This window comes from Dermacentor silvarum, chromosome 3 (genome assembly GCF_013339745.2).
Source record: "Dermacentor silvarum isolate Dsil-2018 chromosome 3, BIME_Dsil_1.4, whole genome shotgun sequence".
NCBI lineage: Eukaryota > Metazoa > Arthropoda > Arachnida > Ixodida > Ixodidae > Dermacentor > Dermacentor silvarum.
The window spans coordinates 168,632,282-168,776,460 of NC_051156.1; the positions used below are offsets into that span (position 1 = coordinate 168,632,282).

Below are 144,179 nucleotides of genomic sequence, written 5' to 3' on the forward strand. Positions count from 1 at the left end.
AGCCCCAAATGAAACTCCGACTTTGCAAATACTTCGCTGTATCTAGGTGCAGTTCGTTCGCCACACCCGACGTTTCGGAAAGACTAGAGAGACAATAGAACCGATTCATCTTCGGTTTATTTGGAACAAGAACAAGAATAAAAATTAGAGTGTTCCCCCGGAAATCTGCTCATATTTTGTCGCCTCCCAGCTGATCTTCAATCTGTGTTCTACATCTTCACGCTGACTAGATTCAACCGAATCAGCTTTCCAGCGAGTACAACAGCTGAATCGGTCTTTTGACCAGTTTTCCTTCAGGTGTATGAAGCAAGCATGCTCTTACTAGGCCATCCTGGCCTGGCAAAATCTTTTCGACCTTGCAGAATTTGAACTGCGTCCGTTTACGTGCTTCTCCAAGCAGAAGCACATCCCCTTTTGTAAATTTGTTTACCAGTCGTTTTTGTATTAGCACATTTCAGTTCCTTTCGATACTCTTGTTTTCATCTTGCCCACCATGTTATCATTGCCTCTTTTCTTTTCCAGTAATTCAGTAAACTCTGTTCAATAGATTTGCTGTCGTCGTGTTTGTTAAGTACTTGCTTACCTCCTACAAAGTCTGCAGGTGTAATGGCTTGTGGCTTGTTGGGATAGGAATACACGTAAATAAGAGGCCGTTTGTTAATCACTCCTTCTGCCTCCAGCCCCACAGTTCGTTGTTCTTCATTTTTAAGCCTAATCTCGTATAGCTTCGAACACTGACGTCTTAAAACTTCTGATGTTTCTTTCATAAAATCCTCGCCACCATCGATCTAACTCTGCAAGAAACTTCCCTTTTACTTACAGACTGCTGGTGTATTCTTGCACCCGTTCATCTTTGGATGAACGGGTGCATCTTTGGATGAACGGGTGCATCTTTGGATGAGCGGATGAACAAAATCCTTTGTATTTTGTTTATCTCTTTTTCAGACTTCTTGAAAGCTCTTGCGTTGTCACTATAAATTGTTGTGCATTACCCTCTTCTGGCAACGAATATTCGGAAAGCTTGTATGAATGCTTCTGATGACAAGTTCTTGACTAACTCAAGCTGTGCAAGTCTAGTTACCACAGAAGTAAATAATTCTACGTAAAACTTGGTAGCATTACGGTCAATTTCTTCTCGAGCATTCTGTGGTAGAGCGAAGTATATTTCAATTATGTCGAATGTCCTTGTCTTTGTTACCCTGTCAGCCAGAAGTGGTGCCATTTTTTGTGCCATTTGTCGGGAATGGAATCTTCTGCATGTGATACATTTCTTTATAGTTTATCTCACTCTCAGCCACGCACAATCCAACTTTGTCCTTAGATGCCTCAATGTTAGGAAAACTCCACCATGCTTGGTTATCTGATGCGCATGAAGCACGAAGAGCTGTGACAAGTGACTCTCTCGGCAATACAATAGATGCTCCTTGTCAAAGCTGAAATCGCCGCATTGAAGCCTCCTTTGCACTCTTAGGACGCATTGATCGTCTTTTCAACTTTTTCTGTGCGGCATTTTCCTACTCTACATTCTTGACACTTTCAGTTGTTCCCTAGATAAAAGTACATTAGGCGCAGCGAACGCGCATCAAGTGTCCGTATAGTTGTAATCGCAGTAACTATACTCGCGGGAAACTTTCTGTGGCTATGAAGGAGAAAACTACGGAAGCTGAACTTCTGCACAGGTTGTCTGGCAGCGTCTGGCCACAGTGTTGTTTCCTCGGAAGAGATGCTGAATTGACGCTGCTTCCACGTGGGATGGTTTCGCGTTTGCCCATACATGAAAGAAAAACGCCACAAAAAGAACTGTCAGCCCTTCCACTGGGGTGGCACATGCGAAGCTGTACTATGGTGGGAATTAAGTATTTCCAATTATGGCTATTAAGATGTGATGGTGTAATTGGTTACTTGAACTATTAATGAATGCGAAATAAATATGACCTGGTGGTTTTCATTTATTTAGTGACGACAGAGACCATGGCCTTATGGTGGCTACGGTACACCGCCATAGGGCGTATAGCAAAGGTTGGCCCATTCTTCATAAACACGTCACCAAAGGCGCGCGCGTTTGGTGCGAACCCGGGCAAGATGCCGCCGCTGCCGACAACAGTTGTGCGCGTTGTTTGTGTGACCGGACACAACTGCTGTCAAAACGCTGGCTACGTGACGAAACTGCTAAACGCCGTTGTAGACTGTGTTAAGGGAGAGGCGGGCGAGAGCCCAGAGAGAGTAGCGGCACAGGCGGCAGAAGCCGGCAGGGCTGCGCGCATGCGCCGCAGTGGGAGAACGGGCACGCACAGTCTAGGGTGCCTCGATGCCCTCCTCGCCCACCGCTCGCCTTCCACTGGGAAGCCGCTTTGCTCTCCGCCGTGCGTTGGCTCCCCGTGAAAGCGCGCGTCGCTCGCCCTCGCGCGCTTTCACTTGCACATACGGCATACGGCCAATGAGAGTTTTTTTTTTTATTATTATTATTATCGGACGCGAGCATCGCAGAGTGAGCCCTTAACAGCTTCGCTGTAAAATCAACTCCCACACTCAGTGGTGTGTTTATTTAGCTGTTGTGTATAAGGCGTTTATGTTTTCTCTTCTCCAGGTTAAACTAACGCGGGGGATAATGCGGGACTTTCTTCAGAAAGGCTCTCCTTGTGTATCGGCCGTTGTTCCGGTCGATCAAACAAACAGCACGCGTGTCAAGGCGACAGTGAACAGCTCTTATTGAGCGTCGGTATTTATAGGGCTCTCGGTCCGTAAGAGGGGGAATGCGCTATCGTATATGCGACAGCGGCATGATGACGGCTTGCGCCCACTGCTGGTGTGAATGCGTGCGATGCAATACACCTTGTGCGCGCTTTACCTCTGTAGCTTTCCCTTCATTGCCGCAGAAAGTTGGCCCCAGGTAGATTCTTTACGCTGGTAAATGGAAGCGTACTGCGAAATAACGCGCCAACCGCATCGGTGATACGATTATGCTGCAGCTTCTAAAACAACCTGAACCAAGATTTTTCGACCGCTAGTTGCCCCATCAGTTGTGTTTAGTCTTCCACGCATGCGTCTCTGCATGTCTACGTATTCATGGTCGAATAAACCAGCACCGCTGGCACCTCATCAATATTCCTAGTTTCTCTTAGTGCCCTTTACTACTGGCAATTAAGGCATCAGACCTGCAACCAAAGTTACTATGGCAACAAAAAAGCACGCTTTCTTCGCAGAAATAACGCTGTACTACAAAAGAAGGTCATGCTAAAAAAATGAGCGCAGCTTGCACTAGGGATGCAAGGCTGGAGCAAACAACGAAGCTTGTGATCGACCAAACTACAGCCAGGGTCGCTATCCCAACGACGCTGGATAGTCAAACTCTGACTCTCGCGTTATCGTTCTCAAAACTCGGGATCTTGTACTCGACGATGCCTCTACTCGGCTGCAGCTTCGGCACGGTATTCCAGATCGGCTCACCGCCGACGCGCAGATTCTCGCTTGGCCGCACGACGCGCTTGAAGACGCGGCCTGGCTAAGTGTTAACGTGTCTAGGCGAAGCGAGGCACATGTGGTTGCTAGGTGACGCGAAGTGACGTCATGGCTAGACGGAGCAAGTGCGCGGTCGTAGCAGCTCGGCGCGGCCGTGCGGATCCAGCGGCGGCGAAGCGAGGTGGAGCTGTGCCAAGTAGTTGCTAGGCAACGCGCGGTGACGTCATCACCAGGCGCAGTTTCTGGCCTACGCTATAAGGGCCAACCACCGGCTTAAACTGCTCCGCTGTTAAAAATTTGTGTCGTGATTTGATTTACAGTTACGAAGTTAGATAATAACTCCTACCTTTACGATAAATTTTCGTTTATTGCTTTAGAACATTAAACAAGCACTGCACAAATGTTGAATGACTAATGATCAAGAAGCGCTTCAGTTTTCTGGTCTCCAGTCAATTGCCACACGCGCTCCCCATGCCCCTGAACATTCTCCACTAGCAATCAGACGTTTGTGGACGCGTTCGAAGCGCCAAAACGTCTTCTTTCTTTGCAAGTTACATATTGATCGAGTATTTCTTAGGTAGTAAGCGGAGGCGACGTTTTACACCAGCCAACATTTAGCAACAAAATAATGGTATATTTAGACTGCAAGAGTAAGTACGAAATTGTTTCGTGGAAAAAAAAAACCACGCCAACTTACTCTTGAAGGAGTACCTCCAGATGTGAAGGCTCTTCATCAACTGACAAGAGTGGAAGAAATGGAGAGGAGTTGTACAAGTTTAGCTCAAAAGAAACATGGCAATCTACAAACGCCGAGGAAGAAAATTGAATACACGGGTGTTATTATAGCCATGCAAGATCAATATTTCTCACTTACCTTGCTCTCCGGCGGAATAAGTATACTCTGCTGTTCCCTCTGTGCCCAAAAAACATACATGGGATTAAATTAGACACCAAGGATTAAATCGGACTGGCATTCATACTTTTTGAACGTGCATATAAAACGAATACGTCAACATTATGCAACAACAGTTGGCGATGTTCTTCGCACCTACAATACCATTAGTAGCACGGAATAGTCCAACAGCCTACTTGACGTTGTGTCCGATGTCCTCTGTCGTATATGCTGTGTGTACAGTTATATTTTACATCCCATGTAAAACCTGGTTTACTTAGACCTGGTTTAATTAGAGGTTTGCCTGGTTTACACCAGGTAAACCTCTATAATTTTCATTTTATCCTCCTCTCTCTCTCTAACAGCCCATATGATGAATTATGTTGAAAGAAAGGGACGAAGCTTAAGGTCAATGAAGGTGCTTGAAAATACTCATGGTCTTTCTAAAATAATCGCTACCATCTTCCGAGTATTCTTTATCCTGTCTCAGCTATTATACTTATTTTAATTATGTCGTGCTTTGAACTACAAAAGCTGCAAAAGAGGAAAACTGTTACAGCGAAGCTGTTAAGAACTAGGTTCCTGGAGGTCATGTGCGCGTGCAGAAAAGTCACGGCACCTAGCGGGAGAGGAGAAGAAAAGAAGAGCTCAACCCTGTGAGAATGCTGTGAGAGGGTGCAGATGAAAATGAAGGCGAGGAGGAGTGATGACGTAAGTCGTGCCGTCCAACACTGACGTTGGAGGGGGAGGGCGTGAGGCGCGCCCACCAATGGCGGTGTACGAAAAAAAGTAGGTCAACGGAGGCGTGGGGTGTAAGAGGAGTTCGCGTTAGCGTTGGTATTACATACGGAGCTTTGGTCAAGTAGTCTGGTCCCGGAACGTCGTAGAAAAGCGTGAGGAACGCGCTAGGGACACCGTCGCCCGCGGACGCCGAGCAAGTTCTTTCTGAACCGGGCATTGTGTGTCCATCGTCTAAGTGTTCAAAAATATCTAAATAGCCTACTCGAAGCCGGCACCGAAGCCTCTTTCCAGAGTACGTAGTGAAAGGGTCGGTTTACGATTCTGTACCCAAATTCAGCATAGTAAATCCCCAATATAGCTAAACCCCAACATAGCAAGTCCCACCAGAGCACCAGCTTCACTGGACTTCCATCTTCACAGAGTGGAAGGGCTCGGACTTTTTTTTTTACACACGTTATGCAGGAAAGGCGTAGATGCCAGGAGCACAGATGATCCGTCCAAAAATACACCCCCACACAGGAACAATGGCATAAACCAAGCTATTCAGTGAAATAAAATTCTCATCTGTTATTATTTGCTATGTGTAATTAGAGCTTTAAAAGGAATGAACGCTTCTAAACAAAAGAGACCGTTCATTCGAGAAATTTAAAGTACCTTTTGCTTTTGACATAGCCATTTGAGCCAGCTATCCACTGCTGCCAGTGCTTATTCCACTCTATAAAAAGACTCCTGGTTCCCACTGCCACAGTGCGATCGTTCTAAGGTAACGACTGCGGCAAAGGCCTTTATGTTAGAATTTGTATCTTATTACTGTCAGCGGCACGCAAGTGCGCCTAAGCGCCATTTATATGAAGCCGTCAATAAAATTTCAGCGATAGTATTGTGTAGCTCCGCTGGGCGAGGGGGGGGGGGGGGGGGGGGGGGCGACGCGTGGCATATGTCGCCTCCCTCAGTCGAGAACATATGTCATGAAGACCAGAAAAACACATTTTATTGCTCCTTCTGAGGCAGTGATCTTTCATAACTTTTGCTAAGCCCTCTCTGAATACACTGACCTCTGACGTAACCATTAATTCGGCGAAAAGTCGTAGCGCGTCCGCACAGCACCATTGGGAACACTGAATACTGTATGATATTCCAAGCCACAAGAAAGAATGACTGACATTTGGAGCGATGTTGTAAGTCGTCTAATTCCTGTAAATGATCGGGTCTGCTCACGACATCATTATTAAGCCAGTGATGGTTTATTTGTAGTGTTCAAAAGTATTCCAAGCCCGATATGAAGAGGTTCATTTATTACCCAATGTCGCTTGTGTCATACCATAATTCTTGCACTTTTGCATCTAAACACTTGTTAACCAAGATATGCCCAAATTGCTGTGTTGTCCTTGAATATGCGAACTGTTGGCGCCCAATCTTGCTGTTCGCTTATTGTTATTTGTTGCACCGCTTTGAAATGTATTCATGCGGTGTTACATGAAAACTTGCAAAGTGTTCCACAGAATAAAATCAAATGCTCGTAAGTGGTACATCGTGCACAGATGTGACCAATTGCATGTTTTAACGTCGTACATAATTTTAGCAGCATCATCACATTTGTAGATTCTTGTCTAATGTGAATAATTTATCAAACGTTCCGAAAGCTTCTTTGGAACGTAATTCGGATCTTCAAATGCTACACACGTTGTACAGCAAGTACAGCTTATTCCGTAAAACTTGACCTACCACACCTTTTTTTGCCAGACTCGAAGAAAACCCGTGAAGATATATTAAAAAGATGACGTGGCAATTCAGTAGTGAGCCTGCAATCTAGTGATCTAAGGGCGTTTTCTAAGAACGACGTTCTCACGCAGACCTCAAGAAGCGACAGGAACTATGCCCGGCATCCTATGTAAAGGAGACCCCTACGTCACCAACATTGTGGTGATGATGGAAAGTAGCCATAACGGCAAGTTTAAAAAATGTCGCAGTTTCACCCGCAAGGCGAAGCATCAATTGCGATAGAAAATTAGTAGAGAGCTACACGGAGTAAGGATAGTAGTTTTATCAGCTATATAAACTAGAACATGCAGCAGCACCAGCAAGGCGCAGAACTGTTGTCAACACCGTGGGCGTTTTGCCCGCGTTTGCACCGAACGCGCGCCGTTGGTGACTGTTGCCGGTGCCTTTGGGGCGGCTCGGAGGTTTTAGACGAGATCAGAACTGGACACTCGTCGAATAGCGTCGGAAGTCTTTACTACCTCTGGCGTCCCATGCAACGTTATTATATTTGGTGCCGCAGCTAAACGTCGCTTCCCCTCCCTCCCTCCCGTTCCCCCACGGCCTTTCGCACGACGGAAGAAGTCGCGTTTGCTCTCCACCGTGCGTTCGCTCCCCGTGAAAACGCGCGTCCCTCGCGCACATACAGCATACTGTGTGCGGCGACGATTTCATCGCCGTTGGACTCTATACGGAACCTCATGGCGACGGCGACGCCGACGGCAGACATACGCTTGGAGTGTCCATATAATTGCTATCGCAGTAGAAAATTATAGACAGTTGTAACAATTTTATGCTCTCAATCAAACGGCATAATAAAAAAAGTTGCAGTGGCTTAGCTCGGCTATGCCAGGATATACGTAGCGTTAGCAAAGGTTCAGCTGATTATTCTTAGCTTTCCTGGTTGTCTCCTACGCTCAACCGCTAATTGCCAGGCAACTACTTCGGGATCCGATGAGTCAAGCTTCTCCCTTCTAGTACACTGTAGCTATACCACACTGGCAAACGCGTCAGAAGCGCAGCGGCTCCAGCGCAGTGTCAGACGGCGACTCCACACCGAGCGCGCGCCGGCGCCAGTGCGTCTACCACGGCTACGACGTCACTCCTCTGGAATGCGCAGACCGGCGGCGGTGAGAGTCGCGCGCGGCGGCGGCGGAGTGCGCGAGAGGTGCCGGCTCCGGTGGCTCCGGTGCGCAAGCCGTGTGACATCACTGATCCTTGCGCATGCGCAGCACGGCTCTTGATGTGCCGCGCGAAACGGGCTTGGCTAGGCCAGTGTAGCTAACGCTACAAAACACCGCATATCCACGGGGTGAATGATGATGACTGGGCGAAGGTCCGGAGGGAATCATCGGTAAACCGTGAATCTTCCGTGTAATTCGCCCAGTCTCGCCGCACTAAATCGAACGATTGACTTCCACCAAGGACACGCGCCATATGTGACGTCATTCCTATTTTATAACAGCGCCCTTCATTATAATTGCACCATCTCCCGCTTAAGGGGACGCTAGCACAAACGCGTTAGAAACGTGCAGTACTCTCTAGTAAGGGGGAGAGGCCACAGCGTCTTACGCAGCCGTTTACACATGCCGGAACGTGCACCGCGTTTGCCGACGCCATCACTTGACTGCTGAGAGAGTATAACCCCCGTATAGATAGCTTGCACGTGACGTCACGACCGTCGCCCCGCCAAGCGGCCGCCCATGTTGGAGGACCATTTCTTGCCTCGTTTAGTGCTGTGCCATTCACGCGTTCGTTGGCTTGACGTGTTTTTACAGTTTCTAGGCGCAATGCCACCCGCTCCTGGCGGAAAGCCGTTTAACAGCAGCATATTACGCTGCAGTTAATCGGATCGGCGCGCGCTCAATACGAGGAAAAGGTGCGAATGTGCGATGGTGTTGACCCGTACACGCTGCGACCGGGCACCGACACGACGACGGGTCTCAATGCCCTGCCTGAAGTGACGCACGGGGACATCGTCAACTACCTTGTCAACTCCGCGAGCTTCGTGACTCTACAGGAGATGAAAGCGTTCAAGTCCCTTGAGGCGCACAATTATTTTACAAGCGGCTTGGTCAAGAGCTTGTGAACAAAACGGCTCCAGCAAGGAAAAGTGCTCCTGCTTGGGGAGGTAAGCCCAACATCCACATTTACCTGTAACCATACTGAAATGCCAAGCTACAAAATGTTGCGTTGCTAGCCGCGGTTTCTCAATGGATGAAAAATGTTGTGCTGCCGCAAGCACGCAGATTCTGATGAGCCTGGTTTCGGCGACCGCATTTAGATGGGGATGGAAACGCGAAATGACGCAATGTCAAAGTTTGCGTCCGCATTAAAGAAACCAATGAGTCCGAAATTAATCCGGAGGCCTACCCGTCCCAGTCAGTGCCTCTCATAATCACTTTGAGATGCCAAAACCAATCAGCCATGCAATCAGTTTTCGGCAGTTTTCGGTGCCCGAGTGCGGATGTGGGTACTACTAGTGCTCGTTTTTGTAGTCATGACACACCTTGGCGTGGCTGTCTTCTTGAAGCTCTGCCTTCTTACACTACTGCTGCATTAACATGTCTTCATGCAAAAGACAACATATCATTCATAACCTCTTTCTGTAGACCTCGGAGATTAACTTGCTTGCTCTCCTCTACTGTATCTGAGACACCACAGAGCAGCTGTAAAAGTGGTCATTGTTCCAGATAATGTGTGTGCCCACTTTCTGGGATGAAATGCATTTGGTGCGTGTGTGGAAAAGCTGTTTGATATCCTGCCTTAAATATTTGCAGGTAAACCATTCCCAGAGACTAGGAGATGGTCCCTTGAAGGTGTGGGTCCTGTGCATGGCTGATGGAAGTGTGCTCACTGCCCACTGCACCTGCATGGCAGGGGTAGGTGAGGCATGCTCTCACACAGGGGCCTGCCTATCTTCGCTGTGGATACAGGCGTAAGGATGAGAAATGACAAAACATGTACCGGAAAGGATAATGCGTGGCTGCCTACATATGTGGAAAAGGTATAGTTTAAGCGCCTGAAAGACATTGATTTCACTTCATCAAGATGGAAAAAGCAGCTTCTAGATGGCAGCCACGCAGTTGTCCAGAAAAAAAAGCTACGAATGGACATTCCACCGCCTTCACCAGAAGAGCTGCACAAATTGTACGTGGGTATCAAGGAAGCAAGAACCGTGCCTGCGATATTTTCAATACTACCCGGATACTGTGAGGCCTTCAAGAAACCAGAATCAAAGCACAAAGTAGATTTGAGATGTTTATATCCTGAAGACAATGCAGCCTGCACCTATGAGGCACTTGTACAGAAATCCGAGAACTTTGTTTCAGCATATGTCATGAGTGACGACACCGTGAAACGTGTAGAAGCATCCACGAGACAGCAGAACCGCTCTCAGCAGTGGTTTTTGTACAGAGCTGGCAGAGTAACGGCCTCTGTTATGAAAAGGGTATGTCATACCAGTGTAGAGAGACCCAGCGTATCATTGCTTAAAGAGATCTGTTACCCAGAAAATAGAAGCCTCAGAACACCAGCTGTGATGTGGGGGATCAATCATGAGCAAGATGCTCTCAAGGCCTATGAAGCTCATGAGAGATCAAAGCATGAACAATTCACGTGCCGCAGGTCTGGGCTTCATCTGAGCACGACGCATCCATTTGCTGGAGCAACGCCTTGTGTCATGCATCTGTTGCGGCAAAGGAGTCGCAGAATTCAAGTGTCCGTACGTACTTCGCGACGCTACTAACTTCAGTTCTGCCAGCACCTGCCTAGTTGAAGTCAACGGTGTCATGCAATTACAAACCTGCCATGCGTACTATTATCAAGCGCAGGCCCAAATGGCTGTGTGTGATGTAAACTACTGTGATTTCGTTGTTTGGGCACCACATCTGCTCCACATTGAACGAATAAGGCGGGACACGGAGTTCTGCAAAAATATGCTTTATACCGCAAGGAAGTTTTTTGTGAAAGCTATTCTTCCAGAACTCTTTAGTCGGTACTTCACGCGGCAGCAGAGCAGTTCGCAGGAAACATTGCTTCTGCAATGGGCCAGAAGTAGGAAAGATGATTGCATGCGACAATGCGCAATGTACACTCAAGTGGTTTCATTTTACATGTGTTGGACTTTCTCGTGCACCCAAGACCAAAAAATGGTATTGCCCGCAGTGCAACAAAGAAGAATAAAGGGTGTGTCATAACTCACTGTGGAAAACGTGACACTAAAGAACAAAGCACAATTTCTTTATTCATCGATTACCCCGCAGCGCCCAAAGGCGTTACAGCAGGGGGGTTGCCAGCATGGAATAAAATACATCTTCATTCATACACTGCACTTGCTTTTAGTCAGCCTATTTCACTGTTTAATTGTTCGAACAAAAAAGGAGTTGGCATACATGTTCGTATCGGCAGGGTACTCCAGGATTTTGCAACTATGATTAGTACGCTTTGAAATGTAATGAGGTTTCCGTAGGTAAATTTCCCTATTAATTCCAGTTTTATTATAGTAAATCGAATATAAAATTTCAATCTCAGTTTATTTCGGCGGCCAGAGATTCCCATCCTATCTCAGCCTTCATTGCAGTGCAGCTCTTTTTCCATACCGCCCCAAGACGAACCTGGCAGCACAGTTTTGTATTTGTTCTAGAGCAGCAATGAAGGTTGCAAGTAGTATATGCCGTACGTTTAAATTCGCATGCAAACATCATAGCTTTCGTTGAATGAAATTCGAAGCTCTACCAGCTTTGGCTATGATAATGTCTACCTGAGGTTTTCATGAACATTCAGATGACAGTAGCACACCTAGATACTTATACATACCATCTTGCTTCAGTAGTACATTGTTCAGATGGTACCTTGACTGGTTTCTTCTTTTTAGTAAATGAGAGATGTACACACGGTGCTACGCTCAAATTCATTTTCCATTTAGTACACCAGTCATGACTAAGTGATAAGTCATTCTGAATGTTTGTACACAACACAGTCATCCGAAACAACAGTATAGAAGATGAAATTCCGGCAGAAATATCATTAATATAAATTTAAAATAACCGCGGAACCAAAATGGAGCCCTGTGGGATGTGAGACAATGTTCTTGCATATTTGCCTGGCGTGATATACTATTAAGCCATAGCATAAGTCAGTTATAAGCTGCAACAGTAAAACCAAAATAAAATCTAGAGTTTCCCAGTTTATTACAAAGGAAAAGGTACGCAAGCAATGCTATTTGTTGTACTTGTTCCGCTGCAACTTTTAGCAAAAGCAAGAAACAGATATTGCATAGAAGGCTACGGAAGACCAGCAGCTATATGGAGCTGTGGCACAGTGCATGACAAAAATTACAAAACAAAAAGGAATGAAGCAGCCTTCACACAAGGTGAGTCAACACAGAAGTGCCAAATGTTCCCAAAAAATACTCCCAAAAAATGTACTGATGACAACTCTTGACCCGCAAGACATGTTTCTAATTTTTTTTTTTTGCTTTCATTTTTCCTTTTGGTATGATGCTTTGATTTGTTCTTGACATATTCTTGCTTACTGTAACGAATACAAACACATATTTGCTTTCTAAGAACCAGTTTACAAAGCTGCAGCAACATTTACAGCCAGAACAGTAAGCTTATCTGCTACCCATGATTCTCATGGTGGTTCAGCTGCCATTGCTCATTTCTCGGCGGCAGCAGTGCCAGTCTTCTCGCTAGTGTACAATACGAAACACTATGGCTCTGATAGCATGCACTGTGGTAAAAACCTTTAAGGACTCTCATTAGCGTCTAATTCTGCAACAATCGAAGGACAAAGATTCGAAAGGGCACAGCACACCGTGACAATTTTATCTATCTAATTCGTCTCCAGGTCGGCAGGTAACATAGTCAATGGGCAATGTAGACTTCAGAATGACTAATTTATTTCTGATTAGGCCAATAATCCTCTCAACATGGATGCGCACATTGGCTAACTTTCTTGTGCTTTCTACCTCTTCAGCTGAAAGCTGTTTTTTACCTCTGGTAAAAGCTGGAATGTGGAGCCTTGCACAGTAAAATCCAACACTTTCTGATATGTTAAATCCTCGATCAGCAAGCACCACATCACCAGGTAGCAAGTAGTCCAACAAACCGCAGTGCTCAGTGTGTCTGTCGGTAGTCCTCCCTCCCCAGCCCTCAGATATAAAGGTGACAACACCTGTAGGAGCAATGCCAATTAAGAACTTGGCTGTATTGCTGCCTTTATACGGGGACCAAGTTTCACTTCTTGGCAGGAATGACGATGGCCGCTCTATCTTTAGTTCAAAACAATCGATGATGACTGACACATCATCACCAAATGCATCGTAAAACGCTTGTGGCATTGTACGACGCAGTGCTGTTCGATCTGGCCACACAATTTGGGTCTTAAGTCGACAGTATGCACAGTGCAGCCACTTATCAAATATTCTACACACTGTAGCTTCAGACACCCCAAATCTGAAGCCCAAGTCAACGTTGTGCAGATTCAGCTTCAACTTCATCAAAAACAAAATGAACTCTTGAAACTTTGACAATGAAGTATTTACATTGTGTGACACATGGGATTCAAGAACTTCAAACAAGCTGTTTAACTGTGTGAAGTTTGGCATTCCTGTGTAAAAAATAACTTTTGCCTCACATCCTTTAAATGCTGCTTTTGACAGCTGCAGCTGCTCGTTTTCGCTGCGAGCAGTGTAAAGGGCCTCGTTGAGCGCAAGACACTGCGTTTCCAAAGCTTGGAGGCCCAGCGAGGTTAGCTCTGTCTGCGCAGCGACTCCTGCGAAAAAAAAATCATGATACATTTTAAGCAAACGACTCATTGTAAACACAATGCACCACGCTGACATACACAGTGGGCTCCTCAACAAAATTGCTCACGAAATTTGCAGAAAGTTACAAACCTGGCGCATTTTCTTCGGTACCGCTTTCGTCTTCGTCTCCCGGTGGTGGCTGGCCTTCCACTGCGTCGTCGGTATCGGTGCCGGTCGACTCTGCGATTGCCGCCGACACTTCCGCTGACGCCGCATCAGCTTCATCTTTCTGCAAGCGCCGTCTTTTCGCGCGGTCGTAGCGCGCGGGGCATGCATGACGCGAGCCGTATCCGAGCAGAAGCGACTGTGCCCAATCGGGATTCGTCTCCTCCCGCAGCTTTGATGGCCTGCCTACAAATGCAATTTGCACCGTTGTTTCGTCTTGTCCCCGCATTTCAATCATCACACATACACACAAAAACGGGCCTTCAAGCTTATCTGACACGAAATGGGCGCCGCAGACTCGGATATCGGCACGGTTGGTGTCGAGATCGGCGCGTCTGATACGTGCCAGCCACAGACTTATGTGCCACTGCTTATTTTGCAAGTTTGTTCGGCTAACCAATTGGCCGAAGTAGCTAAAAAGAAACTATCGCTGTGAAAGTGGTGTTCGCTTGAACGTAAATATGACGACTCAGGTGTTGTCAGTCTATGCCTCTCCAAGCCGGCCCATTCATGCAAGTGGCAACTCGGGTTATCCGTAACATGGTGAAAATTTGAATTCTCGGCTTGTCAGATCCATCCCTCAGAAACTACCCTTCCAAATATGCACACAGTGGCAAAACAAATAAGTAGTTGTGACGGCCACGGATTTTAATGCGAATAGTATTCTTGGCACTATCAGAACATTTTTCTTTTCGGCTATGAGGCTATCCACCTGAAAACCCAGTTGGGTCACTGGGTTTGTGCCACTAGGTATATGCCTTACTTCGCTGAATCCCTTTGATGCCAGCTTGGGACACTGCGTACGTCCGACTGGGCATGCGCAGGCCTTCATCGAACATATTTATTGCCAACTTTGGTCACCGGTATGTGCAACGAGGTATGGGTCGCTCGTGAATGATCCTATGTAGAAAACGACGCGCGGCCCAAGGCGAAGAAATCGGAGAGTGTATATTTTGATTCTGCTCCACGCGCGACTCAGATTCTCATCAAAACTTGTGTCTCCCTTTCCGAGCAGGCTCTTCATATGGCGTAGCAGCTGGGTAGGACGCCGATCACCGAGCTCCTTATCAATGGTGAGCTGCGGTAGCCGCTGCCTCTCAGATAGGAACGTGTGCTGAATGGATGGCGCTTCTAAGTGCATCGCACGGCTTCACGTCTAGTGAGTTCGTCAAAACGGCACGAATTTCCACTGCAGTTTTGCATTTGAGCGATACGAGCCTGTTGTGGTGTGATGCGGTTGACCTTGAAGTTTGCTTCAGCTTGCAGGAATTACACGTCAGGGTGTGGAACCCACAATGGTGGAATACGCACGTGATAGGCTTCAAGGAGTTGCTGCTTGCGGTGCGGATTGGGAGAAGACGAAGATGGGCGGTGTTCCTTTCTCGGTCGGCTTCTGGGTTCATGTTTAATTTTATTTACGGATCAAGTGATCTGATGCTTTCATAATTTCTTATGCAACTTTTAAGGTAACACATTAAAACCATTTCGTAAATTAGGAAAGTAACGCTATAACGATACTTTTTCTTGTGAACAGAGCAGTTTGGTTGGGGAGTAAGGGTAGAGCACCCGTATTACAGCCGTGTGGTTCTTTATCCAAACTGAATAACTCTGGAGAGTTTTTTTTTTCTTCACGATATATGTCGAGGCGTTCAAGTATGAGGTTTCTGAGATAGCCAGTTTTCTTGTTTATGACTGTTAGCGCAGTAAAATGGTAGCACATCATAGATATCTGTAACTATAATTTCCGTAATGCTGCTGTGGGGCAACATAACGAAGAAAAGTCAGAGTGTCCATGTAAAAGTTATTAGAGCCTAACGTAGACAATATGACCGAGAATAAGCACATGCAATGTGCTCTTATACAGTGATCTACACCGATAGCAGAGAAGTGGCTCTCTACTTTATTCGGTTGCAATGCAGGCAATAAAGCGCAAGTTTCAACCATTGATGGAACAAAAGGAAGTATTACGAGATCATCAGAATGGCTTTGCAGTATGCAGGCGATTCTACGTAGATAACAGTTTATTTTATCCTTGCTAAAAGAGATAAAGAAATAGCAGAGGGCAGAAACGACGTTGCTTTACATATTGTTCGTGGATATAAGTTGCGCACTCGACAATGCATGTTGGGAAATTTTGTGGGTTACCCTGAGAAAGTGTGGAGAAAATTGTTACAAAGGTACTGAGAAAGAATATGCAGAAAAAATAGGGTTACGATTTCAAAAGAAGGCGTAAGGAAGAAATAGCATCTATTGAAAAATGCTCCGATCATTCAGGTTGTCGAATTTTGCCACCTTTTTACCCACTGTATTATAGGGTTGAAAATCGCCTTGGATATAGCCGCAATATTGACACGTGTACTTGTTTATCTTTCACCGGTCACCGCTTTTCACCGGCTGACAAATGTTAAACGTTATCGCTCGGCCTGCATGTATCGGAAGTTTCTCGAACATTATCGATGCTTCTATCCGTTGTCTGTTGTCACCGACGCTTATGTAATCTGATTGTATGAGCGACGCCAATTGTCTAGTACTTTCCGGAAGACACGCGGGCACCAGGGATTACTCTGGAACCTTCCATAACTCATTTATAAAATCCGACACGTTACGCCGCTCATCAGATTTCTAACTGTTCACCACTATCGTTTGTCCTTCGAGTGTAACTTGCTTTTGTGGGCTCAGGTTCGCCCAATGAAAAAAGTCCGTTTCATCATTCACAGTCTTGCGACTGTTGTCTTCAGCGTCACTTTTACGTGACAATGTAAGGAACTACGCTTTAATCTCTCACAGAAACATAGGGCAGTATTGGTACAGCGGCGGCTACCATATTCGGTGTATAGATACTACATTGTCGTAGTATATTAGCTGCAGATATACAACAGAATATACACACACTTACATTTGTGTGTGTGTGTGCGTGTGCGTGCGTGCGTGCGCGCGCGCGCGTGTGTGTGTGTGTGTGTGTGTGTGTGTGTGTGTGTGTGTGTGTGTGTGTGTGTGTGTGTGTGTGTGTGTGTGTGTGTGTGGTGTGTGTGTGTGTGTGTGTGTGTGTGTGTGTGTGTGTGTGTGTGCACTTGCATGCGTGTCGATTTGCGAGTTTACCTGGGTAAAGAATTGTATCGCACAGAACATTGCGATGGCACGGAAAGCAGTGCAGGTGCACGGAAAGCAGTGCAGGTGAGTGGGAACCGGTGATGAAAGTTGACGCAGACTTCGTTAAATGTATCTCTTTATTTTTCCTTCGTCATTCATGACCGTCTTTATAAACGTTCAGTCTTTGGTTGTGATGTTTCGCGGGTGGAAATCAGGAGTGCAGAACCCACCCGAACATATACCTAACATGTACGTCTTTTCTCCTTTCTTCGTTTCACTGTACTCCAGCTGCAAAAAAGAAAGAAAGAGTTTAGTGGCTTTTTCACAGAAGCGTTGAGCTGATTTTACAGATTTCAGGTCTTTGAATTCGTAACACGTCGATAGTGACACGAATAGTGGTTCTTGGCTACAGCTTACACCAACGAAGCAAGGCCCCCACCTGTTCCTTGAATTTTGAGCAGCATGGCTTTAGATACGTGTTCCTTACTGAGTCCTCCAGATACAAATTGCTACTCTTGCCTTTCCTGAAGGCCCCATCATCACATAGTTGTTTTTGTGTAGTTTTTATTTTAGCAACGAAACGGGCTACAGGAGCTTTATATCCGGCCAACCTCTCTGACTTTCTTGGAATAAATGTTAGTCTCTTGCACTTTGAATATTTGGACCTTTTTGGTGATCGACTTATCGAAGATTGCCTGAGTACTTCATGGCAAATGTATTTCGTGCGGTTTCTACCGCGTGCGGCGAACAGGTGTTACTCGCGGCTCACCCTTTGTCCAGAAGTGTTCTTGCTTTTTTTGGCAATGGGAAGATGATGATCTCCTTTTTCTAAATGTATTCGCAACGCTAGCCGCCCAGCCACGCCCTTAGCCCTTCCTTATGCCTTATTACTGAAATCATCGTGAGATGAAGGAGACTTCTGACTGACATTTTTATACATAAACATTTGTTCCAACGTAGTGATTCTGAGCAGGTCTCACTTTCTTCGTGTATGAACCGGCAGGAATTCAATTCCGACAGTTGAACATACAATCAATGATCGCATTAGATGCTTCTATTAGAGGCATGTGAAGTTGTAAAGGTGGACAGGAGGCCTCACATAAGTAACCTAGAACTATAGCTTTTATTTTTTCGAGTCAAAGTATTATTACAGGGCAAGCACTGGCCCTTAATTGTGTGAATGCCTTCTTGGCAGCTGATAACCCCTTTGGTGAGGTTGCAAGTTCCAGCTCTTGAAACCAAGCCATCAGCGCATTTACTTGAGGCCAAATTTCTGGCGCTACTTCATATGAGGAAAGTGCAAGATCGCTCCTCTTTTGTATTTATGGATGGGCCTTGCACAAATACTAGTTCGACAGCTGCTTCCTTGAGTTCCTGTGCATGACGCACGAAAATGCTTTCGGCAGTCTCACAAGGCGTTATCTACAGGGTGATCATTTTTGTTTTACGGAAATTCAATCATTGCCTGTTGCAGATAGCATAATTCAAAGTCATTGAGCTGAATCATTCAGAGAGGGGGACATTACCTGCATGAAAAATCGAAACGCATATTCTACTAAATAACGAAATTCCCTAATTACCTTTTTTCAATAATTGCTATACGACACATATGACGATTTACGAATTGTAGCCGGTGAGCTTGCAGGGCGTATCCACTTGGAATGCAATTGTTAGAATGACACCAGCTTGGAGATATGCGCCATCAAACTCGCCACAAAAACGCGCTGTTGTTCCACTTATTTTTTCAGCAGAACGCTCTTTTGTGCATTCAAACACCAAAGTAACTGGAACGCCCATGTATTTCGTCACACACTTTGGGAAATAATATCTGGAAACTGGGGTCATTCTGGAAATTCATTTGAAGTCGTTAAGTCTCGCAAGCGCACCGGCTGAAATTCGTGTCCTAAAGTAATTAATTGAAAAGGTAACTTGTGGGTTTTAGTTAATTAGCTGAATATTGGTTTTGATTCCTCGTGCTAATAATGTTCACCTCTTTGAATAATCCAGCTCGAGGGCAAGATTTACGCTATCTTCCAAAGGCGATATTTAAAAATAGCATTAAACTTAAACAAGATCCCCCGTATATTTACAGAACCACACTAGGCATACTTTAAGGAGTGAATTTCTTTGCCGAAAGTGACTAAAGGGGCAAAATGGTCATTTTCTTTTACTTTAAAGCCCTCGAGACATTACCGCATTATTATTTCTAATATGACTCTTACTCACTCTCTTCTGAAATTGCTAATACATTAACTTTTCCGACATTTTATGGTAGTCAAGCTTATTTTCCGTCGATTCCAACTTATGTGCATCGAGGCGGAAAGCAAAGAGAGGAAATGTAGGCAGTTCAATGAGACGAGCGTCCAGTTTTCGAAGTAGCTGATAAACTATACCTGTGTGTACTTTAGAGACGTGTGTTGCCATCTCTCCATGGGATGCTAAGCGCCTCAGGCTTATGATCGAAGTTATGCAATATGACGTGTTATGATGATTATATGCGAAGATTATTGTATAACACTGACTCTCGGCTTCGATTCTCTGTAATATTCAAGATAGGCCACAGACTAGACGCGGTCCTACACCGCTTAAGCCTCAAGGTAGACTATACGCCTGACTTCTCGTATCGTATACAGTAAAGGACCTTATCTGAGTGTCCGCACTATGGAAACTTCTGTTGAGCATTGTCTCGATGAGCGCCAACAATATGACTACTAGTAGTAATAGATTTTTTCCAGTCATCTGAACTGTCTGGGTAGGTTCCCTTTCTCTGGGTAAATAGCGCTTGGACCTCGGTTATGCTCCAACGAACAGATATTAGCTCTGATGATATGTGGTGTTTAACGGCGCAAGGTGACATTAGGACTAAAGGTTTTACGGCATTTTATCGCAGACGGTGAATTGATTAATTAATCATGAACAATAGTTACAGTGCAATATTACCTTGCTATGTGTGCACATATCCATGTATTTCACATATCCACATGGATTCACATGTATTTCACATAATCCATGCTTGTGTTGTTTTTGTAGTCTTATAACGTCTCCTTTTTTTTTTTCCTCCGTGATACACAGACTTGCTCTGTTAGTGTTTTGGCATTCAATGATGTTATGTACTTTTGAACGCTTTTTCTATTTTCATTGCCTTTTTCTTCCTTTGTTGCATTTCCTGCTTGACATAGCTGGCCCTATTTGCAGCCAAACCTTGAATATTTTACATTTAAGCAATAGGAAGAGAGAAGACACCGTTTTTCTTCTTGCCTTGTCGTTCTCTCCGCAGAGAGAGAGAGAGAGAAATAACATTTATTAGCCCCGAAGGAACTAAGGAAGGAAGGAAGCAAGAGAAAAACAGAAGGCAGGGAGGTTAACCAGGATAACGTCCGGTTGGCTACCCTACACCGGGGGAATGGGAAAAGGGAACACAAAGGTGACAGGGAGAGAGAGGAGGGAAGGAAACGCGGGAAATGAGCGGTTAGTTCGCTGACGCGTGTGTTAGTGCACTAATAGTCACAGACGTTGACACAAGCCCGTCGTCCTCAAGAAGCACAAAAGTGCCTTCACCGCTTTATGGGCCGACGAGCGATGGGGGCGGTGTTCCAGCAGCACCTGCACGGAAAGCGTCCGATTGTCCAGTTTTTTTTAGCGCGTTAGCGAGTTCTTGTCTTTCTTGGGCATATCGTGGACAGTGGCACAGCAGGTGGTCAATAGTTTCGTCGGTGCCGCAGACCTCGCATGCTGCACTGTCAGTCACTCCAATTATTGTAGAGTATGCCTTTGTGAAGGCAACTCCTAACCAAAGGCGACAGAGAAGCGAAGCTTCACGTCGAGGAAGTCCGAATGGAGGTCGGAGTTGCAGTGAGGGGTTTAATTGATGCAGTCGTGTAAGTCTTAAGTTTGGCGAGTTCCACTCGGTCAGTGAGAGACTGCGTGCCAGGTGTCGAAGCTGCCCTGCGGCGTCTGTCCTCGAAAGTGGAATTGGAACGCTGAGCTCTTCTTGGTGTGATGTGCGAGCAGCGTTGTCTGCGGAATCATTGCCACTGATTCCACAATGACCAGGTACCCATTGAAATGCAACCTCGTGGCCTTTTTGTTGGACGTGATGGTGAAGTTTCACGGTTTCGTATGTCAACTGTTCATAACAGCCGCGTCGGAGAACTGACTGCATGCACTGTAATGCCGGTTTTGAGTCTGAAAACACAGCCCATTTTGTAGGTCTTTCAGAATCAATGAATTCTAGTGCACGACGCAGAGCCGTTAGTTCTGCCGCCGTTGAGGTCGTGACATGCGATGTCTTGAACCGCAGTGTTATTCCTCGCGTTGGTATAACCACCGCACCACCAGAACTGGACGACGTAGTCGATCCATCGGTATATATGTGCACGTGGTTGCTGTACTTTTCATGCAAGAGGAGTAAGCTCAGTTGTTTTAGAGCAGGGGCCGGTACATCTGATTTCTTCTGTAGTCCTGGAATCGTTATATATACTTGTGGAACTAAAGCCCAAGTCCGGGCCTCCTGGTAGGCTCATGCCTCCTGGCCCAGAACGTTCTTGACGTGCTGCGCCAGAAGCGGTCACCATAGTTTTTGAAACCTTCGTGGGGGAGTGGTCCACTCCTCCCACCTGCCAGGACGCTGCTTGTGTGGCAATTTGGAAAGTATTGTCTTTTTGAAGACGGCGTTTGCCGGGCACTCCCACAAGACGTGTTTATTTGATGGATAGGCCCCGCACTGTTTACAAGTGGGGGAGCCTGGGTCCCTGTTAATATAATGCGTATAGTGTGGTGTGAGTAATGTGTGTGTTTGTGCTTTTCGTATGATTGAAGCGTCCTCTCTCGAATGCGTAAGTTGGCTTTTCTGGCCATTGTATCGTTGCGCATATAAGAGCACGAAATAAGTCTTTGATTGAAGTCAGCCCTGTGTGTGCCTCGTCTTCATCGTCCTGCATCGCCTTGCATCTTCGTCGTTTCTATGCAATGCAATGGGCGTCGCGAGCTACCAAACCAGCATATATTCAAGACTATCGCATACGTTTGGCGGCTAGAAGTATTATCCTTGGTCTGGTAGGATGTATACGCATGCTCCATCACAGATACTTCCACAATGCTAGAATTGTCATTGTGCTGTAGTGCGTGACGACAAGCCTTCAAGAATCTCAGTTTTCTTTTTTTTTTTTAGTTGATTCTCATAAGGTGAAAGTCACTTGCAATTCTTTCTCTATCTCACGTTCTTGTTTTTTTTATTATTATTATTCGGGCAGCTAGCATGCCACAGATGTGCCGTTTATGTTGTCGTGCAGTACACCTGTTTTACGTCAGGGCTGCTAAAGATAGTGGCTCGGGGTGAGAAAACGAATGTTCCTTTGTAATACAATGTCGGTCATTTATTCAGTAAGTTCAAAAGCAAGATTGGAACGCTTCTTTCTTTTCGGCAAAAAGTGCTCTTGAGTCAGTACACTTTATTTTCTTACCCCGAAAATAACTGCCTTCACATACCAAATTCTTCTCCAGTAATTAATGCCCAAAATTCCATGCAAAGTACTAAAGTTTAAGACTGAACCGTCATACAAAGTTCTCCATGATTCCTGCTCATCGAGCACTTCTCACAAGGCGGCCATCGGTAGTTGCGTACATACCCTCTCTAAAAGACACAGAACATTTTCATTCCGCGACGAATGTTCATCGCGTGCTTGCGACGTGAAAATTTCCAACTTGCATATATGAATGCAAACTTTCAATTTCTGCTTGGAATAATATTGCACGATGTTAAATTTGTTACGTCAGTGATATTCGGAAGAACAACCTGGTACTTATGGCGAAAGATAAAACCCGCGCATGGTAATGTTCTCAAAAGAACTTTGCGGAATAACCTACGCGTCAGTTCATACTCGCTAAATTACTTATTTCGATAACGAATAAATATCGCCAACTCACCAGACAACTGACTCCGTAGCTGCGTCTCTCGAACACGCTATAGCTGCATTCGACCTGGCACGACGTGACCACAGTTATCTGCAGGCATGAGGAGGAAAAAAAACACTTTCACAATAATTTTATCTGAACGCACATCCTGAAAGTAGCTTGATTGTGCTATTAAATTCAACCGTAGTTTTACTCTTGGCGTCTACGCTGATGGTTTTTAAGCATGATCACTTATCACTATTTCTCTTCTGACATTTTGTATCGTGCTATAGCTCTGACGGCTTTTTAACTAGGTTGAAATTACTGAAGATTTGGAATCAAGTAACATAAATGTGGTGCCGTCAGAAGAATACCGAGAACTGGGATGTTGAAACTATCAGCAAGAAAATTGGACCACTCAATCTGTTATGGAACTCTCCGTTACTTTGAATTGTCTTCACATTTCTTTAGGACAAGTCGTGTTGTCCAACTATATATCTCGTACCGTCACCCTTTAAACGTACCTGGCCTGGTTTCACGGCCACGTAATTATCGGTCTTGCATACGTGCGACGAATTGCTGACCTGTCGATGCGGTTCTGGAAATTCTGTGAGATCTGGAACGAAAGCAAAAAAAAAAATAATAAGTCAAACAAACGATAGATAGTTATAAACCTGAAACGCAGCACGTAAACGGTGAAGGCAGATCGAAAGCACTTGTTGGAGTCTACGTTATATACAAAGGCTATAATCAAAGAGAAGCATAATACGGGCTAATTTAGTTTACTGTAAACTACGCACAAGGAACTGTTCATGTTCTTCTACCGTCGCAGAAGTTTCTTGTCTTTTTGGCTTCGTGGTAACGCGCATTGAAGTCTTCGCTTTCTGCGCTGCGTTTTGTAGCATGGCGATTTTGTGCAGGCTCGGCCAGGCGCTTGCTTCCTTTAGAGCGATATCTCCACTACTCCAGGTACGAACAAAAAAAAAAGCCTGGTAGCCTGGTTCCGTAAATCTGACCTTCAAGCTCAGCCAAGGTCAAACTGGGACATAGCCTGCCACTACCGGCGGCTGCTGCGCACGCCGCGTGGGCGCCCATATCTTGAAAGCGATCTGCGATGTGGACAAAGGGCGCCGAGTGCTGGTAGCTTCGTATGCGCTGTGCTTTCGACGCTACAGTTCGCGTTGAATCGAGACGCAGCGTGAAGGTCAATTCGCTCGCTGCTGCTGCCGCGCCGAGCAGCGTCTGTATCCTTTCCCAAAACAAGCAAACCCGTGCTATCGCTCGACATACTTGGTTTAACCTCGTTCAACCACGGCAAATTTTTCGAAGAGGCGGACATTACTAGCATGAGAAATCAAAACACATATTCAACTAATCAACAAAAGTTCATTTATTATTTTTCTAATCAATTACTGTACACCTCATATAGCAGTTTACAAATTCTAACTGGTGAGTTTCCAACATCTATGCAATTGAAATGAATTTCCAGGATGACACCAGTTTCGAAATATTTTTGGCTTTGGGAATACGCTTCACATCCGTGACACACGAGGTGCAAATGTCAGGCGCTTCCACACTGCGGGTTTTATATTGTCAGCCTTGACCACGCTCTCTCCTGCTAAATAGCCCACGCGATCCAGGCGACCTCGAACGCCTTAGGGATCAGTCTGTGCTTTACTCGGCGAGAAACTGACCGAGCCGACGCAACGGACCCCGGAAAAGGAAGGCAAAGCTCATGAAAGAATTACGCGCTTGGAGACGTATATTTGTTGCAGTCAGGATATCTGGGTAGCCCTTGTTCTTAGACTGCGCAATTCCGTAGAAAGCAGAGCCAGTCACCGGCACAACTGCAGAGGTAGTACTGAGGGCCATATAAACCCATTCGTCTGCCTCGCGACCGGGATTCGTTGCATTGTCAGTGAGAAACGCTCCCGCGTCAAACCCTACGACCATAGGCAAAGAACGCTTCTCTGTGAAAGCGGGAATATGACGAGCCCTTTGTTTCCACTTATAGCTTCTAATTATTTATCTCTAACACAACACCTACGGCGCCAGCGCGCCAGGTGTTGTGTGAGAGGAGAGGGCATAGCCGCGACGCCACGTCAACCTCGCTCTCCGGCGCGCTGTCCGTATCTCTCACTCTCGCTCTCTCCCCCACTGGGTTTAGCTGTTGCACGCGCCTGGCGTCCTTGGTGGCCGCTGCGACTACCGCGGTCTCCCGTCGCGCAGGACGTCAGCGTCATGCGGCGTAGGCACCGCAGGCTGCTGCTTGCTGGCTCGGGCAGCACGTACCGCTATGGAACATCACTCGCAGCGCAAAACTCGAAGGAGCGCTCAGTGCCGTTCGATTGGACATTGGTGGTTTCGCATTCACAACCTCATAAGAAGTGCTTGGGTGTCCTCGGTTCCCTTAGGTACCCGACAGACAACAAAATATGCAAAAAACGAAAGATTATGTGCCCCGCCGCCTCTTTCCTCAACCCGATTATAAGTTCCCGTACGCACTGATTCCATGCACGCATGCCAATTAGCCGTGCGCACCTTTCTTCACGCAACTTCCTCCCTGGCATTCGCCGACTTCCGTAACTCTCTTGTACCAGCCGAATGACGTTTTCAGCTAGAAAAAGAAGAAGCAATACCACGTATTAAAAACACGAATGACACACCTTTTAAGTTGTTCTTTACTTTCCTTCTTTTTCTGTGTGCGTGTGCCCGCTCATCAATTGCTGGAACTTCCGTTCTTTGTTACTTTTTTAACCTTTTTTCAAAATAAGCGTATAGGACACTTCTTTCATTCCGATACCTAACACGGGTAATGCGCTTACGCGTTGTATGCCTACGCAGGCAATTACATGTAATCAGTTTTCTTCCACTCACTCTCTTTCTTAGCCTATAGGCGTGTTACTAATGTTCTGTCATTGTCTTCCTGCTCCTGCATTCAAATTATGGTAATGTAAACAGGTTTGCATTTCTTGCAATGGTGATATATGGCTGCTTCTTTTCCTCTCGGCTAAAATTTTTGTAGTAGCCGCGGGCACTGACATGGTTTAACTTCAGACATTTCGTATTCGACAAACAACAAATAGAGCACGCCCTTCTACATTCGGCTACTAAGGGACTATGCGCAGTCGGACCCATCGTGGAGGGCTCAGGGTCTACGCTGCGGAGCACGAGACTGTGATTTCTACTACTGGCCAAGGCAGCACCGTTCCATCGTGGGCGGTAAGCAAAAGCGCTCATTTATACCGACATCTATATGTGCACGTGACGTTAAGCCCCGTGAATTTATCAAGCGTGAAATCGGGGTGTCATCTCCAATAACGTTACCTGGTATGTGACATGACACTTCTACAGCGGCGCTTACCAAACGCACAGTTATGTAAGACTGTACTGTAGGCCATCAGATGAATTCACGTACACACTGATGGTGCCTCTTACGAGGACCGGTAAACCCATGATCGTCGCTCAGCACATAATCCTGAGTTTATGTGTGCCGAAAAATGTTTTTTTTTTCTTTTGAAAGATCTCGGTACAACAGTTCAGCTACTCAGTGTAAAGAAAGAATAATTCATAAACTTGGTTATCGGTAAGTACTTACACGAAATTACGTCCACTCAGTCATTTGACAAGACTTGTGCCTACGCACACGTGCATATTAATTAGCTGGATCATCCTAAAAATTTTAGAAAAACGCGCATGGAGTAAACCTCAGAGTGGCAACCGAGCGAGAGGGGACTAACTGGGTACTAATGTACGTCATGCAATATCCAGGCACTATCTGCTGCGCTTATACATCAGTTTAAGGCTGTGTGACATAGCTGTACCAAGCCCAGAATTTTGGCTGCGTTATGCACGTTTAATGCACAGTTCTTGGGTATCAGAAGTGCAGCAGTGTTACACGTCGAGACTCGTGATCCAAAGTTCATATTACAGAGTTTTACTTGTGTGTACATGAAAGTAATGCAAACGCAACAAAATCACGTGTGCGCAGCACGCATGCTTTCTATAGCGGCGTTTACGTGAATGCGTACAAGTGATTGTGATTGTAATTTATTTTGCACAAAAGCGAGTCTGATCTCGGTGGCGTGCTCCGCAAAGCAGACATGCAAGAACCCTTTCGCGTGAGCGCCTGCTGGTGCGACATCTGGTGACGCGCCCCCAGGTGTCGCTACCAGTGTCCGGTAATCCTGTATCACGCGAACTCCCTTGCACATACCGAAATCCCGGTCACGCTAAAACTCTCTGTTATCGTGAGGCGCTAAAGAATACGGCACACTACTGTGGCATTCACATAAGCGTAGACTATATGCACTGCAAATTCTAAGTGCGAATTGCCGTTAACATTAAATCTCACTATTACCGTGATGACCTAAAGAATGCGACACGCTACACCGGCATCCATGTAAGCGTAAATTATGTACACTGCATATTCTCAGCGTGAATTGCCGTTATTAAGTTTCAGCAGGCGCTGTCCTAAGGAAGGCTAGCGTCGCTTGTTTGCATTAGAAGCAGCTGTATGCGTCCCCCTATTTCAACAGAAAGGGACGTATACAGACAGAGTACACAATGTTGATTAATCTTGATTATACTTACAGCACAAGCGGTACGGTTGCGAAGGGGTTGGTACTTTTGCTCACGACCGGGACAATATGCGTTGCACGTGGACGCAACTTTTCTCTGGAAACGGAAGGAAAGTGCAAGTGGGAATCATTAACGACAGAACGTCGTTCATTACGTGCAGGACTAATGTGGTATGAATCAGCTCCAACGTATCGTAGCCTACGTGAATAATAATTGATCACAGGGACACTAAAGTAAAAACTAAGTAGGCTAAATGGATGCAGCCGAACCTTGATGTTTAAGGAAGCCGCATTACGGAAAACACTCAGCTTCTGCCGGCCAATACTTATTCTCTGAGGCAATGCCACTACAATATTGTATTCTCACATGTACATGTGCACCGTTTCCATCATTTAATTCCTTAAGAAGCGGGTGATAGGCATGCTGCGTTCTCAGGTGAAAATAATCAAGGCATTTCCCAACAAACCTCAGCATCCAAAAGGAAATCGGCGCGAGTCTGAAATTACAATGGCTCCTGCCACTGCACCTGGTACTCCAAGACATATGCGCGGACATCTGGCCAGGAGGAAATCAAGACCTGCCACCGAGGAGTGGAAGAGATTGTGAAGGACCGGGGCAGAATGCGCTACTCTTTTCCTTATGACTGCACGGTGCACGCGACGCAATGATGTTGAGCAGCCCCATTTTGTTCTTGCAGTGTTTCGAAGAACATTTATAACCGCGTTTATCTTGCGTTGCACGTCTTTTACTTGCGTTTCCCATGTTAATCATCTGTCAAGGACAACACCTAAGAACCTGTGCTGCCGTACATGATTCCAGGACGTTTCCTATCTATCATTAGACTAAACTTTTTCAGGAGTTTTCTTGCAAATGGAAGAACACCGGTATTTTCGCGTGAGAGAGCGGTGACTTAAAAATTTGGTAACGGCACATTGTGCTATACGAAATGGTTGTTTGAGCGCAAAGTACATACAGGTATGCACAGATTGTCTGCATAAATTGAGTCGCTCAGGGAGGCATGCAATGCATTAGAAGCAACTGAGACCTAATAAATGAAATAAAAACGAACTTAGCAAATTTCTTGCGGAAGATTATGTGTCACTTCGTACTCGTTGCTCTTTCCGTCTGCTCTGTTGGTGAATATTGTTCTTACCTTTAAAAATCTGCGAGCCAACGCAGAGCCTGGCCAGAGATTCCTTACCGAAGCATACCGAGTAGAACGTGGATGCGACTTGGTATATCAAGAATCCGCCTAATTAGAAATGCAGCAACAGTAATTTTTCCACGTTGCCGTTCGTGCTCTACATGCGTGACCATGATTGCCTCCTTGATACAACACCGTCAGCGGAACCTCACCATGTTACTGTTCACAGCTGTCCAGACAGCTTTTGGTATTTTCGACCAGCCACTGAAGTCTGGCCTCAACAACTGTTTATTTATTTATTTCGTTTACCCTAGGAGGATCCCCGACCGTTGTTTTAACTTCATGACCTCCTTTTTTTGCTATGTCCTTCTTTTCATGTCATAATGTTGTGTCACAATTTAAGTAAACTCTAACTTTGACTGTTTCATATGGTTTTACATATTGCATAGTTTTCCCAATAGAATTTGTTGGCATTCAGCGTTCGTGTTGTCCTCCCTTTTGCTACTTGCTTCTAACGTTGTCTTTCGTTACAATGTAGCGCGTTCAACTCCATTTTTCTAGGCAATTTCTCAGAGCCAGTACACAGCTGCATGTTGAAGATCACATACTCACCGTGTAATTCACTGACGCAACTAAATGGTTGCATCCTTCTTCTGGGACATCAATCTTCAACAAGGGAACGGCTGGAGCTTCATTGAAACAAAAAAACAAGGACATTTATGTATAAGACCCCGTGCAAACCATAAAGTCGTTCCCAGTATGCCAAACTTAAGGGGGCCCTGAACAACCCCGCGGTCTCTTGAAAATACACATTCTGCGGATAGCTTACGCTGCTGTGAGTATCTCAGCCAAATTTTGCACTCGTGCTCAGTGCGTGGGGCTCAAAAGTCACCTTTTTCTCAAACACTGCCTTTTCAGTAGAGACCTTCTCTTCCCCCGTTTCGGGGCGGTCGGTGGCTGCCCCTTGACATCAGCGGGCAGATTCCCATAGAGTGCTGCCATTGGCCGATAGCTGACGTCAATCAAAAATGCCGTTTGGATCAGTGTGCTTCTTCCTGGCGGTTGCAGCGTATACTTAATGACGCACTTTACTAAACAGGCTGAAGTGTGCGAAAGCCTGCGTTTCGAATTTCAATAAAAATTAAGTACTTCCGAAGAAGCCGAATCGATTGCTCACTCTCGGCCGCGACTGCCCACGTAAGAACTGAACTTTGGCCACACTGCTAATCGACGTCGTAGCCATCGGGTCTCGCTCGTTTCGATTAGTTTTGAACGCTCAACCATGCTATAACCACGCGAAACTTAAGGTCAGACCACACGTACGCTTGCTAGCGCGCGCTCAGTCCTGCAAACGCCTTGCTAGGCACCTTAACTAACATCGCTTCGTATTGAGTTATCCGGAGATATTGACACCGCTTCTAAATGCGCAATTTGGATGTGGCTACGATCCGTCGGTCAAGCTGGTGCAGGACAACGCCGGTCGGCCCCACGTTGCACGGCCAGACTGGAGTACATGGACGCAAGCGCGCACTCCAGCCCTGTCGCGCACATAACAAACGCACTAAAGTTACATGTAGCTGCGTCTGCTAGGTATCGTAGGTACCGCGGATTCAGCGGGGTGCCACGACGAGCTAGCTCGCTGAGCTCACTGCTGCTCGATGAGGACAACTGCGTGCTCTGTGGGCGACGCGGCTCTAGGTGCGAGGTGCGAGGCGAGTCTGCCCGAACGCCAACATCCGACTGGAACAGGTCGTCTGCTTCCCGAGTTGCACATCTTCGAGGTGTGTTACCATCATGGTCTCGGAAAATGTGTGCTTGCCGTAGAAATAAGGTGCGAAAAGAAATATGCTACTTGCCATTCGGGGCGAGAAATTCGAGCGCAGCTACGATATCTAGGATGCTGTAGCACAGCGTAAGGAAGAGACACCGTGAATTCCATCGTAAGTTCAGGGATAGCCTCCGAATTTGGTGCGTCGGAGGCACCAAAATCGGAAGCAGTGGCGCCTACGTGAACATCCAAAATCTAATTTAAACTGCGCGCCACGGTGACGTTAAGTAGGTGGAGCGTTGTAGGCACGCCCCGCTCCATAGCCTTCGCAGTGCAAGACATTGAAGAAAGAATGGGGGCACCGAGAAGGGATCATAGGCGATCTTCGGTTGCCAATAACTCCGCTTCTGCAGTACGCATTAAGGTACTTTTTGCGCCAAAGTATTTCAGAAATCACCTATTTTTAACTTTAGATGTATTTCTTTACTTCTATAGTAAGTGGTTCAGGGCCCCTTTAAACCACTTGTATTGTAACTGAGACCTTGTCAAGTGGGCAATAACTACACTCTGGCACACCTTTGCCTCTGAGCACATTGCAACTTGTACAAGTTCAAGCACGCGACTCTCCTGTCCTGGAGCAGATTACGAAAAAGGCTTCCTCATTGTGCTTCGTTCACCCTTCGTGCTTCAGTGATTTAGGTTTATTTCATTATAGTGCAAGCTATAGTTAGTACTAATTAGCACGGACGGAAGTGTACTGTCTGCAGTGAAGTGCGCATATTGGTTAGTAGGTGATCTATGATGAACTGTAAAAGTACTGAAAGTTGGGCGAGTTGGTAGCTATTCATCTTGAAACTGCAGCGCACACACAAGAAACGAGGACAATAAGGCAAAGGTAGGTTCAGCAGCATGTGTCAGCGCCTGTCTGTTACCTCTGCCTTATTGTCCTCGATTCTTGTGTGCGCGCTGCAGTTTCAAGATCTATCATGAAACAAGTGAGGTAGCAAACAAGGTGCAAGCTGCTGAACCTCCCTGCCTATGTGTTTCTGTTTCTTTATCTCTCTACCATGGAACAGAGCAAAGTAGAGAAAAGAACTTAAGAACGCGGAATACTGTGCTCACAAGAGTTCTTCAGTCAAGCCAATTCCGAAAACCCGTTTCAATTTCCGGGCAGGCTACCGAATCAGTTAGTGGAAATTAAGGGACTGACGCGCCACCAGCCTCATAAAATGAAACTGCTCGTCACCAACCGCCAGCTGAAAAGTCCTCAATTGACTAATCGGACAAAAAAAAGAATATGCTGAAAAATAAAACATGCTGAATTACTGTTTATTTGGCTTTGACTACCGCGCGGGCGTATATAATATTTTGTTGTTTTAATCAAAGTGCAGCGTTTTAAATTTAATTTTGTTACCCATAGGTTCCACGACAGTCAGCAGACCCCCAAGCTCTTAGCCAATTATAGTGTCGGGGTTTTGACAGAAAGGGCCCATGTGGAGTTTGACAAGTGGTATCATTAAAGAGCTCTGCACGCTTCTTATACAGACCACGGTGTAACATATCTTACACTGTCCTACACAGTAACCATTTACTTCAGAGTTCGCAATATATTCACCAGTCAGTGCACAAGGAAAGCAGCAAGGTAAACAACTCTCATGCAAAGAACACGTGTTAACAAATAAACGTGCCTCGTCTACGTCTGCTCAAGAATCACTCTGAGAATGAGTGCCCATCAAGAAGGAGTCCCTACTTACGAGTTATGATACAGTGTCCATTTTTGCAAATGCCATCAACAATAAGGCTGTCAACGCCAGGGACAGAGACCCTTCGCTGATAATTGAGCTGGAAACGATATATGTGGTAAGACAGTGAGCCAAAGAGGAGGCATGCAAACAAATATACTAAAGCTAAGTGGCCTCAAAATAGCTCCTTCTTAATGCGACATTTGTGCTGCTTTACCCTACGATGTAAATATTTTTTTAATGAAGACGCAATACAATTTGCTCTCTAGCGCTTCTTCATTTCAAGCATTCTATTTGCCGGAGCTGTTACTGTCTCAAACTTTGTTTGCTTCAAGATCGGCAGAAGTTCACTGGGGTCGGATATCCCAAAACATTCGTTCAACTGACTGAATACTTCGGCTTGATACTTGAATAGAAATTCAGCATTGATAGGACCTGTGGCTGTCCTGAATGCCCGTCCGATTGGACTGGCCAACGTCTCGACCTGTTAATCTGCGTATTCCGTTTGTATTTTATATCTGTGATGTCATGACGCATATTTTTTATCACTTATAACATTCCTGAACTGTCAGCAACGACGCAGCTAAACTTAAACTGGTCTTATGTACAAATGCTGCTTCTGACACATAGCCCTTAATCAACAGTCGGAAAAACAGCGAGTTCTCACCAAACAACTTGTACCACTTCGTAGCTTTTTGTATTTGTCGGTCGTATTACAACGTACCGTGCACTTTTCAGCCAACATCTGGCAAGAGAATAAGATCAGCAAAATGACGAAAACAGGCGTAAAATGAGTTAAATGCCTTAGTTATTACGGTCATTCAGTCTAATAAACCGGAAGAAATGTTTTTGATCCCCAAGATACAACTATCCCCTGCAGATGCTGCGTTCTGTGCTAACCTGTCTCTTACGTAACAATCTCACAGCATTCACAAGAAGCTCGCTATGTGTGAATGAGATATTAACCCTGACTGGAATTTCGGTTCAAAACATTGTGCACTTGCATCGAAGACGGGCGGCAAGCATGTGTATAGTTAGTGTTGACAAATGTGCCCGCCGCTAAATATGTATGGCAGCGCGGCGTTTGCACCACAGCCCAGAAAAGCGATAATTGGAGATAGTGTGCGAGCAGGTGTTCACGATCGTGTCTATATTCGCTATGACTTAGATAAACTCCCTTTTGACCTTGATTCGTGCTTCGAAAGCCCCGCTTGGTGCACGAAAGTCGCTGGTCCAATAAAATATAAATCAAATCGTTTTTGCACAAATGACTGTTTCGTCATTTTACGAACTTTGCTAGCTACTTGCCTTCAATGGGGATGCATTTAATCGAAAAGTAATCCTTGGAGTCTAAAAAGACCAGCCTGCCATCCATATTATGGATGCCAACCAGTCATCACGTTACTTACAATGCCGTTTCTTCTTATGTACCTCGCCGGACAGTTGTCGGGCTTAGTGAGCGATCTGGTCTCTGAAAATCCATGATTTACATATAGTTACAAGCATTCCAGATTCTTCTCATTATTGTCTATTATACCTGAAGCAAACACTATAATTAGGGTAATTTAATAGTTCTGTTTCGAATTTACTGAGCATTATTCTCTGACGGCACACAGAGAGCAAAACGTTGCCCACTTTGGTGCGTGTGAGTGCCCTATACAAGGTGTTTTTTTTTTCAGTCCCCCGTGGCATGTAGCACCATTCTAGTGCTTGAGCTTGATTACTATCAGAGGCAGACGCTATTTGCAGAAAAAATTCTAATTATTATTTGGCTAATTAAAGAAGTTTCGCTATTTAACTTAAGTATATTGGAATCTACGAATCGTAGCCTGTGACTTCGAAATTCACATCCACTTGGAACGAATTCTGAGGGTGGCTAAGTTTTGAGAAATGCGTTCCCACAATTTGCGATGAAATGCATTGGTGTTCCGGTAATTTTCTAGCTTCAGTGTTCAAAAGGCGTATTGTTAATAAAGCAAGTGGAACAAGAGTTCATTTTTACCGGGAGTTCGACTGCGCATATCTCAAAATTTGGGCTAGCTTCACACTAAGTTCCAAGTGGACGTACCCTGTTACATCACTGGCTTCTGTTCGTGTATTCCAATATATGCGCTAAAGCAATTACTTTGAAAGCTTATTAGTGATATTATGTTAATTAGTCTATTGCGCATTTTAATTTCTAGTGTAAGTAACGTCTGCCTTTTCGAGTAATCCAGCCCAATGAGTAGATTTGGGCTATAGGCAACAAGTTATTTTTTTAATCCGTTAACACTAAAGTAACACACCCGGTATACATATACACGTACCTGTTGTTTCACTTTAACGTTAACAGAAGTAAAATGATGCCCTTTATTTCTTTCGCCAGCCAACTTCCGGGAAAGAAAAGATTACTTCGACTACGCTTGGGTAACCTTTGGTGTTGGCGTGACAATCAGACCAATCCTGGTGGTTCTCCTTGTTATACACTGAACTACTCTATAATGCAGCTTATAGTGAACATAGCAGAGGGAAAGGCTACCGTTGTAGAAAAATAAGCACGGTTGCGCTGGTCGCGCTTATAGGTCGAAGCATCGAGAGCGACAGCCATTGAAGTATTGCGCATGTCTCTTACTCACTAAACCATGCAATGTCGCACAATCTAGAGCCCGTTATAAAAAAGCCGAATAAATTCGTAATGCGGAACCTCAGCGTACAAGTACAAATCAATGATTACGTACTCTCCGCGCAATTGGAGCTAACTCGGCATGCTTACGACCATGGACGCCCGATGTCAAAATGATCTAAATATGCCTTTAGATGAGTCGCAAAGCGTTGAAGGTAAGGGGGAGTCTTTTTTCTGTGTTGTGATGCGTTATTCGATTTCGTTCACTTTGACGTGGTCTTTGAAAGAAATTTCCTGTATATACCGCGTGGAAATAGCGCAGAATACATCGGCCATGTTTTGCTAGCATGTCGCGGTACCTATCGAGAGGTAAATGAGGACCTACGTAGCTACCCTCTCAAGTGCCTTGCAATTTAGGGACAACCGAGGAAAGGGTAACCGAACCTGAGGTGAAAAGTCAAATACGGCTTGTGTACTAGTGGCGTAACGGCAGAGAATACGCAAAATGAAAAGGCGTGAGTTCTTATGGAGCAATGAATTGATATCAAATTCAGTGGGTTTTTTTAGCACGAACCATGGCTCAGAAGTGCTTATAAAACGCTCAGAAGAAAAGTAATGATAGCGAGCTCGGTGGCATCAGCCATTACCCTTCCACACGGGATGCTTGTGGCACCCATCCATCGATCCTTATAATTTAGAGAGCCTTACAATGAACAAACTGATTCTTACATAAACCCCAGACTCATGCACGCCATGTATCCAGACATGTACACTACAAACAGATGCACATCCTGTGGCGAGGTTGCCACACTTAATCACATGTTATGGGAATGTCAGGACATAACAAACGATTCGGGCAGTGCCGACACCTCCGTCTCTTCCACCGCCAGCCTCCGCTCGCCTTGGAAGACCGCACTGCTCAGCTCGAACCTGACAGTACAACTCTGGGCCGTCCAGCGAGCCGAGGAAGCCGCTTCGAAACAAGGTCTCGGAACCGCGTCCGCGGCGGCTGCCCAGACCCACTAAAAATACGCCGGACTCAAATCTTATCGATTTGATAATAAAGTTTACGTTCTTCTTACAATGAAAATACCAGTTAACAGTTTACGCCAGTCTGATTCGTGTCCTCCTTTCTTGTCCATATACGTGTATACATCACCTGCAACTCACGTAATGACCCGGTACCTCACTTGCTCAACTATCAGCTCCTCTGCTATGCTTGCCTTGTCACATTGCGAGGTAACGCCAACTATTACAGAACAGCGCAATTTTCCCGACGCCTACTTGAGTTAAAGCCCTGGCGCTCCTCGAAAGTTTTTTTTTTCTGGGCCAAAGGCTCCCTGGCATCTGTAGCTGCTCGAGCATTCAAGCGCAACAGCTCCTGAATCACGTGTGACACTGGCCATGGCTCGTCTGTAGCCGCGAAAACCTGCGATTTTGGACCCACTGCGATCTCGACTCGTGTTCTTTGCACGCATCTGACACTATATAGCCACTCCGACACGCACCTCTACACACTAATACGCATAAACGTATACTTTGGACGCATTTCGTGTAGGGATAGTTCAATGAACTCGAGAGTTGGGTGGAATCGCCGTCGGCTCGGAATGGAACACGATAACATAAAACGAGACAACGACCACAAAAAAGTCGCAGTTTCGCCCGAAAGGCGAAGCCTCAATTGCGATAGCAAATTAGTAGAGAGCTATACGGAGTGAGGATAGTAGTTTTATCGGCTGTATATACTTGGACACATTCGCTTACTAACTCTAACTGAATTAACAAGCATGGTGTCAGCGCGCACAAGCAAACATGAATAGATCACACTCGATGACCGCACACAGCCGCTGTCAAAACGCTGGCTTGAGCAAGCGTGCCAGCAGCAGCGAACGAAGGTTCATGCGGTCGATCGCTTGAACGGAAACTGAGCGGCGAAAGCACAGCGCATGCAAAGGTAGGAGCCGTGTTGCAGATCGCTTTCAAGTAGAGTGTACTAGAATACGGTCTGCTTACAAGATACGGTTCGCGCGATCCGCCCACTGCCGCGCAAAGTACAAGTACGCAGTTGCTCGCAGAGCAGAAGTCGCACCTCCTCCCTCCCGCGCTGCCTTCCCGCTTTCCTCCTTTCGCCTGCGAGATTCCAGTTCCCCTTCCGCCGCAGCACAACGTCGCCCCCCCCCTCCCTACCTCCCATCCCCCCACGGCCTTTCGTGCAACGGAAGACGTCGCGTTTGCTCTCCGCCGTTGGTTCGCTCCCCGTGAAAGCGCGCGTCCCTCGCGCGCTTTCACGCGTACACACAGCATACAGCGCACGGCGACGAATTTATCGCCCTTGGACTTTAAACGGAACCTCACGGCGACGGTGACACCGACGGCAGAAATCCGCTTGGAGTGTCCATATAATTGCTATCGCAATGAAAGATTTCGTAAGGGTAACGTAAGATCGCTTTTAGTCTCGTTTGTGAACAAGGCTCCGGTATGGGAGCCGAAACATTAACCTCACTAAATATTTCGTGGTCGGTGTCTTCTCTTATTTCAATTCACCAGCTTTGTGTAATTGCCACGCCTATATGTCATCTACATCTTAACGGAGGCTCATTATATGTGCTTGTTATACCGTTCACTCCTGAAACGTTTTTACGAGATGATACATGGTATATATTTTTCCAGTAACTCTTGTAATATTTCCTTTTTGTAATGCGTTAGCATTAGGAGAGTCAATGGGAGGAAAATGTATCTGCGTGAAGTGTGAGAAGCCAGTCACGTGGTAGAGAGGTGATGGGAAAGGTTAAATGTCTTTTCCGTGTGTGTATGTGTGCATGTGTGCTTAAATATGTAGCGCGCCTTACGGTGGTTGGCTCCGGAACATATCATCAATTGCACTTCGTCCCTCGAAGAGGCACTACGTGTGTCGAGTGAGCTCCTGAAAACACTTTGCAATATGGTCAACGCGGTTTAAATCATAAATCCGGGTCTTCAAAATCTACCAACGTAATGCTAACGATTTTTTCTTGCATTTACGGTTTAATCGCCGCTGATCTTTTTTTTTTTTAGTACCACTACATTGCCGTACAAAACTATAGCCCATAAAACCGTTGCTTTGAATGCCTTTGCATGGAGGGCTGACTCGACATGTGGCACACGCACCACCCGCTAAGCGCTTATTTTAATTCAGAATCCACTACACAGCTCTTAGTGTCTCAAGTCGGGAACGCCACCTGTGCAGACATGTGCTCCACAGAAAGCATGCAACCCCGCTGTTGTTACTACCATTTCATTGGCACTTACGGCAACCAAGCCCGGATTCCATTCAATTGGCCGGCATTGTCTAATACATACCTGCAAGAACGCATGATCCATTGCGACAGACCCCAGTTCTCTTGAGGTAGTCTCCGTCACCGCTTCCGTTAACGACAAACTGTCAGTGCAAAGGGAACGGAACTTCAGCATCCTGTAATACTACTGAGTGCAAGCGTAAATTATCTATTGCAAGTTGGCGGCTACTTACGGCACACAATCTTCCATCACCCAGGCCAGCCTTAACCCAAGCACTTGTGCTTCGGTTGTAGCATGTCGCTTTGCAACCCAGTGACACATTCAGCTACGACAATAAACCAAAAAGAAAACACCGTCAGATTTCTTTGTTATCGATTTCATTAGAGTTAGGACAGCTGAAAACAGATCTGTAATGGAAGCACCCGTTTCACCTATAACCGTGCCTTCAACTGCATTACAGATAAACAGTTAATTTTTCCCCTTCTCATTAGGTCGATTTATTTTAAATTAACTATATTAGTGCGCCCTTTCTGCCAACATTATTTCTGGGGAGGTCAGATTTTCTCTCTAACGCTTCTTTTTATTTCGCTTTGGCGTCGTAAGAAAAGCTCGACTTAAGCCAGATCTACCTGAAAGCTATACACCTGTTCAGTGAGCGCTTCACAGATACATTGTAGCAGTTCCCGCACGATGCATAGCCACAGGCTTTTATTTGATTAGGTTTTATCCCCCATATTCTTTGCGACAAGTCCTCTCAACACAAAAAAAAGTTCGAAAAAAATTTTCTGAACCACGGCTATCGGCATGCCTTTTACGCATTCAGTTTTATCATGTATACGCGGTGTTTCACCGAAGACTTTCAAAAAACATTTTAATTGCCTTTAACAGATAGAATTCGTTCGAAGTGGATCCGACTTGCGAACTCTCGGCTGGAATTTTTGAATTTGCAATATGTGCCATAAGGTAATTAGTTGAAAACTTAATTGGTAAATTTTTGTTAATTAGTCGATTATGCATTTCAAGTTCTTGTACAATTAATGTTCTCCTCTTCGAGCAGACCAGCTCATCAACAAGAATTCTGCTATCTGTCGGAGGCAAATTTTTTAAAGTGTTCGCTGAAACCCGGTATTAAGCTACGAAGGTGAAGCAATATATAAACAAATGGTATGGCAGTCTCCTTTGGTAAGATGCGACATTTATGCCTGTTTAGGCGTTCTACTTGTCTAGCACGTCCAGGATGTATGATTACTCAAAACACACGCTAAACGAACATGACCCTATTCGTACAATCTAAATAACAGCGATTTATCTTGTTCTTGCAGAGTGTACCCCGCCCACAGTTCGGACGACTGTGCTGCGGTATGGTACTTAGTATAGTGCACTCAAGTATACATACTCTATGAGCAGGCTGGGTGCGTGTACGCGTCCATGAATATATGAGCCGTTTGTTGGTTTGTCTCATCACTGTGTACATCACATATTTCACAGAACACATGGAGTAGTTTGCCACGTCGTCAGCTAAACAAACATGTCCAGTCTTCATTATAGAGAACATCTCTGCCATCGGGCTTCATATGATCTCTCTTGAAGAAAACGTCGCCAAGCGTGACAATTCACCTAGCACTTACGCCGCACAGGCGAAACAGACGTAAAGGCGGAGTGCGCAGTACCGGCGGAAGAACTCGGGAGAGCAGTCTATTGGTGACATCTGTAACCTATGGGGATGGAAACCAAAATCGCCACCATGGCAGCAGAAAGGCGCGTCAGTGGGAATCGAACATTACCTCTTTCAATTGCGGTACCGACTTTCAACCAGTTCGTTCTCTAAAACATCGCATACACACAGAAGCAGTAGGAAAATGCAATGCCTCGTACCCCAGGTGGCCGGTGTGCGCGCCGCTCCGATTACTGCGGTGCCTGGGTTAGTTCCGGCTACTTGTGTTACAAACTACGCGCTGTGGTGTATGATGAAAGACAAGACAACCAATAAGGCAGATACGCTTGAATTACCATTTTTTTTTCACTAAATTTCATAGCCTTCGAGCAATTAGGAGCTGCCTGAAGGCTGATTAATAATGCAGAGGCCGCGAACCAAATACCTTTTTGTTTATCGCAAGCGTGGGCCCCTTGCAGTGGTAGGCATATGGATCATCGGAAGCTTGAAAAAGACGTGAAATAAAAACACCGCATTTTAAATTGTTAACAAAAACTCGCCACATAAAAATTACAGGTGCGAGATCTTTTTGCCAGCCTAAAAAAAAGCTAAAACCAAAGGTTGACGAAAAAAAATCGCAGTTTCGTCCAAAAGGGGAAGCATCGATTGCGATAGCGAATTAGTGGACAGCTATACAAAGTAAGGATAGTATTTTTATCGGCCGTATAACCTTCTAAACGAAGGCGCACTAACTAAATTAACAAGCATGGTGTCACGCGCGCAGAAGCAAGCATGAACGCATCTCACTCGATGACCGCGGAAACTCGCTGACAAAACGTTGGAGTGACTCAGCGCGGCAGCGGAAGCGAGTGAATGGAGCTTCCTGCCGGCGCTGGCATGAACGCGATTTTAGCCGCGAAAAGACAGGGAGGGCGGACTCTGCCCCCGCCGCAGAAGGCTTCCAAGATAAGATAAGCCGTGCGGGCGGACGTTGGCTGCGCAGAAGGACCCGCGCTCACCCTCCCGCCGGAGCCTTCCAGCCTAGCGGGAGCGCGCGGCCGCAGTAAAGCGCGGCCCCTCCACCTCCCTACCCTCCCTCCGGAGCGTTGTGCGGCGCGACTGGAAGACTGCGCGCTTCATTTCCGCTTCCCGCCGTTGCGTGCCCGATCCGTGGTTGCCGGCTCACCGTCGCGTGCTTTCACTCGCACATGTAGCCTACGGTGCGCGGCGACGATTTTATCGCGCTTGGACTTTATACGGAACCTCACGGCGACGGCATAAATCCGCTTGGAGTGTCCATATAATTGCTATCGCAATAAAAACAAAACGATTCATAGGATTTTCCTTACCTCGTTCTCACGGGGCAGTAACACAGACAGTCATGGCGTCGCATTTCCGGTTGCAGACGCCCACGACTACAGCTCTTCCATCATCGATTTCATTTACTTAAACCTGAGTGATCTCGTTTCCATGACGTGCCAGAGCGCCGGATAAGTCCGTTTAGGGACTGTGACTGTTGCCGTGCAGATTTCTATGGGCATTTCCATGCGAAAGCATTACATGGCTCACGAGGCTGAAAATTCGGCGTTGTCGTCGTTGGCGTGACCACGATGGTCCAAAAACTAGAGTGAGCCAATCGAGGCATTTGTTGACGTCAATTAAGGCGAAGGTAATTAAGGCAATCTAAATTAAGGTGTAGTTAATTAAGGCAGGTTTAATTAAGATAGAGTTCATTACGGCACTCGGACTCTCTACCTGTGGTGGGAGTCGAACTCACGACCTTTGGTAATAATTAAGGCTAAGGTAATTAATATGCACCTAATTATATAGTTCATTAATGCACACGAACCCTCGACCTTTGCTTGGAGTCGAACCGTCAACATTTGGCTTTAATTAGGGCGTAGTTAATTAAGGTATAGTTAATTATAGCACTCGAACCCACGACCTTGCGTTGTGCGCACCTTGTGACGAACACGGTTCGTCACGAACGCAATGCACGCGACGTCGTCAATGCACACGCACCTCGTCACGAACACAATGCACGTGACGTCGCGGCGCTTCTGCTGACGTGGCCGCTCGAGTCACGTGACTCCGCCAGTGGCATCTGCGAACGTTAGCGCTGGCACCATTACTCCTTTCCAGATTCCACGTACCAGCTGAAATTTATTGTGGCCCGTGTTTCATTATTGCTGCTCTCCGCTTCCCCTTTATTTCCAGGTTATCTTGGTGGGTGCTCGAGTAAGTGTTTCCTTCGTTTATGTATAGGCAAGGTACTTCTATTGCTTGACCATGGGTGTGAGAAGTCACTTTGACACTTGGCTGGGCACGTGGCTCGTAGTGGCACGACACTTAGAGTCATTATATATGGCTCCCGCAGGGAGCCATATAAAGTAGGGAGCATATAGAGTAACTCTAACGACACTTGACTCGCAGCGGCACCGCACTGCACGCGTAGGAACTACGAAAGCCACGCAATCTTCGTGATCAAAGGTGTGCGCACTATTACGGAGGCTCCGCAGCTCCACCCGATGCCACCTTGTAGTGAAGGTCAGGAGCCGTGACAGTGGCACAATTGCGAGTCACGAAAGCTCTCTTTATTAGGCGAACTCGGGCCCACAAAAGCAAGTAACTCTCAAGCGCAATGATAGCGGCGACCACGTTCGCGATCGTCGAAACCTAACCTACGGGTGAGAAGCGTCTGTTATTTACGCATCACTCGTCATGCATTCCAGCGTAACGGCTGGTGTTCGCGTGCGTTCTCTAATGCACGACACTATTCGCGTTGCGCGTGCAATTCGATTACACAAGACTCGGCCGAACACATCGACAAGAGGTAGAATCGCCGACAACATTCGAGAACGATCTGACACAGAAAGGCGCGTCGTGGGCTGATCAGCGACAACCTTTAAGACTTGTTAGCCGCGGTGAAAAGCGCCCACCGCAAAAAGGTAAACAACTGCGCGTGTCAATACGTTCATCCACTTCTGATGTTGCCATGTTGCCATGGTTACACCGAATACCGCTCTTGGATGCACTATTGTCTCCGCGGCGGCACTGTACAACGCGATACAACAAAGAACATGAAACGCGAACGCGTGTCTTACCGTGGATGACGTAAAACATGGCCGTCCAAAATATCAGAGCACCAAGTGCATGCCTTCGCATCATCATATTGTACATAGCCACGCTAGTCGCCGCTATAGCTTCCTCTACGGGATCTGGTGAGAAATCCTGTGCCACTATATAGACCGCTGCTGTGGTCGATCTAATGCATCATTTCTTTTTTTTTCTCTCTCTTATTCTCCTCCAGCCGCATTGTCTCTCGTTCTGAGACTGGTCACCAACTCACTCTGAAACTTATGTCGTCACACGTTTATAATTTTTTTATGTGATTGCCATAATAGGAGTTAAAAAACCTGCCTCCAATAAAACACACCGCTGACGCAGCAACAGCCTACCAGACTACGTAAACTGCGTGAATGTCGGCTTCGTCATGCTGTGCCGACCATCTTGTTCTTGCTTTCCATACAGCCCAGAGGGAAATTTCACCCGGCGTGCGACTGTTGGCTGCTTTTTGTGGAGTGTCTCACTTATTGTTCGCCCATTCGCTTTCGATGTTCGTAGTTTCCAAACCCCGCGGCTGTTAAGAAACGGTGGCAGAATTTGATAAATTTGCCGCAGGAAAAAAAGAATGCGAACTGGCCGAGCAGCTTTTTTTTTTCTTTTCAATCTTTTTAGCAGTGATGTTGCTTGTTTTGTTTTCTGATTGTTCAGAGATTCTCGTACTTATCGCCATCTCTAATACAACGCGTGGTTTCGTACGTTTACCACGTCAATGAGTTACAGCTGTAGATCGCGAAGTAAGAAAGACTAAGAACGCCACATTTTGCGCGATTTCAACCATTTAAACTAATAACTTTAGTAAAGTGGTGATATTGCGGCCGGCAGCGCATGGCGGCATCGTCTTGCGCGCTGCCCAAATCCGGGCATCAATTAAATTGCGTTCAAGCCATGCCATTGTGTCGGTCTCGCAGTCTGCATCATGACTGACTGTCACACTCATGAGCGTGCCCCGACGAGACACTTTTCATCGCTTTGGGGACTCTTGATATACGGCTTTTCCCATGTAGACTCCTTTCACCCTAGTAAGACGGCAATCACAGTTATTTGTCATTTCACCAAGCCGCTATGGCCTACCGCCCAAAATTCATGATCCTATCGGTTTCACCAGCTTTTTCCAGTCAAATTAATCTTCTTATTCCAAGGATTCGCACTAATTCTGGAAGCAAACAATCCAATTCTCAACCATAAACTTTTGGAATGACTTAACGGTTCACATTAAAACTGCCATATGCTTAAAGAGTTTTAAACTATCGCTAAAAATGATTATGTCGTAATTCCTATTATAAATTGTAGTGCTCAGCTCCTTTTTCACATTGCGTTGTCGCTGACACATTTTCAATTAAACATTTGCTTTTTTCGCGCTCCTTGCAACATATTGCACTTGACCTTTCTGTTCAGGTGTTATTTCAATTACGTTTATAGCCCTTCCCTGCCCAAATGATAAGTGCGTCATAAACGAATTCTTTTTTCTGCAATTGTGTCTCTCTGTGGCCCTCTGAAGGAAACCCCAGCGTCACGAAACGAAAATGTTCACTCTTTGGCTTTCAAAATGAACCCACACGTATGTGTGGGCTGGGCTTTTACTTGAGTGACTCTCTCAACAGAAAAAAATAGTGGCTCACGTGGAATTTCCGCCCCTTAAAATGTGGTATGAAACATTTTGAAGCAGTTTCTGTCACTTGTTAAACAAAGGTACACGTCGCACTTGATGCAGCGTGTGCGGCTTCTTAGATGGGCAGCCTGCAGCATCTCGCATTTTTGATAGAATCAACCGTTGGGAAGTGGTCAAAACCGTCGATGCGGATGTCAACACCAGGAATTTTCGCTAGCATCATCAAGGTCTTCTTGACTTTGCTCCTCTTCGTCATCGCCAGCCGCAACATGGCGCTCTTGTAACTCCCAGTCCGGGTCATCATCGTCGCTGCTGCATTCAATGTCGGATGATTCCAACATCTTCATAATTTCCTCCGTGTCATCATCGCTTTCGGGGTTGAAGATTCCTGCAGTACAGATTTTTTACACAATCAATGCAAGCGAGAATTCTGCGCTTCAAAAATATCACGTGAAAACACCAGCGGCCGGTAGCTGCGTTCGGGAGCGCGTTCGTATAGTCACATGTGCCCGACCCACACATATGCGTGGGCTGCACTTCGAGTACGGCTTGTGGGTTAATTTAAGCATACTTTTGCCCAATTATTTCACAGATATGTTCTTCGATGACTCAAGATGCATATTCAACAATTGCATGCCCTTCAAAAAGCGAAGTATCAATGTTAACTGGTACTTACGTCTCGTGGCGGGCGGCCGCTTGCTTCTTGAGGTCTGCGCCATTTTGGAAATGCGATGGTGGGCCACCTGGTGGCTTGTTTGCGAACTGCCTAGATCGGTTAATTCAGTGAACCCCCACAAATGTGAGGGTTCGGCTTCAACGTGTGTGGGATTGACCGAATAGCCAAAATTAATTTCTTTGTGTACCCACACGTTTGTGTAGGCAGGGCAGGACAAGAGGTCCCGTTGCATCCCTTCACTTAGGTACCTCTTTCTCTATATTTGTTACAATGTACTCTACCATATTTTAAACCAATAAACTGAAGCTGAAGCTCATCTAAAAGCACGAACTCCTTTCAATGTCGCCATGATCACCGATGTAAGGAGCATTTTCTATCTTGTCGCACTAAGCTATTTCATGGCCCCTCACTTACCTCAATACATCAAATGACTTCAACCAACATTTCACTTCCATTGCCACGGTAACCGATGCTTCTCGATCATTTCAAGTCTGCTGTGGAAAAACATTTCTAATCTATGCAGAAACATGCGTTGCTCATTGTTTGTATTTCTTATGATATATGTACAAGCGCACTCCGTTCCGTAAACCTTTCGGATGGTAAATGAGTAAATAAATAAGGAAGTAAATAATAAATAAATGTGCGCCTGTCAAGGAGTGGTTGCTCTCGGGTCGAGGGATTGCCCCTATTCCGAGCGCTAATGTCCCCTAATAGCGTCCTACTAGACACGGAGTGCGCTTGGGCATGCCTCATAACGGTATAGGCAGGCAGCACCAGCTGGGATCTGCCTTCCACAGTGGCAGCAGGGCTTTCAAGTGCTTGAAAACGTACACTAGGAAGACGTAAACACCACATAGAGTGAAATAAGGAGGGGTGTCTTCTTTATTTCCACTTACTTCCCCTGCTACGATGGTCCAAACCTTTCTAGATGAACTATTTAAGCCATTCTTCCACCATGTGTTCCCAAAACCATCTCTGTTTACCACGGCCAACACCGCAGGCGACGGGAGAATACAGATGCAAGATGCAAGCTGGATAGATGGCCTGTATTGTTTGCATATCTCCTCTCCCGTCGTTAATGGGATCTCTTAATGTGCACAGAAATCCCAGTAGACGGGCGTTTTTGCCTCCCACGCACACGGAAATGCAGCTCCTTAGGCTGGAAATTAGGACGTTCCAACTAAATAGGCGTACCTCTTTAGCGATGACCTACTTCACTTGCACAGCTTCAATGTGCGCCATATAAAGTAAATCATACAAAAATCGTATTCATGTTGTTTCTCGCGCAAGTCCCGTATCTGTCTTTAAGTGATACAGCTCGCAACTCTTCGTACAATAAAGTTTATTCATCACCATCACCCTCTGCGACGACATACGTCGACACTGAGCTGCGAAGTTTCCATAACAGCTGCGGCAGCAAAAAGAAATGCAGCAAACAAAAAACACAGCGTAACAACGTAACAGCAACAACAGCAACGAGGAGTCTCTTTTTTTTTTTTTACTGTAAATGTACAAAATGGTGTAGCCATCGTTTTTCCGTAAACCAAGCTATTTCATGACATTCATTCGGAATGCAAGATATCTTTCTAATGCGAGCCACAATCGACAAATTGGGGGTGACCTCACAGCGGTGACGCAGTGGTTATACGGTGCTGTGCTCAAAAGCGGAAGTCGCTGGTTCGATTGGCGGAATGCAGAAACACTAGTGTGCCCCATCTACTCGAAATTAACTCGGGCCATGCAGCCACGACGTCTTTCGTAGCCCCACTTATCCTATGGCGCGTTAAATCCGATGAATAAATAAGGTAATCAGGGGTGCAATGCAGGCAGCTTAGAGTTATTCGCACTCCAGAGCATGGCCCGAATACACGTAACTGTACATTGCGAAACAAGACAGCGCAGAACGAAAAAAAAAGTAGTTATCCTTATAATTGTAGAACGCAATATGATCGCAGCGCATCCTAAACGCGCAACTCTAATATTAAAGAATGCTTTGGAAGAGCTCAGTGCCACCGGCTGACAGTAATCATTACCCTCGTTCAGATGAATACGACAGCGGCGTATCGCATTTCTTAGCGCATCACGCCAATACTGGTGCGACAGTTTTCACATGTGGCGCACAGCCTTTCATTCGAAACGAGCCTAAACCTGGATGACGATAACATAAACCTGTTTCCTGGCCCGAAAAATTTTGATCAATCACAGATGGGCTAATGACGGATGAAAACAGAGTGTAATGGTTTTACGTTATCTCGGTTCGCGGGCTGAATTCACGAAGCATTTAGTTCGTAAGTGCTCTTTGCCATTGGCTGGCCATCTTCACTAATAATATGCGCAGCATCAGGATTTTGCCTGGAATTTTCTCTTACGAACAATTCTGGCGTAAGAAGTTTTCGTGAATACGAGTTCATGAAAACGCCCTGTTACCGGCGATTTTGACTACAACGAAATGACTTGTATAAGGAAGGATTGATTGTGTTCCTGCTGAATTCCTATCGTTTACATGGGGCGCTATAACGTAAAATGATTCACAACTGTTTTGATTCCAATTTCTGCAATCAGCCTCCACGATTGGTTAAAACATTTTCGGGCCACTCCCAACTTCGCCTGTCTGTCACGCGACGTCACGAAAACCGCGATAGCTCCCCATCTGATATAACGTGTACACACTGATTATGCATGATTAAACCGCACAAAAGAAAAATAATCATTCCTGATTCGACGCCTTTTCACCATTAGCCCTCTGCTACTGGTCCAATATTTTCTGGCTACGCCCACTTCGCCTGTCGGTCACGCGACCTCACAAAACCGCGAAAACTCACACGTCAAAGTGACGTGTACGCGAAAAAAATGAAATCATATGCCGAACAAAACTGAATTTTTTTCTGAAAAGCCACAGACTGCCCCGTTCCGAAAGGAATACAAGATGGCTGCCCGCCGATCGCTCAAGCCCTCGCTATTCGCACCTGCCGGTGAGCATGTACTTATTTGCGCATGATAAACCTTTTTGCGTGGCAGTAAAATGTTATCGAGCCCTTTCGGCACGCATACGGCATCGTTCTGCCAAATCTTCCTTGCTGAGGATTCCGTTTTAGCGGCATTCTTATCCTTCCGTTGCATACCGCCGCGATTTTCGACCAGCCACCGCAAGCTAAGTAAGGCGAAGCGGATCAATCGGAGAAGCCGGCACCACCCTCTTTATGCGGTTATCTATTTTCACTGTGCTGATCTATCGGCCCCATCGAAACCCTCTCCACTAGAGCGTGCTCCTCGCCTCTTGTCAGCCAATTAGATAAAAAAACACCTCTGAGTGTAGACAATGTTATTGGTTTTGAAAGCGAACAAAGGTGCACCTCCTATAAACGAGGAGAGTGTTTGATTGGGTTGTTCAGACAACGCTGCGGGTCACCGCCCGATGCTTGCGTCGGTGCTTACGTAAATTTGACGTCAGGTGTCTGGAATCAAAACAGTTTGGAATCATTTCATGTTATAGCGCCCATGCATTGTGAACGCCTCTACAACAAAGACCACTACAACGAATTTGCCTGTACTACGAAGGAACTGACGGCGTGATGACGTAATCGTAACTGACGACCGACGACGTAAGTCTTCAAAGTCATCGAAGGCGGAAAGGACGCGAACGCCAACGAAGGCAACAGTGATAAAGATCCTTCAAGCGGACCAAGATTTCGACGGCAAGGGTGGTGGTAGCGGCATTCGACGACCTGCAGCTTTACTTTGCCTAGCTCCTGGGTAGTTCCAGCGCTTCGCCGCGGAGCATGCTGCGAACCTCGGTGCAATAAGGTCGACCACAGTCACACATTCTATAAGACAAAGGGCGCACAAAAAAAAAGAAAATGATGCCGGTTTTTTTCGTTAAGTCTTCCTTGAATTCATATTCAATAACGTTGTTTGTTGGACGTGTTTAGCCGGCTCCGTTGTGAGCGGTACGGTGCACGACCTATGCCGTCTTGCCTGGCACGCACGCAATCGCGTCGCAGAAGATAATCAATTTCATATCATTTATTCAACCGCTTCACCAACGCTTCGCTTCATATAGATTCCAAGATATATATCTGTTGGATCTGCATATATTCCGCGTTTATGCGATATCAGTCAGACACCATTTCAGTGCAAACGATGAGAAGACATTCCGTAATACAGTTATTCACACCCTTTCGGAAAGGGAAGTTTCTGTTTCGCTTAGACGCAGTAGTTCAAAGCAATCTACTTTAACTCAGTTAAGCTGCAATGAGAGGCTTCTATATGCTGAAGCCGTACTTTCGCGCGGGGAAGACGTGAAGAGAGTGACGGTGCTCCTCTAACAAGAGAAACAACCTGGTTAATTTTTTTTTTCTTCTTGCTGCCACGGATGCATGTACGCGGGAAAGGTAACACAGGCAACGTTGTGTACTTCAGCGACACCATAGTAATACTGAATTGGTTCAACGAAATTATGCGTACAATAGGGTTTTGCAATTTTGCGGTCGGGAAATGAACAGCGTTGGCTTTCAATTGATAATGGCCATGCTCATTGATTAGTCTATTGATCAAGCACAAAGCTTCGGCGGCAAATTATTGCGTTTCATTCTTAAATAACTTACGCCATGACTGACCCCTACAAACTAGATTTAGTGCTTGTAGACTTTCTGGAGGCATGTGATGGTTTTTTGCTCTGTAGGTATGCCTAATTAATGCACCTTTAATAAAGCATTTAAACTTGTATATTAAAACTGTATGCTAAGTCATTCGTACAATCCCTCTGTAAAGGCTGCGGAGTTAAGAAAGCTTGCGTCTAGGCAATCATGCGAAACATTTTCGTAGAAACTGGAATTTGTGCATCACTATTCTCGCCATATTTAGTAATTAGGTGCAGCTGCACATAACTGATGAGCTCGTTCGGCAACATGGTATAAAGATCGTTCTCACAAATACTTTTCCGCAGCAGCGACGGATGTGGCGACGGTCCCAGGATATTTTTATGCAAATAATGGTTTAGAGCCCAGCCTGCTCAAAGTTGATTAGAGAGAGAAGCGCGTTGGACGTCGTACTAGCGCAGTTCTTGAAATGCACCAGTATGGTCGAGTGACCTTTTAGAGTACTTGTGCATCTTCCGTAGAGCGCGATGTTCTCACTCTCCCACTTCTTTCTAATCTCCGTTTCTCTTACCCTCGGTGTAGGTTAGCAAACCGGACGCTCGTCTGGTTAACCTCCATATACATTTGCTTTCCCTGCTTTCCCACTGTCTCTGGCCCTACACAAACGCTCAAGCGTGTATTAGAGACGAAAATTATTTAAGACACGGCAACCTGTTTCACGCAGTGGTTAGAGCTCAAAGTCTATTTTTTGTGTTTGGTAGAAAAACATTTATTCCCACTGACGTCTGCACTTCTACTTGCTGGCTTGGCTTCAATTGGTCACTCGTTTCTCTTGCACTGCCGCTACAGGTATAAGAAAGTACAAGTTGTGAGCTTTGGCTTTTTTTTTTTTTTTTTTTTTTTTGCACTAACCGGCGTGTGCACCGCTCAGTCTTCGGTTGCGATGTTCTGCGGGTGCTTCCCCAGAGTGCAGTAGCCACCCTTGCAAACGCCGACTTTGTACACGCCTAACGTTGCCTGCGACTTCCTTTTCGTCCGCGATTGACTGTACTCCAGCTGCAAAAGAAGGAAAAAAGAGAATATACATGTGGTCGACTTGTCTGCGTTTCCTACAATAAATTTCATGTCTCTCTCCAAGTGAAATTTCTCTGAAATGAGGAAAGCGTCTCGAGAATCAAGCCGGACTACAACGTCGAACTAGAGAGCGAAATGACGAAACCCCTCTAAGCGCACACTCCTTTTCTCCTCTATGTATATATACATACCAATAAGCTTGCCTGTCGGCAAGCTTATTGGTTAAGTAAACAGAACTGGTCTTGTGCTTGAGTGTATCGATGAGAACAAAACGCATTTCGATCAAAGTGAGGTGTTTTAAGTGTCAAGCATGAGTCGCCATTTTTCGTCACTTCTGAAAATATAGAGGAAGACGCGCAATAGCTTTGGTTTAGATTGAATGGAACGTTTCGTGTAGAGTGAATGAACAAATCCACTTCAGTAATCAGCGTAACGTGCTGTGTATATCAGGAGCCACCATGTTTGCTTAGTGGCTTGGCTTGGCGTGTCGCTGCTACGCACGAGGTCGTGGGATCAAATCCCGGCCGCGGCGGCCGCATTTCGATGGGGGCGAAACGCAAAGGCGCCCGTGTAATAGCTGTTCATGGGGTGCACGTTAAAGAACCCCAGGGGGTCGAAATTAATCCGGAGTCCCCCACTACGGCGTGCCTTATAGTCTGATCATGGTTTTGGCACGCAGTTTTTTTTTTAATATCACTAGTACTATGTACTATGTGATACACTGGGACAGCAGCGGTGGTAAATTAGCACAGCGCCCACCTCGTATGCGGGGGGGGGGGGGGGGGGGGGGGGGGGGTTACTCAGATCGAATTCCAGTGCCGCCTGGAACCCACCGCTTTTTTCTAATGGGTAGAGATGTCCCCCGGCCTGGCACTCGGATGTTTGTAGGGGTTTCCATCTCGAAAGAGGGTCGTACACAGATTTGCAAAGGTCTCTGGGCGCCCCTTGTCCCATCACAACAACGGTAAAATAGTCGAGCATCAGCTGCCGCTGCTGTGTCAGGCAGTCGAGCGTTGACACCGGGTAGCTACCGGTAGAATAGGTACCAGTGCGCTCCCGGATCGGTGCTCGGCGAATGCGGGAGCTCCACGCTCATAGGAAAGACACTCACCTTATGGGGATATCGTTGGAATAGAAGCGGCAGCAATCCTTTTCAAACATCTATATGGGGCCGCCTTTCGAGGTGAAGATCCTTAGAAACTAGCAAGCGCCGGGCCGGGGGACATCTCTGCCTATTAGAAAAACCTGTGGTTTCAAGGTAGCGCTAATATTCGATCCGAGTACCTCCCGGATACTAGGCGAACGCTCGACCGTTTCGCCGCCTCACGGAGGCCATACTTTACTTACCAAGCATTTAGCACCGTCGATGCGATTTTCGAACACACTGTAGCCGCATTCAACCTGGCAGGACGCCACCACGACGAGCTGCAATAATTTTGCAAAGTATCACACACAAGACGCTGATCATACACCTGTGGGAAAGAAACATTTACTCTTGCAACACATGTCGCATGTTACTGACGTTGAGAACAATCGAAAGCAATAGCTCACACTCAACTTCACTCTCACGCGATCACTGTTTTGGGTTATGTTGCCGATTTTCATGTCAGCGATAAACGCATGGAAAGCGCGAATTTTTCAGCAACATCCACGCACAGGACAAATTTGATCGCTTCTGTTTAGTGATCTAACAGTCGTACGTATGAAACAGAATGCTTGAGTACAAAAAAAAAATTTGTCGCAGTTTCACCCGAAAGGCGAAGCACCAATTGCGATAGCAAATTAGTAGAGAGCTATACGGAGTAAGGATAGTAGTTTTATCAGCTGTACAAACTTGGACATGCAGCAGCACCAGCAACGCGCAGAACTGTTGTCGACGCCGTCGGCGTTTTGCCCGCGTTCGCACCGAACGCGCGCGGCGTTTTTTTTTTATATAAATACGTATTTGGTGCCGCAGCTAAACGTTTCCTCCTCTCCCTCCCTCCCTCCCGCCCCCCCCACACCCTTTCGCGCGACGGAAAAAGTGGCGTTTGCTCTTTATATATGGAAAGGAGGAAAGAGACGCTTAATTCTGCAGCCCTTCAGGGTGGTGGTGGTAGAAACTTTTATTGCCATTGATGGTGGGGGCGAAGACCCCTACATGGCACTTGGGTGCTCCCTTACTGTGAGGACGCACCCTTACAAAGCGAAGGAGAGCCCTTGGAGCGCAATCCTTCTCATAGCACTGGAGATGATCCAGCACTGGTCTTGATGGGAAGTGCAGGTCAAAAGAGTCTCCCAGTAAGACTCCGCCACGGTCTGTGATGGGGGATGAGGGTAGGTGGGGCATGTGAGGAGGGTGTGTAGGAAGTCTCCTGGTTTACTGCAAAGTTTGCATGAGGAGGGGAATTGGTCTGGGTATCGTGCATGTAGCAGCAAGGGGTATGGGGCAGTCCGAGTTTGTAGTCGACGCCAGTGTGCGGCCTGCGCTATGGTGAGGGATGGGGCTGGGTGTGTGTATTCCCTTCGTTCGTCCCGGTAGTACGAAAGGATATCACTGAAAGAAAGCAGGCGCTCCCTGGCCCGTAGAGGGGGCTCGACTCCTCCTGCCCGGAATGTAAGACCTCGGGCTAGGGAATGAGCCTCCTCATTGCCAGGGAGGCCGGCATGTGCTGGCGTCCAGATGAGGGTTATGGGGTGCCGGGGCTGCCAGAAGCGTAGTAAGCGAGCAGCGGTGCGGGATATGTAGCCGTTGGCATAGTTGACAATGGCAGATTTGGAGTCAGTGATAATTTTGGTAGCAGATGTAGAGATGAGCGCAAGCGCGATGGCTGCCTCTTCTGCCTCTGTGGTGGAATTGGTGATGATTGAGCTGGAGGTTAGAAGCTTTGCCTGATTGTCGGCTACCGCCAGGGCCATACGGGAGCCTGACGTATACTCTGCTGCGTCCACGTAGACCACATCATGGTCCTCGCTGTACTGTCTGTGGAGGGCCCGAGCCCTTGCTATTCTGCGGTTCCCATCTCGCTCAGGGTGCATGTTCTTGGGGATGGGAGGTATGTTGAGGTTAGAGCGGAGGATAGAAGAAAGGGCGACCCCCTCGGTAGGGTGTGTAATTGCGGTTAGGCTTAATTGGGATAATAGAGCGCGGCCAGCGGCTGAGTTAGATAGACGGGATATTTGTGCCGTAAAGGTGGCTTCTGTGAGTTCCTCAAAGGTGTTGTGGAACAGCCCTTCAGGGAGCACGGCGCAGAACGCGCGTTTGCTCTCCGACGTGCGTTCGCTCACCGTGTAAGTGCGCGTCCCTCGCGCCCATTCACTCGCACATACAGCGTCCGGAGCGCAGCGACAATTTCATCGCCGTTGACGTCATACGGAACCTCACGGTGACGGCGACGACGACGCCGACGGCAGAAATCTGCTTTGGAGTGTCCATATAATTGCTATCGCAATAAAAAAAGAGAGAGTGCGTGATTGGAAGATGAAAGCTGTCTGCTGCGGCACGAGCATTAGATTCTGAAAGCACTGCAGTAAATTTTCAGCTGAAAACTGTAGTGTTGAATAATTTTGGCCGCTATTATACACCCCGTGGTCTGGGAGGCCATGACGTTGCGCTACTCAATCTCGGCCACGGGGGCCTCATACCGATGGCGGTTGGAATGCAAGAACGTTCGTGCACTAAGATCGACGGTGGATCTTGATGAAACCGAACAGGTCAAAATTAATCCGGAGCTCCCCACTACGGTGTGCATCCTCATCAGATCGGGGTTCATGCACGTAAAACCACAGAATTTGGTCAATTTAATTTGCTTGCTACTGTTTCCTGTGCTATATACACTTCACAGCGTTTCTCTGCCCTCATTGTCAAGGCAAAGCTACGTCACACGCTCCTTGTCTTCGATGACAAACTTATTCATGCAGGACTCGACAACACTGTTTCACAGCGCGCAAGGTATTGCATTGACGCTTGAATGTCTCCTCGCTCGTTCAATACCGATCAATACTGTGTCATGGGTTGCCCCTGCTTCGAGACGCGTTTTCTTTTTCTGTGAGGAAGCCCGCGCACAATTAACATTGGTTGTCTTAGCTCATCGTTTGAAATGTTGAAGTAGTGTTGATACGTGCAAAAATGTTCTTCCGATACATACGTTTGAGCCAAGCCTCTCTTGGCTTCGACAAGAAGACAGCGCAACGTCACTACGAGAGTAAAACCACTGTGATCTGGTTATCACACTTCCAGTTTTGGCCGTGAGGCTCTAATGTCCTATGTGTGGATATACTTCCTATATTTGTCATTGTTAAAAACTGGATTAGCTGGTTATTGGCGATATGAAATATAGTTACAGCGCTAAGAAAGACGATGACATCAACATGCAATGCACAGGACGTGCGATGTATACCAACTAACTTTCTGCACAGGTGATTACGTGCATGAAAGGTAAACTCGTACCGAAATTCCGGAGTACATGTCATATCATCCAAATAACTCATCACGTGCTTAAATTTAGGTCTTCATCGCGTGCCTTTGACGTGCAATATAAGGAACGCTAGTGTGCAGCAGCGTTCCTGCCGAGCTTCTCTTTGTATGCACTGGTCTGAGCAGAGTGGACAGCAAAATGTCAATACAATAATATTTATTGCTTCACTTGGCGCTGACTAACGACGACGCTCTCCCGTCGGTCTCATCTCGTACACCGTCCGGGTGCGACTCCTGCAATGCCACTCGCGCTGTTCCTCATCACGCCAGCATTCTGAGACGCGTGGCAGCTACCCGGGCGATGTTTCCTTCTGCCCAGCCGTAGTTGTCCTGCGTGCTGCGTCGCGCCAACGCGTCGCACTCGCGTATAGTTTAGACACGGTCCGAGGAACTCGAGCGCAGTGCTAAACCTGGCAATCGCTGTTACTGCTTCGCCCTTTGAGCGATATCCTGCCAAATTGTTTAGCATAATACACCAGAAACAAATTGCCGCACGTGATGTCCTTTTGCAATAAGGCGTAGACAAGTGCGTGCATATGGAAATTGTAAGAAGACGAGCTTGCCTCGTATGCCTGAAGGGATTTCATCTAAGGTTTTAAATTATAGTAATCCTGAATAGTGCACAAAAAAAGGAAGTGTTTTCCACTGGAGCTATCTCATTCAACACATCTTGGTCAGTACAACGTAATACTATTCCCCAATCTGTTTTTATTCCAAATCAGCCATTAGCCCTCCGTGACAGATCAAAATGGATCCGGATCAGCCCATGTTGGCGCTGTCACGGAGGGCTACTCGCGGACTATAGGAATAAAATCAGACTGGGATAGTTTTACGTTATCCGGACCCTGATTTAGGGCTGCAAATGTGGTGACGCGACGAGCAAAGTACAGGTTGATCTATCTGTCGGCAGCAGCACAAGCCACTTTGTCATCGCACGTACCTTGGCAGGCTCGACAGTCACGTAGTCCGATTTCCTGCAGTTGTACGAATCTTCATTGATCTGCTCATGTGCTGGTGGATAGTCTGGGACTGCAAACCAAAGAAAAAGACAGATATCTATGTTTTTAATCGTGTTAACCTAAATTATGTTCACTTGTGGCAAGAGCTCTGGGCCTTCAAATAAATTGTGAAGCACCAGTCAGTTTTCTTTTGTTCAATCGATCGGCAAGGTAATAGGTTACTGTGCACAGGGTACTCAAATTGTCGATACCTTATCAATTCGTTTTCGGCTAGTTCGGTATTCACAGCCCAGAAGTATTTTACGCCTATACTTTTATCATCTTCCTGTCAAACGCGTAATAACCTTACACAATTAATGCTCCCAAATATGCGCAAATTATCGTGGAAGATTTTAGGAAAACATCGCCAGAAATTTGGGCGCCAACTGTGCGTCAATTACAGCTCCGCTGACATGGTTACAAGTTTACCAAACTACCAGTAACAATACATCCTTTGTTTATCTTCTTCGCTGTTTCACGTCGTTCTCTGTTCACCACTGGACGTCCCTGTCTTTTCTAGTCTCCAATAGATAATGTTAAAAACAATTAATCCAGCGTTTGGCGGATGCTGCCTACCCTGCGTCCAAAAATAGACCCACTGACAGCCTTGCGGTAAAAGAAGCTACCTCGTTGTTCATGTGTTCCTTTCGAGCGCACTGTTTTCATCGTTACTTGATTGCGCTGCCGGCAAACGAACATGGCTATAGCACGTGATGACCTTTTATCATAAAACGCGGACAAGTTCATGCAGACAGAATTCCAAGAACTCCTACTTGCCCCATCACATGGCTGCGACAGGTGTACAATTCAAGTTCATCTGATATTGATATTTTGAACTGAGTGTCTGTGTAAAGTTGGCGCACAGGGGCTTAACGTAATTGAGTTCAGCAAGCGAATCTTTTTAGGCTTCTTATACAAACTCATGCCTTGTATATTTACTTTAGCATGCGCTATTGGTGGGAATGCTGTTCTGTTTTCATACTTTGTTCCGTTCATGCTCTTATATGTACTAGTGACCTGTCGCCAAGGCGTTTTAGCTGTTGCCAAACACTGAAATAAACTTTAAGCAATAAACAATAAACAATCTTGCTTCATGTCTTGAGTTACTTCGACTAAAGTTTTCAAACATACTAATAACGAATGGCGCGCAAAAAAAAATCAAGTTTGTTCGACCAACTACACAGTCTTATGGTACTGCATGATGCGTGTCGTGCATTCTTGAAACATGTGTGGCGAAGATACGATGCACTGGTTATTAGTTTACTATAGTTACGAACATGATCATTAGCGTACGGGCCACAAACCCGCACAATCGTGCTCTGTGTGTACCATTCACTAGGCTATTTAGGTGTAGTAAGGTAATATTATGGCGACACCAAACCAGTCACTGGCCGCTTGCACCTGCTAGCTAATGCACATGAATCACTTAAGTTGTCACGATGCGAATGCGCTAGCGCACAAAAAAAAATCGACGAATATTGACAATGTAAAGATAGCTGAATGCTTCCAGAAAGCTATTCGCTATGAATAAACTGACTCTTCTATATACCTCGTATCTTTCGAGGTTTCGTGCACACTGTGGCGCGCTTGCGATGCACACCTCCTCTTTTCTGTTAGATACCTTAGAGTCCGCCTATAATGTTGCAAAGGAAATGCGTGAAAGATGGTGGGTATCCAACCTCTGTCTTCCAGCAAAACAGCCCGATACTCAAACCCTTAGGCTGCGACCATGCGCATGAAAGTAGAGAACCCAAGAAAGCAGTGAAAGAGAGAGAGAGGGAGTTCGGACACACAGTCACAGCCGATCCATATCACCGCAGGCTATCACAGCACAGGATGGCTTGTACAGCACAACAAACACCCATTCAGGCTGCAACCACTTGTGCTCTGTTGTACTGCCGCATTTCGATGGGGCGAAATGCGAAAACACCCGCGTACTAAGATTAAGGTATACGTTAAAATACCCCAGGTTCTCCAAACTATTCCACAGTCTCCCACTACGGCGTGCATCAAAATCAGATCGTGGTTAATTTTCGCGCGTAAAACCCAATTATTGTTTTTAAAACTGTAGGCGCACCTTAATCGCCTTCAGATGCACTGGCTTCCGAAGTCGGCATCCCAAAATGGTTTGCTTTGATTTTGGTCTTTGAGCAAAGCAAGCTAGTGCAATTGTAAGCGATTGTCTTTGTACGCTGTATACAAACGTAGGTACAATATAGGGACAGGTGTTTTACTGAAGAAAGCAAAGATCAAGGAGAGATAGGCAGAAGGCCAGACTGCGATATATTGCTGCCAAGCAATGCTCGAGACAACGCTGACATCGAGACAACTCGAGACAACGCTACATAACAATATGTAGTAAAACCTGGTTAGATCAAGCAGTATAGGTGAATCTTTGTCGCCGCCTCGTTTCAAATGGGCTGCCAATAAAAATCATGATCATCATCGGAAGCCACCCTATAGCGGCGCACTAGGCCTATGGCGTCATTATGGGACAGTCTATGGACCCGTCTGCCACAAAATATGAACTCGATGACGTTGAATTAGTGAATTTGCAATCTAAGAAAGCCGATCCTTGCTGCAGCATAATAATCTGAATTGTTCGTGCAAAGTAAATCTTATCCATTATTTATAAACAGAACTCCACTGGACATGTTTCCCAGACCCACATGATGTTAGGCGCGTGAATCGGTTGTAACCCTCTCAGTCAGTCGAAACATGTTCACAAGCCACTCAATCACTTACTTTTATCGAGGCACGTATCATCAAAGCATTGGCCCACTTCGGTGACTCTTGACCACCACCTACCGGCGGTTTTCAGCTGAAAGAAATGTAAAAGAAAAGACGATTGACCACGACGCAGGTGATAATATACCAGAAATAACGCAGATAATATCACCACAACTATATTATATAGTTTTGTTTGGCCACCCTTCTGAAATATCAAAATGTGCAGTTACCTTACTTTTATTCTAAAAACACTAAAAATATAATTTATGCGTACAGCTGCCCTGCTGGCACTAGTGTGGTACGTAAATTCATTCATGATTTAACGTGATTATGTTCACAATGCACATTACAGCTTATTTTATTGCCATATATGTGGTTCGATTGGGCCGCCTGATAGCCTCGGAGTGTTTACTTACAGCAATTTGGCGTTTTACGATCTCAATAAAGTAATTTCACTGCGTAACTTTCAGAACGTAACTAAGTGACGGCCCTTTCGAGTATATACGTATATGATTGTCCCTTCGTCTACATATCCATAGATAAGTAACAATCGCTACGCGAAATGATCTCTTATACTCTCAACAACCGTTCTTGTGCTCAATTTAACAATGTTTGATCATGATTTATCAATATTAGCAATTCCATAACTTGTCGGTCCTTCCGACCTTCACGTAAACCCTGATTTCAAATTGGTTGACAACAATGGCGTGCGTGCTCAAGGCTGCCTTGAAATATACCGCGGCAAAAGCTCGGTGGCGCCTCCACATTGTGCTACTTAAACGACTCCTTTCGAAATATTGGTTTCACCTATTACATCCCCTAAAGGTTATCACATCGTACTCGACGACCCGCTGCGCGTGCGCACAGCTGCGGGACACGCGCGATCGCATTGTCCATGCCACCACAATCCTTCAGAATGACGAAGTTTACGTCACTGCAACTGCCCGTCGAATCCTTACAGCCCTAAACCCACAACTTATTGATGCGAAAGCATCAAATGGTCCATTGAGCAAAAAGCCGGCGTCTGTCGTCTGTAGTAGTGAAAGGGCACCTATATTCATTGGCTGCGATGCCGCGTCATGAGCATGCCTCGATGGAGCCGAGCGGGTGAAAGGGAACACCTGCTACTGCGAGAGATTGTGGTTGTGACGAGGAAGAGGCGCTATTTCCTGCCGCACTTTAGGGAGCCCGACTCAGCGCCTTGGGGAAGGGGCGCGGGATGTAAAGGAGAAGAAAGAGAAAGAAAGAGAGAGAAGGTCGAGGCGATTACACAGCCCTTGCCTGTTGCCCTGCTGACGGAAAAGCTTCGCGCCCTTGTTTCAAGTGGCTTGAAGCTGTCGCTGCAGTAGCTCCCCTCTCACGTCGGCGTCCAGGGCAACGAAGAGACCGACGCCCTGGCTAAGGCAGCACACCATGCTACTGTACCCGTCAGCATCGCTGTAACTGCCTTTGACTATATATGCAAGGCACACGTTGCAGCGGCACCTAACGGCGCTCCACCCGAATCGGCGCGTCGCCAGCGGTCGCCCTCCCCGTCCACTTCCTGATCGCGGCCTCACAAGGGGCGGTCTCTCCTGCTGCGCCTCCGGATCGGCTGCTCCTGGATGGCTTCCCGGAAGTACAGCAAAGGCCTGGCTCCTCCCTCCCCGGCCTGCTCAGCGTGTGGAGAGGAGGAAACAATCGAACATCTACTTCGTTTCTGCCACGCTTTCTCCAAAGAAAGGGCTTCTCTCTACACGTCATTGCGACGCCTAGGACATCCTGCGGACTCAGCATCGCAGCTGCTCTTTCCCGGCCGGCACCACTGGCTCCGCCTTCAGGTACCTTCTCTCATTCCTGGAGGACACGGGGCTGTCGTGTAATTTGTGAATGCGCCACCTGCTACGGCGATAGTGCGCCAGGAGTTGCGTGAGGGGAGAGGGCATCACCGCGACGCCACCTCGCCCTCGCTTTCGCTCTCTGAAGCCGGCGCTCGGTCTGTATCCCCACTAAGCTTAGCTGCTGCGCGCGCCTGCCAGCTTTGGTGGCCGCTGCTGTTTCCTCTCTCTCTCGTCGCGCAGGACGTCGGTGGCATGCGGCGTTGGCACCGCAGGCTGCTGGGGCTTGCTGGCTCGGACAGCACGTACCGCCATGGTACTACATTACTCGCAGCGCAAAGCCCCAAGGACCGCTCAGCGGCGCTCAATTGGACGTTAATGTTTTCGCATTCACAACTCATAAGAGCTGCTAAGGCGTCCTGGTATATTTTTTCTGCTCCATCTATCCGTCTTTTCTTTTTCATATGTGAACTCCTTTCCTCTGTGGTTTTTTGCTAAACCTCTGGAGCTGGCAACGCATGCAGCGTTTATTAGGTGAAGAACGGGCGTACAGAAGGGAATGATGGACATGGGGTCCCATGCGCGGGATATCAGCTCGTATCGATGGAGGTATCTGCAAAATTGATTTCAAATTATACCACGTCTAAATGTACGTATAGCACGTCAAATTATACCACGTCCGATGCTGACGCCATATACCTTGCTTTAATAACGGTAGAAGGTGTTGCCGGAGAGGCTATAATTTGGCTTGATTGACCTGTAATTTCATTTAGGTTGTCGTAGCTCTCTACTTGAACATTCCGCTGGCAATACCTAAAGAAGCAAGTTTTTGTCACGCGTGAAAATGTAGAAAATTCTAAAAGGAAAGTTCATAAGTGTTTGTCGGGAAAAAAAAAAGACTTCGCAGCTAAAGGAATGTGCAGTCGTTCGAGAATCGAAACTCAGGATTACCACCACCTGACCGGGGCGTAATCGCTCCATCAGTTCGTTTTAACCATTAAGCTGACAGTTTGTACTGCTACGGAGGACTAAGCTCTAGCACATATAAATCGGCGTGATGATTTCTTTAATTAGGCTTTATGATCATCGTATATGATGTTGCGCCAAGACACTCATATTTTGGAACTTACTGCACAGCGGGTTCCACGCTTCACATTTTTCGTCGTTTTACCTGGGCACCATGCATAGCACGTCGTTTCAACTTTTTCCTGAAAAATCAAAGAAAACACGTCTGAAAAAAAAAACACTTTCCTTGGAAAGCGCCATAGGCTTGTTAAAGGACAGCGCATAATGTCTGAAGCGATCACACGCCCCAAAAAGCCGGGGCCATATCACCGACTGAATTAGCTTGCACATTTCGAATAGTGCAGAAGCCATGCACGCGCTAGATATATTTTTCGTGCAAGATAACTTTTTACCATCGTGCAAGCCGATAGAGCATGAGCAGGCGCGCTTGTGTGATAGAAACCTTGCCTTAATTCCTAGCCTAATTCTGGTTTACTATGCAGTACAGATAAAAATAAATTATACGCTCACGTGTCAATTAAACAATGAAGTCATGCAGGAGAGAAGCCTAAGATGCCTGCTTTTGCTATGGACTTTGGACTGCATCGAGCGCTCTATTCAGTTTTGTACCCGAGCGTACGTCTCATCTAATTGTTAAGCAGGCGACTCCACGCAACATGACTTCAGGCATCACCAATAGGCATACTCACGGTATAGTTGACGGACGAGACGAAATGTTCGCAGCCTTCTTCAGGAACGTGAAACATTAACATGGGTAAAGCGGGAGCTGTTAAAAAAAAAAACATGCATTAGCCTTGTTATCAAAGCTTCTGCCGTAAGGCTGTTAAACATCATCGCTGTGGTCAGTCAACTCAAACTCGCCGCTGAGCGTCAGATAATCACAGAGGTTGTAAAATAGCTAAGCGACGAAAAAATGCAGTGCCTGCTTTAAATTTGGGAAGAAATCTCAGACGATTTGTCAGCTTCGGCGTACTACCCGCCACGGTGGCTCAGTCAGCTAAAACGTTGCGCTGCTGAGCACGAGATCACGGGATCGAATCCCGGCCGCGGCGGCCGCATTTCGATGGCGGCGAAATACAAAAACGCCCGTGTGCTTGCGTTGTAGTGCACGTTAAAGAACCCCAGGTCGTCATAATTAATCCGGAGCCCTCCACTACGGCGTGCCTCATAATCAGAACTGGTTTTGGCGCGTGAAAACCCAGGAAGAAGAGCTTCGGCACATATATTACGATGCATCTCCGTTTTCATACAACGCAGAGAAAATGCTCAAGGCGTTTTCTTGCCCAGAAAAGACGCGCGGAACTATGGAAAATGAGCATGCTCTTGAAAAGTTCAGAGCTTCAGTGGCTGACCTTTCGACCCATCATTTAAATGGCACAAGAAGACAAATGTATTCTAACAGGGACCAGGTAATTGGCATTATATAGAGAGAGAGAAAAAAAAAGAGAGTGGAACAGAGAGAGAAATGAAAGACAGGGATGTTGAGGAAAATCTACTTTGCTTTACAGGATATGGTTGACTGTGCCTTGTGTGTCGACGTCCGCAAAGCATTTGACAGCGTCTTCCATGCACTGTTATCACAGAAACTTTCTTTGCTAGAATTGCGAGGTTTGTTCCTGCGTGTGCTTAGGGACTTCTTAAGAGGCAGACGCCAACAGGTTTTGTTAGGACAGTTTCAAAGCGCCTTTTCAGAAATCAAGTCTGCAGTTCCCCGGTGATACATATTAAGTCCGGTTTCATTCAACGTTTATTATGTTTACGACCTTTCATCCGCAATACAAGGGATTGCCTTTCAGCACGCTGACGACTCCTTTCAGGTATCCCGAACAACCATCTCTTCAGAGGCGATTTCTTCGCTTTAAGTTGGGACGTGCAGGGCGATGGAGTGGATTCGCAGGTAACCTCGTCAGTGTAAACGCATCGAAAAATGCTACATACATGTTTTCATAACCCATTGAAGAAAATGAATTTAGGCCACCGATTATTTTATACGCGCGTACGAGCGTACTGCTTGCACTTGCAACTCCATTCCTTACACATTTTCCATCAAATACGTTGGCATAAGCTTCGACAGTGATCTCTCTTGGAACTCGCATCTTGACTATGTTTGCCGTAAACTTCGATCAACTTCGATCTGTGTCTTGTGTGCTCTACAGAATCCGCAACCGGATGTCGTTGCTCGTGCGTGAAGCGATCGTCCATGCTTTGGCATACAGTGTGCATCGGTACGGAATTACCGTTTACGGGCATTGTTCCGCGAGCTAGCAAAACGGCGTTAACTCAGTTTTGCGTTTTGTGCTTAACACCATCTCATATGACCTCCTTCTTGAAAAAAAAAAGAAGAAACGTATTCAAAGCATTAGCTTTACTTGACTTGAACAGTTTATTATTGTAAACCGTAGTTCTGAAGCATTTTTCGCGCAGCCCTTACAAAATTTTGCATATTCCTTCCCGCTCCCTCACACCTAAAAAACGCTACTTGCATGCATTCTTCGCAGATCGACTAAATATGGCAAAATAACGCGCGATTATTAGGTTCCGTTCTTTCTGAACATATGGCAATCAAGCATCTATCACACATGGACAAAGCACAATCTAGAAAAGTTAATGAGAAACATCTCAGATTGAACGACTTTTGTTCTTTTGACGTCCTCTAAAAGGCAGCAATAATTAAATGTGTAACCGTGTCGTGCTTTCTTTTTTTCTTTTCCATCTTTATTTGCTAATGCTTGCACTTCTTGAGCTACGCTTTCGAGTTGCTCTTCAGATTCCTTCAATTTTTTTAACACGAAAGTGTTTTATGCCGGGGTCCACCAAGACTTCACTGACGTATTTCCGTCACGGATATGACGTTCTTACAATGTACACGAACATAATACAAAGAAAGAAACCAGAAGAAAAAGTTCCACAAACATGCAAAATTTGGAAATCGAACCCACGACCTCTCGGTCCGCGATGATAGATCGCCGAGCGTTTAACCCATTGCGCCACAAACGCATTTGCAGAGAGCTACACAGACGCGCCTTATATATCTAACACTCCTCCGTGTACCCGCGCTCTTGCTCGGGGCGGTGCCGCCGCCTACGAGCAGAAAAGAGAAGTACTGCATTATGCCACTAACGCGCACCGACAGTGAACGCTTCGGTGGTCTCAGCACTACGACGCCTCGATGCCAGCATTCGAAGGGACGCTGGCATCAAGAAGCACTACCAACGCCACCTAGGTGGCGTTCACCGTACTCAGCACAGCGGAGCGTGGCCTCCGCAATTAGCTCTGAAAATGTTTCTGAAGTTGATCGCGGAGGCTGCAATTACGACGCGCTGTACGCGCTGATTTGACTCGGTGACGATTCAGTTACGTGATTTGTCTTGCGCGTTGTATTAGTGTGTCAGTTACGTGCTTCGACTTCGCGTTGTGCTAGCGTGTGCAGCGTAGTGCAGCTTCCATATGCACGACGGTTGCTCATGGTCATCGACGTTGGTAGTCGTGATGGAGGAGACGTGCCACCAGGCGTGAGCGTGGGTGCATCAACGCCTAAGGGCGCTTTAGCCACAAAACACCAATAGACATTATATATCAATGTGCAATAAACATTACACTACTTCTGTGAAGACACGTTTCACTTTCGTGTTCTATACCGATTCCTATATAAGAGGGATCAACCACATTTTTTAATTGGCCGCTTCTCTAACGACCAGCAACATGCGTGAAGATTACATGAAATATTGACTGTACCTTACTGCGCACTTCTTTTTCGTGTTCCACCTATTCCTTTGCTCTGACGGAGTTATTTTTGTTCACTCTTTGCAAAATGCACAAAGTGTAATTGAAATAAGGACGACGTGTTCTTATTTCAATAGAACCTCCTTTGCTGTGCAGAATCCTTGAGCAGATTCATCCTTTGTTTCTTGTTTGCTAGTTTTTTTCTGCTATAATTGCATGTGAATTTATAGAAGTAACCCCAAAACTATGTATTTTTCTTGCCTTTCTTTATTTTATTTTTTATGTGTTAGTATTCTGTCTCATTTTTCGAATTAGCTTTCCCGGACCGTTTTCTCGTATTCTTAGCAGTTCATTGCTGCCTGCCAGGCACTGCCAGTCAAGCCCAATGTAGTTTTGGCAGGCCTGATAGTTGTACCTTTTCTATTGGATGCGTGCAATAGAACAATGCTAGTTATTATTATTATTACTATTATTCTTATTATTTTTATTATTATTATTACCCTACACTACCAGAGAGCTGGAAGAACGCCAACATTATACTTATCCATAAGAAGGGAGACGTTAAAGAACTGAAGAATTACAGACCCATTAGCTTGCTTTCAGTATTGTATAAAATATTCACCAAGATAATTTCCAATAGAATCAGGACAACACTTGACTTCAGTCAACCAAGAGAACAGGCTGGCTTCAGGAAGGGATATTCTACGATGGACCATATCCATGCCATCAATCAGGTAATCGAGAAATCTGCGGAGTACAATCAACCTCTCTATATGGCTTTCATAGATTATGAAAAGGCATTCGATTCAGTAGAGATATCAGCAGTCATAGAGGCATTGCGTAATCAAGGAGTGGAGGAGGCATACGTGAATATCTTGGCAAATATCTACAATGATTCCACAGCTACCTTGGTTCTCCACAAGAAAAGTAGAAAGATACCTATCAAGAAAGGGGTCAGGCAAGGAGACACAATTTCTCCAATGCTATTCACTGCATGCTTAGAAGAAGTATTCAAGCTCTTAGACTGGGAAGGATTAGGAGTGAGGATCGATGGCGAATATCTCAGCAATCTTCGGTTTGCAGAGGACATTGTCCTATTGAGCAACAATGGAGAGGAATTACAACAAATGATTGAGGACCTTCATCGAGAAAGTGCAAGAATTGGGTTGAAGATGAATATGCAGAAGACAAAAATAATGTTCAATAGCCTGGCAAGGGAACAAGAATTCAGGATCGCCAGTCAGCCTCTAGAATCTGTAAAGGAATATGTTTATCTAGGTCAATTACTCACAGGGGACCCTGATCATGAGAAAGAAATTTACAGAAGAATAAAATTAGGTTGGAGTGCATACGGCAGGCATTGCCAAATCCTGACTGGGAGCTTACCACTGTCGTTGAAAAGAAAAGTGTACAATCATTGCATTCTACCGGTGCTAACATACGGGGCAGAAACTTGGAGGTTAACAAAGAAGCTCGAGAACAAGTTAAGGACCGCACAAAGAGCAATGGAACGAAAAATCTTAGGAGTAACGTTAAGAGACAGGAAGAGAGCGGTGTGGATCAGAGAACAAACGGGGGTAGACGACATTCTAGTTGACATTAAGCGGAAGAAATGGAGCTGGGCAGGCCATGTAATGCGTAGGATGGATAACCGGTCGACCATTAGGGTTACAGAATGGATACCAAGAGAAGGGAAGCGCAGTCGAGGACGGCAGAAAGTCAGGTGGGATGATGAGGTTAGGAAATTCGCAGGCGCAAGTTGGAATACGCTAGCGCAAGACAGGGGTAATTGGAGATCGCAGGGAGAGGCCTTCGTCCTGCAGTGGACATAAATATAGGCTGATGATGATGACACTGCGATGGCAGATAGTGGCAGAGATGAAAAAGAAAGGAAAGCGTAAAAACAGGAGTGCTATTCGCATTCTACACTTTCACAGAGACATGTCTATCGCAAAAAGCACCGTATATACGCTTGAACGGCCTTCCGATGTGAGGGCAACTTATGTGATGATGAGGATGACGAGATGACAACCCTAACAACGCGTGTTATTTCAATGCGCTCTTCGGGAGTTGCACACCATATTGTCATTTTATCGTGACGGTGAGGAATCAGATCGTGGCACTACGGCAACTCGTCAAAACAACTCTTTGCTGGCTGAACCTGTGCTCACAAAAACAAGTTGCACTCGGGCAGAAGGATAGTGACGAGCACAGGCGCCGACCGTCGAAATGCGATCAAGGTCAAGCGCGCCGCCTACTTATGCATGACTCGGCGTAGATTGGAACGTAATCCCTGGTGTTCGCTTTTGCTCTAGAATGTACAAGATTAGCCGCGTCACGCATGTAGTCTTATTAAACAAGGAGAAGGAGAGAAAGAGATAAGGCAGGGATGTTAACCAGAAATGCGTCTGGTTGGCTACCCTACTCTGGGGGACGGGAAAGAGGGAATAGAACGATGAGATAGAGAGAGGAGGGGGGGGGGGGGGGGAGGAAGGATATGGTGAGCTCGCGCACGCACGCGGAGGGCCAGAGCAACTCGAAGGCGTTCACATACGCCAGTCACCCTCAAGAAAGCAACAGTGCCTTCACAGCTTTTTGTGGGCCGACGAGCGATGGGGATGGTCTTCAAGTAGCACTTCCATGGACAACGGCCGATCGTCCAGTCGTCGCAATGCGCTTCGATAATGTTTGTCTTTCCGACTGAAACCGATCGTAGTGGCACAATAAACGCTTGCTGTTCTGTTCGATACCGCAGACGTCGCACGCCGCACTTTCAGTCATTCCAATCAAAGCAGAGTACGCCTTCGTGAAAGCCACTCCCAACCACAGCCGGTGTAGAAGCGATGCATCACGTCGGTGAATCCCGGGTGGAGGTCGGAGTTGGAGCGAAGGGTTCAGTTCGTGTAGCCTGGTGCGCCTTATATTTGGGGTGTTCCACTCTGTTAAAGATAGCTTGCGTGCCAGGTGACGAAGCTGCCTTGCAGCGTCTCTCCTGGAAAGAGGAATGGGAAGGCTGTGTTGTTCTTGATGTGACTCTCGGGCAGCTTTGTTTACGTGATCGTTCCCCCTGATGCCGCAATGGCCAGGGAGCCACTGGAAAACAATTTCGTGGCTTTATTGGTGTAGTTTGACAATTCCGTACGTTAGTTGTTCGTGAGCTCCACATCGGAGAACTGCCTGCATACTGTATAAAGCCGGTCTCGAATCGGAAAACACGGCCCATGTACCAGGACTTTCTCCGTCTATAAATTGAAGTGCACTGCGCAGAGCCGTGAGCCGTGGACGTCGTGACATGTGACGTCTTGAATCGCAGTGTTACTCCTCTCGTCGGTACAAACACAGCACCGCCAGAACTGGTCGATGTAGTCGAACCGTCCGTATAGACGTGCACGTGACTACTGTATCTCTCGTACAACAGGAGTAAGCTCAATTTTTTTAGGGCAGACCGTAATAGATCTGACTTTTTCTGAAGTCCTGGAATTCCGACCTGTACTTCAGTATGGCACAAACACCATGGAGGAGACACCTGCCTGGCCGCAGGTGCGTACCCCGATGTAAGCGAGGCACGATATGCACTGACAGTTGTGCTATATGACGTTCGGGTTCTTTCCCCGTTGCGTGCGGCGAGGTGGTGGCAAGGGGTCCGGGCAATGTGCCTGACATATGCACTCATCCTCTCGACGGCTATGTGCGTCGTTAATGAATAATCTTAAGCAATGGCGATAGTTTCAGCCGTTCACGTACGGCGTGGTACTCCAAGGCACATCCTAAGAGCTTGCGCCTGAATGCTCTGAATTGTACGCAAGTTAGTTTTGAAGGTGTAGGGTATAACAGGTAGGCTGTATCGGAGGAACTCAACAAAAAATACCCTGTATAGTTGTAACGTGGATTGTGTGGACACCCCCCAGTTCTTTCCTGCAAGGAACTTGAACAAATGACAAATAGCCATCAGGCGCTTTTTCACGTGGTTGACGTGAGATATCCAGGACAGATCTCTGTCAATCACAACTCCCAAGACCCTGTGACTCCTACTGAACGATATCACTTGTCCGTTGATTGATATGTCGTATGCATACATTGGCTTCTGGCTAAATGCCACCACTGCGCACTTTCCCACGTCGCCTCCAATCCTTGTTTACGTAGGTAGCATGATGTCGATGAGGCCGCCTTCTAAAGCCGAGCACGAATGTGAAGCCGTGTCACCCCTGACGTCCAGATACAGATACAGCGTAGATAGAGAGTCGAACGGGGCTTGGCAGGTTCTCGATTCGTCCAATAAGGGTCAGATTAAAGAGCGTCGGGCTTAGTACTCCGCCTTGAGGGACTCTGCGGCTGCTGTAATACTAGGGTGTTAGGCCATCCTCGGTGAGCACGTAGAATGATCGCATCTGTAGGTAGCTGCGAACCCAGAGGTATGTCTTCCCACCAAGTCCTATTACTTCTAGCGCATTAAGGATAGCTCATAGGTGACGTTGTCGTAAGCCCCCTAAATTTAACGTCTAGAAACAAGGCAGCAAACAAGGCCTTCTGGAATTCGACGTACGTTACCAAGTCGGCAACGTTGTCTATAGACGAACGGCCGCACCTAAATCCTGTCAACGTGTCTGGGTAAATTTTATAGTGCTCTAGGCGCCACTCCAGTCGTGTTAGCACCATCCGGTCCATTACTTTTCCTACACAACTAGAAAATGTGATCGGACGGTATGACGAAATGTCCAAAGGCGCCTTGCCAGCTTTGAGGAGCGGAATCAGGCGACTTTACTTCCATTCCTGCGGAACGCTACCTGTCTGCCACGAGTCGTTGTACAGAAGCAGGAGTGCCGTTCGAGCTCGTTCACCAAGGTTACACAGAGCACAGATGACATTGTCCTATTCAGCAACAATGGGGACAAATTACAGCAAATGATTGAGGGCCTTAACCGAGAAAGTGTAAGAGTGGGGTTCAAGATTAATATGCAGAAGACAAAGATAGCCTGGCAAGGCAACAAGAATTCAGGATCGCCAGTCAGCATCTAGAGTATGTAAAGGAGTACGTTTATCTAGGCCAATTACTCACAGGGGACCCTGACCATGAGAAATAAATTTATAGAAGGATAAAATTGGGCTGGAGTGCATATGGCAGGCATTACCAAATCCTGACTAGGAGATTACCACTGTCGTTGAAAAGAAAAATGTACAATCATCGCATTCTACCGGTGCTAACATATGAGGCAGAAGCTTGTTAACAAAGAAGCTCGAAAACAAGTTAAGGGCCGCACAAAGAGCAATGGAACCATAAATGTTAGGCCTAACGTTAAGAGACAGGAAGAGAGCGGTGTGGATCAGAGAACAAACCGGGATAGCCGATATTCTAGTTTACATTAGGCGGAAAAAGTGGAGCTGGGCAGGCCATGTAATGCGTAGGATAGATAACTGGTGGACCATTAGAGTTACAGAATGGATGCCAAGAGAAGGGATGCGCAGTCGAGGGTAGCAGAAAACTAGGTGGAGTGATGAAGTTAGGAAATTCGCAGGCACAAGTTGGAATCAGCTAGCGCAAGACAGGGGTAATTGGAGGTCGCAGGGAGAGGCCTTCGTCTTGCAGTGGACATAAATATAGGATGATGATGATGATGATGATGATGATGATGATGATGATGATGATGATGATGATGATGATGATGATGATGATGATGATGATTACACAGAACACGGTATGTAATGCCATCTGGTCTTGGCGCTGAGGAACGCCTGCATAAAGCAAGCGCAGCTTCAAGCTCGTCCAGAGAAAAAGGGCACTCCATACGGGGATCACGTGAGGATGGTGCGTGGTCAGGAGTCTGCGTTCCAGTTGAATTTGCTACACCGGCAATCCTCCTACAGAAGGATTCTGCGACTTAAATCTCGCTGCATTCTAGGTAAAGAGCCAGGGAATTAAATGGGTGGTGCTGTCCAGGGGTTGCACGGAGGCCACGAACAGTTCTTTATATAAGAGACAAAGGCTTTCGGGGATCCAGAGACTAGCAGAAAGACGCCCATTTTTGTGAAGCCAGCTTATTCATCCGGCGCTGTATTTTCTTATGTGTGCGTCTGGCCAATCTCAAATCATGAATGGATCACGTGCGGAATCTTCGTTCCGCACGGCGGCGAAGAACGCGAAGTTTCTCTAGCTCGATGCCGAATACGCTGCGTACGGAGCTTTTTAATATCGAATGTGTGGCAACCTTTTATTGCGTCCCCTAGGCTGGATGGTATCTCGTCTCGACAGCAGTCTTCTAGGATTGATTAAAATTTCGGCCAGTTGATGGATTGGACGGCACAGGAGAACTTGGAGCTATAGTCAGCCCCTCAATCGTGAGATAAGTTGGGTTGTGGTCACTTCCTTGCGTTTCCAAGTCCGAGAACCATTGAACTCTTCTGTTAAAGGAGCGCGAAACAAAGCTAAGGTCGAGACAGCTACTATACGCCGTTCCTCGCAGATATGTGGGGCTTCCATTATTTAACAAGCAAAGTTCTCGTTCAGATACAATCGACACCAATCTTCTGCCCCTCGAGTTAATCTTAGAGCTTCCCCAGAGATAATGGTGGGCATTGAAATTTCCAGTGATCACCCATGGCTGTGGAGACATTGTCAAAATTTCCCGTAAGCGTTCGCAGTTTAGACGACTTGATGGTGATAAGTAGGCTCCCAGAATTGTGAAGGTGACCTCGCTCTTCTTCACAGTCAAACACATGTACTGGTTTTTATTATCAGGTGACACTGCGTGATGAACGTTTGTCAAGTCACGGCGTATGAAAGAATAATCTTGCTGTATTGTCCCTGGTTGGAAGACGTAATGCACTCACATCTGGACAGTCTGATGGGAGATGACAGTTTTGGCTCAAAAATGACAATAATGGGAAACTGATTCACGAATACAAACTGTCGAAAGTCGGATAAAAATAAGATTTTGCGACAACATAGGCAGCAGATAGAATTGGCAATAACATTCGAGAAATTTCAGATGCATGCAAGCGTATCTCGTACCGAGCGATAGCTTTAACATGGCTTTAACAAAAGTTAGCAGGTGAAAAGCGGTCACCTAATAAGGATAAACAATGTACTATCACTGTATGTAAAGGCTACAATGCCAAACGCGTGGCAAAGCTGTCGCGCGTTGTAGCTCATACTGAGAACGGTAGTACACGCGTCAATATTACGCTGAACATTGTGCTGTTAAGGAGTGCTACTTACGCGTTATGATGCACTGGCCGTTCTTGCAAATTCCCTCAACAATGTGGTCGGAGACTGTGGGAACATGCACCTTCCTTGCATAATTGAGCTGCGAATGGTAAGAACAATAGACGATGTGCGAAGTTCCGTAATCAGGCTTTCCCACACGTCCTAACTTGTCCTTACCAAGATGGCTGCGTTCTCGTTTATTTCCAAGTTAAAGGTGAGGCGCGCTTTTTTGAAAGCTTCTGTGGTGCGGGTACACAAAGCGGCGGGAATTATGTCAACCAGCCAGCATTCCTACACCTTATTGACGATTCTAGCCCAAGGTCCGCCTTCTTGGTTAGGTCAGAAAAGGTGTGCGGAGAACCGCACATGCATAATTCCGCGCATCATCCATAGGTCGGGTCAAACATCTCCATGTTCTTCGACAAAGGATGTAATGTTTTACTGGCTTAGTGCAAGCTGTACAGAATTGAAAACAGCTTGTTACATGAGAGTAAAATATTTATTGTATATGTGAACCATAGTTATATCTCTATATCGTTTAACAAGGTTGAATACAGTTTAATACAAATATTCTCGCCCACCCTTGGCATGCGCTTGGACACGAGTTCTCCTGAGTGTTACGGCGAGAAATTAGTACGCATTACTGAAACCAGCTGGCATGCCCATTTTGGGAGCTAGACATAGCCAGAAGCAAATATAAGAACATAAACGAATAATACCTTAATTTAGACAATAAATCACCATATAACTAGCATAAGTATAGTATTTAATATGCTTAGCAGCATTTGATTGAGGTTACGAAGTCGGTTTTCATATTTTACCCCTGATAGGCCTCTTCTCACTGTTCTGCATACGCCATCTTCCAAATAAGAAGAATCACCAACGGAATAATGTGATGAGAAACCCTATCCATAAGTCGCATCTTCTTCACCAAATGACTCAAATGCTCACGACCAAATGACTAAAAATTTACTAATATAACTAATACTAAACATTGTTACAATGTGGCGCACAAAACTTGAAAACACACGTTGGAAGATGACTACAGCAGTCTTTATATAGCATAGTACAGCCATCACCTATAAAGTTGCGGTGCATAGCGATTCCAACACGGACCTTCTATTTGCATATTTTTTAAGGAGTGCTGGACGCATGTAGGTGGTGCTTACCAGACAAGGAGTTCCATCTTGTAGCCGTTGCGTCGAGTTATTTTTGCAAAAATCCGTGCACCTTACTGCAAGAACCTGGTAACCAGGGTGAAAAGGACGGGTATAAAATACACACTGGACGTAAGTGTTTATTGGATGTTTAAGTCCGGCGAGTACATTACACAGCTCGCAGGTTTAGATATAGGGCGGGAATTCTCAAATTTTGTTTGCGTTTTGTGTATATTTATCACAGGCCTCTTGTGTTGTTCCTCGCAGTATTCCTGGTGTATATATAAGCAGCAAGATCAAAGTATTCCTGATTTGTTGCACCAGAGCCCAGAAGAATCTGGATATGGCAGTTTCGACAAGGAGAGAAGGATTTCGTTTTCACGGCCTAGACATATACACAGCTTACAATGAAAGGGGGATGTGGACGCCTGTGGGGGGAATCAATGCAGTTCGCCTTGCAGTTCGAAAGAACGTGGATGCCTTAATGTCTCCCATCATACTCAGGCTTTTTTACTCCTGTAGGTGTCTGTATTCTTTGTGATTGATCATTTGTAGCTCATGTCATGTGCAGGAACATCCACTATAGATGAAAACATTTCCGTAGTATTCAATCACACAAATCGACAGACACTGAAACAAAGGAGAAGTTAGTTATGTTTATTTGAAATGTTGAGCTCTTCATTTCTTTATTGCAACTAAACGTAGCAAATCACGTCCTCTATGGTTTTTCTGGTATCACTCTCTGTCACTGCGTATGGTTGTGGCCAACAACAACGCAAGCCTCTCAGAACTTAACCACCTGTTCTTGTTGCTCATTAGTAATCAGAGCGACAGTCATACACTTTGGCTTGCCGTAAGTTTCATAAGCCACGGCGGCAATTCTTGCATACCAACGAAATGTCTTAACAAAACGTCGCTTTAAGCATTGAAGCACAAAATTAACTGGAACGTCAATGCATTTCTCCGCAAACTTGGGGAATTAATATCTCAAAAGAGATGTCATCCTGAGAATTCGTTCCAAGTGGATCAGCCTTGCGAATTCCACGGCTAGAATTTGTAAATTGCCATATGGGTCATAAGCTAATCAGTTAAAACATTAATTAGTGAATTTTTGTTAATTAGGCGATTACGCATTTCAGTTTTTTGCGAAATTAATGTCCACCTCTACGAGTAGACCATCTCATGTACTAGAATTGTGCTATCTGCCACAGTCAAGGTTAAAAAAAATATTGAGTGTTAGCTGAAACACCGGTGCGTTGCTGTAAAAGGCCATAATGGATATCACGAAGTGATTTCGGCTCCCCTTCAACTTCACTGCAACGAGCTTTTACTGTATTCCAGTGGCGTAGCTCAGTGGCGAAATCAAAGCGTTACCCCATTTTGCGAAGCTAATCGCATTAACGTTCACCATGATCCTGAGATTGTTTGGGCCGGAATTATTTTTATTCGGTTGAACTTGCTGTCTTCCATATCCGTTTTACTTTGTCAGTAAGGAGCGACGTATATGTCGTTCAAATACACACGTCCACTGAGGAAAGCTTAATCTATCGCTTTTCATTTCAGAGCTAAGAAGGCAAGGGACAATGACTACTAATCAATGCTTTCCCCGAATAGACGACCGCGTACGTCATCGACGTCGTGTGCACGTCGAAGTCTGATTTCCTCTCAGCTTTTCAAGTTCTGAGCTGTTCCTATATTTAGCTAAAAAGTGTGCGATATATATACGGGCAGCGGAAGCAACGAGTAGTAAATAACGTGGCGTGAAATTACATTAAACTTATACATTTTGGCACGTGCGAAGACTGTATTGCGCACATTAAATATAGTTCCTCCACAAGTGCAGTAGGATGTTCACGTGCGATACCTTCGCTTTCAAAGCCGGGTCTCGTATGAAAAATTGACGCAGTGCTATGCGATAACGAACGCCGCGTCAAGTATATACCTTTTGCGGCACCGTCTACCCATAGGTGCCGCAATACCTATGCCGTTATACCAAATTCTCCTCCCCTGGTGCTTCGTGGACAGAGTGCTCGCTGTAAAAGGTATATACTGCCCTCAATTTGAGCAAAATTACGCACAAGTTTTTCATCGCGAAGATGGTTGCACATATGGTCGCCGTGCGCACGCAAATGCAGCGCGAGCTCTGTTTGCAAGGCTCGAGAATGTATACATCAAATGTTGGTACACTTCGAATCCTTGCACGAGCACATTTGAAAAGTGGTAGTTAAGAATAGCAGCTTCAACCAACTCAGCCAATCACATTCGTCGTTATGACTTCTATAATACTCACTCTTCCATTCCTCCGCGTAGTTGAATCTACGCATCCGTTTGGATGAGTCCACGGTGTGAAATCTGAAACGGCGCGTACGTGGCACAATTTTCTCCGTTGCTTGCGAAGCAGCTATGATTTTAGGTGCACAAGGCGCTCGCCATATACTTTGTAAGTTGAAATTATGATGCAGTATATTAAATAACAAATATCCACAAAGAATTTACATCTTTTCAATGACGCGTATCATTTGATTTAATTATAAGGATGAGCGTTACATTTAGACAAAACTATCGCAATTCCAACCATTTGTTAGCGAGAATTTCTAGGAACTGGTCCCCTGGCTTCTTACGTTCATATCAAGACAACGCTGTTACCAAGCAGTTATAATGGTATTTCTCTACACGCATTGTTTTACGCGGTTTTAACATACACTTGCCAAGTTTCTCGCCTTCTTCCTCTTTTTGTCTTTATTTTATTCAAATATGTTTTACTACTCTTTAGCTGTTTTTTAGTTGACGTTCTCGGCCTGATATATTTTTCGTGCTCTTTCGTGCTGTTTTTCCCAGCACCCTTGTCTTCTTTTCATCACTCTTAAAAAGCAAATGGGCGTGGCGGCTCGTCTAGCGGCGCTTGATAGCTGCCCCCCCCCCCCTTCTTTTTTAAATATTTTCTCCGCTGTTTATAAATGCATTTTGCATTTTCACAATCTGTATAGCAATATAAGGTACGCTCGCTCGCATTGCAGATAACTAAAACGAAGAGCTTCTGACTTTAATCTCTTCTAGGAGGACTGCTTACGCAAATTATGAATTATGAAGTATGAATGTTTACCTGCTGTGACGCAGGTCCCGTTGCGACAAACACCGGTTCTCTTTGTGTATTCGCCCTCGTGACTGTCTTTCTTGAGCTAGTGACCAAATTATGAAGAAAAAAATGGGAGGGGGGGGGGTAGGAGTGCGGAGGGAGTTAATTTCTTCAGCGCATCGAATATGGGAACCCTATTCCGGCGACGCGTGCCACCGCTTTAACACTCACCGCGCATAGTCGTCCATCGTCGAGCTTCGTTTCGTTCCAGGTTTGGTTCTTCCCCTCAAGGCAGCTGGCGACGCATCCATCTGCGACTTGAAGCTGGTCGTAGCCATCAGAAATATATCTCATTGCCAAACAGAAGCGTGCTTTTGTCATGATAACAAGGGTTATGGCTAAATCGGGTTCCTCGGTAACGGTTCAGGCACATGTGGTAGGCTTTTGTCATTTCATGATCACACCTCTTTAATCGACACACTCATGCTTTTCTTGTGCATTTCCATGTGCTATTGTAAATTTTCTTCAAGGTGGGTCGAAGTAGTTACGACCTGTACTCTGCGGCTTCTTGATCATCCTAGTGCATTGAACAATTACTTGAGTGACGCGAATGAATGAATTGAAGGATATGAAGGAAAGATATGAAAAAAAGAAGGATCGTAATGGAGAATAGGAAGGAGGGACCGGGAGAAGTAAGGAGGGAAGGAAAGAAAGAAGGAAGAAAGAATCGTCATGTAGCGCTTTTGTGCGTTGTCTCGGCTTCGCCGGGATATAGTCTATTGTAGGACCCGGAAACCCAGGTCATGTACGCACATCCTGTTTCTTAATCAAACCTTTCTATGTTTGCGAAGATTCGGTCCCAGAAGCTGCCATCAGCGTGCGCAACCGTTTAAGCATCCTTATTGTCCATGTACTCTCACCAGACCGAGGAACCAAGTTCACATTCTTACTATTCAACTCCGTAAGCAGGCGTACGCTTTTACCTATATCGTGGACAGCGCGCTTTGCGCTGAGATCAACCGGCCCAATGATGAAGAAAAGCAGCAGTCATTCCAAAAATTTATCTTCTATAGGTCACTGGTATATATCATTCCCGATCAATCCGGATCCTCACCTCCGACGAAGTGTAAGATCGTGAAATAGAGGAAAAGCTTGAGCATCTCGGCATGCTTAAACAGGCATTGCATGCGCAGAAGATTTGAAAAGTTTGTTTTACATGAGCACTAAAAAAGCTTGCACCCACTGGGGCTTATTTTGTCCCGAAACAATAATGCTCATCTATCTTGCGGGCATTTCCTTTCTTTAACGCTTCGTGCCTCGTACTTTCGGATCACGCACGGCACGCCTACTATGAGCGTGGCATAGCATAGCATTTTTTAATAGAGAAGTAGTGAGCGCAGTGCTTTGAAGTAACGAAGCGAAAGCAAGACAGTGTCTAGAGAAAAGATACGCCCCAAAAGGTGTACTTTATTTAGAGCGTAGGCTGTTCCTTCCACTTTGAAAAGGCAAATTCAAATCCTTGAAGAACGTAAAGCGACTTGCGTGTGTTGCCACAGCCGCCGTATACTCCAGCATCATTTCCTGCTTCCTTGTCCGCGCTATAGAGATAAGTGAGCAGGCTGAAGGCACAGGTTATCATGATGCCACAGACTTCCTTTAGTATGGTGGTCATAAACTGCAGCAGCATGGTGAAATGCAGTTTTATTCCAATATATTTTAAAGAAAGATGACGCGCATACCAACGCTGTTTGAAATGTATAGGTTAATTTTGTGCATTGAGAATGTTCACTCAATACTCGTCTTTACCAAATTTACACGTTGTACAAGGCATGCTGCTGTTCTTGCCCGATCTCCTCAGTTAACTATGCGGGACAACGTGCTAATACAGTACTTCGTTGAAGCAGGAACCATGATGTGAGGGGAAAACAATAAATGTGCAGTATGTCTAGGTTATTTCTAGCCTTTGTACAATGTTACATATTCAAGCGTTCCAGAGTGTCACGCTGCCGTTATCCGCGATGTTTCCAGTTTCATAAAACAACGGCAAAAGAGACCAACTTCAAAAAGAGTGAAAATAGGGGAAATTCAATTGTACTACGTGGCGAAAAATTTAATGTTTCTGGCATGAATAAAAGCATTGTAAATAATTGCGTGATACAAGGAATGTATACTTGGTTTCTACACTGTCTTCAATGAACTATACTGGCCACCTTGTTTATTTTTAACGAAATTAAGATGGAATTATTGGATGATGTGCACGCCAAATTCAAAGTGTGAGGGTTAATGACAAATTGTTCATTACTTTACGTATGCAAGTGCTCCGGAGCTTTATGAGTAAGTTTTACGAGCAGCGCAAAATTTTGCCCTTTGCCCTGGCTTAATTACAAATGCCAGCAAGACCAAAATTAGCTAACTTCGGGGAAACGCCATTGCACATTTGTTTGCCGCGTTGACCGCATGTACATCTGTTACTCTCTTCGTAAAAAATTGCTTTAGCAAGTACTCAAAAGTGTCACGCTGCCGTTTTCAGTTACGTCTCCCAATCTGCCGAGAGAACTCTGCTTTAGGGGAAAATACGTTATGTAGGAACACGGGGCATGTTATCTGCAATGTGTACCAATTTTTTTATGTTCCTGGCTTAATTAGGTGTGGTGAAAATAACTAGTGCATTCTCGTGTGTTTTCATGTTTTTTTTTTAATTCGTGATATGACGTCTCCCTTATGTCCTCGGGGAAATAAACAAGGGAGTTTCTCAATGTTTGGTGATAGTAAGGACGACTTAATGTGTGATGTGTGGGAAAAGTTTAAAGTGAGCGGGCCTTGGCAATAAATTACGTATGCAAGCGCTATGAAAGGTTCTAAAGAAAGGTCTAGAATTTAGCGTGTTCCTCTGGCAGAACTAAAAATGCCACCGAGATAAAATATACCAAACATCAGCGGAAAGATATGGCAAATCTCCGTGCGAAGTTAAATGGTTGTGGATAAAATATGTCTTTGTAAAAAAAATACTAATCAAGCGTTAGAAAGCATTACCTTTTCTTAAAGAGAGACAGAGAGATAGGAGCTAAAAATAAGAAGATATGCAATGATAGCAAGGGTTATGTTCGACATTTGCGACCAACAAATGCGATTGCGCCACAAAAGTTCAGTTAAAGCAAAGCAGTGGTAAGCGAAACATTAAAAGAGAATATTTCAAAAAAACGTCAGCTATTGTACAAACATCCTCTTAGTTCGGTCTTGTTTTTTTTCCCCTACCGGGTACTTTTTAGCTTCTAGGCAAATGTAAAAGCATTAAATCCGTTACCTTGCTGTTTATAAACGTTGTGTTCACCTTGCAATGCAACGCATAACGATCTTGCACTGAAAAAAGGATACGTAAGACGCATGATCAATGTTCCTGCTTTATATTTCTGAAAACTTGCAGCTATGTCACAGATAATGTCTTTAATGTGTTTAATTAGAGCAGGCGACGGGAATTTCGTGCATTGGTGCAGCTACTCAGTATGGGACAAAGAGGCGTGGGTAACGACGGGGACCGATATCTACAGATGCAAGCGGATATGTCTGGAGGTGATAAAACAGATGTTAGGCCTGTTTTTACATTCCAGATGCTAGTTTAAGAGCGCGGGAAATAGAATTTAGCCATCGTGAATCGCCAACTAGCCAAAGTTCCACACCTTGCTTTGCTTTCACTATAAGAGACAGGTCTTCGCTGACGGCGAAGTTTGTGCGCGGAGCGAGAGAGCAAATGCTGCTGCTCGTTTGTGTGTGGCGACGAACGTGCGCTGTCTACTAGTATGTCAGCTATAGAAAGGCGCTGAAACATCAATCAATCATGAGTTTAAAGTTGTCGCCTAATTGTTCGTGGGTTGTTCTCTTTTCTTTCCTGGTATTATCTGTCCTGGTGTTCTCTGTCCTTTTTCTGTACCTGTTTATGGCAACTTTGTTGATCATAAACAACGTTCCGCGCTTGCTGTTCTCCTCAGTTACTAAATGATATTCTGTTTCCATCAGATTCACTCTCCTGCCTGACTCCTCCGCCATTTTCCCTCAGTGCAAACGTAGTCGTGAGTGCTCTCATATCTTTAATATTTTCATCCACCGGTTTCTTCTCTACCCACAGCTGTGATGCATAGGATAAAACTTCAGCTTCCTTCTTGAGTAATAATTTTCTTCGACAACAGCAGTACTAGTATTGCCTTCTGTTTAAAGTGCATATGACGTGCACTTCTATTCGGATGACACTAAATATGAGGCGCAGCACAATGTCTATTCAGGGCGTCCATAAGTTACACGGCCGTATCTGCTACAGACTCGCCAAGGCTGACAATCAGAGTTAAAGCAAAAAATTCATCTCCTGTTCTAACATCTACTTAATGCAAGTGTTCCAAGCTCATATCTGAGTGCGTTATCATCGTTTTGTTTTTCTGAATAACAACTCCCCATATTACAGGTGCTGAATAAGATCACTTGTTCGGTACCCGATCCGGCGTTGTTCGCTCGGCACAGAGTGTCATCACAGCCGATTTTTTTTAATCTATAATCATCTCCTTGCGTTAAATTGGTGCCCGCTGAAGGCTGACGATTCGTAAACGGTGCACACGTACTACTCAGACCAGTCTATTCGAAGTCGCACCGCTGCTCCTACATCGCTTTCGGTTCTATTGCTGCTGGCCACGTGACCTAAAGTGAGACTAAAGACGAATATTAAGCTCGTTCAATAAATGACGCTTCTAAAATAGCAAAGTGGCAACCCTTACCAAGGTGGGAGGCCTAGCAAGCTAGAAAAGATGCGGAAACGAAATACAGGCTGCGACGCCACCCTGCAGTACCTGTATCAGCTCACCGTGACGTGATGAATTTCGACATCTATTTTGGCATATAATCGAACGCCTCTACAACGAACTGTACTACAACGAAATTACTTGCACAACGAAGGCTTGCGTCTGTCCCGGCCGAATTCCTACCTTTCATGTGTATTGTGGACACCTCTAGAGCGAATACCACTGCAACAAATTTTCCTGTATAACGAAATAATTTAGGCGTCCCGGACAGCTTATTGGTTGCATTACAATGAACGCACTTCAGCGCTAAAACTAGTGGCGTTCTTAACGAGCGAGCCGGTCACAGACAGTAGTTTAGTCCTGATGCACTGCTCCAAGAATCACTCAACTCATGCGCAACTTATTGCAACAAGCAGCTCATGTTACGGCTGACGAATACGTCTAGGTTGACGACCACGTGAGTCGGTCGGAACCGACGGAGGTCGTCGAAAGCAACTAGGATGGGGATGCTGCGAAGGTCAACGAAAGCAACAGTGTTGAAGAGCTTGAAAACTAACAAAAAAGCTGGCAGATCCCACGCCCTGTGGTAATCGATGTGATGCGAAGCAGTGTGCGGGGAGCCTACCAAGTAAACGAAACTGACCATGAGAGCACCAAGACGTAGGCAGCTGTTTCATGACCTACATGACACGCATGTCATGACATTCATGTCATGAGTCACCAGCAGTTCCTTTAGTTAAACCTAAGCGACCTTAAAGCGACCTAATGACTACACTCTAAAATCAGTTGCACCCTTTGGGGCGTATTTTTGCCACAGAACAATAATCGTCATCTGACTTGCGTGGCTTTCCTTTCTTTAACGCTGTGCGCACGGCTCTTCTCGGTCACGAACGACAAGAGCGTTATCAGCGTGACACAGCGTTTTCGACAGGAAAGTAGCAAGTGCAGAGTTTTCAAGATAGGAAACGCAAGCAAGACAGATGACGATTATTGTTGTGTGGCAAAAATGCCCCCTAAAGGGTGCAACTGTTCTTAGAGTGTATGACTTCTACCATTAATCTTTAGCCTTTTCCTTCACTTAGTACCACATCCGAGCCCATTCCATTGGTTTTTGAATGTTAATCCTTTTTCGCCGGCATTCTCATTTTGCTGAGTCATGCCCATGATTATGACTTCTACCACCATCCTTTAGTGTTTCATTCACTTAGTACCCACGTCCGAACCCCTTTCAGTGTTTTTTGAGTTCAATTGTTTTTGCTGAGTCATTGTCATTTGTGCCGAGTAATGCTCATGACTTTGACTTCTATCATCATCCTTTAGTGTTTTTTTTTCAGTTAGTACCCACGCCAGAAATCATGTCTGTGGTTTTTGAGTGTTAATCTTTCCTCGCTGAGTCATTGTCATTTTTGCAGTCATGGTCATGACTATGGCTTCTACCACCATCCTTTAGTGTTTCGCTCACTTAGTACCCACGTGCGAACACATTTCAGTGGTTTTTCAGTGTTAATATTTTTTGTTGAGCCATTGTCATTTTTGCTGAGTCATGCTCATGACTATGACTTCTGCCATCATCCTTTAGTGTTTACTTAGTAAGCACGTCAGAACTCATTTCAGTCGGGTTTTGAGTGTTAATCTTTTTTTCGCTGAGTCGTTGTCAATTTGCAGAGACATGCTCATGACTATGACTTCAAAAATCATCATTTAGTGTTTCATTCCCATTGCACCCACATCAGCACCCATTTCGGTGGTTTTTCACTGTTAATATTTTTTTCTCTGGGTCATTGCCATTTTAGGCGGCTGGTTCACGACCTACATGACACGAATGTCACCAAATTCATGTCATGACCTATCATTTATGTTCGTCATATACTGTTGTCATACTATGCCAATTTTGGTAAATACCAAGTTAACGATACGACCATGAGAGCACCAAGACGTAGGCGGCTAGATAGATAGATAGATACTGTCAAAGTGGCAAATGTTCCCCAAGCAATGCTTCGCATTTAAAAGTTCACGACAATCGCGACAATAGCGGCATTCGACATTTCGCAGCCGTACCTTGCATCCCTTCCAGGTTTCGCCGTGGAGCGAGTGTGAATCTCGATAACATAAGGTTGGCCGCACTCGTCAGTTCCGTCGAAGGAAAAGTGCAGAAGGAAATCAGCGACTCCTTTCGCAAACTATCTCTTTAATTCAGATTAAATGAAGGTTTCATTTTGCTAATCGTACTTAGCCTGCTCTATCGGGAGAGGTATGGTGTCTGTTCTTTACAACGAAATTTCCTATACAACGAATGATTCATGAGGTCCGGAGTACTTCATTATGAAGGCGTTGGACTGTAGTTCATTGTTAATGGTAAAAGGAGGCCATGGTACTCAAGATTGCTCAACTTTGCCAAACTGAAAACACTGAGATTCACAAAAACACTGAAAGTCATGTGTTGCCAGCAAACGTGAAACATGCGTAAAAGGTGTTTTCGGGGAGAGTGCAACGTGGATAGCGAGCAGCCACCACGCCGACCTGTCTGAGAAAGTGAGTCCTGCCTGTGCACGCAGATCCCGCATGCTTCACTTGACAAGTCCCTCCTCGTGGCTGAGAGCATTCCCAGGACTGAGCCCCTCCCTCAACCCTCCTGCATCCCTTATCCAGGGAAGGTATACTATAAAGAGTATCGTCGACATTGTATTTTGTTCATGAGCAGCTTGTTATTCTCACCTCTCTTTACGCAGCGGGGCAATTAAACGCCTAATTTTTCGTTCTACGTCCCTTCCCCTCCACTTTGGCCCTCTCCGCATATCAGTCTGGTCAAGCTCCAGGTCACTGGGCTAATGCTACCGCTGGGCCTCGAGAGCATTTTGCCACCGCTGGTGGATAGTGCTTTGAAGAGCATGGGACAAGGAGTTTTTACACTGGATTCGAAGAACCGGCCGGACCTTGAATTTGTGCCGTAAGCCCTACAAGCCACGCAGAGGTCCAGCAATTGCATCCGCTTCTTACCAACGAAGGCTTAAAGTACAAGCGTGCTAAACTATACCATTAGGACTGGAAGGTGTACCTGGTGACCACGTACACTCACACCACTCAAAGAGGGAGAGATGTGTGTGGTTCTTCTTAAGCGATTCTTAAGTTTCTATGGAGATAATTCAAGTTGCAGAAGGCTCTAGCATCAATACGAGATTGCATAAATGTTAATGTAGATCTTCGGGATTGGATCTGACCGCTCACACTAAACTCTACAGGCTTTAACAGCTCAGCGTATGTTCACCAAGACTTTGAATAATCTTGTAAATGTTTCCTCTGATCCACGGTTCTCTTTTATTGCGATAGCAATTATATGGACACTTCAACCGGATTTCTGCCGTCGGCGTCGCCGTCGTCGTCGCCATCGCCGTGAGGTTCCCTATAGATAAAATTTTCGCCGCGCGCCGTATGCCCGAGCGGAAGCGTGCGGGGACGCGCACTATCACGGAGAGCGAACGCACTCAATTTCCCACGCGCAAGCAAGGAAGCGGGAAGCCAGCGCCGGAAGGAGCGGGGGGGGCACTTCTACTCTGCCAGCAACCGCGCTCGTCACTCGCCCGCACCGTCTCTTATCTCCACACGGCTCTGACCTTTATGCGCCGTGCATTCGCCGCTCACTTTCCGTTGAAGCGATAGACCGCACGTACCTTCGCCCGCTGCGGCGTATGCGCTTGCTGCCAGCGTTTTGACAGTCGTTGTCTGCAGTCATTCAGTGTGATCTATTCATGTTTGTTTGTGCGCGCTCACACCACGCTTGTTCATTCAGTTAGTAATAGTCGGGCCACATTTTCCAACGCGCGCTACACATGCAATGCTGCCCGGATCGGCGGTGCAGCGCTACAGGTGTGTCCCTTCGCACGCGCTGCCCACGGGAAGCGCTTCTCATCAACACCACCATTTCACACGCGCCTTCTCGTGGTGATCAAGTCTCTCTTCATGTCGGTCTACTTACGCCGCATCACACCTGCTTACTTAATCAGCTCATGTTTACTACAATTCATATTGCTACCAAAGCCGCTCACCTTACTTCGTATGACATTGCTTTGTTGCTATCGCATTCATTGCTTCGCCCTTAGGGCGAAACTGTGACATTTTTTTCTTGTTTTTCTTTGTTCCTTGTAAGCGAGATGGTTTCTTGCATACAGCTGCACTTTAAAGCATTTCTTTGGCTCTACTGAAATAAGACAACGACGAAAATTTTCGAAGGAATGCGGAAATAAAATGGATGACTCTAGCTTTGTCTTGAGTTTTGCGGCGGAAGCCTCCTTGATTGTGTGTCATTTAGTGTTTTTGACAGTGCAGTCATATGGCAGATCTATCTTTTACGTCACAACCTGTGATACTCTCCTTGCAACGGACCCTTTTACGTGTGTCTACGGCTAAAGTCCTTCAGTTGTTTTATTGCGATAGCAATTATATGGACATTCACAGACGATTTCTGCCGTCGCCGTGAGGTTCCGTATGACGTCAATGGCGATGAAATAGTCGCCGCGTGCCGGACGCTGTATGTGCGAGTGAAAGGGCGCGAGGGACGCGCGCTTTCACGGGGAGCGAATGCATGGCGAAGAGCAAACGCGCGTTCTGCCCCATGCTTCCTGAAGGGCAGAAGAATCTGTTTCCTCCTTTGCGATCACCATATATATAGAGCAAACGCGACTACTTACGTCGCGCGAAAGGCCGTATGGGGGGGGGGGGAGGGAGGGAGGGAGGGAAGGGAGGCGACGTTTAGCTGCGGCACAAAATGCGTATTTATATAAAAACGTTGCGAGGCGAGAAGGTGGTAAAGACTTCCGACGCTGCTCGACGGGTTTTCCGTTCTGATCTCGTCGAAAACCTCCGAGCCGCCCCCAGAGGCCCTGGCAACAGTCACCAACGCAGCGCGCGTTCGGTACGAACGCGGGCAAAACGGCGACGGCGTCGACAACAGTTCTGCGCGTTGCTGGTGCGGCTGGATGTCCAAGTTTATACAACTGATAAAACTACTATCCTTACTCCGTATAGCTCTCTACTAAGTTGGTATCGCAATTGATGGTTCGCCTTTCGGGTGAAACTGCGACATTTTTTTTAGCAGTGGAGCTGTTGTAAGTCGAGGCTGCGCCATCCGTCTGTCCGCCGGTGTCACGCAGGTCACGCGACCTGGAGAGGATGAGAGCCGCACCGGTCAGGTGACCAGCAGAGAAGGAGAGGCGCGCTGGGGGAGGAGGCGACCAATGAGAGGCCGCGCTGGTCGCGAGGAGGAGAGGAGATTGGAATCAGAGAAGGTGTTTCTCTGCAGCGCGCCCTTTCGGATAACGCGCAACGCGCAGAGCTGCTGCCGACGCCTTCCGCGTTTCCCCGCGTTCGCGCCGAACGCTCGCGCTATCCGTGAATGCAGCCGATGTCTCTGGCGAGGGCTCGGCAGGTTTCGACCAGAGAACTGGACACTCGTCGAGTAGCGTTGAAAGTCGCGGCTTCTTCTCACCTCGTAACGTTTCCATATAGTATAAGTTCGTGTTGTCGATCTGTGTTTACTTGTGTTTACGCAATTGCATCACGTGCAACACATGCACATGTAACACTCGTAACACTCGGTGTAAACAACACAGCTTAGTTGTTCGACTATCTTGCCGGAGGGAAAGGGAGTTATAATTTTTGCGCCGCAACTTTTGACTTTTTTTGACGACCATTATTTAGAGTTTTTATGGAAAGCTAGTCATACAGCTGCCATTCCTTCTTGAAAAGCTTACTTGCAGCAAGGCTCTAAGGTTGTTGAGATTCTATTCATGCAGTTTTTTATATGACAATTAGCAATCCTTGTGCTGAAGGTGATTCATTATTCTGATATTTAGCTGTCTATTTATATTACAGTCAGCACACAAGGGACACCGAATTATACCGACATAAGTATTCCTGCTGTAAATATATACGTCTGCGTTTGGTTATTCGATATTCGATTCCAAGTTCCGAACTTACAATTCGCATTCGATTCGTGTTCGATAAAGTATATTCACCCACCTTCACCCACCTATAGTTTCTGTCTATCGTACCCATACTGTTTCAGGTTCTTTAGACAGCCTTCAAGATACACATTTTAGGCTGATGTAGTTATTAAATGCGAAGCATTTCTTGGCGAACATTTGCTACTTTGACAGTATCTATCTATTTATCTACCTAGCCGCCTACGTCTTTGTGCTCTCACGGTCGTTTCATTAACTTGGTATTTACCAAAATTGGCGTACTATGACAAGAGTATATGATGAACATAGATGATATGTCATGACATGAATGTCATGACATATCATCAGATTACCTTGGTGGGTACCAAAATTGGCATAGTATGACAGGAGTGTATGATGAACATGAGTGATAGGTCATGACATAATGTCATGGCATGCGTGTCATGTAGGTCATGACAATGACTCAGCAAAAAAGATTAACACTCAAAAGCCACGGAAATGGGTTCTGACGTGGGTACTACGCGAAGGAAACACTAAAGGGTGCTGGTAGAAGTCATAGTCATAAGCATGACTCAGCGAAAATGACAATGACTCAGCGAAAAAAGATTAACACTCAAAACCAATGGAATGTGTTCGGATGTGGTACTAAGTGAAGGAAAAGGCTAAAGGTCGAAGTCATGGCTTTCGCCTTAAGGTCTCTTAGGTGTAGCTAAAGGGACTCCTAAGGACTCATGACATGGATATCATGACATGCTTGTCATGTAGGTCATGAAACAGCCACCTACGTCTTGGTGCTCTCATTGTCGTTCTTTAACTTGGTAGGCTCCCCGCACACTGCTTCGCATAACATCGATTCCCACCGGGCGTGTGATCTGCCTGCTTTTTTTCCTTTAGCTCTGCTTTCAGTAAAGTAATGTGGATAGGAAGCGCGCACTCCGGTCCACGTATACGTCTGTTTTCCGTGTTTTTATAGCGCACTATTCCACTTTTACAAGGTGAACATCCACGAACTAGCCCAACTTGCCGTTGTACTTTAATAAACCTTATTGATCAGAAAAGCAGGCACGATCTTAGCCCTTGCTTGACGAATAGATAACATCACCCAGCTTTGCCAAATGTTTTCCGAAAAAACATTAGTGCACCTTACACTTCGAGAAAGAGTATTTGGACTCTTAACTTTACTAATACAGGCAGAAATTTCAGACATTACACTCACCAGGTCGTGGGGTAGTTGGTAGGTTGTAAACAGTGAGATTCTGCCTGTTGCATTTCCCACTGAGGCAACGGCCAACCGCTATGCTTTCTCCGTAGTTTTTTGTGGAGTACTGTTTTAGATGAGAACACATTTGAAATTCTGGTCGGTATCGATTGCACTTCGTTGGTTCAGCATTTTATCTACGAGCCAACTTAGGCAGATTCAACAGTGAATGATCGCGATCGAAATGATCAGTAGTCACTTTATTCCTGCGCATCGCGCCAATAGACAAAATTCAAGATGAGACAGGATAATAACTTGTGATAGAACTGTTCACTGTTTCAGTAGCCACCTAATGTGACTCAGCACCCTTAGCAATATTTAGCATTCTCTCCACCAAAAAGGTGCGCATAGACGTGAAGCTAGAAAACCTACGACACCGTACGGAAAGTAAAGGTGCACTCTTTGTCAGAACCGGGGCACCACAACTGACTTGAGGCTCTTGGGTCCTGCACCTATGACGTCACTTGGGTTCATGAGCACAGGACAGTGAGGGAAACTGTCTCTTTTGAGATGCTAGCACTGGATTACCAGAAGTAAAATCTCGCATTGCACAACCGCGCAGAGTTGGCGTCAAAAGTTCATAAGCAACGAAAATAAGAAAACGTTGAATTTCTGCACAGTGAAACCGCGCAGCACTCTGTAATTCGCTTAGACTAGTGCGCGCTCGAAATCCTCATAGCATGCTATGTTCCCAAGGCTAAAGAACTAATAGGCTTCTTTCTCGGACTCCGCCATTCGTAATCTCGACAATGACTGTACAAAATTTGTTCACGCTGCGTCAACATTCGAACTTCGTATCCCATTTTCGCCAAGCAACAAGTTCGGCAGAAAAAAATGCTTTTCCAGCGTAAATGACGACAACCGAATGAAATACTCTAAACGAGCATTTGGAATTGCTTACCACGCATGGCGTTTTATCTTCTACGGTTCCGTCTTTGACTATTATTCCGTTTGCTGGTGTTGATCCCGTCCTGTTGGGGGTATCTGCCGGCTCAGCAAGGCTTGCGTTGTTACTGTCCATGGACGCGTCTGCTTCCGCTTCAGTTCTGGCTGGTGCCTCGGCGTTCCTGGCAGACACTTGAATGCCGTCTAATGGATCTTCGTCGTCGTAGTATTCATCATAGTAGTAAGCAGGACCACCTGTGTCGCTATCCAAGCAGGAGCACGTCTTCGCCACGAGCACCTATGCAGCCAAAAAAAATTTCACAGTATCTTCAAATAGTCCCATAAACAGGCTCTGAATTTCATGAAAATTCCTTTAGAGAGCCCTTATATTTATCATAAACTATAAGTATCAGAATATTGCCTTCGTGTCCATTCCTAACCTTCTTTTCGTTTTGTCGTACAAGATTATACGAGTAATTAAAACACCTTCCATCTTGCTTGTCTCGCACAATTTAATTGACTAGAGTATTCGCTTCAGCGCTTACAGCAGTCTATTAATTGGCTCTCGTCCTGCCAGTTATGCTTGCCTACCGGTTAGGCCAGCTGCTAGCGGAGACCACACCTCAAGGGTGGCAGTACGTACCAAGTTCGTACTAGGTGCGTACCTGATCTGTCCAAATTTTTCTTCAATCGCGAAGTCTCTTTTCTAAAAAAAACCTTGTGCGTTTCCTTTGCAGATTCATGTCAGTTAAATATGCTTGCCAAAATTTACGTTAAAACCCGGTGGCCATCTAGTGAAACCGCATGTGTAAATGTTTTGTAGCAAGTCTACAAAATTTCACGTTGGGATGCCTTTAACTAAACTTTTCGAAGAGAAGCAGCAGAAGCATACAAGTCCTTATTAAGCATCCCGGACAAAACGAAACCCTTTCTGGGACGCCAAAATTGAAAGGAAAACAGTTTACGTGGTGAAATCAACTTGTGGGTTGAAGTTGCGTATTGAAAAATATTTCGGTTTCTAAAGAAAGGCCCAGCACGTGGAATAAGTTTTCGCAGTGCCCCTTTCGCGGTCGTATGACTCGTGTTTCGAAGGCTCTATCTCCGATCATCGGGACGTCGTTTCATTAGTTGTGCCGACATGTGAAAACAACAGTTCAAGCTATAGTGTGCGCGGCCTCTTAGTTATGGCACGTCGAGATGATTCTCGACGTGCCCTTTGTCAGTAAGTCACGTGAACCAGAGCACACTCTCGCAGCTGCAGCCGTCACATTCCTCAATGATAACTGCAGCCGCGACGTCAAACTTCTTAACAATGACGTTTATGACTCATCACCGAGTATTCTGCCGCTAAGCCACTAAAACAGGGCGTTAACTTGCGCTGGTGCTCCCATCATCGATTCCTGCCAAAGCTAAGCGTCAACGTATAATCTGCATAAAAAGGGCGGATAACGCATAGATTCCAGAAACTACCCCAAGCGTTACGACAAACACTGACTAATAACACTGGCCGGCACTGCTAGAATCCGGCACAACAACCGCAGTGCAAGAAGAGTCTCTCGCAAGGCGACGAAGGCAATACATCAAACGTGGGAATATGCACAAATGCAAAGTATTATGTTCGACCCGTAATGTGGCACCCCTATTGTAAATATTCCTATTAAAATGAGCAGTGAGCGCAGTCTTGCTGACATCACCATCTACACCAAGATTGATTTGGTTAAGGCCTGCCATCAGATCCCGGTAGAGCCCGCCGATATTCTGAACACCACCATTATCACGCCGCTTGGCCGCTTCGAATACGAACGCATGCCGTTCGAACTGAGGAATGCGGGACAGAGGTTCCAGTGGTTCATAGACGATGTTACTTGCGGATTCGATTTCGTTCATGCCTGTCGACGACCTGCTGATAGCAATTGAGTTCCTCTCCTGAACTGCGCACTCTACTTATGCACCTTCAGGAACACGGTCTCACCATCAACCCAGCCAAATTCGTGCTCGGTGCCAATGACGTTGAGTTCCTAGGCCACTGTTCAACACCTGAGGGCATCCGTCTGTTGGACAAAAGAAGTCGCAGTGTCCCCCGAAAGGCGAAGCAGTGATTGGGATAGCAAATTATTAGACAGCTATACGCCGTAAGGTTAATAGTTTTATTAACTGTTTGAAGTACTGTAAACGTTCGCTTACTAATTAAATTAACAAGCACAGTGTCACGCGCGCACCCTCCAAACATGAACACATCTCACTCGATGACTGCGAACGCTCGTTGTCGAAACGCTGTCGTGATTAGGAGCGGCAGCGAGAAAATCGACCTTCGTATTCCCTCTCGCTTCAAAGTGAACCAAGTGGCGAGAACACAGCACACACGAAGCTGTCAGCCGTCCGTGCACATAGACTGCGTTCCCTTCGCAGCACGCTTTCGAGATAGGGCCCGCGCGGCCGTCTGAGTAGGAGCCCCCCCCCCCCCTGCCTCCCCTCCCCTCCCCCTCCCCCGGGTGCCTTACGCGCTATGGAAGACGCCGAGCTCCCTCCCCGCCTTCCTCCTTTGAGCGCGCGAAATCGAGCCACCGTCCTCGGCTCACCATCGCACGCTGTCACTTTCACCCACGGCATATAGGGTGCGTGGCCACGATGTTATCGCACTTGGACTTTATACGCAACATCACGGCGACACCGACGTCACGAGCCCTTCCTCCACTGATGGTGGCGCCGTTCTCCAACAGCACTAATGCGGCTTATGGTGCCCACTCGGTTTTTACTGCGTTAGCATTGGGAGTGTCAAAGTCGAAAAAAGTTTATATGCATGAAGTGTGGGAAGCCATATATATATATATATATATATATATATATATATATACACGAAGGAAGTATTTCTTCGGCTCCGGTGTTTAATAAGATAGAAGTGCAGGCGCACATAGAAACACAAAAACATTTTAATTTCGACGTTTCGGCCGGGGTCCGGCCTTCATATACGTGCGCCTGCACTTCTGGTAACTTTATATATATACACGACCTCGTACTGAGCAGCACAATGCGACAGCCACCGAGCTACTGCGGTCGGCCCACATTATTATTATTCCTTGGCGTTCAGTGTAAAGAAAATACACATTAAGACCTACCAAAGCCACAGCGACAGTTTAAAAGGCAATGCCCGGCATTAGACGGCGCATATAACCACCATGTGTTGAGAACACGACCTTCAAATACATGACTAATTCAATTCTGACAACTCAGTGTTGATTTCATTTCAACTATTCATACAAATTGCTTCATCGGACATTTTCTTAAGGACAGGTGCCATACAAAACGTGCCTACACGCATATTGTATACTTGGCGCCGTTAAAAAAGCGTTGCAGAGAACGAAGCTCCCTCGGGGAAAGGCGTGGAGCACAGACGTTTTTTTATACCCTATATAATTTAACACATATGGAAGACAGATTCTCGTAAGGTTTAGCACACTCAAGAAAGAACAAAGCTTGATGCTAGCATCATTATTAAAACCATACATAAGAGAGATTGACATACTCCTCAGCATACGATGCATGTGAGCACTCCAGATTTTTGCACAGCAATAATATACCATGAATCCCCACACTGTAAGGCTCCGTATACCAGCGCACAGACAATTTTGGACCTAACCTTTAAAGGACGCAATATACTTCTCAATATGTATTACGCTTGCAAGTTTTATTAGTTATGAGCAAACATGAGTACCGTGACTGTTCCAAACTATGACTGAATCGAAATAAACAACTACATATTTTACCCTGAGCTTACATATTCTAATAGCATGCAGCTGCAGTTTACACATGCAGCAGCATACAAAACTAAATATTAGGCAATATTTCTTTCAGAGTATTGTGAAAGTAAACTAACTTCATTTATCAATTCCTAAAGTTAAACTCATGCCGTACCATATCATTATTTCTAAACCATAAGTTTAGAGTGGCAAAAGATATATCGAAATGATTAGCATAACGGGTAAATAATATGGGCACTATAGTAAGGCTTCTTGGGGAATGCCATAATGAAGAGAGACTGCGTCGTTTCCTACTTATCCAAGCGCCACTGTTTCTGTTCCATAGATAACGTAGTTGTTTACAGGCGACTAAAACATAAATCTACAAGTTATGACGTAAAACAGCAATATTCACTGAGTTAAACACCTTTAAAGCATCGAAAATTAAAGCCCAAGCAAATTCTTATTGTACTAGTGTTAGCTTTAGAAGTGTAAAACTTCTTCTAAGGAAGTCTGTACACGCCGCCCTGTAATAAACCCTGACTGATTTTGAACAAAATCTCCTTTACCTTAACAAACTGAGTATCGTCAAGCACATGAACTTTTCAAGGATCAACGATAAGCAATGAAGAAATCTCATTACCCAATAATTATTGGTCTTACTTATTCTCTTTGCTTATTTCAAGGATATCTCATTTTATGTTAACTGGTATAGTCGGTGGGATGATAACGTTAATAAATACGACTAGCAGAGCGTGCTTTAGACACCCAAATTTTAGACCCAGCCCATCAACTGAGATGGCATCTTCCTGAATATTTGCTTTTCTTAAAGACAAACAGAATATGCAAATATCATTCTTGCTACAATCTGTAAAATATATTACCGATCAATACACGATAGTTTGGTGCCCGTTTTGTGAACAGCAGATAAAAAAAGGTAATTTCAAAAGTGTCAGCGCGGGCAGGATACAAAGTACGAGGTAGCAGATGTGTGCACACTGCAATGAATTGCAAGTAAATGTCTCTTTAAGTAACATTCAAATGCGCAAGCAAGCCCCAATCATCATATGCCAGTAATGTGGTCAAAACGAACAAAAATGTGAACTAGGGTTCTCCAAGTAAAACCAAGCTTTACCTAATTTTCACATCCTGAGAGTTTTTTATGAATAACTTATTAAAACTTGCTCGTGAGAAAGGACGTTTACAACAAACTTGCGTGCCCCGTGTGTCCGCTCCCTTACTCGTGATCTAACTGTGTAGGAAGGTTCTCTTCAGAGACTTCAAGCTGGGGTCGCCCTTACCCCTTCCGTAACCTGGTCCGGAGGCGCAGCACCTGAATACTCTGCGTGTCAAATGCCAAATTGCTCGGCCCCTGTAATTGCAGCGGCTGCTGGCCACCCGCTATGATTGCGTTCAGGGAGCGATACCATAAGTGACAAAGTGCTTAGGAGTGTCGGGGTACTGACAAACAGCCCACAGAGATTAAGAATGGTTAACAATTAATGATTAGTTCCACAAGCCACTTATGCAACTTCCTTACGAAGAAGGCCTGCAAGCATTTATTTAACCATAATATACCGTATGGCAAACCATGCAGTAAAAAAAACTTGCACTTGCAATATCAGAACCTGCAGAACTGACATCAAGGAATACTTGGGCCATGGTCTAAACTATAAGCAAATGCAGCGGCAACATGGATTTCCATTGCAAATGACACATTACCCGCTCGAATAGCGTTCCGTTTTCCCCAAGTCAAATTAAAAAAGCTTCGGCACGTCTAGAAAATGTTACAAATTCTAATGCCAATGCACGTGAGGGATGAGTTAGCGTAAAGAAATAAAAAAATAGAACGCGTTACATGTTGTTGTAGTGGCTGTGGTGGCTCCAAAAGTTGGTTCAAATCTCCGAGGGGGATTGGCCACACTGAAGGCGAGGAAAAGTACAGACAACAAAAGCAAATGTGGGGAGAAAAAAAAACAACAATCAAAAAGAGAACCGTGGGTAGGCTAACGTTAACAGAATTTCGATAGGGCTCTTAAAAAAACCTAATTAAAATATTCTAGTATCGGCAGCCCTACCAGCGTATTCTTCGAGACGTTTTATGAACTCACGCAGAGCGGCTGTAATGGACTTTTGGCTGGGACGCAAATGACACGCACCAAAGAACGATTGGTTCGATATCGATAACATTAAGCCTATATTCCTAGTTGGAAGTACAATCAGCATTCTGCTGAGGGAGGAGAAGCGCTGAAAGTAAAGTTCGAGTGTTTCTGGTTTGTTACAAAAATTAAAAAAGAAAGTTGGTAATAGAGAGAGCGACTCTGTGAAATAAAAAAAAATTGACACGAGAATCTAGAGCGGAAGCTTGATAATGTCACTTCACATTGTTGAGAGAGACATTTGCTCATGATCCACGAAGGCTATGGCCGTCTTAAAGCCTCGGAAGAAATGAAGGTTGATGGTTCATTGCACTTTAGAAATAAAAGACATTGAAATGGAGCGCTTGTGCTATCAGGAAATTTAGGAAAAACATTAAAACGATGCGTGAGAACGAGCGGACTTAGGTATATTCGAATGTATCCGGGGAACCACACAAAATTTACTGCCCACAAACATTTCGACTCAAAAGCAATATAAATGCGCAGGCGGGGGACCGCTCAGTAGAGGTCAAATAAGTACAGACCGAAAGAGCATCTGTAATAACTAGCACGCTAGACTGTTGAAGACCCAAGGTTCTGTTGGCCAAAGTGATTGCTAAAAATCCTGCGAAAAATACTGTCATGTACAGAGGCAAAGCTACGGCAAAAGACCGGTCGAGTACAATCGATGCCAACTCCTGCCTTTTATAAATTTTGAGCTGCTATATCCGTTGAAATGACAGGGTGGCAATGAAACTTAGTGAGGTCATTGAAATAAACCTTCAGAAACAAGCGTATACGCAGAGGTATTGCGTGGTTCTGAAATATATGAAAAGTGAAGTGAACTTCAGAGGAACTTGGACAGGGAGAAATCAAAGAAATCGAAGTTCTGCGATAAGCAACGTGATAAAAGCCACCTGGGGCCACCAATAACGGCACCAATGTGCTATGGACAAGCAATCTGGAGAAATGGTCGAAATGGTTTGTGAGCGCTAAAGAGGTAAATCATAGATCCTTATAAATGTACGTATTTACAGTATGCTGCTTAAATCTTGTATTTAGAGGAATAACTAGGCCCTCCAGATCAAGCACATTTTTGCCACAGGCTAGGCAAACCGAGACACAAATGTACTGCCCACTTTTTCAGTGGTACTAACGGAAGTAATTCGTATGGTGCACGTCCACACAGCCGAAGTCAATAAAGGGACGACCATAATGCTTACAAATCGTCAATAACGCAGCTCTACGCATACCAGTATTTTTACGCCTTCCGCTCCACTTTCACGGTGCACTTAATTTCTTCCCTTTCCCATTCCTCGTATTAGTCCAAAATCTCGTCGCATCATATAAAGCGTTTATTTATTCAATTACAGAGCAAAAATTCTATGCACGTTCTCCTTTACGATCATTATCGTAGTTCTGTTGCTGCTTCTAGTGTAAACAAAGGAGTCTTCGCAGTAGAAGGGCGGAAAGGGGAAGTTTATTGCCCGAAGGACAGTAACAAAGCGTCCATACTGGCCGTTCGAATCAGTCCAGAAGCGCCAGATCCCGAGCGAGCCGCTTGCGCTGAGCGCGCTATTCCCCGTCGTCGTCCTCTTCCTTTAATATTTAACATCCAGTTTAAATTACCGCCGTAAGTATTTTCCAGTATTTAAAAGACATGACTTGGGCAATCCGCTCATGACGATTATGAAGAAAACCAAACACTCGAGTTCACAATGGGAAGGCAAGTAGAGAGATTTTGACCACTAGTCGAGACTGGAGGTCAAACAAGCTTGTAAAGTTTGGTACATGGTATTAATGCCCAGCGATGCGGAGAAAAAGGTAATGGCATTGGCAAAAAGGTATAGTTGAACGTACCCAACAGAAGATAATAAAATGTTACATAGAACCTAAAAAGAACCATTCCATGTGGCACACCTCTAGTCTCTTTATATGTACCAGAGGTGATCCCATCCCAGAAGCAACAGAATTCTCTTCCACAAAGAAATTTATGTATTCCGGGCATTATATACTTCTGAACAGCGCAGCTTACAAATACATAAATTTGAATGTTCGACACTTTAGTGGGCTTTTAAAATATCTGAACTTAATAAAGCTGAAATCTTATTTGACAGTCGTGCTAGTCGAATGCTGCTTTCAAAGTCATCAAAATACAACCATATCGAACACTCCGGCCTGAACCTTAATTGTCGCAAGCGTCGCAAGCAAATGATTTCTGAGAATATCAATGAGGAAAACATGGGTTACTTACTTGGTTACTTACAGTTACTTACTTAATTAAATGTAAGCAAAACTGGCCATAAATTGTGAACAACATGTCGTGACATGTATTTTTATTTAAAAGCAGAGCTTCTGCAAGTTTCCAGGAGGCCATACATTTATATTTAAGGAAGCAGTTCACATTATCCAAAGGTTTACTAAAGCAACATTAAACAAGAGTTTAATCATAGCAACGGTGATCCGGTTCTTTTATATATATATATACGTTACTTTTGTTGAAGCTTCGTCCTGCGTTATTTTTGCTTTTTTAGCATGACAGACAAACAAAGCATGTAACAAGATGATCACCTACCAACTAAACTTTTTCACAGCTTTCTTACTGTTTTTACCCTTTCTTTGCGATGCCGGCGTGGCCAATCGAGGCAATCAATTAACAAGTGACATCACTCAGACTTTTGGGGCAAATTAAAGAAATCAGGCAGCTGCAGAAACCATCGGCTTGTAGTTTTGAGTGACGCTGGAATATTTCTCCCGCAACCGTTCGGTGGCGTACTCAAGAGATAGAGTGGTTACAGGGTAAATATATGCATTTGAAGCCTTGTTTCCTCTGTAAGTTAACAAACAATGCATTGAAATGTCGTGCGCATGTTTTTATAATGCATGTGTCATTTTATGCGTTGCCCGCATCATCTTGATTAGCGCGTTTAACTTATATCCCGGCAGACATTGCCATTAAAGATCATGGGCCGAATTCACAACGCTTTTCGCGCCTAACATATCTTTTCCGTTTACTGGCCGGATTCCCTATGTTGTGTCCAACATCAGGATTGGTTGCAAATTGATCTTACGAACAATTCATGCGTAATAATTTTTTTAATATGGGTCCATATCTCTTGCAATTGACACTTGTATTATTTTATTTTTTGGTGATGGATGTGTCCCCTAGTGTATCTGGGCTGCTCATATGATGGAATGCTTCTTCAAAACAGGAAATCTTTGTTACAGGTATGTCCGATGCCTTCCCTGCATATTCCGCCATATTCGCGCGGTTTTTTTTTAACACAGCAACACGTTTCCAGAAAGCTAGATTGCAACTTGCCAAATACCCCGAAAGAGCAAGTTTGTTGTGGCCATGTAAGTCCTTGCTTTGGCTTCAACCTGAATTTGTGTCAGCGGATGATTACTAAGAACAGTAGAAGCCTTGGAAGCCTTACATTGTTTCCAACGTCAATGGTCGAAACATTGCATGGCTCCGCAGTAACTGGTGGGGCTCCTGATGTAGGCGTTTCCCCGCTTGAGTGGGGAAGTTCAGGCTTCTCGTCTTCCTCCTCTCCTGAGTCAGTACTGGCGCATACGAGCAATAAGCTTATGAAGAGTGCTGAAAACAAGTTTCATTTTAAAAAACACATAAGTCATGCCCTGTTTTCAGTACTGCCTTCTTGAATTGCACAACTACTCTATACCGACATAATATTTGTGACAAGACGGAGTCGTCGTACAAAGACGCGATTCTTTCAAAACTGAATTACGGCCAAGCATCACATATGCCGCTTCAAGCTTGATCATATTCCGAGTTGAGTTGAACTGAGTTTGTTTTTCCACAACAACGTTCATAAGACGCATAAAATGTGGTGAGGAAGACTGGGGCAAAGGCTTTTATAAGGCAGCTTGACCAGCCCCAGCTCCACGAGTACGGCCTTTGTGAAGCTTCTCTAACAGATATTCACGAGTCACCCCAGCTTCTCAGTTTTCGCCCACATATCCCAACTTCTCATACAAATATGCACGAGTGGGAACTCTGTGAAGTTAGACTGCGCGGACGTCCTACTTTAAATATTACACGCCCATTTTCACATCGAAATTGTGAACCTGAAAACTGAAGCTGACAAACCTTCTCGTCTGATGTTCTATAGATGGTCGCTTTTACAAAGTTTAGTTTTGCAGAGGTTATTTCAATGGCTGCTATATAGCTAGCACGGATGGTCTTACTTCATTTCGACTTCAACTCCTAAACGGCACTGAGCCATAATGTCATGCTCGAAGGCAGGGAGTGCCCTAAGGGCCTGTACACGCTCGAGCCGCACATCGCCGCAAGCCGCACCGCCCTCGCGCGGTCCGCTTAAAATGGCCGCTCTGGCGTCACAAGAGACGGTCGTGAACTTTTTTCCACCATGCAGCATGTATGCGGCGACCGCACAAACATGGCGCTGGTTCGAAGCGAAGCGAAGCGCGAGGCCTAGGCGCCTAGGCTGCTGTGACAGTTTGTTTTTCGTGGTTTTTTGGGGATCATTGCAAGAGTTATCGAGCACTCGCAGAGATAGTCGTCGAACGCAGCAATCCGCTGTACCCTGCCCGACCTCTTCAGTGCGTGCGATCGTCAACGGCAACAGACCGAAATGTGTTGTGTTTACGCGAAGTTCGGAAGCAATGAAACCGGCGATTTCGTGTGTGTTGGGCCTTATTTCGCTTGTGCAATACCAGCAGTACAAACGCGAAGGCCATCACATGCACGCGCATTCTAAGCATGACACATGCATTCAGTGTACCCTGCCTGACCTCTTCAGTGCGTGCGATCGTCAACGGCAACAGACGGAAATGTGTTGTGTTTACGCGAAGTTCGGAAGCAATGAAACCGGCGATTTCGTGTGTGTTGGGCCGTATTTTGCTTGTGCAGTACCAGCAGTACAAACGCGAAGGCCATCACATGCACGCGCATTCTAAGCATGACACATGCATTCAGTACGCTCCAGAACGAAAATAGTGCGGTCGCCCATCTCAGCGTATGGTGTGCCTAGGTGTTGTGTGTGCGCGCTTCATCGCTGTGAAGCTCATACGTGCATGTGCAGTGTGCAGTGCTGGTTTGTGTTTAAGAAGTGACCATATAACCTGTAGCGATTAGCTTTATTGTCGCGTCATCGCAGCCATTCGTAATGTGCTGTTTGTGCTTTGGTTCATGTGAGCTGTTTTGGGGGCTGCGATGCGCCTTGGTGACCGCGAACACGTACAGAGCGTTTGAGTGCTGGGGTTCTTACTGTACGAGGTGAAGGGTACTGTTATGTATACGTTCAATGTGTCGCAGTGGTGCTAGGCGTATAAGTATTCGTTTTATGCGATATGCATATGCTCTGAAGTGAACCGTGCATACAGAACGGTTTGTACAGAACATTAGACCCAAAATTCAAGGATGACAAAACCAAAATTCAAGGAGGCGGAAACAAACCGTACTTGTACACATACATTGAAAAATAATGAAACCTCCTTCTCCTTGGCCGAACTTTCTTGTAGCTAAGCAGCTACTGAGTTGGGCACACACTACAAGCTCTTTAGGGTGCTTTTTATGCATGTGCTCTGAATTAAACAGTGCAGAAGCACTGCTGGTCGTTTGTGCTCTTTGCATCTCAGTATGGGTTTTGTATCAAACCAGCTTTCCTTGCTTTGTACACGTGTTGTTTGTTTCCAGTGTTGTCACTGCACATTTTACTCTTCACGAAGAGGGGAGGCTAGGGAACAGCTTAAAAGTTATATCACTGCTCCACATATTGCAATTATTAATTTTGTGCAAGGTGTCATGTGCTGTAATGTAAACAATGCAAATGTGCCACATGCTATTTTTTTGCGGATGTGACGACACTGCAACGCAGCTTCTCTGCCACTGCCCAACCTTTCATGCTGAATGATGTGCTTTGCCAGTTATACTCCATCTCAGTAGTTCCTTGCAGCACTGGGGCAGCGGCAGGGCTCTTAGCCAATAGGAAGGCTGAATTCCCCTAAGATGTGTTCATCCATGCTGCGTCAGCTGCTCAGCGTCTGCTTGCCATCCTTTTGATACATCAGCCACTGTTGGAGCAGTGACGCAACAAATGTTCCTACGTTGTAACTAAAGGCTGCGTACGCATTCCATGAATGCTACTCTACTGTTGGGCTTCGCTTCATCGACACGCTATCTGAGCAGTTCAATACAGCCTCCTGAGCCAGTTTTAGTAAAAGTGAACACCCTGATAAATGTTCACATGCACCGCGCCATCTGCTCAGCGTGTATTTGACGTTTGCTCACCGCTGTCATCACGTACCGTACTAGAGCAGAGTAGGAATTAATGATGCAGTGAACAATGACGCCTTCGTAGCGTTCTGCATCGTCAATGCATCACCATTGCTACTGCTGTGGTGTCACCTGCTAAATAGAAACCGAACCACTTTTACTGCCTGTGTAGTCCTAGCAGTGTCAAAACAAACAGCTGATCTCAATAAGAACAACAAGAAATACCTAATGCGTTGTCCTCAGCATGAGATGAGACTACGCAGTGATGGATTTTACCATTTATTTATTGCTGTCAGGGCGTACAGCTAGTAAAAGGGCAAATTGAGATTGAAGCGGGTGGTCTGGGCTGCATAGGTGGTGCCATGTTGCTGCGTAATCATGGTTAGGGTGGCTACTGATGTTACCAGTGCTAACCGCCACAGTAATTCATCGTACAAGACGGGCATGCGAGAAGGGCCTAACATCTGTAAATCTTTTGTGAACGTCACCATGTAGCCTGCACCAAAGGACAACAAAGCTAGGCAACATGAGAGACGTAAGGCGTGGAATTCACGAGGGAACAATGTTTAGCTTCATGCACCTTCGCAACGATCCATATCCTTACATTAATTATCTGCCATCATGTCAACAAACTCATTGAAGTTTGACTTGTAAATGTAACATGGATGTATTATGCTGTTGTCGTGATCTAAATAAAAAATGAAGAAAAGTGCATTAGGTGTTTTGCAAAAAAAAAAAGAGAGAAGGAGGTGAACCCTCATCTCCTATATGGGAGTAGGCAAGAGAGAAAGGTCCTTTGCGTTGCTGGTTGGGCAAAGAAAGAATGCCTCTGTGCACGAAGAGCAGGTCACGTTCTTGTACTACAGATTCTTCGCTTCTATTTCGGCTGCTACTAGGCCGTTTTAAAGAATTCTTGTGGTAGAATATTCCTTGGAAGACACTTTACAACTTTTATAGTATAACTAAAATTTTCCACTGGGCCCTGGCGAATGGTCCTCTTAAATTTCTGAGGGGCCCATCAAGGGGTTGTACAAATTAGATGAGTTGTTTCTATGTAAACCTCACATTGACAAGCTTTGCAAAAATCTCGGCAAGGCTTGTTATATTCTGCTCAAGAGCCGAAATTGTTTTGATACAGAAACCCTTCGAGAAATTTATTTCAGCTTGTTCCACAGCCATCTGTGGTACTGTGTTGCATCTCTGGGCCATTCATACATTGAGCCATTTATAAAACTTCAAAAGAGGGCTGTCCATTTTATGACTTCCTCACAATACAATGCTAACACGACACCGCTCTTTCAACACGTACACATTTTACCATTTACTTCATTATAAATTTTTAAACTCTTGTAATGGTTAATAGTAGCATCGTTGCTGACTACCCACTCTCTGCTACCAACTTTACCGAATCAGGACGCTGTACACGCAGTGCACTAAAACAAAATTTTCTGGTTCCAAAGGCTTGTAATGTGCGTGGTAAACGGAGAATTTGAAGTGTTGGAGTAGTCGAGAGGAACGTTCAGCCCACGTAAGCTAGAAATGCAGCTAATTTTCAGAGATAATTAAAACTGCATTTTCGTGATCTTCTTTCGTATGTTTATTAATACATTCACCGCTTCCTTTCTCTTTTTTCTGGTGCATTTTCCTTTACTTGTAGATGTTCAATGATACCGTTTGCATATTGAAGATTATTTGTATTGTATTCTCTACTTCTTCTAATGTAAAGTGCATATTGTTGCTGAGTTTAAGTACATGTGTCTGTGCTAAATTAATTGCTTTGCTTCCTCTACATTTTTTATGGATTGCAACTGGCCTTGAGCTAGGGATCCCAATGTATTTGTTCACATTATGTTTTACTCTGTACTGTACGTAAGAAATAAAGTTTAATTCAAGGAAACATTTTTCTCACAGGGCCCCCTAGCCTGGAGCTGCAGCCCCCTTAGCCCATAGGTTAATCTGGCCCCAGTAGTAACTAGTATCACGAATGCAAGTTTTGGCTTGCCATCCCTTTTATCAGGTTAACATTGATTTGCACAGCAGAAATCCTAACATTCATTGCATGCAGAAAACAGCCTTAGATCAAAGGATGCAAGTTGCTTGTGTCCTGAAGAATCTGAACCTTGTTTGGGGTTTTCTGGAATGAAAGCAGTTTAGGTACCTTAGTCTGAAACTCTATTTTGCTTGACTGTAGCATTTATCATGGATGCGAAGTGGGTGTTGTGACAGAAAGCCAGTGTGCACATACAAGAAAAAGTACTGCAATGACACTCAAAAGTTTTCTAGGTGTTTTGTGCAAAACCACAATTAATGTACGGGAATAACATGACAGTGGTCATAACTTAAAGCAACGGTTCATTACAGATGGGGTACACATGTATGGTCACATAAACATAATGGTGCAAGCTTGACATATAAGTGATAGTCCTTTTTAAGATACAAGTGGCATGGTGACATACCGGGAATCAATGCTTGTTATTTCTTTATTCCCAAAATTATCAGTTGTACAATACTTGTGCCCCGATACAATGACGTATCTCTGAATAACAGATGTCACATCCTATCTGCCCTGTGAAATATTTTGCCACATGAAATGGAAATCTCATTGACATAATCAGTTATAGATTTTGCATTAGTTTTATGCTGTTTCTTGCAGTCTTGTCTTTCATGAGTACTTGCATAGTATGGAAAAGGGTACCTTGACATTCTAAATGTTATCTATATATGACCACACAACTATTATTTTTTCCTAATCAGAGGAGGCTCTCGTGTCATTATATTAATTGAACTTCTTTAACAATGAATATGCGACAAGTACTTGCATGTGAACAAGTGTATGCAGCCTCCCAAAAGCAAGCACGTTTATGAAAGTATCTTTCAGTCATATTGGCAAGAAAACTTTCCCATAGGCTTTTTTTCACGCGAAAGGTGACCACACATTTCTTGATCTAGCAGACTGATCTTTTATGCTACAAGTCTGTGCTGCTTTCCTTGCAACGAGTAGTTTCACATATGTCTACAACACGTAGGTCCTTCATCGGCTATTCTTTTTTTTCTACAACTTTGATGTTTTCTTAGGAACAATATATTGCACGTTTTTGAAAGCTAGCCATTCAGAGGCCATTCTTTCTTGAAAAGCTTCTTTGCAGCCAGGCTCTAAAGTTGTTGATAGACTGTTTATGTCGATTTTTTACGTAACAATTAGTAGTCTTGCATTTAAAACTTATCTTTGTGCCCAATATTTAGCTCTCTTTTTGCACTAGTTAAGGTGTGGTACCTAATTTTTTATATGAAAATAAATATTGTTACTACAGGTACGTGTGTCGTCGTATGACTATTGAATATTTGATAAATAATATTTTATTCAATTCGTATTTGAAAATGTTTACATTCGCCCACCTTTACTTCTTGTACAATGCACAAAGAGGCACGCAAGCCATAGTGGTGCTTAATGAAGTCTCTTTTTGCTGCATGTAAGTCGCAAAAAGCAGCTTCTCACAGGGAACTTGATTGTGTTGTCTCGTGTATTGTTCTTCTGCCATATGTATTCTGAATTGATAATTATATTACAGACAGATATATAACCTCTCAATGGAACAGACATTTATTTGATACGCATGAACTCGCACCCTGTTCAGCTGGCTTTCAGTTATGCTGATTGTGGCCAGCCTCTATAGAGTATGTCTGCAATGTGGTATGAGGGTATGTGTGCAGTGCTACTGTTAAGCCAACTATTGTTCTCACAGCAATGTATTGAGTAAGGTTATTGCATAATTAGTATTAAAAAAAGACAGCATTAGTCCAGGTTTTAAGGGTGAGAAAATGCTTGGTGCACTTCACCAAGCATACAGACAGCATATAATGTGACTACATACCATGTGCTAGTTTGTATTTACAAAGTGTTTACAAAATGGGGAAGGTGGCAGTGAGACTCCTTGGGGAAGCAACACTTCAGTTGTACTGATGGTACGGCGTGACCATATAATTTCCTTATTGCTTGGTTAAAAATATGGTGGGTTACAACCTATGAAATGCCACACCAGCAAGGCTGAACATCCATCCTTACTTTTCAGTGGCTTAAATATGCCAGTGTGTTTTTGAGCCTGTATTGTTGAGATTCCAAAATATCGCCTCGTGTGCCACGTTGTCAGATGCCCCCTTCAGGTCTAGCGCAAGAATGGCCCGTGGTGTGTGGCAGGGATGACAATCTCCTTCTTCAATTGCATTAGCACGTCCTGGGTCTCAAGATGTCGTATAAAGCCAAACATGGGGTCTGGCATTTGCTGGGTTTCGTCCAGGTATTGTTGGAGGCATTTGAGTCCTATCCTTTTCATGATAATGCTTATGCATGATGTGAGGGATATCAGCCACAGGTTGTCAATGTGCGGGGACTTGCCCGGTTTGGGGATAAAGCGTACTTCAGCTGTTTTTCATTCTTGTGATAGCTTGCGTGATGTCCAAAAGTCATTGAAGGGGTCTAGAAGCGTCTCTAGGGCCTGATCTTCGAGGTTAGCCTCGAAGATTCTGGTCAGGCCCGGGGGCACTGCTTCGCCGGCTTTTTTCATCAATGGAACAACGACATAACACAGAATGAACAAACACGAGTGCTGTGTGACACGGTCATATTCCATCATGTAATCAATTGTACGCTCACTTTTAACTTGGCAGCTACTAAAAAAAACCGTAAGTAAATCAACAAGCCGTAGTTGAATATTCACTCGTGTGCTCGGTGATGAAGAGAAGTGACTTGTCGATCTACACAGCTGTATTCCGCGATAATAGAACCATCTGTATAAGAGTATGTTAATATACAGGGCGTTCATTTTAAAGTGTTACGGAATTTTTAAAAATCGCCTGTGGCAGGTAGCATAATTCTTATCGTTGAGCTGGGGTTATTCGATGAGGTGGACATTAGTAGCACAAAAAATCGAAACACATATTCAAGTAACAAAAATTGACTAATGAACTTCTTAGTTAATTACTTTACGACACATATTGCAATTTCCGAATTATAGCCGGCGAGCTTGCAAGACGCATCCACTTGAAATGAATTCCCAGGATGACGCCAGCTTTGAGATATTATTTTCCAAAGTGTGGGACGAAATACGTGGGCGTTCCAGTTACTTTAGTGCTTCAATGTATAAAACAGCATTTTGGTAAAAAAGTAAGTGGAACAACAGTGCATTTTTAGGGCGAGTTTGATGGCACATATCTCCAAACTGGCGTCATTCTGGAAATTCATCCCAAGTGGGTAAGCCTGCCAAGCTCACCGGCTCCAATTCGTAAATCACAATATGTGCTGTACAATAATTAACTAAGAAGTTGATTAGTCATTTTTTTAATTAGTTCAATATGGGATTTCTCGTGTTACTAATGTCAGCCTCATCGAATAACCCAGCTCAACGATAAGAATTATGCTACCTGCCACAGAGGATTTCTAAAAAACATTTTTCAACTTATAAATGAACACCCTGTATAACGCTGCGGCGCTTCAGCGTGCTACGCTGTTGCTGCGACAAATCCCTTGTTCATTGGCTTAAAAACGCACGCGCGATCTTGCAAGCTTTCGCTAGCACATCTACAAAAAATGCGCCGTCACGCCGCACACAACCGAGTACATAGCGATGTATGTTGTTACAACAGTATGCGGTAGCAATGATTTAAAAAAAAAGAAAGAAAGGAAAACGGGAAAAAAAAGGCGCAGGTAAGATCACTGCATAGTGTTCGAGAGGTGGCTCAGCGCGCCAACGCAACACATGCAGTCAACAGAGTATGACAGTGCAAGAGTTTTGCGTTTTCGCCGTGACGCGGAAGCTTGAACCCACGCCGACAAAAATATGCCAGTGTCGTCTGCTGTTGACGATAATTGCCGACTTAGAACATCTTTGCCCCGCCTCTCAGTTGCCGGCTCTTAATATACGTCACGTCCCCAAATCGGAGTGCGGATGCCGGCACATGCGAACCGCTCGAGCTCATTAATCGGAAAATTACCTAATAAGAAAACAAACGTAATAACAAAATCCTGGCTCGGGCCAAAATTTTGCTGGTCGCCAGCACACAAACGCTGCGACCGCGCTGTTGCATGTTGCCAGTCGCTGGTTATCTGTTTTGCCAGCCAGAGGGCGCATGCGTACGGCACCGCTCGCGCCGGTCCCAGCGTGAATCGAATTTTGTGCCCGGTTGCTTCAACCGTCCGCCGCCACTGAACCGCCAGCATGCGGTGCGGCTTGCGGCGATGAGCGGCTCGAGCGTGTACAGGCCTTAAACTACATGTTACGCCGGCTTGACACTGAAGAAATGCAGCGGTAAGTTATTTCTTCATAATGAGCACCCGCGGCTGTGTTCTCACACTTCGCGGAGGCCTTCAGCAGATCTATTGTGTCTCGGAGACGTCTCACCTACGCCTAATGTTATTGCTGAAAACTGCTACTTTTTACATTTACAGCTATCATGGACGCTGCACTGCTTTGGATAATTCAGCGGTGGGCCTTTTTTTTTTTTGCGCCATGTTGCGCTCATTTTCCTAAACTATTATTGCGACAACCCCGCAAAGAAATCCCGCTTCCATACATATATACCGATACATATATGTAAGTCGTAATCATCATCATCATCATAAGCCTATTTTATTTTAACTGAAAGACAAACGCCTCAACCTACAATGGCCCCTGTATTGCGTCAGCAGTACAGGGGCCACTCTCGCTCGTTTTTGTAGCGTTGGCTGCTACATAAAAACTTTATTTCTCTGCCACTTCAGACTGCGCTTTCTTCCCCTTGACAACCATTAAAAAGATGTAATAGCCTGCTGCTGCTTATCTGCTCTACGTGTCACTAGATTCGCCGAAGACCACTTTTAGCGCCTAACCTGAAGAAGTACACTAGGTGCATTTGTTTACTTTCTAGCACGTACAATCACCTTCATGCCTCTTGCCGATATGCCTATTATATTTCGTTCCATCACGCGTTCCTTGGCTTCTTGTCGAGTTTCTCTGTTATCCTCCTAGGTTAAACTCCAAGGTTAAGTGCTGGTAGGTTGTACTTATTCATTCCTCATTATACTGGTAGGTTATACTATTCATCACTCATTATACTTATTCCTCTTCAGGGTAATTGGAAAGCTGCCGTCATGACTTGAGAGTCTGTCGCGCGCGTTCTGACCTGTATGTTAATTCGTCTAGAGATGCCCTTTTCAAGATCTGGATCCCCCGTGACAGCTTTAGCATTGGATGAACGTATTCCTCAACATCAAGAGGCTCTCTATTAATCACGAACACTCGCATCCACTAGCATCCGGCTAAGTGGTTATGGTGTTGTGCTGCTGAGCACGAGGTCGCCAGTTCAATTTCCGCCCACGGCGGCCACGTTTGGATGTGGGCGAAATGCAAAAACTCTCATGTACAGTACTTTAGGTCACCGTTAAAGAAATCCAGGTGGTCAAAAATAATCCGGAGACCACCCACTCCGCCGTGTCTCATGATTACATCATAGTTATTGCACCTAAAACACCCATTATTTTTTCACGAGCTCACATTGGTGTTCCAAGCTATTGAAAATTACCTTAACATTTTGAATAGTAACCCTTAAAGCCTTAAACCTCAAATCTAGGTGCTCAAACCTTTAAACGGCCAGTCCATTGCCTGAATCATTCGTTTCAAACCATCTCCAACTTTGCTAAAGTGGGTAGTCTAGAGCTCGTATCTTTAGGAAAAGGTGCATTTTTGTAATAAATAAACATGAACAATGGGCCAAGAAAAATTTTAGTGGCACCTTTATTGTCCCTATAAATGCCTATTTTGATGTTGTGACTATATTGGATTTTCAACGCCTATAAATGCCTTTATATGAATTTTGCCTTAGCCTTATCTTGTTTATAATGCTATCACCCTCTACCGAACTTGGCTGAAGCAGCAATTTAATAATTAATTATTAAGGAAACACTTCGCCGGTGTAAAAGCTGGTATTAAATGTTGACTTGGCGTACCTCTTCACTCAATTCACGTGCTTGCCCGACATCGTCGAGAAACTTGAATGCTCATGCGCAACTCTGTTCGAATGTTGCTGGTCAACCGTCCTCGTCCACCGCGCATGATCCCTATGACGTTCCCATCTCGAGGGATTCTCGTATGGACAATCTGTTTTCCATCGAGGAGTTGCAAGCGGCATTGGCAGCGTGCAGACGTTCCTCATCGCCGAGGCCTGACGAGGTGACGTACGCAGTTCTTGCCAACCTCGGTCAAACAGCCCGGCATGCTCTTCTGGACGTGTACAACAATTCGTGGCGTGAAGGAGTGGTTCCTGCTGCATGGACGTCTAGCCGCCTTGATCCTCTGCTCAAACCAGGCAAATCACCTCTAGAGGCGGCGTCTTATCGCCCCATTGCTCTGGCCAGTTGTCTAGGAAATGTGATGGAGAGAGGATGGTGCTGACACGTCTAGAGTTGTATTTAGAACAGTACGAGATATATCCCGACGCTTTGGCAGGCTTCCGTCGCAGACGATCTTCTATAGAAAACGTCACAGATCTTGCCTCGTCTGTACAGCACGAAAAAGCATAAGGAGATTGTCAGCGGCGATGTTCCTGGACGTTAAAGGCGCTTACGACAACATAACTCATCGAGCCATCATGGACGCTTTGGGCGATGTCGGCCTAGGTGGCCTTGTTTTTCGATGGATATTCGGCTACTAGAAGGACAGGTCATTCTTTGTGCAAACAGAGGATGGCGTGACATCGCAGCACAACACCTACCGTGGCGTACCGCAAGGTGGAGTCTTGAGCCCCGCTTACACCCGTGTACTTAGGTGCTCGTTAGGTGCACGTTAAAGAACCCCAGGTGGTCCAAATTTCCGGAGTCCCCCACTACGGCGTGCCTCATAATCATATCGTGGTTTTGGCACGTAAAACCCCATAATTTATTTTAATTTTTTTTTCACTCTGTTTATTCTCGCGCTCATCAACCTGGTCCATGTGTCGATCTATGCGGACGATATATGCATTTGGTCATCAGGAGTTACGCGTCCCCAGGTGCGCGCCAGGCTCCAAAAAGCGGCCACAAGTAACATCAAGTTATCTTCGAGCACGAGGTCCGGAGGTGTCATCAGAGAAGTGCTCTACGGTCGCTTTCACGCGCAAAGCAGTGAGACCGTACGTTGTCAAAATTAATGAACAGCCAATCATCTACGAGAAGACGCACCGCTTTCTAGGAGTGATAATCGATCGAGACCTCTCCTGGAGTCCTCATGTCTCCTACGGCTGGCCATGGTAACCCATGTCCTCAGATTTCTCGCGGCAAAGTCATGGGGTGCATCTGTGAGGGCGATGCTCCGACTCTACAACGCACTCTTCCTGGGTCTCCTACGCTATAGCTTACATGCACTGAGTGAAACCGGTAAGACCAACCTCCGTGCCCTCCAGTCTGTGCAAGCTCAAGCTCTGAGAATATGTCTTGGCCTTCCCAGGTGTGCATCCACGACAGAAACAATGGCCATCGCGCATGACCACCCTATCAATAAGTGCATTAAAGTTGACGCTTTAGGGTGCACATCAGGTACTTCGCCCGACTTCCATCGCATCATCGCGCCTCCCTCCCCAACGCTCGACCTCGTTCAGCATTTAGCAGGATTATTGCTGCCAACCATGGAACTCTACCGTCAAACTTAACGCCTGCAGCACGACCATCTCTACCACTGTGGTGCCTGCATCCAATCCAAACCCTTCTTGTAATTCCTGGTATCAAAAAAAAAACGGAGATGTTGTCATTCGCCCTCAAACTAACCGTGCTTTCATGTCATGCATGAGAAGCACAGAGAACGCACCCATGTTTACACGGTTGGTTCTGTCTGCTCCAAAAGTTCAGCCGAAGCAGTGGTAATTCCCGTGAAATCTGTCACCATCCAATTCAAGACGTCTCACATTACATCATCGACGGCTGTAGAACTCGCAGCTGTCCATGCTGCTCTGGAATTTATTGGTTCCAAATCATCACAGATGTGGTCCGTCTTTTCTGACTCGAAGGCAGCTATTCAGTGACTGCTGTCCCCTTTCAACGACGGACCTAACGTACAATTAGACACTGACATCCGACTACTTCACCATCACGCAACCGACAAGGGGCACAACATCATCTACCAGTGGATACCGGGTCCACTGCGGAATTTCGGGAAATCCCAATGCGGATGACGCTGCCCGATCGGCCCACGATGGTGCCCCTATTATATCGATACCACTGTCGAGAACAGACGCAGCCACAAAGCTTCACTCCCTCGTACGCGAGCTTAGGCCAGACTCTGTGGAACACCAGTGAATTCAGCACCGCACGCCTCCACAGATTGGATCCACATCTGCAACTCCGTCTTCCACCAGTGTTACCACGAGCGGAAGCAACACTTCTGTGCTGCCTGTGGCTCGGCGTGGCATTCACGAACGCCTATTCCTTCCGCATTGGAATGGCCGACAGCCCTGCTTGCGACTACTGTGGCTGCGAAGAGACGATCAAGCACCTCCTCTGTAACTGTCCCCGCTACAATGTGGCAAGAAAAGTGCTCGCGACTGTGCTTGAAAAACTGGACGATCACCCCTTCACAGAGGAAAAAGCTTTAGGACACTGGTCCAGACGGGTTTCGGCACTTAAGGCCTTAAGGGCTCTGCTGAAGTTCTTAAGGGCTTGTGAATTGTGCTACCGACTTTGAACGTTGCAGCGCGTAGGGTCGCGTTATTGTGCGAATCTTTCTTACTTCAATTTTTTTTATCACCTTTTATTCACTTTGCCCCTTTCCCCAGCACAGAGTAGCCAGCCGGTATTTACACTTGATAAACTCCTTGTCTTTCTTTCCCTTTCTTTCTCTCTCTTGAAACTTCAATCTGTCTCGAATTTTAAAAAAATTTGGGCTTTCGCTACTGGAAGAACCGTCGAGGGTTCTGACCAGCGAACATTTTGCAATTCCAGAGGGCATTGGACCATTGAACATTCAGACATTCAAGCATGTCCTGCTGTGTTTGGTGGATACTGAGCCTGTTCTTTTTCTGCATACAAACTAACATGTTCACAACTGTGGTAACTAGAAATGCGAATTTTTTTATATAATGCTTCTTTGTCTGCTTTCACAGCTTTTCTCGTGATGTCTAGCAACACTGAATTTGAGATAAGTATAACATAGACAACTTGGCTCATTCTCTTTTATCGAGAAAATAATATTTATATCACAAAATTGGGGCTTTGTGGGTTGTGTTCCTTTGAAAATCGTAATTTATCTTCACATGCACAGTGGGAATTCTTATGAATTGAGCTTATATATGTCTTGAATGACAGCTTTAGTGGCTGTTATGGGTGCCTAACACAACATTCTTTAGTGCCTAAACACCCAATCTCTAACTCCAAATCGCATTTTTATGTGATGTTCCCTCTTCACCATTGCGTCTTATCATTCTAGATATTCGTGTGTACTTGACCACTCATTGACCACACAATATGTCCATGGCTGCTGGCGTCACTGCCCAATTGCAAACCTTTTAGTAACCTCGTCGAAACATTACCTGCTCTTCGATAGTTTTCAGGCCTTCGCATAGAGAACAAAATGTTTAGAACATCAGATATGTTTAAACCACTGTAAATGTCCCAGTGCCAGTATTACCCGGAGTATGAAGAAATAGAGAAGGAGAAACGAACGCCCTTGTGCACCGCAATGCCCCTAGCTACGGACGAGAGAGAGAGCGCGCGCGTCGGGAACGAGAGAGAAAGAGAAAGAGCGCAGCCGGGCCCAACTCTACTCGGGCATTGGCGGCAATGTCTCCTTTCGCGGCTCCGTAAAGGCCTAAATATAGCCGACGTAGCGTGAACCGTGCAGTTGGAAATGCTGGCATGTCCAAGGAAAAGACGAATAGAAGCCTGTCACGACCCAGAGAAAACAACTGCTCGAGGGATTCTCGCAGCGCGCGCGTTTCAGACTAGCGACAAGCGGTTCGCAAGCATGGCGGCCGCGGCAGCGAGCCCGCGAATGTGACGTCACGTAAATTCAGGTTGGCCTTCTCAAACTTCCTATTGCAAAACTTTTAGTAACCTCGTCGAAACATTACCTGAGGGCTAAAAACTACAGGCTTAGGCTTCCTTGTCCACCCACTGTTGATCGGTTCCAGTCTACACCTTCACCAGAGGCATTTATCTTGTTTGGACTAGATTGGTTGGTCAAATTTCTGCGTGGCAATGTTCTGGCTGATGAGATGAATGTGATAAATCACTGATCGTCCCTTTCTAAAGCAAGCTTTAGCCAGGCTGATTAACGTCCAATGGTGCTATCTTTATATCTGATATTACTTTAGCTAATAGTTTATTCGCATATACTACACTGAAAGCTAGTTGACAAACCTACAATTGGTTTATTCAATAACATCTTTTTATGCATATATATGTACACTAATCTATTGACAGGGACACTAAGAGTCATGAAGCATGGCATATAAAAGCTCGCAAGTGATTCAAGTACAATATTATGTAATTTCCTGTTCATCCACCACCTAATCATCATGCGTGCCCGCGACCGTGCATGTAAGCAAACACATTCGAACAAGCGCCTTACCGCATGACAGAATCCACGCTCGTGCTATCGCATTACCACAGGCGTTTTCCATCGCTTCTCCACATTGTGTGCTTCGTCGCTCGAACTTTTATAAATGCTGTCAGGGCCGCGAGCTTAAATGCCACCAACCATTGCGAGCTCGGCGGCGTCGAAGCTATGCGCATATGACATGTGCGGCTTGAGAATCCCAGTTTTCTTCCATTCACAACGTCACGGATGCTTTGCTGCTGCCGCAAACGCGTGATGAACGCAATTCTGACGTACTTTCCACCCGGTGCGTTCCGAAGTGTCGACACATTCATCTTATGCAGACGTAATAGACACCGCGTTCTAATCTCCGCCTGAAAACTTTCACCGACGATTACGACACTCCCTAATACGAATTTAGTGTGCATCTGTTTATGAGTTTTGAATTCGCAATTTATTATGGCAAATAATTTGATTCTGAATGACCGGGTGCTCCCGGCGGCGGCGCTGAGCGTCTGCTCTAGCTCGGGCAGCTCGTTTAGCCGCAGCGGCAGACGAAGCATTTCCATTGGTTGCGTCACTCATTGTTGAGAAAGAAAGCGTGAACACGGGGATGCGTGGCTCGCGCGGAGCGCAGAAGTTAACTATACCTGGTAGCGAAGCTTCTATAGAAGCCCATACGTTCAAAACATGGCGGTTCATCAACGCTTCGTGGAGCTTAGCGCCATCTGTGCGAGAAGGGTACACTTCCGGCGGAAGAAATAATGGGACGTCATATCCGTTAAAAACATAAGTGACGCCATTTTGCTCTCAAAGGCGCGAAACTTGTTTTCGGAGGCCTGCCATTAGAGCTGTATATTCAAATGCCCGCCATACGACTTGATGGGCGTTCCGAGCTTTGAGCGCGGAAAGCGGCGCAGGAAAAGGTAAACCGTACGGGTGTCAAAATCGCGTCGCTGCACAGAACATACTTTCTTTTGGAGGCTGACGAATGCTTTGGGCGCAGAGGGCTCGCCCTTTCGTCGGACGCCAAGCCCGTCCGCCAGCCCTGTCGCACGAAAACAACTAAAGTAAACAATTATCTGTCAGTCGCAACTCACTACATTTGACTGAACAGGTTAAGAAAACAATTAAGTTATGCCCGCGTGACCAAATTCAGACAGACGTCGACAAGCAAAACAGCATGACATGTGAGGGGGGTGTATTGTAACAGGTGAACTTTACGAGCGCGCCTTCAAGAGCTGCACTGAACCTTGCATTGCATTGCACGTGATAGCGGCGTCAACGCCCGCCCCTATCGGTGGGCGCTCTTATGGTGGGCGCTGGAAAAGCTATTTATTGATAATGATCAAGTAAAATAGAGTTGTTTCTTCTTTTCTCGCCATGCGTATAAAAGATTTTTTAGGAATTTTATTTTCGTTGAATGAATCTAACTATGTCTCCCTTTAATTAAAAAACTGCCAGCCCTTCCACTGGGGTGGGGATGGCAGACCAGCGAAGCTGTACTATATTGCACTGTAGCTGTACTGTGGCGGGAATTATGTATTTCCAATTATGACTATTAAGATGTGACGGTGTAATTGGTTATTTGAACTATTAAAGAATGAGAAATATATATGATCCGGTGGTTTTCATTTATTTAGTGAGCACAGCGACCGTGGCCTTATGGTCGCTACGGTACACCGCCATAAGGTGTGCGGCAGAGGTTGGCACGTTCTTCATAAACACGTCACCAACGCCGCGCGCATTCGGTGCGAACGCGGGCAAAACGCCACCACCGTCGACAACACTTGCGCGCGTTTTTTGTGTGACCGCACACAACCGCTGTCAAAACGCTGGCTACGTGACGGAACGGCTAAACGCCGATGTCGACACTGTTAGGGGAGAGGCGGGCGAGAGCCCAGAGAGAGTCGGCGGCCCAAGCAGCAGAGGCCGGCAAGGCTGCGCGCATGCGCCGCAGTGGGAGAGCGGGCACGCACCACCGTGGCACGCACACACAGTATAGGGTGCCTCGATGCCCTCCTCGCCCACAGCTCCCCTTCCACTGGGAAGTCGCGTTTGCTCTCCGCCGTGCGTTCGCTCCCCGTGAAAGCGTGCGTCCCACGCCCTCGCGCGCTTTCACTCGCACATACAGCATACGGCCAATGAGTTTTTTTATTATTATTATTGCGATAGCGATTATACGGACACTCCAAAGCGGATTTCTGCCGTCGCCGTGAGGTTCCGTATGACGCCAACGGCGATGAAATCGTCGCCGCACTCCGGACGCTGTATGTGGGAGTGAAAGGGCGCGAGGGACGCGAGCTTTCACGGGGAGCGAACGCACGTCGGAGAGCAAACGCGCATTCTGCGCCGTGCTCCCTGAAGGGCTGCAGAATTAAGCGTCTCTTTCCTCCTTTACAATCACCGTATATAGAGAGCAAACGCCACTTCTTCCGTCGCGCGAAAGGCCGTGGGGGGGACGGGAAGGAGGGAGGGCAAGAGACGTTTAGCTGCGGCACGAAATGCGTATTTATATGAAAAACGTTACGAGGCGAGAAGGTGGGTAAGATTCCGACGCTGCTCGACGAGTGTCCCATTCTGATCTCGTCGAAAACCTCCGAGCCGCCCCCAGAGGCACCGGCAACAGTCACCAACGCCGCGCGCGTTCGGTGCGAATGCGGGTAAAACTCCGACGGCGTCGACAACAGTTCTGCGCGTCGCTGGTGCTGCTGCATGTCCAAGTTTATACAGCTGATAAAACTACTCTCCTCCGTATAGCTCTCTACTAATTTGCTATCGCAATTGATGCTTCGTCTTTCGGGTGAAACTGCGACAATTTTTCTATTGCCGGACGCGACCATCGAAGATTGAGCCCTTAAAGGGCCACTAAAGGCAAATAGTAAGTCAAGCTAAAGTGATGTATTAGTGCTCTAGTATCTCTAAAACGTCAATATTATCGCCAGCAGAGCCTTAGTAATAGAGAAATTGAGGTAAATGCAGGACACGATTAGAGACTCCCCCGGGACTTTCAAGTACTCTCCCGATGATGAAGGCACTCCTCATTTAAATTCTGTCACTAGTACTGAACCACTCGTTATAAAAACATCATTGTACTGTATTATAAGAAGAAAGAAAATACTACTTCACCAGTTCTATTACACATTTACAAAAGAGAACTAACTGGCATTACACCGTTGACAACGACGCGGGCGGTCAAAAGGTTTCGTGTTCGCTCGACTCTGCGCCGCCCGCACTTTCTCGTTTCAGTTTTTCTGTTATCGTGCAGTGTTGCGCTTGTTTTTCTGGCTCGCGAACCTTGCACTAACTGCAAGTAGCCGATAATTCCACTTCCATGCGACGTCGCGGAATGCCCGAACGGTCTACGCCGCTTTAGCAAAATCAGCTGCAGTGGCGCACCGTGCCGCCATCTGTCGGGCGCCGTTTCACTCACCAACGGCAGCAAAGGGTGGTAATGGCGTATGCAACGTCACCACTCCTCGGTTGGCGTGGCGGGTGATTTGAATTGCAATAAAGGTATTTGAACCCTTCAGATCCAATTTTCTCGTAAACTAAGTCTTTTCTTTGCCCGAGACAAGCGTTTCGAGTTTTCTGGAAAGGTATTTAAACAGTTCACGTCGACTCAGTATTTGCCTTTAGTGTCCCTTTAACAGCTTCGCTGTAAAAATGCTTTTTTCTTTCCCAATGTTTGTTCCCTCCAAACATAGTCGCGCTTCAATCGCTGCTCCCATAACCACCCTCGGTGACAATTCGTTCTGAACCGCTTTTCGTCCGAAGCTTCGCGACCTATGTGGATCGACCTTGGAGCGCATTCTCTAGCGGCGGCGGTGCCGCGGGCCAAGTAGCGCATGCGCAGTGGGTCCGGAACCCACTCCAGCGCTCTGTTTCCGCGCTGGCCGCATGCCTGGTGGTGCCGGCACTCCGCTTTCCTCTTCACCCTTTTCGCCATACCCTCCTCCGCTTTCCGCCTCCCGGTTGCGCTGCACCCTCCTCTCCGCTTTCCTCCTCGCGTCTTTCAGCCCTCCGCTGCGCTCAGCGTTTGCTTTCATCTTTCGCTGTGCTCGTTCGCTCGGTTACGCCACCGCCGCCGACGGCGCTCACTGCAGGTATGGGCGCTTAAAGGAGTACTGACACAAAAATTTTCGATCTTGTTTTTTCTGCTGTAACAGTAGCTAATGACCCAGTAATCGCGGCGCGAAACCTCATTTGCTTCAGGGCGCCGACAGGTAATTATTTGGAGTCTTCTTTGCAGCGACCAGTCCAAGTTTCGATTTCGAGAGGGACGAGATGGGAGAAGAGGGATTGTAAACACAGTGAGCACGTGATCGCAGAAAACTGTGACGTGTTCAAGCCAGCGCGCTCGCAGGCGAGCAAGCTTCGTCTTGCTAGTTCGTCGGATACGCCTGCACGAGCTTTGCGATGTCGTGGCCGTCCTCGTTTTCGTCGTCCAGCGGCGACAATTTCCTCCAGGCGGGAGTCGCCACCATATTAGACGTGGCCAACGACTTTTGATTCGATCCACCGCAGGCGAGCTGGCGATCGCTGGGAAACGGTATAGGCATAGCTCGCTGCAGCCGTCTGATCCGGGGCCGACGGCCCTTGCGATTCGTCCGCAGCTCGTAATAAACACCTATATTCGTCAACACAATCAACGTCTGCACATTTATGACGCTCATAACTGACAGTACAATTAGTTTTGCCGACGGCGTTGGTAGCGATGAGAAAACACGTTAGCAAGGCGAGCCGCTTCGTAGAGACGATTGCTGCGGCGGCTGCGCTGACCGCTTGCGAGCCAAAATCACGCCAACGATTAACCATATCGCACAACGTTTCATAACATGCACACTTTCGAGGTCACTTTGCTGTAAGAGTTATCTCGTGTCAGAAACAATTACGCCGATTTTTGTGCCGCGCCGACAGCGGCGAACGAGGCCAGCATCTCGACAAGGGAGAAAAAAAAAAAGCACCGGGAAAATCGGAGCGGGGAGAAACTTGCTCGCCGGCCCCGCCCCGACGGCAGCGCAAACTCGTGACGTAGCGTTTTCTCGGTTATTTACAATCCTTCCTTGATGTCAATGTCGCGAGGTGCTCCGCTTTGCCGGTGGCTGCGCGCACGCACTTTTAAAATTGATTTTAAATAAGTTCTAAGCTATATTCGCCGCTGATATTTTGTAGACGATGTGTGTGTGTCCACCTAAATCGATCTCACGAGTTATCTCGACTTCAAATTTTTGTGTCAGTACTCCTTTGAGAGCTGTGCTCTAAACTGTAACTTCTCTATTTAAAAAAACTTATATGCCCCATATCTCCAATATGCAATAATCCAATATGAATCATAAAGGATCCCATGTAAAAACTCGTTTGTTTCCTACATGTTATGATGCTATTGGATGTGGGAGTTATGAAGAATACGAGTTTTTTTTTTTTCTTTTTTTTTAGTGCGGCTGCGATTTTACTATTCAGGTACATGCGAAACAACGAAATGATTTCACTAAACCACACCGATTTAAATAGAATTTTTTGGCATTCGAGAGAGCAAAGTAGGTTCCACAGACTGTAGGACGCAAGCTTTTCATTTACGAGTTCAACTATTTTACGAAAATTGACTGAAATGATGATGTTCTAGAAAAATAAAGCACGAAGTTTACAAATCCGTAATCTTGTGCCAACAACGGATTCGTGGTTCTGTTTTATCATCCGAACTAGGCAAATTGTTGTATGAAGTTATAGCTTACGTGAAATTGTTACAAGGTTTACGAAGGTTTTCCTAAAGTCCCAGGAATTAGTTCTAAGCTTCAGAGCAGTGATCATATGCCGATTGTTTTCCGCTTTAGATGACCCAATAAGTGTTTACAGAATTCATACATAATTATTGGTCAGCGCGAGAACAAGTGAGGACACGGGACGAGCGCTGCCTAACAACTGAAACTTATCCAACATAGAAAACACATGAAAAAGCCAAGCGCCTGCTTGCGCAGGAGTTCTAAATCACGTGGAAAAGTTATTAAGCAAGTGCTTTTCGCAATCTAACAAAACGATAGATGGATCAGATACACAATCATCGCGTAACCTTTTTATATGGAAGTTCACGAGCCCTTCTGTCTTTGTGCTTGATGACGGTATAAGTTCTTTAGAAGCAAGGACTGCAACCACACGCACAGTCCTTACTGTGTGTGTGTGAGTGCAGTCCTTATTAGCTGATGCGAAATCAGCTAATTCACGTGCAGGGCTCGCCTCCGTGTCTAGAATACCGCGTGTGAATGCGAAATTAGCGTAATAAGTAAGTGCGAAATTTGTTGATAAATACTTAGGCACGGAAGGCGGCATGAAAGCGTGAAACAGGATAGAACGACCTTCGAATACGATCCATAAAAGGCAATTAGCCATTTTTCTGTAATATGTGTCTGTTGGCCATTCTTTTTCGCAAAAACTGCGCTCGCCAATATGCATAAACCAACTGTGTTTGTTAAAGTGACGGGCAGTTCGATGTTGCAGGCCCTGTGTATTCTCTCGTCAGCTGCTGGTGTAATATTACTCACAAATTCTTATCACTCTCTTAAAAGACAGAGACTGGTAACTCAAGAAACTCCTAAGGAATTCTGATTAAACGCAATTACGCAGAGTGTCGTCAAGAGCTGCGGCTGCCGTCTACGTCACTATTATTGCGGTGTTAAGATAAAGCTTTAGTGAAAAATGAATAGCTCGATTGACTAGACCGATTTAAAGAAAATTTGCTGCAACATTTGAGAGAGGAAGTTACATTCTAGTGATCCACCGTACGAAAAAAAAATGTTTAACATAATTCCTGAAAACTGCTAAGCTTAGAAAAATTCACGCACGAAGTTTATAAATCTGTAACACTGTACCAAAAACATACATCGCAGTTCTGTAAACTTCATCTGCTAAAGCATCTAAAGGGGACGCATTTGTTGTATGAATTTACAACTGATGTGAAGTTATTACTATTATTGGGAAGGTTCTGCAAAAGTCCTACTTTCGAATTAGTGGTATACATCAGAGTGGTGTATAATTCATTAATTTTGTCCGCCTTAGATGTAGGATTCGGTGCAGTTAACATAATTGGAATATCGCTGCTTATCGCTGCGTTATAGTTGGAAACGTAATCATGGGTGGGTTTTTTTTTTTTCAATTTTGCAGTTGTAAACAATTTTGTTTACAAAATGACGTCCTAAATTATAAAATGTCGCCCCTACAGTCCGAAGATTCTAGCATTTTTATGTAAAAAGGCGCCTCAAGTTTGGTGCCGTGGTGGCGGAGAAAAACGATTTCTCCGTTCCCACGCATTTTCATATAGGAGCCCCGACCTAAAGCTTCTTCTTGAGAAAGTGGTAACAGCTACACTTCGAGCTGGAGCCGCCATGTTGGAGGACCAGCATGGGGAAAAGTACCTGTTGCTGGGCTAGTCGGTTCATATTGCTCAGTAGACCATAAATGCTGAGAAGTTGCGTCCACTGTCGGGTCGCACGTTGGTTGTGCAGAATCTGCCGTGGTTCTGGCGCAGACGCCAGCAGCGTTCCGACTGCATCTCTATGACACTCAAACACGTTACACGTAACAGGGAATTTGATGCACTAATGACATCCAATTGCCGCCATGTTGGAGGACCAGCGTTCTGAGAAGCTGTCTCTGGGACGTCACGCGCTATAGCTATAGCTGTCCATGTTGTCACCTGGTGGGACATAGACATTCTGCGTCCGTCCACGCAGAATACTTAAAGTCCAGCAGCCAGCTAACCACTTATTACTTAAACTATACTGTTAGCTGTCCTTTAACTCGCGGTGATTACCTGCACAATATCTAGGTGTTCCCTATGCCATTTTCCAATATAGCCTCCATTAAGCAATGCGTGAAATAACTATGCGAAACACCAATGTAGTTTTTGTAGTTGAAATTATGGATTAATATCTTGAAACTGCCATTTGCAATCCGCCTTCTTTAATAGTATGTCCAGCGCCATGATTGGCTGACACTTTGTCTTATGAGCAGATCTAGTGTAAGAACGTTCTCTTGAATACGGGCTTTGGCGTCGCGTCGCAGTTCTCAAAATTCTCAATAAGTGGACATGGGGCGCTATAAAGTAAAATGATTCCAAACTGTTTTGATTCCAATTTCTGCAATCAGCCTCCACGATTGGTCAAAACATTTTCGGGCCACTCCGAACTTCGCCGGTCTGTCATGCGACGTCCCGAAAACCGCAATAGCTCCCCATCTGATATAACGTGAACACACTGATTATGCGTGATTAAACTGCACAAAAGAAAAATTATCATTCCTGATTCGACGCATTTTAACTATCAGCCCTCTGCTATTGGTCCAATGTTTTCTGGCTACGCCCACTTCGCCTGTCTCTCACGCGACCTCACAAAACCGCGAAAACTCACGTCAAAGCGATGTGTACGCGAAGGAAATGCATTATATGCCGAACAAAACTGAAAATTTTTCTGAATAGCCACAGACTGCCCCGTTCCGAAAGGAATAGAAGATGGCTGCCCGCCGATCGCTCAGGCCTTCGCTACTCGCACCTGCCGGTGAGCATGTATTTATTTGCGCATGATAAACCTTTTTGCGTGGCAGTAAAACGTTATCGAGCCCTTTCGGCATGCATACGACATCGCTCTGCCAACTCTTCCTTGCTGAGGATCCGTTCTGGCGGCATTCTTATCCTTCCGTTGCACGCCGCCGCGATTTTCGACCAGCCACTGCAAGCGAAGTAAGGCGAAGTGGACCAATCGGAGAAGCCGGTATCACCCTCTTCATGCGGTTATTTATTTTCACTGTGCTGGCTCGGCTCCATCGAAACCCTCTCCACTATAGAGCGTGCTCCTGGCCTCTTGTCAGCCAATTAGACAAGAAAAACCGCTGAGTGTAGACAATGTTATTGGTTTGGAAAGCGAACAAACGTGACCTCCTATAAACGAGGAGAGTGTTTGATTGGGTTGTTCAAACGACGCTGCGGTTCACCGCCCGATGCTTGCGTCGGTGGTTACGTAAATTTGACGTCAGGAGTTTGGAATCAAAACAGTTTGGAATCATTTTACGTTATAGCGCCCTTGGTCTGAGCTCTGACGGGCTTTAATTCCGCAATCGCAGATATGTGTGTATAAAATGCTGAAGTGTTCATCAGTTGAATATTAAAAAACTGTGTCTGCCTCTTATTGCATTTTCCTTACATTTGATATAAACTTTGACGACGACAATTATTATTTAGCGTCAAATCCCACTTCTTTAATAAGTGCAGATAAATGCTAATGAAAACCCGGCGTATATGCAGACAAAGCTCTTCTAGTTGGTGAGCGCAAACGTAGCATTTGACCTTATTGTTTCTGGGACCTTATTTCTGGGACCTTATTTTATTATTGTTTGACCTTCCATTTCATGCCACGCTTTGGTGTCAAGTTTAGATGATCGACTCTCCACGACAATATCATTTTCTTTGGTCCCTTTCTCAACAGGACAAGTACAGCGAAAAACCGCTATATGATTGAATTATTTCATTCCTATTTTATTATTTCACTGAGGCGTGAACTGAACGCCTTCTTTTCTCTTCTTTTGTTTTTCCGCACTGTCAAACGCCTCCCCCATCAACCGCTAACGAACAATTCATCGCATTTAATCGCTTTCGCAACTTGCCAAGAAACCTTGCCTAGAAAGACTTGGCTGAGTTTTTAATGTTTCCCTGTAAACGACTGCTTAGAAATGACATAGCTACAGCCAGGGGCATCCAAACAGTGTTTCCAAGAAAAAGTTCGTCGCTGACGTGATCGGCCCAAAACTTCACAGAACAGTTACAGTTTGTCTACTTCATTAAAGTCAAATCTTTCTTTGGCTCTTTCGGTGTATTTCGCACTTTTTCGTCCTTCTAATCACACAAGCAAACCTCTCACTAGATGACAGGCGCGTATAGAGGACAACGGAATGTCAAGGAGCTGTCGCCCAGCGGAGTGAGATAAAGTACTTAAAATGAAGCTATCGTCACCTACCAAGTTTGCGCAAGTCCTATAAAGCCTTTACCTTGATGTGCTAAACCGACATCTATTTTCACAAATTACAAATTCTGAGCTATATCCCACCAGTGAAAGATGTTTATCAAAGCATAATGACTGCTTGCCGCTCGTAAGCTGAAGGCAAGCTGGCGGCCTGCGTTAACACGAGAAACAAACAAATGTTTAATGGGCGGCAAAATTGGAAAGCAATGCGAGAACCTTCTCTGGAGGGGCGTGCGCGCTTGCTTGTAAAGAAAAGCAAGTGAAATGTTGGGGGGGGGGGGGGGGGGGGGGCTTTCTTGAATATATTTATCAGCCCATCTGGTTCTATTCAAATTCTTGCAAGGTGTCATTATTTGCCCTGTTCATTTTCTTGCGTTCCCATGGGTACCAAAGCATGCTTGAACACCTGTCAGTCCTGGGTCAGTCAGTCTTAGTCATGACCATGACTCAGCAAAAATTACTGACTCAGCGAAACAAGATTAACACTCAAAAGCCAATGTAATGGGTTCGGATGTGGTACTAAGCGAAGGAAAAGGCTAAACATTGCTGGTCGAAGTCATAGCCATGAGCATGACTAAGGCTATCACCTTAAGGTCATTTAGGCCTAGCTAAAGGGACTCCTCAGGACTGTCAGGATTTGCCGAAATAAAGCGAAAGCATAAAGTAAAAGCCGTGCACGTCCGCGCCAACAATGAAGCCGTAAGCTTTTAGCCACAACAAAAGTGAAAAGGTAGAGGCAACGCAAGACATGTTCTCAAATTATGTGGGTAACAGAACTCCGATAATGACACTTTAAAGGCGGGGGAAAGGGGGACTCTGCCCCCCCCCTCCCCCCGGGAAAACTTCGGAGGCGGCTCGAGCCCCGGAGCCCCCCCCCCCCCCCCCCGTAGTCGGCGCCTATGGATGTCAGTACGCGATGTTTCCATTTCGCGGCGATTGGTACCGTCCGTGTCATGCTTTATTCATTTGTATATTGGTGTTAGAACGTCTTTATAATATCGCCTGTGAAAGACAACGCAGTTCGACCTGTTCAGGAGGAATACAGGAAGAGGTCTGCGTCGAAGTGGACTTGTGCGGCTATGCAAGCATCACCACCTAATTTCCAGAGAAGTTGTTTCTTTCGAGCAGTTGAGGTAACGTTTTCAGTTGCCCGCAATTAAATCGCATTCTTTAAAACGGTGCCCCTAAATTACTATAGTAAGTTCGTTTGAAATTTTGCCTGTATATAACGCTTGCGAGCATTCGTTAAGAAATTTTACAAAGGCTATAATTGATCCACACACGGTTTACTGCGTCCGAACATTGGCCCTGTGAATCCCCTTTCCTTCCCTCCCCCATTGTCTCTGAATTTGATCTCGGTTGCATTCACAGTTCTCCCAAGGCAGCTGAAGTAATTCTGCGTTTGTTTGTAAAACACGCCTATAGCGCTCCGGATTGCCTACATACTGCAAAAGCTGTAATTATTCCCCCACACTTTGAACTTTGCCTACACAACACCTATGACGTGCCTCTAACACCCGTGCCACGCAGGCAAAGTAAAGTGCACTTTGAGCGAGTGCACTTCAGCGCGCTGAGTGTCACTTTGGCGGCACGCTGCTACACGAGAAAGAAAAGTGTTCTTTCAAATTGATGGCCATGGCGATCGGGAGTCAGACGGGAAAGCATATATTCGTTAATATAAAAATATGTGCACGAAAACAGTTTATTATTGTTAGAAACAACATTACAATCCACGTTTACACGCGCCGGCAATGCCGGCAACTTGACCAGCAACTATCAAAACGACTCGATCCGCCAAACAACTGCGCAGCCATAACAGGGCGTGGATGTGAACAGCCCGAGAGCGAGAGCAATTTGTTGCTGTTCTGTTGTTGCTGTTTCTTTTTTTTTTTTTTTGCGGTGTGGCACATTTTATTACCTTGTTTCGTTAGCAATTTAAAACAATGTTATTAAAGACTATTCCTGACTTTTCTTTCAATAATACTTTACTTATTTTTTTACTCATTGCTAATTGGTGTCGCCTGCAGTTGCCATATGAGTCTGGGAAACATTGAGAATAACGGCAGCGTGACACTCTGGAACGCTTGAATAAGTAACTTTCTACAAAGACTGTAATTAACTTACATAGATTCAACATCTTCAACATCGTTCGTCACTCACAACATGCTTCCTAGTTCAACGAAATATAAACGCCGTGTCTTGCATAGTTCACCGAGGAGACCTATAGGAGAAGCTACCACATGCTTTGTAAAACGCAAAAAAGTTGGGAAACAGGGAGAATTCAGTAGTGATTTTCAAAACAGATAATCAACCTACACACTCCAAGCTTTCGCTACACGTTCGCCATAATATGGCCCCCATTTTCTCAAAATATGAAATATCTGTCATTTTTGGTCCTTCCAGGAAAGCGCAGATAGCGTAAATGGATCAAAAACGAGGGTTTAGCAATTTTCGTTTAACCCCGAAATGACATGCACGCTTTAAATTTTTCCTGCTTATTTTACTGCTAAATAATCAGTTGAAAAAAAGCATCACTAATTGTCATTAAAAGAAAACTGCATGAATAGCCTCTCACGATCTTTAGAGCCTGGTTGCAAACAAGGATTTCCAAGAATAAATGGCTGCTGTACGGATAGCTTTCCAAAAAGGCTAAATTAATTTTGCCAAAGAAAAGATGAGAAGAAAAAAAAAGGCTGCTGAAGGACATATTTGCCGTATACACATGTAAAAAGGCCCGTTGCAAGCAGGTAAAACATCACTGGTTCTATCGTAAAGGATAAAACTGCTATATGATTAGACTGCCAAAAAACTAAATGGCCGGCTACTGGATGCGAAAATCCCCTGTTGTCATGTAACAGTCCACCACGAAACCGAAAGCAAAGCTTGCATTACGAATTTACTTTCTGCATTTCTTCGAAAGCATTTTTAATTTCACTTCTGATACTTTGAGTTACTTTGGCAAACGGAAAGCAGTGATCCAGACTCTAACAGTTGGTCGATGCGAAATGTTTGGTTAGTTTCGAATATTTAAAAAAATTTTCCCAGTTCCGCCCGAAAGGCGAAGCATCGATTGCGATAGCAAATTAGTAGACAGCTACACGAAGTAAGGACAATAGTTTTACCGGCCGTATAAAGTTGTAAATATTCGCTTACTAACTAAATAAACAAGCATGGTGTCACGCGCGCACAGGTAAACATGAACACATCTCGCTCGATGACCGCGGAAACTCGCCAAAACGCTGGAGTGAGAAAGCGTGCCAGCAGCAGCGGGCCAATTGACCTTCGCGCTGTCTCTCGTCTCGCTTCAACGCGAACTAAACGTCGCAAGCGCAGCGCATACGAAGTTAACGGCACTCAGCGCATGCACTTTGTACCCATCGCAGATCGCTTTGAAGATGAGGTCCGCGCGGGCGCACACTTCGGCCACATAATAGATCGCTTTCAAGATACGGTGCCCGCGCGGCAGCTCCGTCAGCAGCAGCCGCAAGAGGAGAACGCACCCCACACACCCACCGTCTCCATCGCCTCCTCCCCGTGCCCCGCGAGCGAACGAAGACCGCGCGCTACCGGCCGCCTTCCTCTCTCGCATGCGCGAGATTAAGCTGCGGTTGCCGGCTCGCCCTCGCACGCTTTCACTCGCACACACAGCGTACGGCGCGCGGCGACGGTTTTATCCCCGTTGGACTTTACACGGAACCTCACGGCGACGACGACGGCAACGGCAAAAATGCGCTTTGAGTGGCCATATAATTGCTATCGCAATAAAAAACGGAATAGTTCCTTGTCGAATACGAATAGCCAGTGCAAGATATGCGATTCGTAATCGAAGTTCCAAATATTCGCCCACCCCTACTAAAAAATAAACATGTCTTCTATATTCGAACACCATTTCATATGGCGTTGCCATACCTTCTCCGCGGATAATTTCTCGCATAAATCACGGTGCAACAGATTTACACATATTGACCTAAACGCCGCCGCGCGAACAACGAACCCACTTCGCCGAATCACGGCTCGCGTCTGTGTAGGCAAGTATAAGTAAATGTATAATAAATAAAAGGTCGACTTCAACGAAATTTCAATTTGGCTAAATTGGTTTTCCTTAGATTTTCTTGGTTTTCCACGCTTTCCGTGGCTTTATTATCTGTTTGGCTTCATAAGGTATGGGTCAAATGGGTCATACCAACTGGGCCCCTCGGTTCACCTTTTCCTGATTCTTTGGCTTTAACTGATTAGCATATAGCTGCAGGGATTGTAATTCTTTAACTTTCTTATTTTAGCCGTTTAAATAGCGCCTAAAAATTAAAGTATGGAGTTTTATGTGCCAAAACCACGATCTCATTATGAGGCACGCCGTAGTGGGGGTCTCCGTAATAATTTGGACCACCTGGGGTTCTTTAACATGCACCTAAATCTAAGTACACGGGTGTACACGCCCCCATCGAAATGCAGCAGCCGTGGCCGGGATTCGATCTAACTACCTCGCGCTTCGCAGCCTAAATAGCACCTAAGCACGCGACGCATGCACGTGGTGGTTAGCAGATGTGACGTTAGTCCCAACATGTCGCCCCCGAGATTTTTCAGCGAGCTGCGCGCAGCACCTGATCTCTGAGGCTATGCCGAGCCCCGCGTTCTGATTCATGCGTCACTTCCGGCAAGCTGCAATGGCGGCGTTTATTTCAGTTTTGGTATTAAAAACGGCCATTTCATTGGAGCTTTTTTATGACGCATCCACTTGTATTTCGAGCGTAAAATTTTGGACGCAGACTGCTCCATATCTACGCCATCTTAAACTAGTCGCTTTATGCCGCCCAAACTCTCGTTACAGTTGGCATTAAAACCTGCATTGGCAAGTTACACTCGGAAATGCCAGATGCGTCAGTCTTACGGATATCGGAGTCTCTGTAAGTCAAAAGGGATGGGGAAAAAATTATGAGAAAATAGTTACCAGTATAACTCCTCGGGACGTCTCGATGTTTAGACAACGTCTGCTCCAGAGGTCTTCAATCACGTTACTTGGAAAACTCCCCACAGGACCCATGATTCAGAATTCGGACAAAGCGATTAGCGATAAGCAAGGAAATATGCTGATCACTGCGTCTCCTATCGACTGCAAGGGGCCACTTTTCTAGCAGTGACCGCAACCAGTATAATAAGGTAGGTGCAGAGACTGGTAAATGTATGAAAAGATTTTATACATTTACCCGTCATGCATATGGCATGACGCCCGGCATTCAGCCGCGAATCACCGCAGCTCCAAGAACTAAAATTTCGGTGATGATTCTGGGAAAAGTTTTGTCCTTCTGCACTCAGGACTATAGGAGGACCAGGTGTCATGAGAAAGGCATTGGAACGTATACCGGAAATAACAGAACTGACGGAGCAAACCCTGCTTTAAATAAGCTTTTAATTATATATACATACTGTCGCAGTAGTAAGATTCGCAAGACGTGACGCACCCGTCGATGTCTATAGTCGTTCACACCACGCACCTTAGATTTTCTTTATAACTTCTATCACGTTATACGCACGCCTCATCGGCCAGTCGAATAGCCCTGATTGTGAACATTGCCAGACGCCGGAAACGCTGGAACACATATTATGCGATTGGCCAGCATATATATGCTGGAGCGAAGAATGTTGGAATATTTCCTAGCCAGCGTTTGCAGGCAACCACTGTCGGAGGACGCTATTCTCGGCCCATGGCCTGACACTGCAGTGACAGTGACAAGAATTTTTATTGGTCCTGAGAAACTGGCCAGGGGGAGCCGAAGGCTCCCTCAGGTCAAGTGGTGGCTCCGCCCACGATGGCACCGGGAGGCGAAATCCCGTTGCGATGTCGTGGGCCCTCTGGACTGCCTGGAGTTGGATGTGGTGGTGGTCGCTTCTTAGGAACTCCTCCCACTGTTCCTTTGTGGCAAGTATAGAGTTTTCTATGGCTGGGCACAGCCAGAGCATGTGATCGAAAGAGCATGAGTCGGCTCCGCATTTGGGTCACGACTGCGGGAAGTGTGGGTCTATCCTGCTAAGGGACCGCGGAGTGGGGTACGTGCGGGTTTGTAACATTCTGAGCGTGCTAGCTTGTGGTTTATTTAGTTTTGGGTGAGAAGGAGAGAACCACCTCCTTTTCAAGCGGTAGTGTGAGACTATTTCGTGAAAGGTGCACAATGGGTCTTTCTGGATGCAAGCCTCGTTACGAGGAGCGCCGTTGACGGCTGCGCGGGTCGTGAAATCGCGCCCCAGCCGGTGGGCCCGTTCGTTGGGGTTGCAGCCGTGCGGTTGGATCGAGTCTCCCAGGTGGGCCGGGAACCATGAAATGTGGAAATTTGCTTCCGTGCCAATTTGACCAAAATTAGTGAGCTTGTCTGATCGCAATTCTGTTCGCCCGTTTCGATACGCGCGCCGCCGAAAAGGACCTAACGGCTGTACGGGAATCCGAGAAGACGAAGAGGGGGGAATGTGCGCTGTGTATGGCCAGGGCGATAGCCGCCTCCTCCGCCTCGTGAGCATAATTGGTGCTCACAGAGGTCTGACACTGCAACTCCAATGCGGGCAACTAAAGCGCTGTTGAAGTTTCTGCAGGAGATGACACTAGACGAGCGGCTCTAGCAGGGCCACCGTCTAATGTACAGTCTGTTTCACACTTAGGGGGAAACTCGGAGCACGTTGCAATGCGATCCGAGTTTACCCCTAAGTGTGAAACAGAGTGTACATAAGCACTCACCAATTCTCTGAACTTCATCATCATCATCATCCATCCCACTACGTTAACTCCCTTTCCCTTCTCCCCAGTGCAGAGTAGCAGATTATAGCGCACTAGCTCAGGTTGATCTCTGTCTTTCTCATCAATAAAATGTATCTATCCATCTATCACGTTATATTCAGCGTTACCAGCAGAATCTATCCGCAGATTTGCGGGCAGCAGTTTCAGTACTCATTATTTTTCTATTAACCTTCGTAGCGTGCCCCTCTTACTGGGTCTCGTGTTCCATTAGGCTCCGAATTATAGCAAATTTACTGTCGTCGGGGCTCATTTCACCCTCTACCAGAGAGCAAAGTACGTGGACCATGATCATGCTCTGATAAGCAGAGGCGTGTCCTCAGTGCCCTTCGCGGCTTCTTAGTCGACAGCAATCTCATGGACTGGCTTTGAGTGCCAATTCAATGTTATGCACTCCACTTATGCAAAAGCTTTGGTGTCGGATTCGTCCAACATGATGTGGTAACTGCACCAAATAACTAGACCCTACCTCCGTGAGGACATTACTTACGTGCTTGTCACTTGTGTATTAGTGCGCGTAAGGTTTCTTTTACAATTTAGTTATTTGTTAATTATATTTTGTTTTCTCTTTCCCTATTCTTTCTGAGTAATGTTCGCAACTTCGGGATAGCCGCTAATAAAGAAACCTACCTTCCCAATTTTTCTTTACTTAAAAATATGTATTAATACAGCTTTCGTGCGGAAGCGTTTGTGTGTGCAGGGGTTGTCCGGGTTTTTCCTTTCAGCTTTTGTTGGCTGTCCCCTAGTAGAACGCGTAAGCAACAATTCTTCACTTTGCGATACATATCGCCTAGCAGGCATGATTCTCAACGAGCATTTCACGCTTCTGTGTTCTTATTTTTGGATTTAGAAAAACTCTGTTTTGCATTTTACCGTCTACAGTGTTGTTTTCGCTACATTTGGGTAGCGTGTCACTGCCCTTCTGTTCACTGCCCTCTCATAAGTGACCTATGAATTAAATCGAGATGTCGTTGCGGCTCGCGCAGTGCATTCGGTTTGTTGACAAAGGCTGCGACGCAAAGCCGGAACTCTAGGCGAGCGGTCTTTCTCGCGCAGCTATATCCCATGTCGTCACAGCTTCGCTATCTGTGAATGCCGACAGAGGCCGGATGGGCCAGTGAGGTCACGGGAAAACAGGGAGCTTTGGGATGTATCCTGGAATGATTTGTCAGGCTACATCGCGTGCTATGGCAGATGGGAATGATGACAAATCAAATGATACGCGCACTGCATGTCGCAAGCACACGGCATACACAAAACACACCGCAGCACGCAACGCACGAAACCAAAGGATCTCATTGAGACCAGCTTCGCTTTAAAACGTTGGCCAACCCCCACTGTGCGTGTTCGCCACAACCACTCAGGTCAACAATAACAACAATCCATGAACAGCGCCAATACCCCTGAGTGGGTATGTGCCAATGTATTTAAGGACATTATCATCATCATCATCAAAGTCACGCGTTCTCGCGAAGGGGAAGAACAAGAAGAAGGAGCTTTTCCTCGGCGCATGATAGGAACGACGCGATGAAGCCGCCAGAGCCCGAAGCTTCGCAGGAAACTGTCAGAACAGACTGGAGCAGCGCCTACTCTGTCGCAGGAGTCACGGCAGGCACTGCGAGTGGCGTGACTACAGATGCGTACATCTCCGCCAGCGCGCCAAGCAACCAGAGTGATCAGGCCTCTACGCCGCCGGCGAGTGAGCGGCTGCGCTCGGGCAGAGGGCGCGATCCCGGCCTCGCTCATGTCACCAGCGGGATGCGCACCGCCCCACAAGCCGCACGGACGTCGTCGTCCTTCGGTGGCCGCCATTACCCGCTATCAACTCGTCCGACGTTCGTCGCAGAGAAACTCAACAAACGCGCCGCGGAGAACGTTGAGCCCTCCAGAAAGCCACCGCCTGGTGATCTCGCTACGCCGTCACCCGCGAACCTGGTGTCGCGGTCTCCCTTGATAATGCTTTGCTTTGTGCTGGCCACAGTGACCGCCCTCTGGGCCATGGTTCTAACTTCGGGAGTGATGAAGCGAGAAAGCCGCTAGAGTAGACCACCCGCCGTTCTGCTGTCCGGACGAGGCCAGCTACCTGGCGAGGTACGTGGACGGGAGCGTTCAGCCATGTGCCGATTTCGCGAGCTACGTGTGCGCGAGAGGCTTTCGAGGCGTCGACGAAGACCGCCCGTTCAACGTGCACGAAGTCGTCGAGCGAGACTTGATACTTGGGACGACTCTGCACAGAGACGAGTACGCCATGTTCTTGGGCCAGCTGTTCCGTTCTTGCCTCCGGACGCTGGGACACCCGAGGCCCCTCGCTGAGGAGCTCGCTGTGGGCCTCGCGGAAACCGCCGGACTCAAGCAAGTCATGACGGCGGGGGACATACTGAACTACTTCCTCCACGTAAGCCTAAAGTTCTCCACGGAGTCGCTGCTCGTCTTTGAAATACCTCGCGGGGATCTGCCGTACATCAAACTTATACCGTACGACATACAGCTTAACAAGAGCCAGCGAGAACTGTTCGGCTTCGCACTTGACGCAGTCGTCGACAAGTTCAACGCGAAGTTCAACACTAGCGTCTCGAGTGCTCACGTAATCGCCTTAGACAGCAAATTGCGCGGCGAATACTCTGCACAATTCGAGTTTGAGACGTTACGCATAGACCGAATCGGAGACTTAGTTCCGTCTTACACGAGCGAACGGTGGGTCAAGGACGTGACCCGCCTCGGCTGGCCCGACGTCGCCAACGTAATTGAGCTGCACGTTCGCGACCGCGTTCAAGTCGCTGCCATCTTTAAGACCCTCCTGAGCACGGAGCACTGGCCCGCGGTGTTTGCCTACCTGCTGGCCTACACCGTAGCGTGCGCGTACTCGGGCTTCGACATCAGATGGGAAATAATGCCACCTTCGTCTGTGTCTTCTGCGTGTCTGCGCAACAGCGTAACAAAGCTCCACAGCACATGGCAGCTCACTTACGCCCGAATATTCGCGAGCCCCGAGCGAAACAGCCCGAGTTAACGCCACTTTCCGATCCGTCCTCGAAGCTGTCGTCGCCGACGTGTCAGACAGCGACTTGAGTGCTCTCGAAAAGTCCCAAGCCTTGAGCCTACTAATGGGGGTCACCCTTGTCCCGCCGCCGAGAGAAGTAATCGTTCCCGGTGCTTCCAACGTGCTGCCGACGTCTGAGGATTTCGGACTCGCCTACTACTCCGGCCTGGAGCACGAGTTCCTGTTGACTCGGGCACTGACTCTGCTTGAACTACCGCATGGCATCGACCAGCACCGCCCCGCGACAATGCTTGATTTCCGCGTCATTCCGTCCCCCATCTTCTACCCTTACCTGGACTATGACAGCCCCACTGCTAGCGCAGTGGTCAGCAACATGCCCGTCATGGGCACATCGTTCGCGCAGCTTCTCTGGGCTGCCGTGGAGAAGTCGTTCCTCAAGCGCAGCGGAGGTTCGAAAGCGTTCAGCAAACTGCACGAATGCGCTTCCTTCCGCGACAACGACGGAAGTGACGCTAACGATACTAGCGTTAGTAGTGCCCCTAACGCTAACGATACGGCGAGTGTTGGGGGACGCCCTTTCGACATTGTCCCTTTGCTGGCCCTGAAGTCCGTGCTGCGAGCCATGGGCGTGCCGCAGGCAAGTTGGCACGAGCGTCGCCTCTCCTGGAGTGACTGGAACCTGTCGCATGCGCAGTTCTTCTACGACCGCCACCTTTTCTTCACGTGCTTCTTCGGCGATACCCGAGAGCCCCCAGTCATCATGGAAGACGCTAACGCAGTGCTGGCATACGTCCGAGACTTCGCCCAGGCGTTTTCGTGCTCTGAAAGTTCGCCGATGATGAAGAAACAGGCTTGCTTTGTATAATGTAACTCGTATCATAGTTAACAAGGTTACCTGTTTACCGTGCATACGTCGCTATTGACGGCCCCCTGACTTTTAGGTACCTATAGATCACTTCTATAAAGAATCTTCAACTCCTTTACTTTGTCATTATTGTGGCATCACCTATATTCACTTGTCCCTAAAACACAATGCACATGCAAGTACGCACAATGCGTCCCACTTTCATGGACGTGGTTGGAACGGTATGAAGACCGAAAGGCATCACGTTAAACTTGAGACCCACTAGGCTAGAGTGCGACCCTCAGTGTGACGCCTGACTCCTATTTTTTTTTTTTTTAATAGACTCCGACACCCAACTCTCACAATACCCAGTGCTGAAGCTATTTGTTCAGACCAATGCCCAGTTTAAGTTTTAGACTCCGCAAGATAGCGGCCAGCATATAGTCAGTGTCATGCCGAGTGGCTTAAGTTGTATATATACCTGGGGCGCTATAACGCAAAATGATTCCAAATTGATTTGATTCCAAACTCCAGACGTGAAATTTACGTAACCACCGACGGAAGCATCGGGCAGGTGACCCGCAGCGTTGTCTGATCAACCAGGTCACCTTTGTTCGCTTTCAAAATCAATAACATTGTCTACACTCAGCGGTTTTTCTTATCTAATTGGCTGACAAGAGGCGAGGAGCATGCTATAGTGGAGAGGGTTTCGATGGGGCCGAGCCAGCACAGTGAAAATAGATAACTGCATGAAGAGGGTGGTGCCGGCTTCTCCGATTGGTCCGCTTCGCCTTACTTAGCTTGCGGTGGCTGGTCGAAAATCCGCGGCGGCGTGCAACGGAAGGATAAGAATGCCGCTAAAACGGATCCTCAGCAAGGAAGAGTTTGCAGAGCGATGTCGTATGCATGCCGAAAGGGCTCGATAACGTTTTACTGCCTTGAAAAAAGGTTTATCATGCGCCAATAAATACATTCTCACCGGCAGGTGCGAGTAGCGAGGGCCTAAGCGATCGGCGGGCAGCCATCTTCTATTCCTTTCGGAACGGGGCAGTCTGTGGCTATTCAGAAAATTTTTCAGTTTTGTTCGGTATATTAATGCATTTTTTTTTCGCCTACACGTCACTTTGACGTGGTCAATTTTCGCGGTTTTGTGAGGTCGCGTGACAGACAGGCTAAGTGGGCGCAGCCAGAAAACATTGGACCAATAGCAGAGGGCTAAAGGTGAAAAGGCGTCGAATCAGGAATAATTATTTTTCTTTTGTGCGGTTTAATCAGTGCATAATCAGTGTGTACACGTTATATCGTATGGGGAGCTATCGCGGTTTTCGTGACGTCGCGTGACAGACAGGCGAAGTTGGGAGTGGCCCGAAAATGTCTTGACCAATCGTGGAGGCTGATTGCAGAAATTGTAATCAAAACAGTTTGGAATCATTTTACGTTATAGCATCCCTGGTGCTCTTTTTTCTGTTTTTTAAGCCAAGCTTTGTATATCTAGGCGGAATCGTATGCGGCTAGGCGAAATCGCCTGCGTACAGAAAACTATCAGCATCAGCATTGGCTCGAGCATCGTCGTCTTCTTCTGCAGCTGGCTCGTTGGCGCCCCCGCCGGTTGCGTTCGTGCTCGGCACGCACTCGTGCCACTACTCCCGCGTTCGTCGTCGCCATCTTCTTGCACAGCTGGCTGCGTTGCCGCTCATCATTTCAGCGTAGAATTTCACTTCTCTTCTGTCAGTCGTAATGGGGAGGCCGCGTTTGCGGGGGTATATGAGCCATTGCTTAAGGGGGTTTGAGCCATTCATTGGCTTATAGGTAACGGACAGATTCAATTGTGAAGCAATTTAACTTCGAAGAATCGCAAGCGGCAATGGCGGGCGAATGCCGCCGAGCAAACTCGAGAAATCAAAGCAAGCCACAACGGCGGACTGCGGGCATACCGTCAGTGACATCGTTCTCTCCGTCGCAGCCGAACGTGTGTGTAACCTCATAATTGAGCAATACTTTGATGTACCCTCGGGAATAACCCAGTGATAAACACCGGGGCGGCATGTATGTTTCAGCTTCGCTGGTTAACCATCTTCACGGTGTGGAAGGGCAGACGAATTTTTTTTTCTATGACTCATTCGTTCGTCCGTGAGCACCGAAAACGCACAGCAGGAAAGCCAACTTACCCAATGGAACTATCTGCGCATCTGCGAACAACGGCGCACGACATACGTATCGTAGAACCCTACAGTTTACATTCGCAGTTGTACCGATAAGAACAATGGGAACTGAAACGCCACGCTACGCAGACGAACTGTATATATCTGCATTACATTACGCGCTTCACGTAATCCATTCCCGGCCGTCACCACGGGTAGGCTGCGGGTGCAGCGCACGGCAGAAGAGGTTGCCGTACGCGAACGTAAGCGCGAGCGCGATCATGCCCGTAAGGTCGATCCCGTGTATCGGTAACGGCATGCAGTTCGTGAAAGTGTGAGTGTGTGCGTGTAATCAATGGCTACGTGATCTAAAATAAAGGCTATGGAACTTAACGAAATGTGTCTTCATTCAACTTCAACGTTCAAAAAATACAATCCTACACAAGCAATCAAATCACATATGCACCGCATAGGGTCGCTCAGCATTTCTTCGGTTCGTTGCGTGGTCGTTGGCTTTGGTCTTTGACTGATTCAGTTTGCAAAGACGAAAGCTTCGCGTTCAATCATCTTTTTTAAAGAAAGTGGCCTTGAATTTTCTTTCTTTTAGACTATATAGATTTTTTTTCATTGACTGTGGTAGATACCATAATTCTAGTCATTGAACTGGATTACTCAGAAGCGGACATTACTTGCACGAGAAATTGATATGCATAATCGAATAATTAGGAAAATTCGCTAATTAGCTTTAATTATTAACTTTAGTGCGCATATTGCAATTTACGAATTGCGGTCAGTGAGTTCACCAGGCATATTCACTTGGAATAAATTTTAAGGATGGCACCAGTTTCAAGACATTCATTCCCAAGGTGTGCAACGAAATACATGGGTGTTTCAGTTACATTAATATTGTGTTTCAAGGCACCAAACTGTGGTTTGTTGTAAATGTAAGTGGTACAATAGTAGAACGGAAAGTTTGGCAAGTTGGTCCGTATTCAGTTTGCGGCCTTGTTGATTTTGCGCACTGAAATCTACAAGAAAAGCAACAATTTGCATTTCTACCACATGTTTCTCGGCGGACATCTCGATACCCGCACGATGCTTACAATTCGCTCGAAGTGGATATATGCCTGGTAAACTCACCGGTTACAATTCGTAAATTTCAATACGTGCCGTAAATTAATTTAAACGGTTATTAGTTTTATTTTTGTTAATTATTTGATCATGCGTTTCGATTTCTCGTGCTAGTAATGTATGCCGCTTCGAGTAATCCAGATATAGAAACCACAAAATGTGATCTTTCTGCCAAATTTTGGTAACAACAGTGCAGCAGTTAGCGCAAAATAATGTTTCGGCAATTTTAAGCGAAAAAACACGCACATACCACAACTCTATGGTAGGTTTCGTAAGCGGCGCTTCAAGTAAATGGTATCTAAAGCATGGCAGCCCTGACGTAACGTTACTGATTGCACTAGTCGATGCTGAAACAAGCGGTGTGAAAGCAGTCTTTAAAAATCTGTATGGTCTATAAAAACACCCGACATATCCACAAATATATACGGTGAGGAAACTACGACAAACACCAAACCACTGGGAAGAGGCAGCCGTCACAACTGTGGAGGTGAAGACACAATTTACATGGAACACGAAGCTTTTGCAAATGAACGGCCCCTTTATTTACATTACAACAACTACACAAAAGCAAAGCAGCGTCGGATATGTGCATACCGTTGCCTACGGACCGCGCATATCCAGGCTTTCTGCGGTTCCATGTGATGAAGCCACGTTGAGAACTGACGTAACTCAATGGCCTGCAACAGCTCCAGTCATGTTTAACTGTTCGTACTCCCAAGAAAGCAGCATGCTTGTTCGGTATTGGTTCCACTTGATATTTGGGCATTTCAAAACAGTAGAAACGACAGAAATTAATCAACTACCTGCTGCGCCCGCGGTCCAGCCATCACATGCTGTTATATTCGCGGAGCCGCCACGTGAAGGCGCCACCAGTCCTAACTCATCCCGCTTCCCGTGCCGGTTACCGCAAAGGCGCCGCCATGTTGGTACTCTGTGCAGGCGCGCAGGCGCAGACGACGAGATTCGATTCAGACGACACGCGCAGTAAACGCGATCCCGACCCTCCCTCAGTATAGCGGCGCTATCAAGTTCAGGCGCCTGTCAACGCATCTTTTTGCGCACTATCCATTGGATCTTTCTGGAATTAACTTTAGACATTGTCCATACGTACATGCTACGTGTAAATGCTTGTTTTTGCATCATATCATGAATTAAAAAAATTAGGGCTACAAAAGAATTAGAGTTACAAAAATGAGTAGTAGCAACATGGCGGTTCCCTTGCGGTTGCCACAAGTATAGTGCCTAGAATATACATACATAGTGCCAAGTATATTCTAGGCACTATACCACGAGCTTTTTTTCGACGAGCTTTTCCACTAGAGTTAGTGTACTAACCTTATGGCCGAATGGGACGCCCGGAGCAAAACCTGATGGCGCACGCAATCTCGGACGCCACGCCACTCTATCCGTGGTTCAGCCAGAGCCCACCACGCGGCGACTCTGCTCGATCTCGTGGCCAATAAAAATGTGGTTTGCTCTCCAATAGAAGCGGGTGCCTAGCGCGCGTTGCGAGAAGGCCCATGCGCGCAATCGGCAAATGGCGCAAAACAAGGTCCCTGGACTGATGGATGCGCATGACATAGTGCTACTAGCGGACAATGAAAGAGATTTGCAGAGATTTTCGAACATCTGTGGCAACGCAGCGACAAATCTAGGGCTTAAGTTTAGCACGGGAGGCGACGTTTAGCTGCGGCACCAAGTGCCTATTTATATCAGAGGCTCCGGCAACAGTCACCAACACCGCACGCATTCTGTGCGAACGCGGCAGAAGAGCAGAAAGTCGCCATCAGAGATGCTTCTATGATACCAGATTAGATGGCGCCTGGATACCTGTTTCCCGAAGGGTAGTGGAGAATCACCGTTTGATAGCCAGGAGTGGGTGCCCCCGCTAAAGAGCCGTGTGCACGTCCGCAACTATGGGACAGGAGACAAATGGATACCAGGACATGTGACATCTACATCTGGGACCCAAATTGTTACAGTAGAAACACCTGGAGCAATTGTCCGGTGGCATGTGGACCAGGCACGTCTTCGGCCTACAGAAACACAGCCACCCGGCACTGCGGAAGACGCGCGCCCGGACGGCACTACATTTAGGCCAGAGGAATCCGCGTCACAACTCGATGTGAGACTGGAATCATCTGCTTTGCCGCCTGCAGTTGGGGATCATCATGCTGACGGCGCCTTCCCGGATCTTCCGTCATCCGGAGCAGTAGTGCCAAGAGAAACCACTCAACTCCTTCGATGCTCGACGAGGACGAGGAAACCAGTTGACCGATTTTAGGAGGAAGAAGTGTTGTATCGGCCGCTGTGTCATAGTGCGGGCTACACACTGCGCAAGCGTTACGTTTTCTTTCTAGCTCCCCTTTCCATTCCCTCTCTCTCTTCTGGATTACTATATAAACACCCTACAGTTCACAATAAACGTTGGGTTTTGCCTGTCTCGTTCCCAGGCGTGTACGTAAGTTCCGTTCCTGCCGTGGCCTATTGGCTGCAGCTATGTTACACAAACAAAAAAGACCATGGAGATTTAGAAGAGCGGCAAGAAATAAATTACAATGTAAAATCTGCAGGATAACACAAAGGACAGTGCCTTGCTATTTAAGGCTCGAGCCGGTTGCCTAAGGACAAAACCATACCGGAGCAAATATGCGGAACTAGATGAGGCATGTGTATACATGCTGCAGCAAAAATTCGGAGACCTGCCTACTGTTGGGACTCGGGTAGCGTTTAGGCCGGTGATCCTTCAGCCAGAGGAATGAGTACGTCCAGGAGTAATAGCGAGAGAAAAAGGGTTTTTTCTACATATTTACAGTGCCTCCAAATATGGAAGCCCACTCCATGGGGGAGCACTTTGAAAGTCTCAGCTCACTGCATGTCTGATCACATATCAGAACACGTCAGGACACTCCACTGCACGCAAGGTGTCCGCTTACAAAACAGTCGTCTTCCCTAGTTGATCTGACTAGGGAATCGGATGACCTTGATGCGGCCAATCAGAGGGGTCGTATTGTTAACTGAACTCCGCCTCTAATGTTGCACCCTCGCCTTCGCATTTGCCGCAACTACGTGGCCATCTGGGAAACCGAGATCGTCGCCGTTCCCACGGTAGTAATTCCACGAAGTTGGTGGTTGTGGTCGCTTATAAGTGAGCTTCTTTGTCATCGCGTCTCATCCGCTGTCGAGCCGCGTTGCCAGGTAGGCGGCCGCTGATGAAGGGGTGGCAGCGGGGGAAGCACTCAAAGGATGCGCACTGCCGATTTGAGACGCTTGTTTGCCGGTCACCGTTGGTGTCGGACACTGTCGCCGTCTGGGCGACGCTGATGAAAGGGCCTGCCTGTGACGGGCACTGTCGCCGTCTGAGCGACGCTGATGAAAGTGCCTGCCTCAATGGAAACAGCCAAAGAATGCGCCCTGCCGATTCGGGACGCAACACTACCTAAAAAAAGAATGTTTACCTGAAAACGTTAGTTCCTCAATCAAGGTAGAGCCCATTCCCCGCAACATTCACTCAGTACGCAACGAGGCTATGGGAGACGCGTGAGAGTTCAGGCAATCCTCAAATTTATCACTCGACAGGGACCGCACGCTCTATTCGTAGACGCCGCTAGATACGACAGCGGAGACGCGTTCGCCATATCGGTAGTGGACGTGAAAGGCAGTCTGGTTAATGCGGCCTCTGTGCGCACCAATTCTGCTTACGAGACAGAGGAGGCGGCTATCGCCCCTGGCTGTACACAACGCACATTCTGTCCTCTTCGTCTTCTCGGACTCTCGTACGGCCGTGGTAGGTCCTTTTCGGCAGTGCGCGTATCGAAACGGCCGAATAGGATTGCAATCAACACACTCATTAATTTCCGGCAAATCGGCGCGGAAGCATAGTTCCACATTTAATGGTTCCCGGCCCACCTAGCTGGGGGACTCAGTCCAACCGCACGGCTGCAATCCCAACGAACGGGCTCACCGGCTGGCGCGCGATTTCCCGACCCGCGCAGCCGACAATGGTCATCCTCGTAACGAGGGTTGCATCCAGAAAGACCCATTGTGCACCTTTCACGAAATCGTCTCACACTACCGCTTGGAAAGGAGGTGGTTCTCTCCCCCCACCCACAACTAAACAAACCACAAGCTAGCACGCTCAGAATGCTATACAAACCCGCACGTACCCCACTCCGGCCACGGTCCCTTAGCAGGATAGGCCCAAACTTCCCGCAGTCGTGCCCCAAATGCGGAGCCGATTCCTGCTCTTTTGACCACATGCGCTGGCTGTGCCCAGCCCTAGAAAACCCTACACTTGCCACCAACAAACGGTGGGAGGAATTCCTCAGAAGCGACAAGCCCCACATCCAGCTCCGGGCAGTCCAGAGGGCCCACGACATTGCAACGGAACTTCGCCTCCCGGAGCCATCGTGGTCGGAGCCACCGACTTCACCTGAGGGAGCCTTCGGCTCCCCGGGCCACAGTTTCTCAGGACCAAATAAAGTTATTGTCACTGTCGCCACTCAGCACATCCTAATGGAATGCGAAGGGTTTCACCCCGTGAGACGCGTAGGTAACGTGCACCTTCCAGAAGCGCTTGGACTGAAAGCGGACGGAAGCATGATCAACCGGTCAGCAGTCGAGATAAGCAAAAGTCGTTTAGAGTATTGGTGGGGGAAAAGCAGGGAAGAGATTGATACGACCGAGTTCGTTACATGCATAGGTAACGGCACAAGGTGGATAAGTTTTGAGGAAGAGAAAAAGTGATTACGCAGATGTTTTCAAAAATGCTAGAATGAAGCAGCTTCGCTAGACGAACGCAGGCACAGCTTCTCTGGTTGGAGCCAGTCGTTACTGCAGTGCCACGAAGATACCACGTTGTATGACCTCCGTAGTTTCTCTGGCTACCTACGCACAATATTTTCCAAGCTTCTCTTGGCCTGAATATTATCCAAGAACGCTCATTCGGCGCCGCGCAGCTTTACTTATAGTATAAGTCTTTTATCTGTTCTACGCTGAAGAAAAACAGGTCACTAAGAAAAAACCGTGGGCAGCTTGCACTACTGGTGCAAGGCTGGAGTAAAAAGCAGAGCTGGTGATCGACCTAGCTGTTCTTCCAGGTTTTACTAATCTTGGCTAAGTTTTGCTATAGGAAATGCTAAGTGCTCCTACACTCTTAGCACGGTAACGTTTATGTTAACCTATAATTGCGAGTAACTTATAAAATAAAGGTTACGGGGTGACTAAAAAAATTTGATCTTTGTGTTTTCGTGAATTTCCGTCGCGGCTAGAGGTTACATGAGCCGAAGCGTCTATTTTAAAGGTTACTGCAACGCCAAATGTCTTGTAACCTTTAGGTTGTAACCTCTAAACGAGTTGGCATTCGTGGCTTAGGGGACCTACAGTATGGATTGGAAGTTTACTTATTATTGTGTCGTATTGCGATCCTGATGTGGTGTTTTTAGCCGGGACTAACCTATACGATATGTTGTGCGGCCGAGGGAATGAGGCAGGTTGGACTAATTTAATATTTTATTGACGCCAGTGGGGATCTTTGGTTTCACAATGTAAAAAAGAAATTTAAATCTTGCACGAGCGTACGCTCAAGAGAGACCGCAGCAATTCATTCGTCACTGATCTCTACTGCATACGTGCCATTATAATCTAAAAGGAAGCAACAGGAACTGAACATACATCGGAGAATATTGTGGCAAACGATGTTGTGGCTTGAATTATCACTACGGTTCAATGTGATGGAAAGCTCCACGCTGCCGCTGCACGCACTTTAGGCTGTGGTATAAAACATAGACTTGTGTAACTGCACAAAAACTAAAAGCGGATGCATTATGGTGATTGAGTGTATACTTGTACCCAATATTTTTTTTATTATTTCCTT

The 144,179-nt window shown here is 46.1% G+C and overlaps 2 protein-coding genes across 3 annotated transcripts; both read right to left on the reverse strand.

The window, feature by feature from the left end:
• Window positions 1-17,038: 17,038 nt before the first annotated feature.
• LOC119446048 (uncharacterized) lies at window positions 17,039-42,833 on the reverse strand. Its single transcript, XM_037710372.2, has 13 exons — window positions 42,683-42,833; window positions 40,024-40,082; window positions 38,157-38,249; window positions 37,988-38,066; window positions 33,456-33,517; window positions 32,714-32,791; window positions 32,059-32,146; window positions 29,149-29,225; window positions 27,405-27,488; window positions 25,353-25,428; window positions 23,336-23,427; window positions 22,845-22,922; window positions 17,039-17,207 (listed from the first exon to the last, which is right to left on the reverse strand). Exons 1-13 carry the CDS (start codon window positions 42,756-42,758, stop codon window positions 17,097-17,099), a joined length of 1,053 nt encoding a protein of 350 aa, XP_037566300.1. The 5' UTR covers window positions 42,759-42,833; the 3' UTR covers window positions 17,039-17,096.
• LOC119446045 (uncharacterized) lies at window positions 39,302-114,587 on the reverse strand. Of its 2 annotated transcripts, XM_049663851.1 has the most exons (17): window positions 114,433-114,587; window positions 99,042-99,205; window positions 89,746-90,027; window positions 88,803-88,911; window positions 80,150-80,205; window positions 77,077-77,169; window positions 76,873-76,948; window positions 76,060-76,121; window positions 73,782-73,856; window positions 72,625-72,712; window positions 62,378-62,454; window positions 61,793-61,870; window positions 58,861-58,936; window positions 56,058-56,146; window positions 52,009-52,086; window positions 50,500-50,643; window positions 39,302-39,505 (listed from the first exon to the last, which is right to left on the reverse strand). In XM_049663851.1, the coding sequence occupies exons 1-16, from the start codon at window positions 114,482-114,484 to the stop codon at window positions 50,515-50,517; spliced, it is 1,584 nt and encodes a 527-aa protein (XP_049519808.1). In that variant the 5' UTR covers window positions 114,485-114,587; the 3' UTR covers window positions 39,302-39,505; window positions 50,500-50,514. The 2 variants fall into 2 exon arrangements, with proteins under 2 accessions (XP_049519808.1, XP_049519807.1); XM_049663850.1 differs by lacking the exon at window positions 39,302-39,505 and having other exon boundaries at window positions 50,340-50,643.
• Window positions 114,588-144,179: the final 29,592 nt, after the last annotated feature.

What these genes read in the sequence shown, in the direction of transcription:
- LOC119446045 (XM_049663851.1), bottom strand. Translation starts at nt 114,484, where the DNA reads ATGGAAAACGCCTGTGGTAATGCGATAGCACGAGCGTGGATTCTGTCA. An exon ending in CGGGACCTGCGTCACAGCAG is followed by an intron (nt 76,122 to 76,872) that starts GTAAACATTCAT and finishes GCGCCGTTTCAG; the next exon opens with ATTTCACACCGTGGACTCAT. An exon ending in CTACGCGGAGGAATGGAAGA is followed by an intron (nt 73,857 to 76,059) that starts GTGAGTATTATA and finishes CCTGGTTACCAG; the next exon opens with GTTCTTGCAGTAAGGTGCAC.
- LOC119446048 (XM_037710372.2), bottom strand. Translation starts at nt 42,758, where the DNA reads ATGTACAATATGATGATGCGAAGGCATGCACTTGGTGCTCTGATATTT. An exon ending in TGGATCATGCGTTCTTGCAG is followed by an intron (nt 33,518 to 37,987) that starts GTATGTATTAGA and finishes ATGGATTTTCAG; the next exon opens with AGACCAGATCGCTCACTAAG. An exon ending in AGGAAGTTGCGTGAAGAAAG is followed by an intron (nt 23,428 to 25,352) that starts GTGCGCACGGCT and finishes CTTTCGTTCCAG; the next exon opens with ATCTCACAGAATTTCCAGAA.